The sequence below is a fragment of the Scyliorhinus torazame genome, chromosome 21 (assembly GCF_047496885.1).
Source record: "Scyliorhinus torazame isolate Kashiwa2021f chromosome 21, sScyTor2.1, whole genome shotgun sequence".
In the NCBI taxonomy this organism is placed as follows: domain Eukaryota; kingdom Metazoa; phylum Chordata; class Chondrichthyes; order Carcharhiniformes; family Scyliorhinidae; genus Scyliorhinus; species Scyliorhinus torazame.
In genome coordinates, this window is record NC_092727.1 from 100,353,058 (window position 1) to 100,497,236 (window position 144,179).

A 144,179-nucleotide genomic window follows, 5' to 3' on the forward strand; every position below is an offset into this window, starting at 1 on the left:
ATACTTTCCATCCACTACCACTCGCTGTCTTCTTTCGGCCAGCCAATTCTGTATCCAGACAGCCAAATTTCCCTGTATCCCATGCCCCCTAACTTTCTGAATGAGCCTACCACGGGGAACCTTGTCAAGTGCCTTACTGAAATCCATATACACCACATCCACTGCTCAACCTTCAATGTGTCTCGTCACATCCTCAAAGAATTCAATGTGAGGCATGACCTGCCCCTCAGAAAGCCATGCTGACTATCTTTAATCAAACTATGTTTTTCTAAATAATCATAAATCCTATCTCTCAGAATCCTTTCCAATATTTTGCTCACCACAGACGTAAGACTGATGGATCTGGAATTCCCAAGGATTTCCCTATTCCCTTTCTTGAATAGGGGAACAACATTCGCCTCTCTCCAATCACCCGGTACTACTCCAGTGGAGAGTGAGGACACAAAGACCATCGCCAACGGCGCAGCAATCTCCTCCCTAGCTTCCCGTAGTAACCTTGGGTATATCCCATCAGGCCCAGGGGACTTATCTATCCTGATGCTTTCCAAAATCTCCAGCACATCCTCCTTCTTAATATCCACCTGTTCGTGTCTATTAACCTGGTTCACACTGTTATCATGGGCAACAAGGTCCCTCTCTCTAGTGAATACTGAAGCAAAGTATTCATTTAGGGCCTCCCCCATCTCTTCAGACTCTAGGCACAAGTTCCCTCCACTATCCGCAATCGGCCCTACTCTCACTCTGATCATCCTCTTATTTCTCACATAAGTGTAGAACGCCTTGGGGTTTTCCCTAATCCTTCCCATCAGGGCTTTTTCATGTCCCCATTCTAGCTCTCCTCAGTCCATTTTTGAGTTCCTTCCTGGCCACCTTGTAACCCTCTAGAGCCGAGTCAGATCCTTGCTTCCTCAACCTTACATAAGCTTCCTTCTTCCTCTTGACTAGAAACTCCACTTCTCTTGTCATCCAAGGCTCCTTCACCTTACCATTCCTTCCGCGTCTCAGTGGGACAAAACAATTCAGCACTCGCAGCGTGTGCTCCTTAAACAATCCCCACATTATTATTGTGCATTTCCCCCAAGAACAATTGTTCCCACTTTATGCTCCTCAGCTCCTGTGTAATAGCAGTATAATTTCCCCCTCCCCCAATTAAATACCTTCCCATACTGTGTGTTCCTATCCCTCTCCATGACGATGGTAAAGGTCAAGGAGTTGTGGTCACTGTCACCGAAATGCTCTCCCACCGAGACATCGGACACCTGGCCTGGTTCGTTGCCGAGCTCCAAGTCCAATATGGCCTCCGCCCTAGTCGGCCTATCTACATATTGAGTCAGGAATCCTTCCTGTACACACCTGACAAAATCTGCTCCATCCAAACCATTTGCACTAAGGAGGTTCGAGTCAATATTAGGGAAGTTGAAGTCACCCATGACAACAACTCTGTTACTTCTGCACTTTTCCAAGATCTGACGCCCAATCTGTTCCTCTATCTCTCTGCTGCTATGCAGGGGGGGGGGGGGGGGGGGGGGGGCGCGGTCTATAGAAAACTCCCAATAAAGTGACTGCTCCTTTCTTGTTTCTGACTTCCACCCATACTGACTCAGTCGACAAACCCTCCTCAACTACCTCCTTTTCTGCAGCTGTGGTGCACTCCCTAATTAACAGTGCCTTCTATGGTTGTTACATATTGGGGTCCAAACTGAGGCCCCCTCCTCCTTCTCCACTGACCCCAGACCCTCAGTGCCGCCGTCACCACCAGGCTTGTGGTGTATCTTGCCAGCGAGAACGGCAGCAGTGCAGTTACTAGTGCCCCTAGGCTGGTGCCTTTGCATGCCACCGCCTCCAGCTGCCCCCACGCGACCCCTCCTCCACTACCCATTTCCTAATCATAGCCACATTAGCCGCCCAATAGCAGCTACGCGGGTCTTGTTTGCCCACACAAATCCCGTGATAATCCTGTTCACCCACTTGAAGAAGAATTTGGGGATAAGATGAGAAGGCACTGAAAAACGAACAGGAATCTGGGGAGAACAGTCATCTTCATAGTATGCACACTTCCCGCCAGGGAAAGCGGGAGCATGTCCCACCTTTTAAAGTTTCCCTCCATCTGCTCTACAAGCCGAGATAGATTGAGCCTGTGTAGGGCATCCCAGTTCCTTACCACCTGTATACCCAGGTAATGAAAGCTCCTCTCCACCATCTTGAGCGGAAGCTCTCCCAGTCTCTCCTCCTGACCCCTAGCGTGGATCACAAACAGCTCACTTTTCTCCACATTCAACTTGCACCCCGAGAAGCTTCCAAAGTCCCTTAGGATCCGCATGGCCTCCCCCATCCCCTCCAGCGGGTCCGAAATATACAATAGCAGGTTGTCTGCGTAGAGGGAAACCTGGTGCTCCTTCCCCCACCGGACCAGAGGCCTCCAGTTCCTTGAAGTTCTCAGCGCTATGGCCAACAGCTCAATTGCCAGGGCAAATAGTAGTGGGGATAGGGGGCACACTTGCCTTGTCCCTTGGTGCAGCCTAAAATACTCCGACCTCAAGCCGGTTCATGGACACACTTGCTACGGGGGCCTGATACAGTAGCTTGACCCACCCTATGAATCCCTCACCGAATCCAAACCTACCTAACACTTCCCACAGGTACTCCCATTCCACCCGGTCAAAGGCCTTCTCTGCATCCATTGCAGCACTACTTCTGCGTCCCTTCCTTCCGAGGGCATCATAATAATATTCAGGAGCCTCCTCACATTTGTGTTCAATTGCCTGCCCTTGACGAAACCCGTCTGGTCCTCCCCAATCACTCCCGGGACGCAGTCCTCTATTCTGGTAGCCAAAACCTTTGCCAGCAGTTTGGCATCCACGCTCAGGAGCGATATCGGCCTGTAGGACCCACATTGAAGCGGATCCTTCTCCCTCTTCATAATGAGTGAGAACAATGCCTGCGACATCGTCAGGGGGAGGGTTCCTCTCTCCTTTGCCTCGTTAAAGGTTCTTAGCAGGAGTGGGCTCAGTAGCTCCGAGAATTTCTTATAAAATTCTACAGGGAAGCCTTCCGGACCCGGGGCCTTGCCCGACTGCATACTTGCTAGGCCCTAAACTATCTCCTCCAACTCAATCGTGGCCCCCAGTCCCTCCACCAGATCTTTGTCCACCCTTGGGAACCTCAATTGATCCATAAATTGCTTCATCCCTTCCCCTCCCCTCGGGGGTTCTGACTCGTACAGCTTACAATAAAACTCCTTGAATTGATCTTCTCTGGGTCCACCACCATATTACCTGCCTTATCCCTAACTCCCCCAATCGCCCTGGCCGCCTCCCTCCTGCGAAGTTGGTGCACCAGCATCCTACTTGCTTTCTCCCCATACTCGTAGACTGCCACTTCCACTTTCCTCAGCTGTGCCTCCGCTTTCCCAGTGTGCAGCAAATCGAACTCCGGCTGCAATCTCCGGCGCTCCTTTAGCAGCCCCTCCTCGGGGGTTTCCGCGTACTTCCTGTCTGCTCCAAGTATCTCTCCCACCAGTCTCTCCCTCTTCTCTCTGTGGGACCGAATAGAAATTCACTCCCCTCTGATAACCGCCTTCATAGCCTCCCAAACCGTTGTTGCTGTTACCTCCCCTGGGTCATTTGTTATCACATAGTTTTGAATGCTCCTCCTTATCCGCCCACACACCTATTCATCCGCCAGCAGCCCCACATGGTGCCACATGGTATTGGAGTGGCAGTCAGCAACGCCACCAGGTGTAGCGGCCAGGCTGGGGGACTTATATGACTTTCTTCAGCTGGAAAAGATCAAATACGAGTTAAGGGGTTCAGCGGATCAAATAAGAGTTAAGGGGTTCAGCGGAGAGTTTTGAGGCAAGGTGGGGGATGTTTGTGACCGTTTTTGAGGAGTTGTTGATCGCTGGGGGGCGGGGAGCAAAAAAAGGGGAAAAATTTGTACAAACTGTATAGTTGTGTTGGGAAGTTTGTTTCCCCGAATTGTTTGTGTTGTAACTTTTCATATACGTTTGGAGCAAAATATATTTTAAATAAAAGATAATCAAGAGCAAACCAAGAGCTGAATGCCAGAGGTGAGGGGAGAGTGATTGTCCTTTAATTAATAATAATCTTTTTTGTCACAAGTAGGCTTCAATTAACATTGCAATGAAGTTACTGTGAAAAGCCCCTAGTCGTCACATTCCGGCACCTGTTCGGGTACACTGAGGGAGAATTCAGAATGTCAAAATTACCCAACAGCACGTCTTGCGGTACTTATGGGAGGAAACCGGAGCACCCGGAGGAAACCCATGCAGACACTGGGAGACTGTGCAGACTCTGCAGTGACCCAAGCCGGGAATCAAACCTGGGACCCTGGCGCTGTGAAGCAACAGTGCTAACCACTGTGCTACCGTGCCGCCATCATCAAGGCAGCAGTTGACCGAGTATGGCATCAAGGAGCTCTAGCAAAACTGGAGTCAATGGGAATTAGGGGGAAAACGCTCAACTGGTTGGAATCATATTTGGCACAAAGCAAGATGGCTGTGGTGGTTGGAGGTCACTCATCTGAGCTCCAGGTCATCTCTGCTGAATAGTGGCCTAGGCCCAACATCTTCAGCTGCTTCATCAATGACCTTCCTTCGATCAGAAGGTCAGAAGTGGGGATGTTCACAGATGACTGTGCTAGAAATGAAAATCGCTTATTGTCACAAGTTGGCTTCAAATGAAGTTACTGTGAAAAGCCCCTAGTCGCCACATTCTGGCGCCTGTTCGGGGAGGCTGGTACGGGAATTGAACCATGCTGCTGGCCTGCCTTGGTCTGCTTTAAAAGCCAGCGATTTAGCCCAGTGTGCTAAACTCAATTTGCAACTCTCAGATACTGAAGCAGTTCACATCTAAATGCAGAAAGTCCTGGACAATATCCATGTGTGGGCTGACAAGTGTCAAGTAACATTCGTGCCAGGCAATGATCATCTCCAAGGAGAGTGGATCTAACCATCCCCCCATGACATTCAATGGCAATACCATCACAGAATCCCCCACAATCAACATCCTGGGGGTAACCATTGACCAGGACCTGAAAAAGACTAGCCATCTAAATACTGTGGATACCAGAGCAGGTCAAAGAACTCTGCAGCGAGTAACTCACCTCCTGTGCCCCGCCCCCCTTCCCTCATCCAACCCCTAAAGCCTCACCCCACCCCCCCCACCCCCTTCTCCAACCCTCAAAGTCTATCTATTAACTACAAGGCACAAGTCAGGAGTGTGATTGAATGCTTTTCACAGGTCTGGGTGAGTGCAGGTCCAATAACTCCAAGAGGCTTGACACCATCCAGGACAAAGCAGTCCATTTGATTGCTACTTCTTCCACAAACAATGAACCTCTTCACCACCGAGGAACATTGGCAGCCGTGTACCTTCTACAAGATGGTACACTGTACAGGAACCCACCAAGGTTCCTTAGGCAGCTCTTTCCAAACCCACGGCCACCATCATCTTGGACAAGAGCAGCAGATACCTGGGAATACCACCACCTGGAGGATCCCCTACGAGTCACTCACTATCCTGACTTGGAACTATATCGCTGTGCCCTCATTGTAGCTGGGTCAAAATCCTGTAGTTACCTCCCTAACAGCATGGTGGGTGTACATATAATAATCTTTTGTCACAAGTATGAAGTTACTGTGAAAAGCCCCTAGTCGCCACATTCCGGTGCCTGTTCGGGTAAGCTGGTTTGGAATTGAACCTGCGCTGCTGGCCTTGTTCTGCCTTACATACCAGCTGTCTAGCCCAGAGCTAAACCAGCCCATATAATGCAGGAAGCCACGTGGCCCATCGAGTCTGCACCGACCCTTCAAAAGGGCACTCTAGTCATGTCCACCCATAACCTATCCCATGACCCCGTAGTCTAACCTGCACATCCTGGACACCAAGGGGCAATTTAGCATGGCCAATCCACGTAACCTTTGGGCTGTGGGAGGAAACTGGAACACCTGGAGGAAACGCACGCTGACAGGGGGAGAATGTGCAAACTCCACACACGCAGTGACCCAAGGCCGGAATTGAACCCTGTCGGTGAGGCAGCAGTGCTAACCACAGTGCGGCCCTACACCTCAAGGGCTGCAGCAGTTCAAGAAAGCAGCACATCACCACCTTCTGAAGGGCAGCAACAAAGGATGGGCAATAAAAGCTGGCCTAGCCAGCAACACCCACACCTCAAACTGAATTTAAGAAAACACCCATTATATTGTGCAATTTATCTTTTACGTTACAAATTCTCATCCATTATTTACCAGTGTTTCAAAATAAGGCACCATATATATCTTGTATATTGTGAGCCATAACTTCGGTTTGCATGGATCTAACCCTGATGGATGTTGGGAACAGCACGATTGAAAAATTGTATAAGGGTTGCGACAGATGGTTCTGCAACTTAATGCATCTGCAAATAACCCAGCAAGTGATTAGTGAACATTTGGATTTCTGCAGGCAAAAAACATTTAGATCCAGGTCACGATAGTCTAGAAAAGATTACTGACTCAATCGCAGCAGCTCTGCTCCAACTTAGAGATAACAAACCAGCTCAATTATTCCAAATCTTCAGAAAGAGGCAGTCGCATGACATTCACCCACCTCCCCCAGGTAAAACAAACCTCACTGCCAATATCTTTCATAACTGTGTTCAAAGTATGTGTGGAGGGATATTTGATAGCCTGTGTTGAGGATTTTAGGAATATTAGCTTCTAAATATTGGTCTTACAAGTCAACTGTTAAAACCTGGGCTTATATAGTGTGTTTGACTGCAGTGGTCATGTTGTTTTAAAAAAACTTTTATTTTGTTTCTCGGAAACAGGTGAAATTGACCAGAGGAATGTGGAAATGCAGGGAGGCAGTTAGGTTTTGGAAAAGTTTTGGGGGAAGAGAAGAGGTGAATTCCGATCTGCCTGAAACTGAGCCCTCAATTCTCTCAGTGTGATAATTCTAAAACAGTAATAAACTGTAAAGCAGAGCAGCCTTGTCTGGGGACCAGGAAGAAGCTGAAACACACCCTGTGAACCTACCTGGGGACCAGGAGGAAGCTGAAACACACCCGGTGAACCACTTTTTAAAGATATTCAGCCAGAGTCTGAAGGGGTTCTAACAGGTATCAAATCTGTTTTATAAAGCAAGTATTACTCTGTGGGCTGCTGATTTTTGATTGAGAGCTGTATGTTTCTTTTCTTGTTGTTTAATGGGAAATTGAGTAGTAGTGTTAACGAGTAATTGGACGCTATTCTTTTCACATGTGAAGTTAGAAATTTTATTATATTCATAATAAAGTTTTGTTTTAGAAATACCAAAGCACTATTTCTACAAGTGATCACTCCTAGAGCGAATCATTTCTTCTGCACAGTCTTCTAAACAAACTGAAATATTGACGTTTCGGTCCAGTATCCTAGCTACTGTTGGGGTATGGGCTCAGATCGTAATATCTGTGATGGATACAATTACATCAATACATGAAATAGAGATTGTGCAGCATCGTGGAGGAGACACTTTGGTTCGCTATTATCCAAGTTAAATTTCCCATTTAGTTTTCAGAAAAAGTCAAAATCAAATTATCTATATCTTAAAAATCCCATGCGAGTGCTAGAGTTGTTGGGATGAGTTGCCATCAGCCACAACAGCATATAAAGCAAATACACTTCTCGGTATAGTTCCATCCATCAGATGTGCAGAGCAGACAACCCTCATTCAAACAACTAAGCTATATCGTTCTGGATACAGAGTTTAAAACCAGACAACAGGATTTCTGCAATATGGTGTACTTTTTAAACTTGAACAGATGTACAATCTCCAAAAGCTGCTTGCAGAAACAAAGATCAGAACTGGGATATCAAAGAAACAATTGTTAAGTTGCTGACCATTGGTGCATGCAAACCAACAATTCAGTTCAGTAGTTGTGCTGTACAGTTATAGGAAACACCCATGTTTTTTGGAGACGTGCTGTCAATGCTTTTTGTCCTGCACTCACCAGGCCAAATTTGTAAGGATACCAATTATAAGAGGAACAATAATTTATACTGTTCGACAAGTGGGAGAGGTTGGCAAGTGGACTGGGATTAGTAGAGGCAGTACCATCGAGAATGCACCAGGGAGGTTGCACCAGGGAGGTTATTGCTTAAATTCAAAGCAGGCAGATCCACTCGGAACAAAATTTAAACAAAAGCTGGACAGTTAACTGTCCCTTGACGCATTCTCCATGGCAACACTTCTACCAGAGTCCACTTGCCAAATTGATCAGCACTCTCTTCTCATGCAGTATAAACTGTTGTTCCCTTTACAATTTGTATCTGTGCAAATTTGTCCTGATGAGTTCAAGACTGAAAACATTGACAGCATGTTTTTTGAGGTTCAGTACAACCAAATGGCTATTTGCATACTTAGGGTTCTGTGAAGTAGAGCTTGGTGCTGAACATGTGATGCAGCAGAGCATCTACTCAAGGTTACAAAATTCTTACAGGGCAAGTAAACTGCAATCTATATTCCACTCATATGTCTACAGGCATCAATTAATAAAAGTACAGAGTTGGCATGATTTTGCTTAATGAAAATATGTTTCAGTGAGACCATAATCCAAAAAGAAAAACACAACAGGTTTGCAATGGAAATTGGCACTTTTATTTTTGTATTTTCTGAAACTGAACCTACTTCTTAAAAAAACACACACAAATCCACACGCTAAACACAGCTCATGTGGCCAATACATTTGTCCAAGCTTAATGTTCTGAAACATATGTACAATGTCAACCAAACCCCCAATAGTGTGTATAAGACAAAATAATCCTACAAAGATAGAATTCTAGGCCAATTCAAACCTTTAAATACAAAACTGGTGTTACATTAACCAATTTGGTCAGCAATTCACTCATAACATTCACGTGGTATTATCTGCAGTTGTCATAACAGTTCATTCTGATCAACAAATACACAGTAGAAAATGCAATAGTTATAATTCTTCGGATATGTTCATTTTGTTTCTCAATGTGGATACACATATCAGTGTCTAACAAAAGGAAATGTGTCATGGTAGAGTGTTTTAAAGGCAGAATAATGCTATGCCTACAATGCCTTTGCGTTACAAAATCAGCTAGCTGGTTTCACACTTAATTTATTTACAAGGGTCATATAGATATTTTTGCTTTGAATTTTTATTTGCTTGATTCTCAAGTTATAGTAACTAAGAAGATTTATTTTTGCAGAGTACAATTTAAGTGTTAAGCTAAAAGGCGATTGCAATGTTCTTTTGTTTTAAAAGGAGGCAGCACAGGAAGAGTGTCATTTGATTTAGATTTTAAAATATGGCTAGAGCAAAACTTCAACAGTAAATTTAATCAAATATTAAAACAGCAGGAGGAAAACAAAAAGTTTTACCTTGTTCTGCCATCGATGCAGTTGTTCAAGACCAGGCAACTTCAAAACGTTGAGGGCCATTTAATACTGTTACAGTACTTGGCTTCTACCACTAGAAGGTGCTAGTTCACTTTATTAACAGTACACCGTTTATTGCTACCATTTCTCCCAAAAGATGCATTTCTCCGCTACTGTAGCTTCTCCAACATTAGACAATACAATATTGCAGTTTAAAACTCAAAACTTTCACTAGTCCAGATGCAATGTTGGATTTTATTACAAATTTGCACCACTGTAAGTAGTGGTTTTAAGATATAGAATGGGTAGTTGGAGTCAGGTTGGCAATATGACTTAATTCACAGTGAAAAAGAAGTAAAATCAGCTTCAAAGATACTGCCACATTACTTCTGACTTCATACAACTGGTGCAAAGTACGTGAAGCAAACGTCTTCTGTTTTTTAATGGCCCTCACAAGAAGTGTGCACTTGTAGAGTTTGTTGTTGCTAGACATTGCTTTTCCAGCGGTAATACAAAAATCAAGATTTTTTTACAGCTCGAGAAGACACGTAAATTATATCTTCCAACCAATTTAGAGTAAAATTTTCAAATTGGTTAAACCTTCATTCCCCCCCCCACCTTTTAGATTTGTTACACTTGCATCAATACAGTGTATAGAAGACAGTTCAAACAATAATTAAATAAGGCATGACCAAGTGCAGACAGAACTGTATCTCAAGAGTTACACTTTGGACTACTGCATACCAAATTCCAGAAAAAAAAACAAGGCCAAGTCTTAACTGAAAATAAAACTTAAATGGCACTCCAGACATTTGGTTCACTGCAAGGATCAAGGGAACAACCGCCACAAGTATACTTAACACATTTTTAACTAGCGTAGCCATGCCAATATTGGGAGTGGACAGCCATTTTACTCCGCAGATACGTATCCTATAACAATGCCTGGAGGTGGTAGGGGGAAGAGGGGCAGGCGTAGGTCCTGGAAAAATATCAACTTCAAATAGCATGGTCTTTCACTGAATCTGCAAAGTGCAATTTGATAATTTCTGCACTGTTCAACTTAGCATCAAGCCTCTTTCAAAGGTCATCATGAAGTACAAACCAATATGTTGGGACACTTACTGTCTACAGTTTCAATGCATAGGCAATGGAAAACAAAATTACAGATTGAACTGAAACTCAAAATGCACGAGCAAATAACACGCCATGACACAATTCTTTTGGGCACTCCACTCTAAATTTGTTTCCGAAACCATAATTAACCACACGATCTTCAATGTGAGACGATAAGATTAAAGAATCTAAATGCTGGTGCTTTTATTTTGACAGGCTCTGTATCAGAATATACCTGCAAATTAAACTGGAATGCAGAGGAACTATGTTTTTTTTTTAATACATATACATCTGTACACTTTGCTTTTAAGCTAGAGGTTTCAGATAGTTTTTTTTAATACCCAAGTTAGATCTTAAATGAAGCTAGCCCTTTAAATGGGTACATCAATTGTTTAAATAAATACCAAAAAAAATACACTTCTGTATATGTAAGCCCAGACTTATATTAAGTAAATTTAAAAATAAATTTCAGTAGAAATAGCATTTGAAACAGTGACAATGAGAAAAGTAAAGTCAAACAGATTGTTGTTGGACATAACCAGGTGCAAATAAACCTCATGCTCTTCACTTGTTCCCTCATTACTCCTTCAAAAAAAAAGCAAACTATTTTTTAAAGTAGTGAAATCAAATATACTGTTGAATTAAGCCATTTGTTCCAATCAATGGTGCTAAGTTTTATTTTCAGTAAGTAATTTTTGGTCTGATGTTTAAAATCTTAAATTTTCCTTCATATTACTGAAAAGAATAGCAGTTAGGTGCAGAATAGTTCAGAACAGGCAGCCCTAAATCTTCTGAGTGGCTAATAGTTTTAAATACATCCATAAAGAAAATCCTCCCTAACATGTAGACAAAGTTTACAATGTGTTACTGAAGTTAGTTGCAGCAGTCAATCTACAAAAATCTTGAATATATAACATTTGGCCAGGAAATTCTGTTGTGTAATACGCAATAGCAGAATGCAACGTACACCACAGCACATGTGTGCTGTGTCAAGGAACAGAAGTGTTTGCCAGCTAATTGCACAGGTTAGATTATAACTGCAACACCAATTCAGGTGCATTCAGATTGGCCCCCCAACTTGATTTTAAATTAACCCAGCTACCTTACACACCAACGTTTTATTTAACCTGAACAAATTAATTTCATCAATTCCCAATATTCGAGTTGGTAACCTGATAGATCTAAAATTTAAGTTTTGATTTTTAAAAACCCTGCTGCGCCATTGTGGCATTAATCGGAATGTTTCAGGGGTAATTCTCACCCAGTCTCAATTTAAAAAAAAGTGAGAAACAAGCAGTGATAATTTTGCTCGATATTGGGCAAACAGGAATTTAATTTTCCCTGTGGCATTTTCACTGACAGGCTAAAGTTGTTATCTTTGTACACCTTTCACCCACGAAAATATATGATTAATTAGGCTTTGAAGCAGATCAAACACCATTTACAGTTCAGTTTCTTTGCTGAGCTTATATGTCAGATTGGCAGGAAACATACTTGTGGCTACAGATACTTACTAAATTCCAGTATTTCACTGTGCTCAATTGTAAAGCAGCACCCAATGGTCTATACTTGTACCAATTCTAATCAGTAACCTGGGATTTCTAATTAGATTCAATATTCTACAACCTTTAAATCAACAGCAGTTGCACATGTCACCTTACGGTGCAGTACACCGCTTAAAAATGCTAAACCTATTGCTTTTCATAAAGTAAAGAGCAAGAAAGTTATTTAAAGGAAAAAGCTTCCAATGTGCATTTAATATATAAACAAATTTATTTTCTAAATACTGCAGCAGTCTCACACACAAGGTACTATGAGGTTAAAAGCTGACTGAAAAAAAAAACCCCAGCAAAAAGTGGCCAACATTTAGAATGGTCCTATGTCTTTACATTTTTCCTTAAGGTAAGCTTGTGCTTATTGAAGTTGCACTTGCAACGTACGTGGGCTCAAGCGAAGAAAGTATGGTTTCAAGGTAAATGAAGGACTAGCAGACATTTTTTAAACTTTATTTTAGCATATATATGCCTAAACTTTCTATTCACATAAGCTGTTTGACAGTTTGGTGCTAAACCATATACATTCGGCACAAATATTTATAGGCAAATCCTAATACTCGGCCCATTCTCCCCTTAAAGATGGATGCTTCACTTGTTGGTTTAGTATCAGTCTGTCAGTCTGTTTACATACAAAACAGTTAAATCTGCATTCAAGATACAAATACATTGAAGGCCAAGAAAGCCAATATCGGTAGTATTTAACACCATAAACTGGTTAGGGGTAAGTTTGCAGTCAGCCATTTACCTTTTGCAGATTCGCCAGTCTAAATTACTAATGAGCTCTGGAAAAAGGCACCTTCTTCAGCCTGAGCAAGTTTCCAAGGATCAAACTGTAGAGGTTGCTCCTTAGAAATCTCAGTAAAGTCTGTGGTCCCTGAATTCTCCGATGGTTGCTGGAATGAGACCTGAGTTGTAGACTGGCAAGAGGTCAAAGTGCTCGGTGATACCCCTGTGCTCGGAGGGGTTGATGAAGCAGATGTTGGCAAGTGCCTTAATATTAAGTCAACAGTTGGTAAAAGAGGCTTAAGAATATGGACTGGGCAGAAGGCGGAGCCAGTGGGGTTGAAATTAACTTTGTTTTTATCTGGACAAGAGTACAGCAAAGCCTGTCCAAAGGAAATAGCCCTGAAAAAGAGAACACAGAAATTAAGTCACAATCCTATTTAATTGAACAGATTTGAAAGCATTTCAGCGCAGATAGAATTATTTGCATTCAAGATGAAATCTGATAGTTTATCAAAATTTACATACTGAATTTATAAATATGAGTTTTAGATTAATTGAAATTGTACCAAGGGTATTTTGTTACTAGCTTGCTTTAAAGTTAAGCATTGCAACTGTATTCCTGCAGCTAAGCAAACAATGAATTAAAAAACTCCACAGCTTTATTCCTATTCTCACACGTGTAATGAGTTTGTACAGCATGGTGAAGGCCCGGGTCAAACCAGGCTGGGGGTTAGCTCTATTTGGAGTTGCGGAAGAGTCGGGAGTGCAGGAGGCGAAAGAGGCCGACGTTGTGGCCTTTGCGTCCCTAGTAGCCCGGCGCAGGATCCTACTCATGTGGAAGGAGGCGAAACCCCCCGGACTGGAGGCCTGGGTAAATGATATGGCGGGGTTCATTAAACTGGAGCAGATAAAGTTTGCCCTGAGAGGATCGGCTCAAGGGTTCACCAGGCGGTGGCAGCCATTTCTCGACTACCTAGGGGAACGCTAGAGGAAGACAGATGACCAGCAGCAGCAACCCAGGGGGAGGGGGGGGGGGGGAGGGGGGGTTTTAGTTTAGGTCAAAGATAAAGGGGTTTTGTTACTTGTGTATTGTTTAAAATTTCTGTATTGTTATTGTTGCGTTTGCTTTGTAAGAGGGGAAAAATTGTTGTTTGGGAAAAAATTTTCAATAAAACATTTATAAAAAAAAAAAAAAAAAAAAAAAAAAAAAAGAGTTTGTACAGCAACTGTTTGGAATTTTTTGAAAATTTGTTCATGGAATGTGGGCGTCGCAGGCTGTACCCATCACTAACTGTCCTTGAGGGGTCAGTTAAGACTCAACCACATTGCTGTGGGTCTGGAGTCACATGTAGGCCAGACCAGGTAAGGAAGACAGATTTCCTTCCCTAAAGGACATTAGTGAACCAGATGTTTTTTTACGAAAATCGACAATGGATTAATTTAATTCCAGATTTTTAAAAATTGAATTCAAATGTCACCATCTGAAGTGGCGGGATTCGAACCTGGGTCCCCAAAGCAGTACTCTGTGTCTCTGGTTTACTAGTCCAGTGACAATACCACTACGCAACGGCACCCCGTTTTTCTCACGCTATGCACTTTACACTAGAGAAAGACAAAATATCCCAAAGCAAAGATCACCTAAATCCTCTCAAAGGCACGTAACTAGTCTGAGCATGTGATTCCACAAAATCACAAACCTATCTTGTCCTGCCTCTCTTTTTTTAAATTTGACCCAATGACTTCAAAACATTATTTTGCAGCAAGACAGAAAATGAGTTCCAAAAAATTTGATCCAAAGAAAATTAATTTCAAAGTACCCAACTGTGTATATCAGTTTCTCCAAATTTTCGACACTGCACAACATATTCAAAGAGCAAGGTACAGCATTGACTGGTTTGCAGAACACTTTTAAGATTTAAACCTTAATAATCCAACAGCCTTTCAATTCCAGTACCATTAAATGATGCATTGGTCACAGTGACCGTTCTGCTACAACGTGCACCTTGTTACAATAAGCTAGTTACTTTGGAATTCAATCAGCTTACTGTTCCATGATCTGCACATTCCTTACATTTATTTACTTGTTCATATTCTATTGAAATATTGATTGCAAACTATAACCTGCAGATTGAGAAGATAGGTTATTTAATCTATGACATTCAATATGGTTGAATTGTTTCTTTATGCAACAGCAGAATTTTAAAAGAGGGATCAAGTGAGGCAGAACCTGACACTAAAGGGCTAAATTGAATGAAGCCCACGTGAATTGAACTGAATGCCTTCAGCTAAACTTATTTGTGCTAACTTAAATTTAACCAAAGCAATGCCGCTCCTAATTTAAAGTAAGACAAATATTAATTCAATTCAAAACAAACATTATGCTGGACATTTACAGCCATTCACACCAGTGGGATCGTCTGGTCCAGGCAACGGCCCAACCCCACCGTTGGCTTCTTGGCCGCAATGGGTGAATTCAACGGGAAACCGTGTTGACAACAGTGGGACCACAAGATCCTGCCGCCAGCCAATGGCGGGTTGGCCTCTGCTATGAAACACACAGCAGGTTGGGAGGGAAATCCCACTAAGTCTCCCAAAACAGGTCATTTTAGCTTCAGAATTTAACTCCAACAGAACCAAAGGCTCAGAAATTTGAACAGAAAACAAAAGTGAATAAGTGATCTATTTATTAATTTGGGAATAAACCAGGGGCTGGCTTAGCACAGGGCTAAAGAGCTGGCTTTTAAAGCAGACCAAGGCAGGCCAGCAGCACGGTTCAGTTCCCGTATCAGCCTCCCCAAACAGGTGGCGGAATGTGGCAACTAGGGGTTTTTCACAGTAACTTCATTTGAAGCCTACTTGTGACAATAAGCGATTTTCATTTCAATGTAAAAATCAATTCAGATACACAAAGAGCAGATGCTTAAAACAAAAATGTCCCCAACCTTGAGCCCCAATAACAACATTGTGGAAGTTTGTAAGGAAAATTGCACTTAAACTTAGCCAAATTGAACAATCATAAGATTATTACATTATATACGGACTTCTTCTCAAGTGTGTTTAGATGCACATCTTTTACTTACGGTGTTTCTTCAAATGCAGTTACCCGTTCACAACCTTCTGGAGGCTCCCGCTTAAACATGTAGCTGTGGTTTGGTTTGGGAGAGGAAGCATACTTCAGGAGAGGAGAGCTTGTGCCACTATCTGTGTTATTGAAAAAGTGGAGGAAGTGACTTAACAATGTTGGTTTCAGAACCAAGACAGCTGGAATTGCAATTATAGAGTTTTAAAAGTGACAATATCCATGCTTTTATTGAACTGGCTCAGTGAACTCCAGAGGGGGAACTGCATTAATGCATATTTTAGAGGCAACTTAAGCAAAATAAGCCATATTTTTCCTAACTAAGCAGTTTTTCCATATTTCTGTATGGAACATTTCTTCAGTAGACTGCTACAAATGGAATATCCAGCATTGCCCCGATCACTGAAAACTTTCAGATATTTGGGTCAATGCATGGTAAGATGTAAATTAACAGTCCAGAGTCATTTGGCAACACTATTTAGTTGAATGTAATTATTTTTGTTGGTTAACAGTATCAATGCATTGCTGATCACCCAACTGGATTTGCTTCAGTTGACAAAATTTAATGCTGTCAAAGTACCATTAATAGATGCAGAAATATGGGATTAAATAAGGCCAAACTGTAGTTCGGAAAAGAGGCCCTGCAAAAACCAGGAAGAAGCATACTGCAATAGGAGTTAGAATAAATAGCAGGAGCTTAGAGTACGCTTAATGCTAGAGAAAAGCTGAACAGGAATTGACTCCTCAAAAGGACAGTTATGTGAATATTGTCTTGCACTCTTGTTAGATTCATTTATATTCTTTCCTAGGTTATTCAGGTTTTAACTATTGTTGTCCAATAGTTATTTCAGGCAGGACAAAAACGCAAAATAAGCTCAGATCCCAGCCAGGGCTGCTATTGAACTATACAATACATTTTTGTCTTATGCACACCAGGCAAACATAGGATCAAGCATGGCTCCAATGCCCATTAAAATTTAATAAATTGCTGATACCCTGTGTAGCATTACAGAACAAACGTATGACCACAAACGTAGAAAGTTACTCACACCCGTGTGGCCATACCCTGAGTCAGCACCTCCAGGAGGGGCAAGATGGAAGAAAACTTCAGTTATATTTCATTACAAGTGATTTAGGTGGAAAATAAATCTCCCACTGGTGCGCTTATGATCTCACCTTTGTCCCGAACAAAAAACGATACATCTTCTATTATACAAGGCCCCTCTTCCTGGCTTCCATTTGGATACGAAGGAGATGGGGATGGGGACGGATATGGAGAGGGACTACTATAGCCACTGGTCTGTTCAAGAGGGATAGGCGAGGGTTCACTCTGAGAACTGCTGCTGTGTCGTTGAGAAGGAAAGGGTGCCCTGTGCCCATCAGGTGCGTCCATTATCTACAAAGCATATGTAGGAAAGAGGAAAATCAATGATTCAAGATGGAAGACTCCAATTCACAGTTCAACGACTAATGAACATAACAATAGTTCCAACTTGCAGGTAAAATGTTTGGCTGCAGCAATTTGAACAAGATCTATAAAAGATGAAACTGCTTGTATTTGGTTTCTTCACGTGTTCCAGGTTCTAGGTAAAACTCTGCTGACAGTCATCGCCACAGAACCAGCTTATCCTGCAATAACCACATCACCCAAGTACAAAATTCAAACAATAAAGTAACCTTGCCCAAAAGCAGTGCATTGGATAGATTTGTTTGGTCGCATGTTTGTTTACAAGCCTGAAGATCCAGAGCAACCACCACATCAATTTAGAGCCAACAATGCAAGAATGAGGCAATGCTGCATTTTTGGAGATGCCTTCCTTTGTGAGAATTGATGCAGATTGATTTGCTGTCCCACCATTGCTTGAAGGGCTCCTGATGCTATAGCGACTATTCTTCCCTTAAATCAAAACAAAATTAATTTAAAAAATTTTCTTTTATAAATTTAAATTACCCAATTATCATCTTTTTCCCCAATTAAGGGGCAATTTAGCATGGCCAATCCACCTACCCTGCACATCTTTGGGTTGTGAGGGCGAGACTCGCGTAGACACGGGGAGAATGTGCAAACTCCACATGGACAGCGACCTGGAATTGAACCCGGGTCCTTGGCGCTGTAAGGCAGCAGTGCTAACAACTGCGCCGCATGTCGCCTAGATCAACCACAAATTAAACAGTAATTTATCTTATTACGGTCTGTCAAACCTCAAGGTTTGAAAATATAGGTGCTGCTTGTAAATTATTGCACATGAAGTGCTTTCTTTGGGTAAAGTTCAAAATATGGTATATTAAAAAGGCCAGCCACCAGCACCAACCCCCCCCCCCCCCCCCCACAAATAAATCATGTTTAAAGGTCAACTGTACAAACATTTAAATCCATAAACCATAAAAGTTGGTTGAATTTGGATGACTAGTGATCAAATTTAGTTGAACTTGAAATTCCACTAAATATATGAGCCAATTGGATTTCAGAATACAGAAACCAAAATAAAGCAATTCCCACGGTATAATATAAAACAATGATATGAGCTAATTTGTGGACAAAATCCCACAAACAGCAATGGAAATATATTTCTGGGTAATCGGTTTTAAAATGGCATGGTTGATGCATCAATACTAACCAGAATACTGGGAGAAAGCCCCAAGTTTAATTTTAAAATTTCAATCTGAAAGTTGGCCCTGGTGTTACGACACCCTGGGGTAGAGCGCGTCAATCCAACCCCCATTGACCCGGAGTCGCAATAATTCTTCGAAAAATACCCAAGCCGTTGGCCCTTGGCTGCCCATTAATTACAGACACCAGATTTTTAAATTTAAACAAATTACTTTTTATTTAGAACAAACTATAAATGAAATATGCAATATGCAGCAAATACAACAGGTTGACTATTATCTAACTCCTAACCCCGTCCCCATTTTATGATAAATAGGTTCAGAAATAGTGTGAGAGGAGAGAGTAAAAGAGAGAGGGGGAAGAGAGTAAAAGAAAGAGAGAGAGAGAGAGAGAGAGAGAGAGAGAGAGAGAGAGAGAGAGAGAGAGAGAGAGAGAGAGAGAGAGAGAGAGAGAGAGAGAGAGAGAGAAGAGAGGAGGAGGAGAGAGAGAGAGAGAGGGGAAAGAGAGTAAAAGAGAGAGAGAGAGGGTAAAAGAGAGAAGGGGAAGAGGGTAAAAGAGAGAGGGGGAGAGGGTAAAAGAGAGAAGGGGAAGAGGGTAAAAGAGAGAGGGGGAGAGGGTAAGAGAGAGAGAGGGGGAGAGGGTAAAAGAGAGAGAGGGGGGAAGAGGGTAAAAGAGAGAGAGGGGGAGAGGGTAAAAGAGAGGGGGTGAGGGTAAAAGAGAAAGAGGGGAAAGGGTAAAAGAGAGGAGGAAAGGGTAAAAGAGAGGAGGAAAGGGTAAAAGAGAGAGAGGAGGAAAGGGTAAAAGTGAGAGAGGAGGAAAGGGTAAAAGAGAGAGAGGAGGAAAGGGTAAAAGAGAGAGAGGAGGAAAGGGTAAAAGAGAGAGAGGAGGAAAGGGTAAAAGAGAGAGAGGATAAAAGAGGCGGAGAGGGGGAGAGAGAGTGGGAAAGAGGGGAAAAGAGAGTGGGAGAGAGAGAGAGACACACACACAGAGGGAAAAAGAGGGGGAGAGAGGGAGACGGTCCTTATCCTGTGCTTTCAGGGGTCTAATCTGCTTTCCTTAGGTCTCTGGAAATCATCCCACTCAGGCAGGATCCAACCACCACCTGTTACCGGGCAGAATATGGCATTTAGGCCAATTCATTGGCCAACAGCCAATCAATTGAACCAAGTCCCACCCCATCACTCAAGTGCTGAAAAGTCTGAGTTCTCCTGTTGGAACACTAGCACTATAAACTATGTTGTAACTTTCTGAATTGCTCATTCACTCTGCTGCTTGACTTAAGACATGTGTCTATTAAGCCTCCACAGATCACAATGATAACTACAAAAAATGAAGGGGAAATAAAGGAATCACCAGGAAGGACCCTTACACTAGACAGTATTGCATTAAACTGCTGGCTAAGACCACCCCCTCAGGTTTCCAGACAAAAACCTGAACTCACGACCGGTCTCAAGCCACAGAAGTACCAACACAATAGCTTAGTTAGTTATAGCATCAACCTCATCTCATCAGCGCTATGAGATCTTTCACACCCAACGGCACAAGGTGACAGGGCCTCAAGTTTAAAAACGGATCTGACAGACAATACCTCCAAGAATGCAACATTCCCTGTACACTCTAGATTGTGTTCAACTTCTGTAATGGAGCTGGAACGTGCAACTTTGTTCAGTTTTTAAAAAAATATTTTTATTCTCATTTTTCATAATTTCTCCCAAATTTACACCCAACAATCAGTAATGAATGCAATGTCAATCCCCATATCAATAACAACAATTAGCCCACACGTGAACAAACTAATGACAATCAGGAATCACCCATAGTCACCATTAACACATAACCCTCCCTCCCTCCTCCTCCCCCCACCCCTCCCAGGCACCTCCCTCCTCCTCCCCCCACCCCTCCCAGGCACGCCCCCATCCCCCCTCGTCCTCCCCCCGCCCCTCCCAGCCATTCCCCTCCTAGTGTTCGATGTATCCTAATTCTCAAAAGTGCATAATGAATAACGCCAATGAATTGCAGAACCCCTCCATCCTTCCCCTCAGTTCAAATTTGACTTTCTCAAGAGTCAAGAATTCCAGCAGGTCCCCCCGCCACGCTAGGGTGGAGAGGTAGATCTCCACCCTAACAGGATTCACCTTCGGGCGATCAATGAGGCTAAGGCTGCAACATCTGCCTCCACACCCGTTTCCAACCCCGGCTGGTCCGACACCCTGATTATGGCCTCCCGAGGGCACGGGTCCAGTTTCACATGCACCACTTTAGAGATTACCCTAAAAACCTCCTTCCAGTAATCCTCCAGTTTTGGACAGGACCAAAACATACGAACGTGGTTTGAGGCCCCCCCCTCCGCAACGTTCGCACACATCTTCTACCCCCTCAAAGAGCCAGCTCATCCTCGCCTTTGTAAGATGTGCTCTATATACCACCTTCAGCTGTATCAGTCCCAACCTTACCCACGAGGTGGAGGTGTTCCGCCTCCGGAGCACCTCACACCAGAACCCCTCCTCCATACCCTCTCCCAACTCTTCCTCCCACTTTGTCTTGTTCTCTTCTGGCGGTGTCTTCTCCTCTTCCAAAATAGCCCGTAAACTCCCTTCTCGAGTCTCCCTATCGTCAGCACCTCCTCCAGCCATATACGCAAGCACACACCGCACTCCATTCAAGCAATATTTTCAGGATTACGACTCCATAGATATCAGTAACCTTCAGCTATCTTGCACAAACGTAAAGTCAATGTCAGCATGCTTATCAACCATAGGAACATTGCAGCTCAATAAAAAAAACTTGTCTGCACACACTGATTTGTAAAAGCTCACTGGATGCTGAACAGAGCAATTGCTGTTACTAATGTCTTCTTGCCGAGCTCAGGGAGGCACAAGCCAATTTCAGTATACCGTTGTCTATTCCACTGTAATTCTTGCCAACACCAGCAATCAAACCAGGGACACCATCCTAGACTGAATAGCTTAGTAATGCACCACACAATACATCGGACCTTCAGTTATAAAGGGAACAAATTCTCATGCAAGTTATTTGAAATTCCAGTACAAATTCAATGGGAACGTTTTGTAGTTAGGACTGGATGTTTGCATCAAGTGTAAAAACAATACTCAAGGGAAAAAAACATTTGAGTGACTTAATCAGAGTTATTAACGAGACTACCTACCCTCAGTAACTCTTTATCTCCAGGTTCTTTAATAAACATTCCTTCAATTTCTTGATTTATTGCCTCCAAGCTGTTCCTAAGGCGTGGAATTAACTTTGTGATGGCGAGGTTTGCTGGCAGAATGGGCACAGATCTGGAAGGTCCCTTTCAAAAACAAACATGCCAAATTATAAGAAAAAGCAATAAACATGAGAAGTTTACAATTTTAGGTGCACACAATAGAACGGATTGTTCATCCTCAACGGATCTACACTAAACACGCATCTCTCCTTGGTCAAATATTCAAAACAAACATGCCTTTGGGAATCTTCCAATGTTTTATTTTTATTAACTATACTTTGTCACTTAATATCAGAGGGCAAACTTAATCTAACAAAATAGTGTTGTTTCATTTAAACCTCATCAATTCAAGCAGCATCGGCTATTGACTGAGGTAGTTAAACAAAACTGTAAAAGATAAAAGACATGTAGTTTCCTGATAGCCTTTATGTGGGCTAACCATCGAAGTGGACAGCAGAAGATAATGTGAATAAGAAGGCTGTTGGGATCTTATTCGCCCTCAGTGCTTACTTTATTTCAATTTAAAATAAGTGGCAACCAGAAATCTCATGTTATATTTCAGTATTAAATGCACACTGTCTACAGCAGGTAGACTGATAACAGGTTAACCAACAATGCAGGTCCTTCAATTATTCAAGCACTGCCCTTAATAAGATGCCAACAGAACAATATGAATTTTGTTCTCCAGTTGGATTCAAGGCATGCAACCACCCCTATGGTCATGTTCAAGACTCAGTCAATAACAACCATAGTCGGGTACAAGTTTGATGCACAAGCAATTTTAATTACTACTGTCTTGCGCATACCAAATATGGACAACTTTTGTCCACAAATAGCATCTTACCTGCTGCAACACACCCATAGCAGCATGATCTCCATGCAGAGGTGACTGACGCTCTTTGTCCTTGCTGTACTTCTTACTTAGTTTAGTGCGTTGAAGTTGCTGTCTGAGCTTTGCAATCTGGTCAGAGGCCACAAAAGAAAAAAAAAAAAACAAGTTGAATGAACATTCTTCATTTCAACAATACCTTCACTACATCCTTCTTTACATGGATAGTATTATAAGAGAGCAAATTAAGAATCAAATCAATATTCTCAACATTCAACTGTTGTGTTCTGTGATGTAACTGTTGTAATGATGTACACAGAACATATAGTTGATTAACTATAGAGATGATTTAATAAACAGGTGGAAAAGGTAACTAAGGAACTACTATAAGATGATGGCTACTAAATGAATTCAGTGAATTCTCCTGGAGCTACTCTGAGCGCAACGGTCTTCTTGTACGTCTTGCTACCAGCTGCCCGGTGTCTTGAGTCAGATGATGGATCTCTATCGCCAACTGTCTTCTTGGAAAGTCTTGCTACCAACTGCCCGGTGTCTCGAGTCAGGTGATGGATCTCGATTGCCAACTGTCTTCTTGTACGTCTTGCTACCAACTGCCCGGTGTCTCGAGTCAGGTGATGGATCTCTGTCGCCACCAGCTGGTTGGAGGTTGCATTATACAAAGAACTGTGCACAGGCAATATCCCAATATCCCCTTTCCTCGAACTGTTAACATTTGTATTTGAATATAACTGTTTTACAAAACATGATCTGCATTGTCATTTTACACGTCATATATACAGACGCACCTGTGCTTCATACAACATGATCTGCCTGATGGACGTGTGCCTGGTGCACAGTTTATTGAACACGCATGACAACATCGCCATGCTAGGATCCCAAAGGTCCTATAAAAAACAAAATCTGGGGGGGGGGGGCTGCCCTCCCAAACCTACAATTCTACCACTGGGCGGCGACGGCCGAGCGAATAAGGGATTGGATCAAGGAGCCAGAAGCCGAGTGGGTGCGCGAGGAAGAGGCCCTCCTGCATGGGGACCTCCCTCCGGGCCCTTGCCACAGCAGCACTCCCATCCCCACCCAAAAAAACACTCCAGCAGCCCAGTGGCGATAGCGACCCTTTACACCTGGAACCAACTACGGCAGCAATTTGGCCTGACCAAAATGTCGGACAAAGCTCCCATCTGCAACAACCATAGGTTCACACCAGGACTGACTGACGCCACCTTCAAAAGATGGTGGCAGGACGGAGGGACAGAGTCAGGGACCTACACATGGACGGCAGGATCGCAACACTGGACAAAGTGACAGAGAAATTCTAGCTAGCCAGGGGGAACGAGCCAAGGTATCTAAAACTCAAAAACTTCCTACGAAAGGAGACAAGGACGTACCCACAACCGCCACGACAGACACGACTGGAAGAGTTACTGAACACAAGCATACGAGATAAAGGAAAATGTAGCTACATGTATGACCGACTGGTAGAGAGGGCCGACATCGTAGTGGGCTCAACAAGAAAGAAATGGGAGGAGGACCTGGGGATTGAAATAGGGTGGGGATTCTGGAGCGAAGCACTGCACAGGGTCAACACCACCTCCACGTGCGCAAGGCTCAGCCTGATGCAGCTAAAAGTGGTATATGGAGCCCACTTAACAAGAGCCCGTATGAGTAGATTCTTCCCGGAGGTGGAGGATAGATGTGAACCGTGCCAAGGAGGCCTGGCCAACCACGCCCACATGTTCTGGTCTTGCCCCAGACTTGCAGGTGCTGGATAGCCTTCTTCGAGGCAATGTCCAAAGTGGTGGGGATGAGGGTGGAGCCATGCCCGAAAGTGGCAGTCTTCGGGGTTTCAGCCCAGCCAGATCTATTCCTGGGGAGGGCGGACACCCTTGCCTTTGCCTCCCTGATCGCCCGCCGTAGAATCCTGTTCGGCTGGCGGTCAGCAGCACCACCCAAAGCTGCAGACTGGCTGTCCGACCTCTCGGAATCTCTCCAAATGGAGAAAATCAAATTCGCCATCCGAGGGTCAGACGACGGCTTCCACAGAACGTGGGAGCCATTCACCCAATTGGTCCGGGACCTGTTTGTGGCCAACGAACAAGCAGAAGAATAGTCAGATAGCCAAGAACCAGGGGAAAGTAGCCAAAGCATGAGAGGGAGAGATAGGCCGTGGAGAGTGGGTGAGTGGGACAGCTAAACCTAAGAGGAAAGAAAGCCGAACCACAGGGGGAGGGGGGGGGGGGAAGGAGTGGGGGGGACAGGGAACAAGAGAGGAGAGCCAGAGAGGTTGGGGGGGGGGGGGGGGGGGGGGGGGGGAAAGAGGCAGGTAAATGAGTCGGAGGGAGGGCACGGGATGCGATAACAAACTTGGCATCTCCAGGTCTAGAGAACAAGGAGAATACAGGCGAAAGATGGGAGGAACGGCTGAAGTGGAGGTGAACGCGAGACGACAACGGCAGCGAGACCGTACGGGAGAAGCAAGTGACAACACCAACACCAAACCCATTAGAGTATTGCCCACTGTAATTGTTTCTCCCGCACCCAAATGTATATTTATCTCCCCAGTCTCCACCCCCCACCCCCCCCCCCCCAAACAGTCGCCTACTTATGTATTGTAAATAATTTTGCCAGTTGTACAGAGTTGCTGCTGTTGAGCTGGTGCACAATACTCTGCCAGTTATTCTATTTTATTATATATTATTATTTTTTGTTGTTATGTTTGGGTGTGCCCTTCTCTTCTATACATGTATACATATATATATTTCTTATTCTGTGTACATAACAGTAAATATATTTCGTTCAAAAACCCAATAAAAACATTTTTTTTTTTTTTTTTTATAAATAACCACATCGCTCCATTGGTCTTCTGAACTTTTATCGGCTGCTCAATGTAGCTTTAACTTCAGAAAGACCCGTTTTCTGGCAGGTCTGTTGTGTACTATCAGCTTGTTTGGCCTTTTGTCATGATGCGTCCAGAAGCCCGGTTTTCTTGCTGTTCCCTTTTTACCGCAATGATTCTTGCTGCATGGTCGTATGCTTTCCGGCCGGTAGGCCACATTGCCAATGCCTTCCTCTTTAGTACCGTAGGGGTGACCCAGCATATCCTCCCCTTCCTTCTCATGGGAGGCATCTTTTGACCGTGCTTCCTTTTTGCTCTTTGGCACACGTCATGCCGCTGGACTGTGCCACGTGACTATTTTCTTGTGGATCGTCTGCTGTGCAGGCCGATTCTGGCTCTTCCTTTACCACTGCTGCTTTAGCTGGACTGATGAATTTTGGTAGATCCATGGTTGCATCCATATGCTGAGTTGCATGCCCATCACCGGGTGAAACACCCTGTGTTGACATATTATTTTGGATGACTGTGCAGTCAACTTCAGGAGCAGTTTGCAAAGCCTCGCACTCTGGGTTGGCTCAACATCCCTAACATTGGGTGCTGCTCCTTCATTTTGTGTTTGAGCCCCAATTGGTGGCTCATCCTCACTTGATAGGACGATGTATGGGTCGTCTTTTGCTGAAGAGCCAATTAGTGGCTCTTCCTCATCTGATATGTTTTGGGTCACTGTGGAACTGCACCCAGATGTAGCACATTCTAGCACATCTCTCGTTAGAGTCGCCTCGAGTTTTGAGGAGTCTACTGCAGCAACCATTTTGTGTGCAGTGCTGATTCACCAAATGCCTCTTCTCCAGAATGGGGATTATTTATTTAGTCATCAGGCTGTTCGCAGTTGAATTGCTGTCATCTGATGCGTCTGCTAATGCAATCTCACTCTCAGCCTCTCATACGTCATCTTATAGTTTTAACACATCATTGTGCTGCGCAGCCTGGGGGTTTCGTGTGATCACCTCGTCACTGCCGCCAAATAAACTGAATAGATTTTCATAGTCTTCTTCTTCTGGCTCATCACCGGATTCTTCACTTTTCTCATCGTAATCGTTGTCATCATAATTATCATCCCCGTAATCATTATCATAATGATCACCATCGTCTAGTTCTCGTGGAATTAGGCGCCGGAATGTGGCGCCTAGGGGCTTTTCACAGTAGCTTCATTTGAAGCCTACTTGTGACAATAAGCGATTTTCATTTCATGTGTTCATGCAAGTGACCAATTTCCAAGTCAGCCGCGGGTCTTGCTGCAGAACCTTCATCCAGCTCTCCATGCTCTGGAACTTCAGGAGGACTAAAGAAATGCAAGAAAGGCCATTTGGTACAGTTTGCGTAAGTGTTCTACCAGTGGCCCGTCCTTTATGCTTCTGCTTCATTATAATGGTTTTCAATGTGACTCCGGCACCCTGTGCAGCCCGTGATTTGAAAGACGAAAAAGTCTGACCCATCAGGATGCGACTCCACCTGGTATGTTTTTGTCAGTACCTCGTTTGTGAAATACTCATTTGGCTCAAACTTGAACTAGAGTGAAGCTGTCCAGGATCTAAAAATGTTATATTTACATCTTGTAGATGCTTTAAGATATGCACATCATGATCCTGTATCATGCCACTGAGCAAATCCTCATCTTTGAAGACTGTAAACCAGAAATCTTGAACTTATTTTGGCTCTTCCACCGCTTCATCTGGTTTGCCGTCCTCTACTTTAAATGTGTATCTCATCGGATAACTGCGCCATGATATCTTGTTGCCCGTCACAACTATTCTCGGTCGCAGCGCTGCCTGGAATGTATAGCCGCTCAAACTAAGTTCAGGGCCTCACACGCGTCCGCTCCTATGATGTACTCGCGTTTCGTGTCCACAATGGAAAATGGTATGATGTGACTTCTGTTGTGAACCCATGCTTGAGTTCACATCTCCTTCCCACTGTAGTCAATCAGTAGTCTCATTTGATTGACAGACTGAGGGGTTGGCCCTCGCTCTCGTGTTGAGCTTGCATTTTATCAATGTGTTGTTCAGCATCTCTGGAATTGTCCACCTGCCTTCGATGGTATCAGTTTCATTATCACTATTGTCCTAACTGGTCAGTAAGACTTCTTCACTTTTCATAGTGTCCCTGGTTGAAATAATAATAAAAAATCAGATTAATGGAAAACTGTTCTTCAAGGAACATCTACTCAACTGTAGTACGTGAAAAACATTGCTTGGCAAAATGATGCTTCGCAAAATGAATTGTACGGCCACACTTGGAACATACTTTCCCAAATGCTGGACATTGCTGTGGCCGATGACGATTGCCGCATCGCTGGCACAAAATGGTGGACCTGATAAAATGGCCACCTGCGCCGAGACCACTATTGTTATTGAACTGCGTCACAGTGCTGATGGCGCTGGAGTCTTCTTCTAGATTAGTGCCAAACGTTTTGTGGTTGAGCGTACTCATCTGCTGTGCAGCTAGCTCACTCGCATGGCAGATCTTGATAGCGTTTTCTAATCTCGGGCCGTCTTCCTGCAATAATCTCTCACGTATTTTATCATTCAATATCCCAAACAATATCTGGTCTCAGATCGACGAATTCAGAGTACTAAAATTGCACCACTGCGCCTTCTGCTGCAAGTCGGTTACAAAGCTATCAAAAGATTTGCCTGCTTTTTTGGTAAGCGTACAAAATATGTATCGTTCAAATGTTTTCTTTTTTTCAGAGAGCAATGCCGATCAAAGTACTTGCTGGTTTAGCACACTGGGCTAAATCGCTGGCTTTTAAAACAGACCATGGCAGGCCAGCTGCACGGTTCGATGCCCGTACCAGCCTCCCCGAACAGGCGCCGGAATGTGGCGACAAGGGGCTTTTTACAGTAACTTCATTTGAAGCCTACTTGCGACAATAAGCAATTTTCATTTCATTTATCACCTCATTGTAGCTCTTGCTTTCCTCTTCGCTGTCGAAGGCGATGGTATTGTCTTGTCCTATTGCTCGAGGACCCACTACGCAATGTCCTATTGTCTTGTCCTATTGCTTGAGCAGCAACGCAATGCGCCTCTCGTCAAGTTGTGCCTGCTGGCCAAGGGCTGCAACATAGAGGGCTGGATTCTCCACCGGTGGGATGCTCCATTTTGTCAGCAGCCCAGGGGTTTCCCGACTGCATGGGGCTGTCCCACAATGGGAAACCCCATTGACCAGCCGGCGTAACAGAGCATCCCGCTGGTGGGGTGAAACATAAATGTGGTGCGGCGGGGCAGAGAATCCAGCCCAGAGTCTAAATTGCTGCTTGAACACACGCCAATTTTCATCTACGTTACCCGATTCTTGAAACTGGTGAAGTGTCTTCAAACCTTCCATCTCTAACTTCACAGTAGTTTGTTGCATTGAGTCGCAGATGGCCGTAGTTCACCAGGTCAGCGGAAGAATCTTCTCTTTTCGTTCTTCAGCCTATTTCAACCAGTCTTCTCTGTTGTTACCCTTTAAGTGTTCCACACTCCTGGTACTATGTTGTGTTCTGCAATGTAACCGTTGTAATGATGTACACAGAACATATAGTTGATTAACTATAAAGATGATTTATTAATTAACACGTGGAAAAGGTAACTAAGGAACTGCTATACAGACAATGGCAACTAAATGAATTCAGTATATTCTCCTGGAGCTACTCTAAGTGCAACTGTCTTCTTGTATGTCTCGCTACCAACTGCCTGGTTTCTGGAGTCACGGGATAGATCTCTATCACCAACAGCTGGTTAGAGGTTGCATTATTAACTGTTTGCAGAACTGTGCATGGGTATATAACCACACCAGCATTTAAAAAGATATCGAAAAGAAGAATGGCTAGGAAGCCCTAGGCTTGGATTATAACAGCATAGCAAAAGTGAAGCAAGGAATTAAAAACGCTGGAAAATCTCAGCAGTGTGAAGTATATATGGAGAGAGAAACAGAGCTACGGTTCTGTGTCGAATATAACATGATTGGAGTCGGAACTGAAGAGAGAAAATGTGATAGGTGTTATGCTGTTGAAACGGTGGTTGGAACGGTCAGAAAGAACAAAAAGGGAAGGTCAATGTTAGGCTATGGAGACATTAGATGACAAAGATATCACGGAACAAAAAGGCAAAGGGAGTGATAATGGGTGTAGTAAAGAAACAAGGCATTAGAATCATAGAATTTACAGTGCAGAAGGAGGCCATTCGGCCCATCGAGTCCGCACCGGCTCTTGGAAAGAGCACCCTACCCAAGGTCAACACCTCCACCCTATCCCCATAACCCAGAAACCCCACCCAACACTAAGGGCAATTTTGGACACTACGGGCAATTTATCATGGCCAATCCACCTAACTTGCACATCTTTGGACTGGTGCAGCATTAATGGCAGAGTAAAAGGACAGTTTATTCTGAAAGTAAAATCATTAAAAGATAATACAGATTGGCACTTGCCAAAAGGAAATGAGGGCAGATCTCGCAGTCTAAAGTTTTTGAACTCAATATGGAGGCCAGAGGGCTGTAAAGTGCACAACCAGAAAATGAGGTGCTGTTCTTAAAGCTTGAACTGGGTTTCACTGGAACATTGTAGCAGGCAGAGGGCAGAAATGTGAGCACGAGAGCAAAGTGGTGAATTAAAATGGCAGCATTTGAAAGGTTGGGGTCATTCTTGCAGATTGAGTGAATCCGCAAAGTAGTCACCCAGTCTGCAACTGATCTCCCCATGTAGAGACCACATTGTGAGCAGTGAATACAGTATACTAAATTGAAAGTACAAGTAAAGCTCTGCATCACCTGGAAAGGGTCCTTGGGGCCTTGGACAGCGAGGCGGAGACAAAAAAAGGGTGGGTGTTACAATCCTTACATATTTCTGTCCTCATCCAGCCGCAATGTTCCAGCAAAGTCCAACACAAGCTTGAGGGACAGCACCTCACCATCTGATTGGGCACTTTAACAGCCTTTTGGACTAAATATGGAGTTCAACAACTTCAGACCATGAACACTGTCCTCTATTTTGATTTTTGCTCAAGTAATTGTCTGTTTCTAGTTTTCACTGTAAGAAGTCTTACTACACGAGGTTAAAGTCCAACAGGTTTGTTTCAAATCACTAGCTTTCGGAGCACTGCTCCTTCCTCAGGTGAATGAAGAGGTAGGTTCCAGAAACATGTATATATTAGACAGAGTCAAAGATGCAATACCGATGCTTTGAATGTGAGCATCTGCAGGTAATTAAGTCTTTACAGATCCAGAGAGAGGGGTAATCCCAGGTTAAAGAGATGTGAATCGTCTCGCCAGGACAGTTGGTAGGATTTCGCAAGCCCAGGCCAGATGGTGGGGAGTGAATGTAATGTGACATGAATCCAAAGTCCCGGTTGAGGCCGTACTCGTGTGCGGAACTTGGCTATAAGGTTCTGTTCGGCGATTCTGCGTTGTCGTGCGTCCTGAAGGCCACCTTGGAGAACGCTTACCCGGAGCTCAGAAGCTGAATGCCCTTGACTGGAAGAGAAAGGGAATTCCCCGGCTGGAAGAGAACATTCCTGCCTGGCGATTGTTGCGCGACGTCCATTCATCCGTTGTTGCAGCATCTGCATGGTCTCGCCAATGTACCACACTTCGAGACATCCTTTCCTGCAGCGTATAAGGTAGACAACGTTGGCTGAGTCGCACGCGTATGTACCGCTGTTTTGAAGCAACCTCAAACAAACCATTGTTTGCAGCAAACTATCCAGCCTTCAGAAGAGCGACCACGACACCACACAACCCTGCCATGTCAATCTCTGCAAGACGTGCCAGATCATCGACATGGATACCACCATTACACTTGAGAACACCACCCACCAGGAGACAGCCCAAGGCAGGTCTAGGCTGGAACAATGTCTTATGCATTTCTATTACCAGGAATGGTTTGAGTACTTTCCAAGAACCCATGACATCAATAACATAATGACCTCAGGTATATTTTGTCATCTGTTGAAAGTCAGAAATACAGTGAGATGCATTTGGCTGCTTCTATGAACAAATTGCATTTATATAGTAACTTGCATAATTTCAGAAAATCTTCAAGAGCTTTAAAGCCAGTGAAGTATTTTAAGGGTAGCTGCTGGTGTAGTGTAGGGAAAGGAGGTGACCAAAAAACAGTAGCTAATTAAGTGGCCAGATAGCAGTGAGTGATCTTTTCCAGAATTAAAATTATGACCACAACACCACGAGAACTCCCCTGCTCATCAACAAATAGTGCTATTTTTACATTTACCAAAAGGGACACACAGGCCTGGTTTAATGTCTCAGCTGAAACGTGGGATCTCTCATAGTGAAGTACTCCCTCAGTACAGCTGTGAAGTATCAGTCCAGATAATGCGTTCCAAGTCTCTGGAACCACCACCTTCAAGGGAAATTAGGGATGATTAACCAGTGCTGGCCTTGCCAGCGATGCTCACATTCCATGAAAGAATGAAAAAAAAAGAGTTTAAGCCCATGACTTGTTGACCCAGGTGAGGATGCTACCACTGAGTCAAGGTGAATAACTATGGTATGTCTTGATATGTGTACAACCAACTATTTTTCCCCATGAACAATTAGCGCACATCTTGCTGGCTGTCCTTGCAATTGCTTCTCCAATGAATATGTACAACTTTGGATTTTATACAAAAGTTTTGGTCCACTTGGAGTTCTTTCTGGGTCAGCAATGTTGAGACCGTGGTTTGTATGTGTGATGAAACAGATGAGGACTGCCACAGTTTTCCAGTTGATCACCACAAGATTTGATTTTTAAACAGACATCTATGTTTATGTATTTTAAATCAATCCAATTAATTTGCCTCACCTTTCTCAAAAACATTTTCTTCCACAAAATTACAGACCTACCATCATTCCATTACATCACATGTCTCCTCCATATTCAGACATTAGTGAATGCATCTGCAGCCATATCCCTCTCCTCCACTGGAGAAGTGCCTTGTGACCACTTGACAAAAGTGCTCTAGGCAACCATAAATAAATAACTTGCATTTGTATAGTACCTTCTTATATCTTTCAAATATCAAAGTACTTCACTATAATGAAATGCTGGGAAGTGCAGTCAACGTTCAATGGAGCTTGCTTTGGAAACAGATAATTATAGTTCACCTCCCTGGATTTCCTTGGAAGCAGTTTTAAAAATCAATTCATAGTCCCACAAATATGTGAAGCGTCACATTAATCTCAAGAGAAAGGGAGAGAGAAAAAAAAAACAAAAAAAAACAAACTGGCATTCATTGCTCAACACGCTACATGGAAGCAGCCACAATACGGATATCTGTCAGAGCAACCCACAGTCCTAATTGCTGCAGTTAACAGACTCCCACTGGAAATATTTTTGGAGTGTAGGTGATAAAATAGTCATTACACAACAGACTTCACAGCCTTCGAAGATTTCAGTCATTGAACCAAGACAGATGGTAATAACCAATTAAATGCTAGCCAAAGTTGCCCATAAAACAAATTGGGTGCATTGCCCCTGCTGTTGCAAGGAACGTTATTCTACATAGTTCTGTGAAACAGACTAGCCATGCTACTGAACTGTACCCATTTGTTTAATAGAGTTCTGGTATAAAGAGACTTGCCAAAAAGTATTTAATGCTTTATTATCAGTCCCATGTAGTTGCATAAAATCACATTGCTGCACTGCTCTAAGCAGTGGAGGGATTTTTAATCCAAGGTCAGTCAAAACTCCCAAATCAAGCAATTATTAAGTAAAGCAATAAGCAAAGGGCAGGAACATTGGCTGGCTGCAGTATCCCAAATGACTCAGACATGGTCTATTTTGGTTGACCAATTTTGCAAGTTGCCCTTTTGACTCAGGGCCACGAAAAAAACCAAAAGCTCTAAGTCCTCATCCGCAGAATTGCAAGTTATATTGGGGACGATGTATTAATAGACCACATCGCAGGGAAACTATTTCGGGCCTCACACAGCCAGCAGGGATTATTTGATCCAGCAAGAAATTGGAAGGACTTACTCCCTCCCAAGTGCAATCATGTACCCCAGTACACAGAGATTAACCACAGTTTAAAACATATGACCCCTCATCAACAAGGCACAGTGTCACAAAGTGGACTTGCAACTGAGAAAACTTAATGCTCAGGGTTATTGATTTCTAATACACAGGAATGAAAAGGAGTACCTTGTGCCCCTCAAATAGACTGGGCAACTAGTTCAGTCAACACAGGTTAAGCCAGAAAACAAACTGAACGCTGCACAACACAAATACAATAACCTTTTGCAAAGGTTAGATTCAGATTGTAGTCACAGCTATTTCACAGAATCATACAGCACAAAGCCATTCAAGCAATCCTGCTTGTGCTGGCTCTTTCAAACATCTACTCAACTAGCCCCATTCTCTTGCAAATTCGCTATAGCTGCAAATGTTTCTTTTCAAATATTTATTCAATGCCCTTTTGAAAGTTATTTAATTTACCTCTACCACCCTTTCAGACAGTGAATTTTCAGATCATAACTCAAAGGGTTGAAAAATAAATTTTTACTAACCCTCTGGTTCCATTGCCTTGTACCTTTGTCTCCCCGGTTTACTGACCCTCCTTCCAATATAAAGTTATATTGTGGGCAGCACGGCAGCATAGTGGTTAGCACAGTTGCTTCCCAGCTCCAGGGTCCCAGGTTTGATTCCCGGCTGGGTCACTGTCTGTGCGGAGTCTGCACGTTCTCCTTGTGTCTGCGTGGGTTTCCTCCGGGTGCTCCGGTTTCCTCCCACAGTCCAAAGATGTGCAGGATAGATGGATTGGCCATGATAAATTGCCTTTTGAGTCCAACAAATGTTAAGTGGGGGTTACTGGGATAGGGTAGATACGTGGGCTTCAGTAAGGTGCTCTTTGAAAGGGCCGGTGCAGACTTGATGGGCCGAATGATTCTATTGTAAATTCTATGATTCTATGAGTTACTATTTGCTCCAACAAAGCCCTCCATTTTAACCACCAATTCAACAATTTCCGTCCCCCCCCCCTCCCACCCAACCCCTTGGGATGAGTTCCAACCGCATACCTGTGCCATCACCAGGAATGCCCATTCCAAACCTTTATGTCACACCTTTGTTACCTCTAGACTTGACACTTCCACTGCATGCCTGGCTGGTCTCACATACTTTTTCCTCCGAAAAGCAGAGGTCATCCAAACCTCTGCTGCCCATGTCTTAACTTGCAGGAGTCCCATTCCACTATCATTCTTTGTGTGCACTGAACAACATTGGCTCCCAGTCAAGAAATATTTGACTTTAAAATGCTCGTTTTTGTTTAATAATCCCACCATGGCCTTGCCTTCCCCATCTCTAATTTCTGGCCCAAAAAGATTCAGAGATATTGGCATTCCTCTAATTCTGTCCAAATTATAATTGCACTACCGTTGTTGGCCATGCTTTCTTTTGCTTAGGCCCCATGTTCTGGAATATGCTCCTTCACGCTTTTGCCTCTCCACCTAGCTTTCCTCCTTTAAGACACTTCATAAAGTTTACATCTTTGACCAAGCTTTAGGTCATCTGACTAAATAACTCATTGCGTGTCATGCTACGACAGCTTATCATAATGAAATATCTGCAAATGGTTCACAGGAGCATTGTAAAATAAAATGGGTAACCCAGCCACAAAGGCTTGGTCAAAGAGTTAGGTATTAAGGAGTAAGGTGGAGCAATTATACATTGTTTTATCAAGCTCCTGTGAACTGCCTTGGAACATTTTACGTTAAGGCATTATACTTTGTTGAACTGTATGCTCAACACAATTCCACTACTCTAGTCTCTCCAAATAACTGCAACCTCTCCATGACTATTTTCACCACCTATTCCTAATATGTGAGCTGATACCTTCATTTAGTGTAGTATTTCAGTATGTACAGGCAGATGATAAACATTAAACCTGGGTGGCAGCAATCTCAGAGCTACGGCAACATCAATTCTAGTCTCACCTCTTTCAGCTGATCTGCACTGCCCCACGATGCAGAGCGTTTGTGAGAGTTTTTCCTCTTCAGGCCTATCTCATGCCAGGTGCTAGGAGTCTGAAAGTACGAAGAAACCCTTTGATTAAAATACTCTGCCTGCTGCTTAAAATGGAACAAAAAAAATAGCATTTAACAAATAAATACAAGGCCAATTGGTTTCTAATCACAGCATTCTGCCAGGCCAAACTAAAGCTGTTTTGAGCACATCTTTACTACTAGACATTTAGGCTGCATAAAATTCCATAGGGTATTTTTATTCAAGGTAAGATATTCCCGTTATGTTCTGCAGTACAAAAGTTACAGCACAAAAGCAATACTGCTAATTCAGCCTTTTCACTGCTAAACTAGTTACTTGCAGTCTCAAAACAGAAACAAAATAAAGGGTTTTGGAAGGTTATAGTTTGGACATGGTTATTATTGCCCCACACAACCATCAGAAAAAAGTATGTCTATGGACTTCTTAGTAGACATGTGGACTGAAGTAACTCCTATGTACACCAGAAGAAATTGAAGCTCTGGATACAATATCCTGATTTGGGAATTTCTAGGCATGGTTCATGTACCATGTCCAAGGAAATGTGATCTGCATCTTCATTTAAAACATAGTTGCCCTGATTTTGGGGTGGGGGTTGGAACCTGAATCGGGAGAGTAATTTGGCACTGTGCAACATTCCAAAATGGATTCTGTTCACTTCTATACTCAACATCTGTAGCAGGATTTGTAATTTGCCCATAATGTTCTGGTCACAATGGCCTTGCTGACATGATCACAGCAACAAATTGTCAGAAAAGAAGAAAATCTGTTATTCGTAAATTTAAGACCGTGATTGATTCAAACACTGGCCAGGACTCAAGATGAATATTTAACTACTAAACAATCTATTGATCAGGATTAGCCTGGCTTTTTTCCACATGTCTCAAAATGTTGTCGAGAGTGCCTGGTTTCTTAGATTTCTAATTACCAGTTTCAAGTGCAAATCTCCACAGAATGCCTACCATTACATGCTATCCTTATTCATCAAACTGGTTGGGCAAATGGGCACCACTTTTAATCAAAAATAAATGTAAAACTTTATTGCTTTGCAATTCATGCTGCAAATGGTTCAAGAACCTCACAAAAAAAAATGCAGCAATTTTAAGTCAAAACCTAGTATGCAAGCAATGGGAAATACAGATTACAAACATTCACATAAAAAGGAAGGCACACATAAACCTATCCTGCTTTCTTATTCAAAATAATGTGCATGAATACAGGTTATCCATACAAATTAGGCATCTTCAAAAGGTTGGGTGGGCAAACATTTTCATTAAAGCATTCAGAAGTTGTTTAAAGAATTCTAAGTTTTAACCATTGCATTGTTGGCCTCTAGAAATAAACAGTAGTGAATACTTCACAAAGGCACGCATCATTATCATTAAAATCTTTTGATGGGGGGGGGGGGGGGGGGGGGGGAGAAGAAATGAGCCAGAGGGAGAGAGGAGATTGTGTTGCTGCAGCAACTTTGGACCTGCTTTACATAGCAATTTCCTCTCCCAACTTGTGTACTTTGTAACAAGATAGGAATTAAACTGAAAATACACCTGTTGAAAGTAAACCAAATCCTGAATGGTGCTTCGCAGTATCCAAAACTAGTACAGAACATACCTACATGATTTAGAGACACCATTTAACTTGGTAGTTGCAGACTGTTTCAATAACCCCATTCCCCAGCGTATCAAAGCAGATGACCAAAACCAAACTGGAATTCTATTTACGGAAGTTTATTTCATGCTTTCTGGCACAGACCTACTTACAATTCAATAAACTGCAAATTGGGATGTCGCTTGCTGAAAAGGGTTTAAAACCAACAACCTTTTTCATCCTTTGAAAATTTATGAATGTGCTTCTGGTGAAGGTTTAATTACTCAAACAGAATTATGGGTATTAATCTTTTAAAGCAGTTTCCAAAACCTGGTTATCAGGGACAGAAGCACAGAGTTAAGTTTCAACTTGTTTGATCATTGCAGATATCAGCCAGAACCAAGAAAATATGCAGATCAGCAAGGAACTCACTGGCATGGTGAAAGAAAACAAAAACAAAAAATGCTGCAAAAACTCAGGTCTGACAGCACCCGTGGACAGAGAGAAAGAGAAACAGAGTTAACGTTTCAAGTTGGTATGAGTCATGCAGACTAACGTTAACTCTGCCTCCCTCCACACAGACTGGAGTTCATCCCAACTTCTGTTTTTGTTTCAGATTTCCAGCATCTGCAGTATTTTATTTTTATTTGTATGGTGATGGTACTGATGGGCCAGTGATTGAGTGGCTGCTAGAGGCAATGCCGTCTCTTCATTCAGCCCATCAGGCAGCGGTTGTCAATGCTGAACTCAAACGGAGATGAAATTTGAACACTCATCCGAGATTTGGCAAGCATTAGCTCTGAAAAGGCCATTTCAATGCAGTAACAATCTTGAGACACCTCAGGTTTCAGAAATATTTTCCAAACTATATTTTGTCAAATGTATATTTTTACTCTTGTTGAGGCTGCAGATAATGGAAATCCGGTAGTATTGAGTCCACTGGCCCTTTATTCATTGGATTTGAACGGATGCCATTACTGCCCACAATTCTGTTGCAGTAAATTCCCAATTCTCGAGAACAAAATTATATTTTCTAAACCTATGTTCCCCTGTAATTTACTCATATGATGAATCACCTTTGCCAAGAAATATTTGATATTTGTTTGCAAATCCTTATACAGTCAAACCTACTGTTTTACGGGTATAGGATAGAGCAGATACTGGTGCAGGCTCAAATGGCCTCCTTCTGCACTGTAAGGATTTGACTAAGGAGGGAAATTTTCACACCCTTATAACCAATGATCTAGACACTGGTAAGGTTGGCGGTGAGAGGAAGGGAAGCTGCGTGTTAATCACTTCCTTTCTGAAATTTTCTTTCACTGTAACTGTACATCTCATCTTTCCTTCAGTTTCCACCTGAAGATCTCACGTGTGTGTGTGTGTGTGTGTGTGTGGGATTGGAGGAAGAGAAAGAGGGGGTCGAGGTCCAAAATCACCAACAAACCTCATCCTGCAAAGACAAAAGCTGAGAGTCATTAAATAATCTTTTGTTAGAGTACATTCGGTAGTGGTCCAATGCTATTTATTTACCTTTCAGACTGAAACAATACAGGAGCCGAGGTAAAATCCACTTATGCAAAAAAAGAATCTTGTGTAAGACAGGAAGGAGGAGGACAATTAGGACAATATTCTCCAAAAGGGGGAACACTCAGCCAAAGAGAAGGATTAGTTTTAATGCTTTCCCATTCGTGCAACAGCTTGCCCGCACCCTCCAATATATAATGCCTTTTTGTACTTTGGTCAAAGATTATGGTACCAGAAAATACAACAGATCCCACAAAAGACAAAACAAGAATTGAGGTGTTGCACATCTCAAAATGTTGTGCAACCTCAACCCACAGAAAAATGAGGAAACAGATAACACACTATTCCAAGTGTGCCATTGGTGGGAAACTATGATAATACGACTCCCAGCTTGGAAGACGCACTTCAGTGTAATAAAAGTAAAAAGCCATTAATAAAAGCATGCAAATCAGTTCACATGAATGTCTCCTTTTCAAAAGCCAATTTGAAACAAGGCACTGAAGTTAGGCCACGTTTTCCATCCGTTAACAACAGGTGCTGCAGACACTGCAATTTTTAAGCAGCCAGCTAACTGCAGTACAAGGCCTTCTCTGTCAAATTAGGCTCTCAGAATAATGACGGTCTTTTTCATTCAAACCAGAAAAATCAAGAAAATGAAGTACAGTATTCAGTATTCCTGTCTGTTAGCTTTGACAGTCATCGGACTCGAAACGTTAGCTCTTTTCTCTCTCTACAGATTCTGCCAGACTTCTGAGATTTTCCAGCATTTTCTCTTTCGATTCAGAAATATTGGGCGTGATTCTCCCAAAAGGGAACAAAGTCCCCTAGCAAGCGCATTTAGCTGCGTGTTTCCTGGCACTTTGTGCTGAGAAACACGTGGCTATTCAACAAAAGGGCCTGAACGGGGAGCACGCGGCCGAGGCCACAAACAGCCCCATTTTGTACAGTGGGGAACGCTGCTCGACAGAACTCCCCATTGTCGCGAGATTTAAAATGGCATTCCGATCTCAGAAGCCCCCCCCCAAAAAAACAATCCCTGATCTCCTCCTCTTTCTCTCTATCTTCTTCCCCCCCCGGCCCAAACAAAAGATGAGGGTCTCTCCTCTTCTTCTCCTCCTCCTCCTCCCTACCCCCCCCCCACCTCCCACCACAGTCTCCCAACACCCATGTTGGGCAACCGCGGCCCGATCACGGGCGCAATTGCCAGCTTTGCACCTAGACAGTGCCAGGTTGGCACCCAGGTGGCACTGCCAGGGTGCCAACCTGCTCAAAGAGCATGCAGCTGGGGGCATCCGATCCCCTGGTAGGCCGAGTGTGTTGTTGCGTCTGGTTCCCGTTTTTGGGGACCAGTGCTGAACGACGCTTGCCCGAGGTCGGAGGCAAAACGGGCCAAATCCAAAGCCCGAGGTACCTTGGGAATCTGCACATCAGTGAGGTTTATGGCCTCGCTCTAATATGCAGATATGCTAAAACGTGATCCCGCCCATTGCGGGCTCGCAACGTCTCGCGAGATTGCGTTGGATCTTGCAAGGTGTTGTGAGCCGGGTAGATCCCGGGAGCGGGGTCTCCGGCTTTCACTGGACATGCTGCCACGCAGCGAGCTGCTTTTCAGGCGCAGCATGCCCGTTGGATCACGGCCGTTCTTTCCCACAAAATGGATAGCCCCATCCATGGTCAATGACGAGTCTATCCCAAAGTACCAAAGGAAAAAAAAAACACTTGACAAATCAAGGTCAATATATTTCTCACCTGCCATTATGAAGTAATACAACATTATTACTACACAAAACCAGCCCATTCTGCTCCACAAAAGCTTCCTCCCATTCTTCATCTAATCCATCAATATATCCTTCTACTCATTCATTTCTAGATTCCCTTTAAATGCATCTTTGTTATTCAGCACAAATACGTCTTCTGGTTAGAAGTTCCTTTAGCACAGGGCGAAATCGCTGGCTTTGAACGCAGACCAAGGCAGGCCAGCAGCACGGTTCAATTCCCGTACCAGCCTCCTTGAACAGACGCCAGAATGTGGCGACTAGGGGCTTTTTACAGTAACTTCATTTGAAGCCTACCTGTGACAATAAGCGATTTTCATTTTCATTTCATATTCTAACCAGTGTCTAGGAAAAACAGTGTCTCCCAAATTTCCCAGTGGATTTACTGACTCATTTGTGGCACTCCATTCTGGCCTCAGCTGAAACTGTAAAATATTGATATCTATTATATCAAACCTTTTCATAATCATATCAGGTCACTCCTCAGTTGTTCTCCCCCCCCCTAGAGAAGCCTGTTCAATCTTTTGCCAATAATTATCACCTTATCACCATAATTTAGTGCCTCAATTTAAAAAAAAAAACTAATTTCATGGAATGGGAGCATCGCTGGTAAGGCCAATGTTAGTTGCCCATCCCTAGTAGCTCTTTGTTAAGCAAATATATTAAGGGATATGGGATGGAGGTAGGCCACAAATCAGTCATGATCTAAATGAATGAAGGGGGAGGGGGTTTAGAAGCTCGAAGGGCTGAATGGCCTAACCTCTGTTCCTATGTTTCTCTCGAGATGGTGGTGGTGGTGAACTGCTGCAGTCCAGCTGATGCACGGGTAGGTACTGCTGGGTTCATTTTTTTTTATTTTTTAAAAAGGCCCTCAGGCCTGCCTGCAGAACTCAGTCTGGTCTACTGAAAATTCTATACAAGTTGAACAAGATCTCTGCTTTTCAATGCTATTTCTTTAGAAATGTGCCCCAAGGCTTTGTATTTTTTTTTTTTTTTTAAATGGCTCATTAACCTGCATAACTACTGATCTGTATATTCCCAGATTCCTGTTTATCAAACCATTTGGGCACACTTTGCCAAGCAGAAAATGACCTTTTTATTGTTCAAACCAGAATGCACTCAACTTTGTATTCATATTTTTTACTTCCTCAGTCTCTCAAGAAAAATATTCAAATACAAGGTAAAGATCAGCAATACAAAATGTTCTGGAGAAATCAGTTCCAAATCTGCAATACACTTGCAGACACTAGTCCGTCCACACCAAATCTGCCCATTAGCAGCTTTTCCCTAGTCTCAAGTCATGTATGTATCCATGTTACACATGTTCCCACATGCCTTTCACAGGGCTAACCCAAGCACAACACGCCAAGGTTAATTTACAAGCCTTTATTTATCTGAAAGAATAATCAGTTGAGAGCGTTTTGCAGCCAAGAGCAAATAGTCAGGATTTACATGCCCAATACAATTTACTGTCATCAGCATGTCAAGCTTACCAGCTGGTTGATTCCCATTTTATGGGACAGAGAGCATCCCAAAAAGGTTCACTTTGTACAAATCTGAAACAACTTCATGAACTCTACGCCTGGCAGCAGGTTTCTTTGCAAAACTTCAAGGCCTTGTATTCAAATGCACTCAGCCTTTAAGTGACCCTGAAGTAGAACCTGTGCCTAGAGGATGTCCACCTGACAGGATGACTTGTATGGCATGTTGGGAACATTTCTTTCACCTGATGATGATGAGCAAACTCAGCACCTGCTCTTTCATTTTGCAACATTGAGGAAACACAGACGAGCCACTTGGACCCAAGAAGCACTATGGCAACATTGCAAAAAAACCCATGTCAAACTCAAAGCATAAAGCAAGCTCCTTTCCCACATTAAATTTCAGCTACTGATGTTCAGCACGCAAGAAAGCATGTAGAAATTTCTGTAGCTATCCCATATTCCAACTTAAATATCTGGTTAGAGCATTCTCAACTGTCCATATATGCGAGAAATTGGAAAATGCTACTTCCTTGCTTATTCAAAACCTAAATACAGAACTGCCGCAGTTGATAAATGGCATTTCTGCCCATAATCGGAGCGAAGAAATTCTCTCTGGCATTTTGGACTGTAATTCTAAATATCACAAGTGTAATGGTTTCTGGCTCATGCTTCAGAATTGCATGCAAGAGCAAACAAAATGTACACTCACCACAAAAAAAGGCCCAATGTAAAAGGATGTGGGCAACATGTGAGCTTGCCTACATTTATAAATCAACATTGGTTAAATAAAGTAGGCCATTTAACAGTCACCACTTGATACACCCCGACAACGAATAGTAACACATTTTCACAAGTAAGCACAAAATTTAGTTCAGCAATTTGATACACGCAGTCCAACTCCACAAATGGCAATGGCCAGTTAAATGCCAGTAGTTACCATATTTTGCTGGAAAACTACAGGGCAGCAAGCAAACACTTTACAGGTGATTTTAATCTTACATGCCGATCAGAAATCATGCAGACAGATAAAATGTAAGAGTTGATCTAACTTCCAAAACGGTCCCCCTGAATCTCAATTTCTCCTATTTTAGCATGCTCCTCTGAGCAAGTAACAACAACATGTGCCTGAAGTCATTGGAATCCTTCTTCATATAGGTTAGTAACATCTGGCTCCAACTGCAACTTTAACTCACCTGAGCCGGGAAGCTGACAGGGGTCCCGGGCTCCCCCGAGGAAGTGTTGCATGCATCCTGTTAATTACTTGGCTGATTTCTACTCAGTTAAATTTTGCTTTCTCATTTCCTCAAAAAGCATTCCAGATGGAGGGATCTCAGAATGGTTACAACAGAAGCAAATCATTCGGTCTATCATGTCCCTGCGTCAGCAATTTGTGTAGTCGCACTCCCCACCCTTTTCCTGTAGTCCAGGGATATTCCCTTCTGATAATTATCCAACTCTTTTAGAAAGCCTTGATTGAATCTAACTCCACCATATGATGCCATTAGACGTGACTTGGGGGGGATAAGGTGGAGAAGTAGGCTGCAAGTGTTGGGCACACTGGATAAGTGGGGCTTGTTCAAGGATCAGCTACTGCGTGTTCTTGATAAGTATGTACCGGTCAGACAGGGAGGAAGGCGTCGAGCGAGGGAACCGTGGTTTACCAAGGAAGTGGAATCTCTTGTTAAGAGGAAAAAGGAGGCCTATGTGAAGATGAAGTGTGAAGTTTCGGTTGGGGCGATGGATAGTTACAAGGTAGCGAGGAAGGATCTAAAGAGAGAGCTAAGACGAGCAAGGAGGGGACATGAGAAGTATTTGGCAGGAAGGATCAAGGAAAACCCAAAAGCTTTCTATAGGTATGTCAGGAATAAGCGAATGACCAGGGAAAGAGTAGGACCAGTCAAGGACAGGGATGGGAAATTGTGTGTGGAGTCTGAAGAGATAGGCGAGATACTAAATTAATATTTTTCGTCATTATTCACTCAGGAAAAAGATAATGTTGTGGAGGAGAATGCTGAGCCCCAGGCTAATAGAATAGATGGCATTGAGGTACGTAAGGAAGAGGTGTTGGCAATTCTGGACAGGCTGAAAATAGATAAGTCCCCGGGACCTGATGGGATTTATCCTAGGATTCTCTGGGAAGCCAGGGAAGAGATTGCTGGACCTTTGGCTTTGATTTTTATGTCATCATTGGCTACAGGAATAGTGCCAGAGGACTGGAGGACAGCAAATGTGGTCCCTTTGTTCAAAAAGGGGAGCAGAGACTACCCCGGCAACTATAGACCGGTGAGCCTCACGTCTGTAGTGGGTAAAGTCTTGGAGGGGATTATAAGAGACAAGATTTATAATCATCTAGATAGGAATAATATGATCAGGGATAGTCAGCATGGCTTTGTAAAGGGTAGGTCATGCCTCACAAACCTTATTGAGTTCTTTGAGAAGGTGACTGAACAGGTAGACGAGGCTAGAGCAGTTGATGTGGTGTATATGGATTTCAGCAAAGCGTTTGATATGGTTCCCCACGGTAGGCTATTGCAAAAATACGGAGGCTGGGGATTGAGGGTGATTTAGAGATGTGGATCAGAAATTGGCTAGCTGAAAGAAGACAGAGGGTGGTGGTTGATGGGATATGTTCAGAATGGAGTACAGTCACAAGTAGAGTACCACAAGGATCTGTTCTGGGGGCGTTGCTGTTTGTCATTTTTATCAATGACCTAGAGGAAGGCGCAGAAGGGTGGGTGAGTAAATTTGCAGACGATACTAAAGTCGGTGGTGTTGTCGATAGTGTGGAAGGATGTAGCAGGTTACAGAGGGATATAGATAAGCTGCCGAGCTGGGCTGAGAGGTGGCAAATGGAGTTTAATGTAGAGAAGTGTGAGGTGATTCACTTTGGAAGGAATAACAGGAATGCGGAATATTTGGCTAATGGTAAAGTTCTTGAAAGTGTGGATGAGCAGAGGGATCTAGGTGTCCATGTACATAGATCCCTGAAAGTTGCCACCCAGGTTGATAGGGTTGTGAAGAAGGCCTATGGAGTGTTGGCCTTTATTGGTAGAGGGATTGAGTTCCGGAGTCGGGAGGTCATGTTGCAGCTGTACAGAACTCTGGTACGGCCGCATTTGGAATATTGCGTACAGTTCTGGTCACCGCATTATGGGAAGGACGTGGAGGCTTTGGAGCGGGTGCAAAGGAGATTTACCAGGATGTTGCCTGGTATGGAGGGAAAATCTTATGAGGAAAGGCTGATGGACTTGAGGTTGTTTTTGTTGGAGAGAAGAAGGTTAAGAGGAGACTTAATAGAGGCATACAAAATGATCAGGGGGTTGGATAGGGTGGACAGTGAGAGCCTTCTCCCGCGGATGGATATGGCTGGCACGAGGGGACATAACTTTAAACTGAGGGGTAATAGATATAGGACAGAGGTCAGAGGTAGGTTCTTTACGCAAAGAGTAGTGAGGCCGTGGAATGCCCTACCTGCTACAGTAGTGAACTCGCCAACATTGAGGGCATTTAAAAGTTTATTGGATAAACATATGGATGATAATGGCATAGTGTAGGTTAGATGGCTTTTGTTTCGGTGCAACATTGTGGGCCGAAGGGCCTGTACTGCGCTGTATTGTTCTATGTTCTATGTTCCACCATACCTTCAGGCACTTATTTGAATTTCTTATGCAAAAGAGGTGATTCCCTCAAGATTATGCTATTCCCACAGCATTCCCTCTGGATTGTGCTAAAGTGCCAGTTTATACGGAGTAATGGTAGGTGTGCTTAGTGCAAACTTAAGTACCTGCCCCAGAACCAACCATAAATCACCATACTGCCATGTGTTTTACAGCATTTCTATCCACATTCCAGGGTTTCAATTATGTGTTTGATGCACATTTAATTTTTAAACAAATGCTGTAGATTTGCCACTACTATCTCAGATGACATGCACGTCAAAACTATCACTTTTAAGTGAAAGACTTTTTCCAAGTTATGGCCTGTTGAAAAGGAACTCTACTCACAAAATGGTAGCCCATGGAATTTTATTTTATATAATATTACAATGGTGTTACTATAATAATCAACAATGTTTTTTAAGTTGTGATACTAAATGGAATGCGTGATAGCTTGGTTCAATTTTTCAGTAAACATACAAGAGAGTATTAACCAGTTGGTCTGGAGCTTATCTGATCCTATGACCCTATTGTAACTGGTATTCAGCTCCATAGATTTGGAAAGGGAATATGGAAGTGCAGTCATTAGAGTTAATTTACAGCTCAAGACATATAATGGGACTTCTGCTTGAATAGAGTTCCCAAATGAATGGTTGAGAGAAGTGTTCAATGCAATGAAGTTTGCCCAAATTGGAAAATACTAAGAAGAGATTTGTGCTTTTAATCTTTCCTCTCTTGCAGGGATTCATCATTTCAGGATTCCATTAGTGTCCAGGTTCTTCAACAATTCCAATCTGGGACAAAATCATGTAAATCCTCCCAGCAAAGTGATTGACACTTGGATCTATCAGCTGGGATTGGGGCAATGAAAAGAAAAACCTGGTGCGAGACCTTCCGGCGATTCACGCCAGTGAGATCTTCAGGTCCCGCCGATGGCGTACCCCTGCCAAGAGTTTCCCAGAGGCGTGGACTGATTCAATGTGAAATCCCATTGACACGCAGCAAGATCAGAAAAGCCCGCTACAGGTCACCTCCCACCGTCGAGAAACACACTGCAAGGCGGCCAGAGAACCTCACCCGTCATCTTATCCTGAAAATTGTTCCCATTCGTCTCCCTCCTTCAATCTGGGACTAAACAAGTTACATTTATAGCTCTTAAAATTAAAACAGGTCACTAGTTTCCATGTAGCAAACGCCATAATACATTTTGTATGAGGAAATTGCATGGTATGGTACATTAAAATGTAAAATACAGCTCTTGGGGAAAACCATATAATATTAAAAATATAGATATACTTCCTTTAGTTTCTTGCTCATACAAATAGTATGTTTGAATGAACACAGAAAAATCTGATCCATAACAAAATAACCTGCTTTAAAACCCAACTGTTATGTATCTCCCAATCCAGTTCTAGTGAATAGATTTTTCTCCCCCCATTCAGCTCATCCACCTGTCATCCTTTGATCAACCTTGGAAGTTGAAACAAAGCCAACTGAAGCACACCATCACCCAAGGCTTGGGAAGCCAGTCATTTAAAACAAAAGTTGATGAGGGAAACGCGGGAGAAACAGAGGAGAGATAGCAATTCTGAAGTCTAGAACGTAGTGATTAGACTATACTCGAGCAATAAAAATGAGAAAAATCTTGGAATGGGAGTTGGTGGTTTATCTTATTTGGCAAGTTCCCTACAAAATGCTGAATTTGGTCAAACATTTGTCCATCAGCTATTGTTAGACTAATCCTTGAAGCACAAAGGTTGAAATCCAAAGGTAGGAACAAGATGTACCAACTAAAAGGTGCACGGAAAAGACAAAAATGGAGTTATTACTTTGGACAAGGGTGTCAAATACTTACTCTTTCAACATGGAGACTTTTCCAACATGTGGGGATGATCAGAAACGCAAGATGGAGCCGTGTGAGTGCATTCTCTCTACACAGGTCAAACCATTTGGCCAGCTTTGTGGAAAAGAGTTTTAAAAATTGAGGTGAGTGAGGTGGACATAAAGTGGGAGCGCACAATCATGACCCAAGTTCTGTGCTTTGATCTAATGAATGTGAATAGAATGACAGACTAATACAGTGCAGAAAAGTCTATCGAGTCTGCACAGATTCATGCAAAACACCTGGGGCGGGATTCTCCGACCTCCCCCGGCCGGGTCAGAGAATCCCCGGGGGGGGGGGGGCTGCGAATCGCGCTCCGCCGCTGGCTGCCGTATTCTCCAGCGCCGGCTTTCGGGCAGGGGCGGGGTATACACCGCGCCGGTCGGGGGCCATTGGCAGCGTCGTTGTCCCCCCGGCAATTCTCCGGGCCCCAAATGGACCGAGCGGCCGTCGTCTCCTGGCCAGTCCCGCCAGCCGGACAGTTGCGGGAGAATCCCGCCCCTGATCTGCCTACTTAATCCCATTTGCCAGCACTTGGCACATAACCTTGAATGTTATGATGTATCAAGTACACATCCAGGTACTTTTGAAAGGATGAGGCAACCTGTCTCAACCACCCTCCCAGGCAGTGCATTCCAGACTATCACCGCCCTCTTAGTAAAAAAGCCTTTCCTCAAATCCCCCCCGCTGCCTTTGCTTCCCCTCGTAATTGACCCTTCAACTAAGGGGAACAGCTGTGCACTATCCACCTTCTCCATGCCCCTCATAATCTTGTACACCTCGATCAGGTCACCCCTCAAGTCTTCTCTGCTCCTGAAAAACAATCCAAGCCTATCCAACTTCTCGAAATGTTCCATCCCAGGCAACATCCTGATGAATCACCTCTGCACCCCCTCCAGTGCAATCTCATTCTTCCTATAATGTGGAGACCAGAATTGCACATAATACTTGACCTGTGGCAATAGTTATCAAAACGTAATGCTCTGCAACAAAAGTCTAAGTAGAAAAATAGACTTCCACTTTTAAACCCCCCCAAAATGTTCTTTATATACAGTTCAGAAGTTATTTTAAGACTGTTTAGTTCAAAAGCAGAGAGATAGGCATGGTCTGAGCCTGTAATAATATGCCAGTTTATTTTTTGGAGGGGGGGGGGGGGGGGGGGGGGAGCACACTTCTAAGCCAATATTCCATACAAGAAAGTCAATTTATTTTCATTGGTCAACAATCGCCCAACACAGGATAACCAATCATTTTCAGTTCAGGCTGTGCAGAGTCTGCATGTTCTCCCAGTGTCTGCGTGGGTTTCCTCCGGGTGCTCCGGTTTCCTCCCACAGTCCAAAGATGTGCAGGTTAGGTGGATTGGCCGTGATAAAATTGCCCTTAGTGTCCAAAAAGGTTAGGCGGGGTTACTGAGTTATGGGGATAGGGTGGAGGTGTGGGCTTAAGTGGGGTGCTCTTTCCAAGGGTCGGTGCAGACGCGATGGGTCGAATGGCCTCCTTCTGCACTGTAAATTCTGTGATATGAAAAATCAGATTACACCTGTCGGATCTGCTCGAATGGAGTGTGTATTCTCCCTTCTATAAACACTTAGTCAAGCCTCAAGTCGTTTTGGTGCTGGGTCACAAAACCAACACGAATGATTTGCAAGGGTCTACTAGCTAAAACCATACAGCTTACAAGGGGATATGACTTAAACATTTTCTGCTACTCACCTGGACAAGACACTGCTATTCACTTAGACCAGAAAATGTAAATAGGAGGATAATGGGAAGATTCCCATCCACTGCGAAGTGCCTCCTGATGGGATTCTGTTCCTGACTAACTTAAGTAATAGGATTCCTATAACATAGACATAGATAAAAATTGAGTTTCTCCGGCTTTTTATGTTTATGGAGAGTTAATTTGGTTCCAAACTGGTTCAAAATATATATAATGTCTCACAATGCCAGATATTTTATTGGAAATTAAACAAAGTTGCATGACATAACCCAAGTGAAGATTAGAGCATGCTTTTAATAACCACCATGAATAATCATTCTATATTGGTCATCTACTAGTCACTGCAGTTCTGCTGGCTGCAACCACTATCTAGATGTACAAAACCATGAAGGTTACTGCGACAGGCTTTTTTGTTTTCCGTTAAGGGGAATCGGCATTAACCACACATCAACAGGTTGTCTAGGTGTCAAAATTATCAATAGAAAAATACTGCTAAATAACATCTATGTTTTAATCACAAAGCAAATTGTACATTAAACTGTAGGGGACTTGCCTGAATGACCATGCAGTTTTCATTATTCTCAGTTGAAGTCTTGAACTTCAACAGCATTGGCTGCTTAATATATAAATGATATGGACCTGCCTGATTCAGCTTTTCAGATAACTGTGGGGTTAGGATGGTGGTTTCCTTGGTACCATAATGTGCATAAATATAAAGTTCCTAATGGTAACAAATTGACAAATATCAAGCAAACAAAAAAGGTACGACTTCACGTTCAGTGAAGTGGGTTTCAAACGACCAGAGTATGTGAAATTTATGTCCACTCGAGCCGTAAAATACACTTAGCACGATTACAGGCTTCATCCCAAACAATCGGTGCTGTATCTAGAAATAGCACACGCTACACCATACAAGGGAGGAGTGTTGGTGTTTCCAGGGTTATCACTGGTTCTAATTCAAGAAGAATTCCAAATGCATTAGAGCATTACGCAAATGGCAAATACAACTTTAAAACAAAGTGCGAACACACCAAATTGAAATATATCAATCAACACTGCGAAATGCATAATTGTTACTAATCTACATCCGATATGCCTGGAAAAGCTTCAGCGCAGGATGTTTTTACAAGAAAAAATGTCCTTACTGGATGGTCATAATGACAGCACCCTCCCCAATGCAGGACACCTGATTCTTGGCAACTAGACACAGAACTTGGCTAAATGATGGAGACATCTTTTAGGAACAACAAGTACAGAATATTCACCATCTTTTGTCAAGCCACATTTCACATACTGTTCAACCCAGAAGCTGACACCATCTGTACAGGAAATGAAACAGCAGGACATCCTGTTTTGTTACTCAAGTTCGACAGGTGCGCTAAATAACAAGACCAGCTAATCCTGATTAAATGCCAATGCAGAAACCAAGCCGCAATAAGACTGCCAATGTATACAGGGAACATGGAACATTCAGAAGTAGCAATTTTCTGGAATGTTTCCTAGTTCCTTACTGGAACTCCAGCACATTATAAAAACTGATTTCCAGCAATAGGACGCGGTCATCAACTGTCAGAAAGAATTTCAGAAGTTGACATAGACTTGACCCCCACTTGGACTGTGTCTTGAACCAAGGTCTGCACTCTGATTCATGGATATCACATCTGGCTACATATATGCCCAGACCTCCCTTCTGTAGTCAGGCATTCGGGGCCACTACAGTTCATTTATCACCACAGTTGGTTCTTCCAGAGTTTGCAGGTAGTAAACCACGGCCAATGGGCCAATTTGTCTAGTCCTGCCAGTGAGATGATTGCCATATACTGCACCAGAATTGCACCCAGACTGGATCATGCCTCAAAATCTTTTTAGAAGTTGAAGTAAGTGATTGCAGCAGTTGCTAGTTGGGTTATTGGGTCAGACCTAAATAAAGTGTCAGCTTGGTCCAAATGATATCATTCATCCAAGTCTTATTTCAGAACTTTAGCACATAATCAAGGCTGACACTTCAGTGCACTCCTGCAAGAGTACTGCAACATCTAAAGTGCTATCTTTCAGATGAAAGGTTAAGCGGAATCATATCTGTTCATACAGCCTTACAAAAAAATACAATGGTGCTTTTAGCCCCCAAAAGGTTGCCAGCTCTTCATATTCACTGGTAAACAATTATTTCTCAAGTATTCCCATAAAAAATTCAACTGGTCCTTTATCTCATTGCCATTTATCGGCACTATGACATTTATTTGCAGTCCTGTTCGCTTACAAAGCAGTTGAGTACTCTGCAGCACTATTAATTTGTTGTGAATGTTCTCAGGATAAGAAACAATCCCACAGAAACCAAGTATTTTTTTCTTCTAATGGGCCAGGGGAACCCAGTACAATCAACTAGTTTACATCAGTATTCACCAAAGAGAAGGACTTGGTGGATGAGGAGTCTGGGGAAAGGTGTGTAGATAGTCTGGGTCACAGACCAAAAAGGAGATGGTGTTGGGCACCTTGAAAAACACAAAGGTAGATGAGTCTCCAGGGCCTAAATGGGTCTACCCCAGAATACCAAGGGAGGCAATTGCTGGAGCCTCGGCAGAAATCTTTGTATCCTCACTGGCTGCAGGCAAAGTCCCAGAGGACTCCAATAGCTAATGTTGTTCCTTTGTTTAAGAAGGGTAGCAAGGATAATCCAGGAAATTACAGGCCGGTGAGCCTTACGTCAGTGGTAGGGAAATTATTGCAGAGGATTCTTAGAGACAGGATTTACTCCCATTTGGAAGCAAGTAGACATATTAGCAAGAGGCAGCATAGTTTTGTGAAGGGGAGATCGTGGCTCACTAACTTGATAAGAGTTTTTAGAGGAAGCGAAGGTGATTGATGAAGGTAGGACAGTGGCTATTGCCGACATGGACTTCAGTAAGGCCTTTGACAAGGTCCCTCATGGCAGACTGGTACAGAAGATGAAGTCCCACGCGACCAGCAGTGAACTGGCAAGATGGATACAGAATTGGCTCGGTCATAAAGACAGAGGTTAGCACTGGAAGGGTGCTTTTCTGAATAGAGGACTATGACTAGTGGCGTTCCACAGGGATCAGTGCTGGAACCGCTGCGGTTTGTCGTATATATAAAATGAATTGGGAGGAAAACATAACTGGTCTGATTAGTAAGTATGCGGAAGGCATAAAAGGTTGGTGGAATTGTGGATATCGACGAGGGCTGTCAGAGAATACCAGCAGGATCGGTTGAAGTCTTGGGCGGAGAGATGGCATTTAATCAGGACAAATGTGAAGTAATGCATTTTGGAAGGCCTAATACAGGTGGGAAATATGCAGTAAATGGCAGAACCCTTAAGGGTATTGACAGGCAGAGGGATCTGGGTGTACAGGCCCACAGGTCACTGAAAGTGGCAACGCAGGTGGAGAGTATGTCAAGAAGGCATATGGCAGGCTTTACTTTTGGAGGGCCTGCTCCTGTACTGTACTTTTTTTTGTTCCACAGTACAGATCTCAAGTAGCCTCACCAACAGGCAAGGTTTGTTGTGCTGCCTTGGCAGGAAGGAGGACGGTTAAGTTGATAAGTTTTAAAAGTAGCAACCAAATTTCCAGCTCAACAAGTTGCTGGCTCCACTGTTGTCTTACTAGCATTTTGGATACTGGTTGTTGGTAAACAGATTAAGTGATTTGCTTTTGTACCTAGTTACAGTAATGTTTTTCTGAAATAAAAATCTTAACCACGAAAGAGAAAACTTCGCTAAAGCATTTTATTTGGTTTCAAAAACACCTGAGTGTAAGTTCTACCTCCGGACGGGTCAATGCCAAGTTTTGTTCCAATTCTGTACCTTGCCAGGATGAACATTTGCCTTGCTCAAAGCGAGGCTAAAATAGAGGTGCCCAAGCACAAGGGATAATAAATATACTCAATCCATCCACGTCACAAATGAAATCTAAACTAAAAAGAGCAGCTTTGGTACAACCATCATGTATTGCTCTGGTAGTGAACAGCCAAGGCTTTGGAATTCATTCCTTAGCAGGTCTGCTTTACTCCCTTCTTTAAGATGTGAAACCAGGTCCTGATTAAGCTTTTGTTCCCCTGTCCCAATAACTCCTTGTGGTTTGGTGCCAAACTTTGTTGTCACCGTGAAGAATCTTGGGATTTTTGAACATATAAACATGCTCACTAAATGCAAATTGTTGTATCTGGATTAGAAGAAATTCAAGAAATTTGCAATGCAAACTGATTTTACCTAAAAGCAAGCACCTAACTAATAAAATAGTCGACTCATTACGCAGTTAAAATTAATCACCAAATTAACAAAAAACATATCATACTGTGGTAATTTAAAATACATGCATTTTAATTAGCCAAAATGCAAATATGCAATAAACTCAACAAAATCACAAAGCATGAAGATTAACACTCTATACTTCTATATTAAAATTCCAAACACCATTATTGCTCCACAGCAGAAAGATTACAGGATTGTTCTTGCCTTCAGAAGTTTTAATTGCATGGTAATAGCACTTTTTTTGGATAGCCACAAGATAGAATTATTTAGGAAATAATGCAGATAGACATGTATTGCAAAGGGGGTGGACTGCATTGGCGGAGACAAGCAGTGCATATCGCTCGCTTTAATAAGATGCAGCTACTCTTAGAGATTGGTGCTCAAAGCTCTTTTGCTGGCTAAACAAATCCATTGGGAGGGAATGCATTGGGCGATAATATGGAAAGGAATAAGTACCTTTCAGATTAAGTTTCCCAGCTGACTTAGCAGTTGATCACATTACATTCACATTTTTCTTTCCATTCAGGGCTCAGCAATGAAGACTGAATTTGAATCAAAATTAAATTGGCCAATTTTGTTCGCTGTAAATGCTGAAAGCACAACTGTACCTGAATTTCTTTATGCTGCACATACCCTCAAAAGTGGTGGGGTTACAGATACAACTTAACAATTATTTATTCTTTAAATTTTCCGAGCCAACCACTGCAGTATGAAAAATGCTGCACGGTTCTCCATCAAATCATTACCTATCAAAAAACAATACAAAAGGCGTTCTATTGGCCAATCATGCATGCACTGATTAAAAGTAACATTACTCACATACATAAAACGATGCAAGTAGATCTTTCTTCTCCCTTAGGATCTCATCATAGGCACTGAACCACCGAGAATATTTATACAAAAGGTACAGGTTGGCAAATTGTCCAGCAATTGCCAACAGCTTCATTTGTATCACTGAGAATCCATGGCTGTTCCCTGGGAAAGGTCCAACCTTTTGCCGAGGTGGGTGAGTTGTCACGCAGGGGGTTGGTTGTGGAGTGACCCAGCTGTTAGACCAGGATACAAACTGACGCACATTTCCTACATAAGTGTTCAGGTAATTCATGCGCATCCTGTCTTGGGACAGGAAGACCGGAAGCTTTGGGACAATTATGTCTTGCCTTTTGATTTCTCAAGGGTTTGGGAGCAGAAATATATGAATGCCCTGAGAGAAAGCACGGGCAAGCACGCTGAAAGAAAGTGCAAGTGAACAAACTAATGCAGTTTCTGGAATGAGCGCAAAACACACATTAAACCACTGTATGGCCAACAATCAAGCATGCAAAATAATTGTGCAGTAACAGGACTTTGAGCAAGGAACAAAATGCATTTTTAACTGTCAGCAAATAATCACAAACCTTTCCTAGATTCTCCCTGCTCAGAGTGCTTTGTTAAACCCTATAAATACTACAGTCAAATTCATCACCACAGAGCTGTTGAAAAGAAAAGATCATCGAGTGCAAGAAAATGGGAGTGAAGGGAATTTGCAGTAGATGCATTCAAATTTTAAAATGCACACCAGCAGAGAGACTTTTCCCATTAGTGCTGGAGAAACATTTGCTCGAAATTATTCAATAGCCAGATTTACATTTCCATTTCCTGCAATTTTTAATATTGTAATTTCCAGCACAATGATAGTGCACATTGGAGATATGTTTCTGTGTTGAGGTCTTAGAAAGGGGGTAAAAAAACACATGCAGCTTGGCTAGAATGCAAATTTGTTGTGCCTGCTGGAAAACTCACTGCCCTTTAAGTAGCACAGATTCCGGCATTCATCAAAGTCGCCACAAATAAAATGCCATCCTAAAAATCACAGGCTGATCGCAAGATTCCTCTTGCTCCTCTCCTCAAAGTCTGAAGATTCCAAGAAAAGAATCCAGGTCAACATACACTTCCAGCACAAGCTAACACTCTATTAAGAATGCATATAGACCTCCCAACTCACCACCATGTCAGCCACTTTTTCAAAACTCTTGGTCAACTGCATCCTATTATGTCACTCAAATCAATTGTCAACTTAGTTTGGGTGTATGTATACATGTGCATGCATATATAACACATACCTTTGAGTTTGATACACCAAGTTTTTCAGTACAAAACACGACAGTTGCTCATCACATTCTTTGGACACAAATTGTCTACCCCCCAGTTTAAGAGACCAATTTAGCAGGATTTTCACACAATCTTTACAAATAATGTTTTATTACAATTGAGGTCATCCAATTTCCTAAAATATTCTTTATTCAGAAAAACTTGGCAGTCTAAATTTTATATATAGGCTGTCGTCAAACAGGCAGAGGGTGAGGAAATTCCAGTCTTGTACGTGACAACGTTCATTTGCAGGGCTATCCAGAGTACAGCAAGAGTTCAAACACACAAAATCACTAAAAATTTGTACCAGAGGTTAACAAGGCTACATACAAAAAAAAAAAAAAAAAATAGCAAACCAACAACTAAGTTTTGTTTCCTGGAGAAATAAAATTGGAAAGTAGGGAAATTAAACCTGCATCGAATCTTGGCTACAGTACGCTTAGGAGGTTTTTAAAAAATTCATTTATAGGATGTGGGCATACTGGATAGGCCAGTATCTTTTGCCCATTCCCAATTGCCTTTGAGAAGGTGGTGGTGAGCTGCTGTCCCTGTGGTGTAGATCCTAACAGTGCTGTTAGGGAGGGAATTCCGGGTTTTTGACCCAGTACTGCAACCAGTTCCGGTCACAGTATTAAAAAAAATGGACAGAGCCACTAGAGAGGGTGCAGAGAAGATTTACAAGGTCGATACTTGAAATTTTAGAGAATACATTTCAGGAAACGATTGACAAATATTGGGTCACTTCTCTCTTGAAAAAGGAAGGCTGATGAGTGACCTAATAAGAGGTCTTTAAATTAAGAAAGATTTGAGGGCACAGAAAGAATGCTTCCTCTTTTGGGAAACAACATAAGGTAGTCACCAAGAAATCAAACAGAATGAATAAACTTTTTTTTTATAAACCCAAAGAGTGGTAACATAGAACTCACTATCAGAGGGAGTGATTGAAGCAAGTAGTGTTTAAGGGGAAGCAGGACAAATATTTAAGGGAGAACAGATGACAGAATCCCTACAGTGCAGAAGGAGGCCATTCGGCCCATTGAATCTGCACCAGTCCTTTGAAAGAGCACCCTGTAATGATATGCAAACATGCAGCTTATGAACACCTAGAATAGGACATGACCAATGAATAGTCAGGACACTCAGGGGTGGTATCTCACTATAAGAGGGATGAGACACTCACACCCTACCTCTTTCCACAGACCAACATCTACAGAGTGAGACAGGGTGTAGCCGCAGTATCACACCCCAGCACGTGGCTAAGATCAAGGCTGGTTCAGTTAGACGGAGTTACTACATTTAGATTAGCAGAGAGTCAAACTCATTGAGAACTGTGCTAAGATTCAATAAAACACATTGAACTCACTTCAAAGTCTGGAGCATCTTTTCCTCAAAACTTCATCAAGTAGCAGCTTCTGTTATTCCAAATTACATAACACAACATGATACCAGGAGTCGGTTCAATCTAATTAGTTCAACTCAGCAAGATCCGTGACGACCAGCGAATGTATACCGGCACAATGGAAAAGATTCAGGCTCCTCACCAGCTCAGGACCTCCGGCAATCTCCGTGCCAACTGGAGGATATTCAAGCAGAAATGTCAGCTTTACGTCGAAGCATCAGACCTCAATGGTGCATATGATGCACGGAAGATAGCTCTTCTCCTCACCACAGAGGGTGATCACGCCTTGGAAATATTCAACTCCTTTCACTTTGCCGAAGACCAGGACAAGACAAAGTTTCAGACCATCCTGGACAAGTTTGACAGCCACTGAGGTGGACACCAACAAAATCTTCGAGCGCCACATATTGAAGCAGCGATTGCAAGGCAAAGACGAATCCTTCACCTCATATTTAACTAACTAGTAGACTGCTAGCGCAATCCTACAACGTCGGTGATATCACTGACTCCATGATCAGAGACCAAATCGTTTTTGGAGTTTACTCTAATCCTCTTGAGAGAACAGTTACTGAAGATCAAGCATATGACCCTGCCAGTCGCGATTGAAATATGCAAACTGCATTAGCACGCTAAAAATCGCTATTCCCAGTACAAAACGGCAGAAAATTATAGACTAGCCTCCCTCGAGGTGGGGAGTGTGCAGGCCATCTCCTGGATGCAGCGCCTCAATATTGACAAAAGCGGCCATTTTGTGCGCTCTTCCAGTGGCCCGACGCATGCGCGATGCGAACGGGTTAGCGAAGCGGCCGAAACCTGCATTGCGCAGGTGCAGACGTCTGAGAACCGCACTGCGCATGTACAACGACGCACGGAACGTCAGGACGGCGACGTCATGACATGTTCGAGCTGTGGCACCGCCCATTTAAAGAAACACTGCCCTGCAAGAGGCAGACGCTGTTTAAACTGCGGGAAGCCAGGCAACTATGCAGCCCTGTGCCGATCTGCACCACCAGTCAGGAGCCAGCGCTCCCAATTCCGACCACAGCGCATCCGGAGTGTGCAACAAGGCCTCCAGGATTCTGATCCCGGCAGTGCAACGGATCCAGATGAAGAATGCCTGGACAACGCCTACCGTGTGGGCATTATTACAACGCGTGAATATGGCACACCAGACACATCGCAAGTCCAATCGATCCTAGCTATGGATTCAGAGTACGAATGGTGAGCAGTGATGAAGCTCAACCACTGCCCCATCCAGTTCAAGCTGGACACAGGTGCCTTTGCCAACCTCCTCTCACAGGCAGACTTCAGATCCATTAAGAAGCCCCCCCCACGGTCCTTCCAGCTGCCTGCAAGCTCCTGGATTACAACGGGAATGCCATCACGGCACTGGGATCCTGCCATCTGCACGTATCCAACCGACACACACAAGCACGGTTACGCTTTGAAATTGTTAAGCCGGACAGGGCATTTCTACTAGGTGCGCACACCTGCAAGCAGCTGAACCTCATTCAAAGGGTTTACACCACGACATCTTCCCATGTGGATCTTCAGGCCGGCATCAACGACATCCTCGCCCAGTATCCAGATGTGTTCAGCGGGATGGGCACGCTGCCGTATCGATACAAGATTCTGCTACGACCTGATGCCAAGCCAGTGGTCCACGCACCACAACAAGTCCCTGCTCCACTGAGAGAGCGCCTGAAGGCACAGCTCAAGGATCTTCAGCAAAAAGGCATCATATCCAAGGTCACCGAACCGACCGACTGGGTCAGCTCGATGGTGTGCGTAAAGAAGCCTTCGGGGGACCTGCGTATCTGCATTGATCCCAAGGATCTCAAGAAGAATATCATGCGGGAACACTACCCCATCCCGAAGTGGGAGGAACTCACGAGTGAGATGGCACACGCGCACGTCTTCACCAAATTGGATGCATCACAGGGATTTTGGCAAATCCAGCTGGAAGAGTCTAGCAGAAGGCTCTGCACCTTCAACACGCCTTTTGGCAGGTACTGCTACAATTTCATGCCATTTGGCATCATCTCGGCATTGGAGATATTCCATCGCATCATGGAGCAGATGATGGAAGGCATTGAAGGCGTTTGTGTGTACGTGGACGACATCATCATTTGGTCCACAACCCCTGAAGAACATGGGCGGGATTCTCCACTCCCGCGCCGAAGTGCCCACGTCGTCGTGAAAGCCGTCGAGGTTCACGTCGGTGCAAAACGGCCCCTATCCCGACCGATTCAGGCCCCGACAATGGGCTAGGATCAGGGCCGCGTCATCTACACGCGCCAGGCCTTGTCGCCGCGTAAAGGCGACGCCGCATATATGACGCGGTCGGCGCCGCATAACTTGCGCATGCGCGGGTTGGCCCGTGCATGCCATCCTCGGAGTCCGCCCCGCAAGAAGATGGCGGACGGATCTTGCGGGGCCACGGAAGGAAGGAGGTCCTCCTTCAGAGAGGACGGCCCGATGATCGGTGGGCACCGATCACGGGCCATGCCACATTTGAGGTACCCCCCCGGTGCAGGATCCCCCCCCCCCACAGGCCGCCCTCCCAGCGTTCCCGCGCTGTTCCCGACGGCAGCGACCAGGTGTGAACGGCGCCGGCGGGAACCCGCCGTTTTGGCCTGGCCGCTCGGCCCATCTGGGCCTGAGAATAGCGGGGGTGCCGGAGAATCGCCATTTTGGGTGTCTCGGGTGAATCTCCGGCCTGCGGACCACGGAACTCGACAGGGCCGTTCCCGCCGCTTGGGAGAATCGCGGGAGGGCGTGGGACTGGCGTCCCAGGAAATTTTGGCGGCCCAGGCGATTCTCCCAACCGGCACGGGAGTGGAGAATCTCACCCCATGTGTCCCATCTCCAGAAGGTATTCCGCCGTGTACATGCCAACGGCCTAAAGTTAAACAGGTCCAAATGTTGTTTTGGCCCATCGACGCTCAAGTTCCTAGACGACCAGATCTCACAGTGTGGTGTGTGCCCGGACACAGACAAAATCAAGGCCAGCGAGGCGATGAAGGTCCCAGAGGACAAAAAGGCGGTGCTGCGCTTCTTGGATCTGGTCAATTTTCTGGTCAAACATGGCCACACACACCACAGTCCTACGCAACCTGGTGAAAAGGTCAACTGCCTTTTGAGTGGAAAGCGGCACACCAGACAGAGTGGCTGGAGCTGAAAGCCAGACTCACCACTGCACCAGTCCTGGCATTCTTCGACCCCGACCGGGAGACAAAGATATCCACAGATGCGAGTCAGGATGGCATCGGTGCGGTGTTGCTTCAACGAGATGACACATCATCCTGGGCACCAGTAGCCTACGCATCAAGGGCGATGATGCCCACTGAAACCAGATATGCACAGATTGAGAAGGAGTGCTTGGGTCTTCTCACCGGCATCCTCAAATTTCATGATTATGTCTACGGCCTGCCAACATTCATTGATGCCTCGGTTGCAGAAAATCCTGCTTAAACTTAGGAGGTAGGACTTCAACTTGGTGTACACACCTGGCAAGGAGCTCATCATCGCTGATACATTGTCCCACTCCGTCACCTCGCCCAGTGAGCCACTGGGGATCATCCAGCACATCGAATCGCAGGTGCAGCTGTGTGCTAGCACTCTCTCGGCGACAGATGAGAAGGTAGTTCTCATCTGTGATGAGACAGCCAAAGACCCCCTCTTGCAGCGCGTCATCCACAACCTCACTAATGGCTGGCAGAAAGGGCAATGCCCACAATTTTACAATGTGAAGGATGGCCCGACAGTGATTGATGGTATCCTCCTCAAGCTGGACAGGATTGTCATTCCACTCTGTCTCCAGAGCTTGGTGCTACGCCAGATTCAAGAGGGACACCTGGGCGTCGAGAAGTGCAGACGCAGAGCCCGGCAAGCTGTCTACTGGCCCGGCATCAGCCTGGACATCACTGAACTGTGCTACCCATCAGCGGTTCCAGGCAGAGCAGAGCAAGGAGACGCTCCAACAGCATGACACAGTGACCTCACCGTAGCCCAAGGTTGGCATTGACCTCTCATGCGAACGGTCCCAACTACGTATTGATCATCGACTATTTCTCGAATTACCCGGAGGTGCTGAAGCTCCCAGACCTCACCTCTCGGACCGTCATCAAAGCTTGTAAGGAGACATTCTCAAGGCATGGCATCCCAATCACCGTTATGAGCGACAATGGCCTGTGCTTTACCAGTCGAGAATGGTCCACGTTTGCCAGGTCATACAATTTCCAGCATGCCACCTCAGTCCACGAAGTGCAAAGGAATCGACGGGCACTGCACAAAGTTGCCTGCCCGCAACCACTTTCTCCTCCATTTCCAGATGTTGAATTGCCACCTCCTGATAACTCGCACCACGAGGCTACCAGTCAGGCCTCCATCCCGCCTGTCAAGGCGCCATTGTTCCCTCCGCCACCTCTCCAGCGGTCGACCAGGATCAGACGCAAGCCTCAAGAGGCTGGACTTGTGAACGTTTGTTTTGTTTGCTCTGTTCTGTTGTCCTCCGTCAGTCACATTAGACAGACTCATTCACATGTAAATACATTCACATACGCTAACAAAACATTAAAAAAGGGGAGATGTCATGATATGCAAACATGCAGCTAATGAACACACAGAATAGGACACGACCAATGAGCAGTCAGGACACTCAGGGGTGGTATCTCACTATAAAAGGGATGAGGTACTCACACCCCGCCTCTTTCCACAGACCAACATCTACAGAGTGAGACAGGGTGTATCCTCAGCATCACACCCCAGCACGTGGCTTAGAGCAAGGCTGGTTCAGTTAGACTGAGTTACTACATTTAGATTAGCAGAGAGCTGAACTCATTGAGAACTCTGCTAATAGTTCAATAAAACACAGTGAACTCACTTCAAAGTCTGGAGCATCTTTTCCTCAAAACTTCATCAAGTGGCAGCTTGTGTTATTCCAAATTACATAACACACCCCACTTAAGCCACCCTACTCAATCCCTGTAACCCTACCTACCCTTTTGGACACTGAGGAACAATTTAGCATGGCCAATCAACTTAACCTCCACATCTTTGGACTTTGGGAGGAAATCGGAGCACCCAGAGAAAACCCAAGCAGACACAGGGATAAAGTGCAAACTGAACACAGTCACCTGAGGCCGGAGTTCAATCTGGGTCCCTGGGAGCTGTGAGGCAGCAGTGCTAACCACTGTGCCGCCGTGATGGCATATCCAGATGAGAAAAAAGTTGGAGATGAGAGAGTGGCACATAACACACCAACATGGGCTAGATGGAGCCGATTGCCTGTTTGTGTCTATGTAATCCAATGCAAAGAATTTCAGACCACAGTGATATGCTTATTCCCCTCATGACCTACGCTAACTGGACAAAAGTACAACAGAATGTCAGTTAAACCACATAGATTGTTGTACAAGAATAGGGGGCTTCAATTTTCCATCTGTGACATGCCACCTTGAAGCTTCCTCAAGCACAAGCCTGTCTTCGCTACTCTGACCTTTCCTCACTCCATTATACTCTGAAAATTCACCTTCTGGTCAGCTTTCTGCTCATAATACTAACAATAGCACAATGCAACATCATTAGCCAGCCAGCTGTCTTTGTGGGATACTGCCATGCTAACAACTTGCACAAAGACAGTGTTAGCACAGAGAGGCTTCCTGGTTTTAGGGTGGAGCTGGACTACATCGTATGTTTTCAGACACAGCCATCTAACATTTGGAAGGGACAATATTGGTGCCTGGATGCCAATATGCTGAAGCAGTTCTGATACTTGTGCATTGTGACAAAGAATCAGGGTTGCATTACAGGCTTAAATCTATCAATTTTTAAACATGCATATTTGATGAGCTAATTATTTAAAATTCAGTCATGGGATATGAGTATTGCTGGCAAGGTCAGCATTTGGTGCCCATCCCTACCTACCTCTGAATTAGTTTTCCCACCAAATTATATAACTTCTCTCAGCTTATTAGAAAAGGAAGAATAAGAGGAAGAAAAATGTTATAATGAGGTGCAATAAAGTAAACAGTAGCATTTACGTAATTCTTTTTTTTTTTAAAAAGGGAGTAGCTCAGTTAAGAGTGACCAGGCCAGAGCGGTTTTATGCATCACATCTTAAGAGCTCCATTCCTTACCAGTATCAAATATGAGCGTTCCAGTGAGTCGCTCTAGACCAATTCCAATTCTAGCTCCAGGCAGTGCTACAATTAGTAGTCCCACTTGCCAAACAGATACATCTGGTTTCCGTATAATAGTTTAGCAGCTTGCTTCACTTGGCATGCTAGAAGCTACATGTATTCACACAGGGCCCTGGTCTTTGCAAACATGAATACACATTGAGCCTTTTTCAACAAAACAAAAGCTGGGGGGACAGCCATTCCCTGGTTCATTCCCCATGGCAATGCCTTGACCAGAGTTGACCCTCCTGGTTTAAATTTAAACAAAAGTTTGACAGTTCCCTGTCCCTGGTGAAATCTCCTTGGCAACACCTCTACCACTTGCAAGCCAATCAGCACCCTCTTCTCATGCACTATAAATTGCTGCTCCCTTTGAAATTCGGAACTTTTGCGAGTCTGTCCTGACGAATGAGAGACAAAAAGCTTCAACAAAGTTTGTATTCAGCAATACTCTCGTTCTGTACTATAATAGCTGTGTCAACACAGCGCACTAAGTGGAGCCACTCAATTGGGTACAAGCTGAGTTTAGTTCATATGAAACCATCAGTTTAGCAACTTTATTTCAAACTTATAGTCCTGTTCACTCTAAGGCTACCATGTCAAATCAGCTTTAATATGACATACCCAAAATACGTATTACTGCATCCAGTAACAAATTGATACGTACAATTTAAAATGTGCCTTTATATAGCACCGTTAATGAAACAAAATACCCCAAGGCACTTACACAGCTACAGTTTTCTGAAACATTTCCTAATGCCACCAGTACGTGTCCAGTCTGGCAGCAGAGCAATTGGTGAACAATTGGACATTTTGCAAATTTCAACTGTAGTGTAGAAATCAAGTTACTCTTAATTTTGCTTAACTTTAATTCAAGATAACCATTACACAATAAAGTTACTACATCATGCAGCATCCTATTCAATTTCAAGAATGGATAGAGGAATGGCTGACTGGCAGGAGGCAGAGTGTGGGGATAAAGAGGTCTTTTTCACGATGGCAGCAGATGACTAGCGGTGCTCCGCAGGGGTCAGTGTTGGGAACACAGCTATTCAGAATATACATTAATGATCTGGAAAAAGGAGCTGAGGGTACTGTTGCTAACTTTGCCGATGATAGAAAGATATGCAGAGGGACAGGTGCATTGAGGAAGTGGGGGGCTGCAGAAGGACTTGGACAGGCTAGGAGTGTGGGGAAAGATGTGGAAGATGGAATGCAATGTGGAAAAGTGTGAGGTTATGTACTTTGGTAGGAAGAATGGAGGCATAGACTATTTTCTAAATGGGAAAGGCTGAGGAAATCAAAAGCACAAAGGGACTTAGGAGTCTTAGTTCAAGATTCTCTTAAGGTTAATGTGCAGGTTCAGTTGGCAGTCAGGAAGGCAAATGCAATATTAGCATTAATGTCAAGAGGCCTAGAATATAAGAGCAAGGATGTACTTCTGAGGCTGTATAAGGCTCTGGTCAGACCCCATTTGGAGTATTGTGAGCAGTTTTGGGCCCCATATCAAAGGAAGGATGTGCTGGCCTTGGAAAGGGTTCAGAGGAGGTTCACAAGAATGATCCCTGGAATGAAGAGCTTGTCATATGATGAGCAGTTGAAGGCTCTAGGTCTGTACTCATTGGAGTTTAGAATGATATGGGGGGGGATATTATTGAAACTTCTAGGCTATGCAGAGGCCTAGATAGAGTGGATGTTTCCACTAGTAGGAAAAACTAGAACCAGAGGGCACAGCCTCAGACCGAAGGGACGATCCTTTAAAACTGAGATGAGGAGAAATTTCTTCAGCCAGAGGGTGGCGAATCCGTGGAACTCTTTGCCGCAGAAGACTGTGGAGGCCAAATCACAGTGTCTTTAAGACAGAGATAGATAGGTTCTTGATTAATAAGGGGATCAGCCGTTATGGGAAGAAGGCAGGAGAATGAGGATGAGAAACGTATTAGCCATGATTGAATGGCAGAGCAGACTCAATAGGCCGAATGGCCTAATTCTGCTCCTGGGTCTTTTGGTCTTACTCAAGAATAGAATTCAAATGTTGTACAGCAAGGATGGGTGAGCTGGTAATGTATGGGATAGCCTTGAATCATTCCTGTAAAAAAATGCTGCAATGAAGAATGGCCATTTCTTCGGAAAGATCTATTTTTATGAAATGTCACATTTGACCTAATGCAATCAACTGCATTAATTGTGTTAGACCTTACACCAGACAGTGCACGTGTGCAATATATCTATCTCATACACATCGAGATTTTAAAAACTAGAATCTGTATCTTAGTCTGATAATCCAAATGCATTCTAAAACAGTAGAGATCTCAAATACTGCTCCATAGGGACTCTTTCAAAGTTTGGGATGGATAGTGAATTAAAACATTATGCTTTCAACAAGGAACCTAGGTTTAAATCCAGACAGCTGAACTAGGACAGCTTTTACAAAGCTTCTAAGCAAGTAGCCTCAACCCAGTTCTTAGAGATCACAAGCATACAGTGTAAGAGGGCTCATAATTCAGCACTCAGCTGACAGCTTCAGTCCAAGGACAAAGATAGTTGGTGTGGGAAATTCACAGCAACTGTTTCTCTTCTGAACATACTAGAGTCACATTTTGGCAATCCTCGAGGACAACATCAAATGCAAGAGTGGAAAGCAGACTGCCCACCAGCATGGGACTCACTCATCTCAATAGGCATTTAATTTATATAGAACAGATGCAAATAAAAAGACCTTCCAATTTAGAAGAAAGGAACACAATCCAGCAAGATGTAACATCAGAGTATCACTTCCCTTTCACACAAGCATGTACAATTTTCAATTAAGTAGGCGAGTTGCAAATCAGGGTCGTTTCCTACATTTTCCATCACCAACAATCTCCCTTTGCATTCTTTTCTTTCCTCCACACACCTCTTGAAAGTTATGATGGGCTTCAGGATCATTATGGGCAACTTAGATTGACATGAAATGCCCTATGCTAATGTCGCCTTCAAGGGAATTGCCCAAAGGATTGCACAATTCATGAGAAGCAACAGGCTACTCTGACAGAAGGAAACATCTACCATTGATTAGATAATTCCTTACCATTCCAGGAATATAAGAGATACGCTCAACAGAAGTTTGAATGTCCCAGATTACATTTTATAGACATTGTTGCTGCAAGTCATAAACATAGGGGCATGTAGAGTGGAACCATATTGTGGCAAGCTATCTGCTCTAGCAAATGGAACCAGTCAGCACAAGCCAGGAGTCAGTTTCCCCTGAACTCTTTCAGTGCAGCAGTCAGCGTCAAGGCAGACCGCAGACGAGTGCAATTCCCTGCTGGGTCACTGTCTGTGTGGAGTCTGCACATTCTCCCCGTGTCTGCGTGGGTTTCCTCCGGGTTCTCCGGTTTCCTCCCACTGCCCAAAGATGTGCGGGTTAGGTGGATTGGCCATGCTAAATTGCCCTGAGTGTCCAAAAACGTTAGGAGGGGTTATTGGGTTACAGGGATAGGGTGGAAGTGAGGGCTTAAGTGCAGACTCAATGGGCCGAATGGCCTCCTTCTGCACTGTATGTTTGATGTTCTATGAGTGCTTTATCACAATGCTGGGAGAGTGAGTAAATTTGAGGAGTTAAGACAGATTTTTAAATTGGTAATGGGTTGAAAGGTTATGGAGTACGGGCAAGACGATGGAGTTAAGGCCAGGATGAGATCAGCCATGATCGAAAGGCGGAGCAGACTCGATGGGCCAAATTCTACTCCTATATCTTATGAATTTATTTTAACAAGAGAGAAAGTTCTGGAAATATTCAGATCAAGCAGTATCTGTTCAGAAAGAGAGTTCATGTTCTGTAAATGTGTGAGCACAGCACACAAGTCTGAAGAAAATGGAAAATATTTCACAACCATAACTACTAAAAGACACATTTTTAAACAATTTAAAAGGTGCCATCAAATTAAATGGGTTGGCAGGGTAGGGGAATTGGCCACACTAAACTGCCCCTTAATTGGAAAACAATAATTGGGTACTAACATTTATAAAAATTAAATGGTTTACCTTAATACACAGAATCCCCAAATTGATAAATCAGCATCCTTTCCCCAATAAATACAATCCCACAAATTCCCAAGTCACTTTCCTCCTTTATACAGGGACATAAAACCAAAGCCTCAGGTTCATTGTAGAAAAGGAAAATAGGGCAAATTTCAGTGCCATCAATAACCAGATATAATCAACCCTTGTTGGATCAAAGTAGATATAAAAATGCTCGAATTATCTCAGATAAAGTTTCATTGCAACAGAGATTGCGGATAAGGGTTTGGGTGCATCTGTGTATCAACCAAGCAGAATCTTGCTAGAACATAAGGCATGGTGGTTTGATAGAGGAGGATGCTCTTTCACCATAAGCCAGGTTTTCTTTCCAGGATATCAACTTCTTACTTTCACATCACTAGTTAAATTAAAAAATGGAGAAAGCAGTGTTGGTACAACAGTTAACCAACAACCCAAAAGGTTCCTGAGCATAGCATTCAACTGGATCTTAGTTTACCCAAAGGGTCTTTGTATCTGTTACACTATCTGGAAATCTACTTCGTGTGGTGACTATTGTTTTGTGGACTGCTGTTGTGTATTGGTTGGAGATGGTGAATTGCATCATTTAAGATGCCGTCGCTTTCAGCTTCATCTGTAACAATTTGAAATTCATAAAATACATAGGTCACCTGCTTTGACTTCCCAAGTTCAGCACTTGCCCAATTATGCTTACTATTCCAGAGTTCCTCTTCAGATTGCGTAACCTCACCTAATTTGGCAATGTATCATCAGCACATCGTATTTTTGATCAGGTTTCTGCAGCTAGGTCATTTACACTAAACTAGAACGTCGTGGTCCTTGCACTGAGCCATGAGACATCTCATTCAGGACATCTGCCCTCAAAAACACACGTAACTCCCATATCAATTACTTGTATGCTGCCTTGCAACCAGTCTATGATCCATTCTGAAGTTCGCCCCCAATTCCAAAGCTTAATAACATTTCAGGAGAAGTTTTTCCAAGGCCTTCTGAAAATCAAAGTACATCACAATTGTCGTGCTTTCCAGTCTACTTGGGTTGTCACTTTTTCAAAGAACTCATACATTATCAGACAATGTATTTTCCTTTAGAAACGATGTTCCTGGTGCTTACAAGGCTACTATTAGAAATAATCTTAGAGGGAGTTTCCAATTAGGTCTTATGGTACAGAAGGAAGGACTAATGGGTCTATAGTTGCACGATAGCATAGTGATTAGCACAATTGCTTCACAGCTCCAGGGTCCCAAGTTCGATTCCCGGCTTGGGTTACTGTCTGTGCGGAGTCTGCACGTTCTCCCAGTGTGTGCGTGGGTTTCCTCTGGGTGCTCTGGTTTCCTCCCAGTCCAAAGATGTGCAGGCTAGGTGGATTGACCATGCAAAATTGCCCTTAGTGTCCAAAATTGCACTTAGTGTTGGGTGGGGTAACTGGGTTATGGGGATAGGGTGGAGGTGTGTGGTTGGGAAGGGTGCTCTTTCCAAGAGCCGGTGCAGACTCGATGGGCCGAATGGCCTCCTTCTGCACTGCAAATTCTATATACATCAGCCTTGCAGACTCAGATCCTCTATCAACAAGATGGACTATTTCTGTAACATTGTTAATCTCTGCGCCAACCTCAGCTTGTTGCAACTGCATCCAGGATTCCACAACACCCAGGCTCGACTATTCCAATATTTTCTTGGTCCGATTTTAAAATAGTCCTTACTTTTACATCCCTGCCTAATCTGCCTCTCCACATCACTGCAACCTCTTTTAGCCCTACTTCCCAAGTTCCCGACCATTCTCCAATTCTGGCATCTTGCGAGTCCTCAATTTTAAAATCACTCTGCCGCTGGCAGCTACCTGGCCCTCAAGCTCTGGAATGCCATCCCCCCAAAAAGAGAGAAAAGGTGGAATTTATTGTGCCATCTCCCAACATGACTAGATTTCAATTTTAGGGAATGCGGCTGGGCATTTATTGCCCATTCCTAATTGCCTTTGAACTGAGTGGTTTGCTTGAGGGCATTTAAGAGTCAACCACATTGCTGAGGTCCTGCAGTTACATGTAGGCCAGACTAGGTAAGGGCAACATATTTTCTTCCCTAAAAGGACATTGGTGAACCAGATGGGTTTGCTAATACTACTGTAAAAAGTTGTCCTTGCGTGGTAATTTTTTGAATGTGGCTCGTTAACCGATCTTGAATCTTCTGGTACTTTGTCCATGGACTCTCTCAATGTCTTCACTAAAACCTTTCCCTTCCCTTTCTCAACAGGCTCGGATAAGTCCCATTTATTTGTTGTAAGGGTCCTTTCTGTTTATTCCCTTATTTCCCCTTTTATTTTGCCTCCATGGGCAATTAATGGACATTAAGTCAATGAATTGGCCCAAAAGGCCGAACTCTAATCCCAAGGAGTTTCAGTTTGACTCCAGGACACAAAGGCAAGGATCTGCTTTTTTTCTCCCTCTACAGAATGGCAGCGAATGCGGCATTCCTGGAGCTGCACAGAATAATCTACAGGAAAGCCATTACTGGCAGGCAAGGACCAGGGCTCACTCTCTCCAGAAAGGCTATAAGTGCTTTAATCCTAAAACTACAGAGGCCTGAATGAATGAACAGCAAAAACCTTGAACTGAAACTGAAATCCATTCAGGTTACATTTCTTTAATCAGAGCTGGCTGACTTTTGGATTCCCAACATTATACCTGTGATTGCTCGGTTGGTCGGTCTCTGTCCCACAGCGGGGAGAGCCGGTCATCGTTTACACACACACACACACACACGCACGCACGCACACACACCACAGTCCCTCCAAAGAAGGTCAACACCTGCTCTTCTTGGTCCACGGCTGCACCTCCAGTGGCTGCAGGGCTGGGTCAGGGGACATGTAGCGTGTCAGGGAACACAGTTGCCTCGATGATCACCTGCGGGGGAGATAGTTTGGGGGGGGGGGGGGTAAGCACCACTGGCAATTGATCCCTGGCCAGGTCGCTGTTGGAAGTCTCAGATGCCTGATCTCCATTTCACAGTCATACTCAGGAACAACAAAAACCCATCACGTCCAACCGGAGGAACCGTATTTCAGCCACTCGAGGCCTGGGGGTGTCACTTGGAATGGGTGTCAACCATGAGAAGAAACATAGACCCTTGGAAAGGGCCGGCAAAATGCATCCAAGGCTGGCCTGGCCAATCCCACGGATGAAGAGTACGAGGTGGCAGTTTTTCTTGTTCCTGGCATGTGAACTGTTGGGCCAGTTGTTCGATTGTGCCATCGAGGTCTAGCATTTCATTTGATACCCCAAAGGATGGCATCTCTGGCCTGTCGTGGAACCACAATGAGAGCACCGCACAGAAGGATACAGTCTTCTATCAAAGATCCAAGTCTTCAGGTGGCTTCCCTTTCTGGCCCTCATGTAAGATGGTGTGGCATACCTTTGCCAATAAGGAGTCTTTCTGCATCCAGTTGTGTATCTGGGTGGCAGTGACCGGCAAGGTGTCCATTAGTGTTGAAACAACTTCACATCGGTAACTGGAACCTGCTGAACATGTTCGCAATTTGCATACCTGGGCGATGCTCAAAAGGTGTACTGATACGATGCTAGCACAGGGCCCATTGCTGAATCCACGTAAACACTATTGACAGGATCGCCTTGTCCTCTTCAAAAAAGCATGTGATCCATCACAATAGTGAATCAGTGCCCGTATGTGATACACATACTGATTAAATCACTGCAAATACGATAGCCAGGCCCCTCCTTTTCTATCTGAACATAATTGTGCTCCACAGCGGCTAATGTTCTGGACACAAATGCTATAGGCCTTTCTCTTCTGTCAACCACATGGTGGGACAATATTGCTCCGCTTCCATAAGGGGAGGCCTCGACCGTCACCAAGAGAGGCTTGGAGGGGTCATAATGAGTCAATAATCCAGATGACGTTAGCTGCTGCTTTACCCTGGCAAAAACTTCCTCCTGAGGCGCTCTCCGTGCCCATCCTTTGTGCTTCTTCAGTAATGTGTGCAGAGAGGCAAGGACGGTCTCTAGGCCAGGAATATAATTTTCCATAATAGTTTACGAGACCCAAGAACGACCCCAACATTTACTGGAGTGGGGGCTTGTCTGATTACCTACACCTTCTTCTCTACTGGGTGTAGTCTGACCCGGTCCACATAATACCCCAAATATGTAACTTCCTTGACGACTTCTCTACTGGGTATAGTCTGACCCGGTCCACACAATACCCCAAATATGTAACTTCCTTAAAGTAGAAAACAATCTTTCCCCTTTTGTGGCGGACACCCATCTCAGAAAACCAGGAGAGGACTTTCTTCAGGTGCTTCCTTTCCGTAGCTCTGGTGACCACGACATCGAAGTAGACCGTCACATGCGGTAGCCCTCTCAGGATACTCTCCATAACACGTTGGAAAATTGTGCAAGCCGTGGCACTCAAAACGGCAGACTCATGTATTTGTGTAGGCCACTATGGGTATTAATAGTTACCCAACACCTGGAATCTGCATCCAGCTCCAGCGGGAGAAAGACCTTCGAAAAGGAATTACGTCTGGCTAACCTCGCATATAGCTCTTCTATCCGCAGCATTGGGTACATAATACATAGGACATACAGTGCAGAAGGAGGCCAACTCAGCCCATAGTGTCTGCACCGACCCATTAAGCCCTCACTTCCACCCTATCCCCGTAACCCAATAACCCCTCCTAACCTTTTTGGTCACTATGGGCAATTTATCATGGCCAAACCACTTAACCTGCACGTCTTTGGACTGTGGGAGAAAACCAGAGTGCCCGGAGGAAACCCACGCAGACACGGGGAGAACGTGCAGACTCCGCACAGACAGTGACCCAGCGGGGAAATCGAACCTGGGACCCTGGCGCTGTGAAGCCACAGTGCTATCCACTTGTGCTACCGTGCTGGGGTACCTTCCAGATGGGAGGCTTTGCTGACGGTCAACTTATAAATCACCACACAGACGTACGATTTTGGTAGGTTTTAGAACCGGGACGACCTCAGCTGCCCAATCAGCAAACCGTACCGACCGGGTGACCCCAAGGCATTCCAGTCAGCGGCATTCATCCTTGACCTTCGCCAGCAGCTCATTGGGGACTGGACAGGCGGGCCCAAGAAATACTTAGGTTGGGCCTCAGGGTCCACATCCAGTTTGGCCACAGCTCCCTTAATTTTGCCCAGGCCTTCCTGAAAACTTTGTGTACTTCCCCAATACGTCATAGAGTCCCCCGGTGGCCATCGGAAGATCTGCTGCCAGTCCAACCGGCGGCGTTGTAGCCAATCCCGGCCCAGCAGACTTGGTCTGGGGCCCTTCACTATTATGGACTGCTGCCCGAAGTTACTGGGGTCATCATCGTGCCCGCTGTGGCTGTGTTCCCCCGCATAGGTCGCTAGCCTCGGTGTCCCGCAAACTCAACCGTTGAACCCAATCCTGATTCGCTCGTAGGTGTGTCTCCCAATTACCAAAACTGCGGTTCCCGTGTCCAACTCAGATTCTAGTGGATGGCCATTCACTTGGACGATAATCCTGATTGGGACAACTCGTGGCACGACAATGCAACTCAATTGCATTCAGGTTGTTCTAAGTGGAGGGCCCGGGCTAGCGTCTCCCTCGAGTAGGGCGGCGTGTTTGCTGGCTGATGTGCGGTTTCTTATCCCTGTGGCTTTGCCAGCCACAAGTGCCGCACCACCTTGGAACACCTTCCATCAATTCCGGGGATGTGTCCTGCCTGGCTGTAGCAGCCCTTGATCAATGAGCCTGGTCACGGCGTGTTTGGGCCAGGACATTATTTTGGGGGTGCTGTGTGCTGGATTGCAGGGGGGGGGGGGGGGGGGGGGGGGGGCACCCTATGCTGTTTAGCTCAATCCCTTCTCCACACTCGTCCATGGGAGGGAGATCTCAATGGCCGTTTTTAGGTCCAGAAATTACCACTGGATCGTCATATTATTTACTCCACATACAAAACGGTTAGGGATGGCCCATAGTCACAAATTTGTGCAGTTGCGCCAAAAGATTGCTGGTAACGGACTCCTCTGGGGTCTTCTCAGCCATACTGAATCGGTACCTCTATTATAACTGATGGTTTAGGTTGTTGTGGTTTGCCACCAGCTCTTCCAACATCTTGGGGCCTGTGGCCGCGGGATACATCAGGCTCTTTAGGACACTGAAAATGGGGGTCCCACAGGAGGGCAGAAGAATTACTGTCTGGCGATCATTCTGAACAATAGTGTTCGCCTTAAAAGAAAAGCCGCATACAGAGTCCAGTCCTCCACATTGGCATCGAATGAATAGAGTCTGCCAAAGAGCGGCATTTTAAACATGGTGCAAACTTTATTCTTCCATGAAGAGGTGGCTGTTCTCCAAATGTATAGCAGTGCTGACTGTAGTTTTGCTTTATCCTCACCAATTTGTCAGGGAAAACTGAATGGTAATAAAGTATATACAAGTAACAGTCCCACAAGGACAACTCTGCCATTCAGTTCCTACCTCGGCCGGCTTTTAATGTCCTGAGTTAACTAACCCGCAGCGGGGGAGCTCCAACTCCACGGGACTCAGGGGGATATTAATTGGGTCTTCCCTTTGGGTCTCAAGTGGGTTCTAACTATCTATTCTGTTAAATTTAGCTAATTTCTAGTGTCATGTGAGTGTACCTTTAAGAAATGGGTGTTTATCAGTGATGTCAGAGTGTGGGTGGAGCCGAGCTGTCTGTCAGCTTTTTACTTTCGTTTTAGGCTGTTTGCTGCAGGGTGTGTTTTAGTTTTGTTTTCAGTGTTGGAGCTGAAGCCAGACAGAGCAGGTGTACTGTTGATCTCTCTGCCATGAAAAGACTATCTCTTGATGATTTGGTGAATTCAGAATTATAAATGTTCTCAGTAGTGAATGTAAACCGAATGTGCTTGTTAAAAGGCGTTTCTTTTGTCTTCTGGATGTTGTTTCGGAAGTTATTAAGGATTACTTAGTGTTGTATTCTTTGGGGGTGTATTTGAATTGATGGTTGCTAAGATGTTCACTGTATGTTTTAAAAAGGTTAACTTGAGTTCATAGAATAAACATTGTTTTGTTTTAAAAAATACATTTCCATTTCTGCTCTACCACATCTGTAGAGTGGGCCGTGTGCTCCCCATACCACAATCTATTAAAGGTTGTGGGTCAGGTGAACTCCATGATACACTTTGGGGTTCTCTAAACCCTGGCCCATAACACAAGCTCTGTCTTCCCTTGCCCCACCTCAGCAGGTGCTACAATTTCAATTTTGTTATTAACCTAGAAAATTGAGATAAAGATATGCATTGCCTCCCATGGCTTCCTTGACGCAGATTTAGATATTGAATTCAAACTACAAATTAACTCCAAAAAAAAAAAAAAAGAAATCAATAAGAACAGGTACAGAGTAGTGTTCAAAGAGGGCCAATGAGTTATGAAGCAATTTAACAGTTAGGATTGCTTTCTGAGTTATACAACTTGCTGTACAAGTTATTTTCAGGGATCTTTGGATTGATATGGTCATCCAATTAATGATCACCAGATATCCATTCAGGATTGAAGTATTATATTTACAGCACAAGAATAATTTGGAACCTTCAGATCAAAAAGGGATTTTAAACTGTGGAAAGCTGCATAGTACATGGCTCCGCACATGAATTTTACTACAGTCAACATTTTAAATGTTCATTTATTTCATTTTGCTAGTTTTCTAAAAGACATTGCACAGTCAGCTGTTGATCAATACAAAGCAAACTACTGATGCTTTTCAGGCATCAGATTATTGTGGATCTCTAGTGATAGTACCTGTGTAGCTTTCTCGTTCTCCCATGATGTAGAGTGTACATCAGTGTCACGCGGCCATTGTCCTATTAAATAAGGTCCAATGATGGTGTCAAGAGAGGAGGTGCGTCGAATGCAAGATCTTGTCTGATGAGACTTGGGTTTCTCAACTGCTGGAAAAGAAAAAGTGCTCATTTTAAAATTAGTATCAACGTTCTTTCCCAAATTCCTACACGGCTATTTCAACAGAATTTTTAATATTTGCCCTCATCTATTTTTCTTATACCCCTTGCTCTGAATGTTTTGCAACTAGACAAGAGTTTAAAAACTCAGTATGGAGCAGATTACATGATGCAGCCGATCTGGAAATCATTCCACAAACATAGATAATAGAAGGAGGCCATTCAGAGCTTCGAGAATGCTTTGCCATTCATTATCATGGCTGATCATCAAGTCAAATACCCTGATCCCACCTCCCACCCCTGCTATATCCAATTCCTTCTTGAAATTATAACGATTTGGCCTCAACTACTTTCTGTGGTAGCAAATTACACAGATTCACCACTCTCTAGGTGAAGAAATTTCTCACCTCAATCCCAACAGGTTTACCCCTCATCTTCAAACTATGACCCCTAGTTCTGGACTCACCCACCATCAGGAAAAAAAATTCTGAATCTACCTACCCTGTCTAGTCCTGGAATTGTACAAGTCAATGAGATCCCTCTCACTCTTCTAAAATCTAATAAATATAATCCTAACCGATTTAGTCCCACCATCCCACGAATCAGCCTAGTAAGCCGTATGCACTTCCTCCATAGCAAGAACATTCTTCCTCAGTTAAGGGCTACCAAAACTGCACACAATACTCCAGGTGCAGCCTCACCAATGCCCTATACAACTGCAGTAAAATATCTCTATTCCTATACTCAAATCCTCTCGCTATGAAGGCTAACATACTATTTGCCTTCTTTACTGCCTGCTGTACACCTGCGCACATACTTTCAGGGACTGATGTACGAGGACTCGCTGAGTATCCACCTCTCAATTTACACCCATGCAAATAATAACCCACCTTCCAATTTTGCTACCGAAGCGGATCTCACATTTATTCACATTATACTGTAGCTGCCCACTCACTCAGCCTGTCCAAACCCTGCTGAAGCATCTTTGCATCCTCCTCACAGCTCTCTCCCACCCAACGTCGTATCTTCAGCAAATTTGGAGAGAATATATTTAGTTCCCTCATCCAAATCATTAATATATATGTGAACAGTTGGGGGCCTAGCACAGATCCCTGCGGTACCCAATTAGCCATTGCCTGCCAATTGGAAAAAGACCCATTTATTTCAACTTTGTGCTTCCTGTCTGCTAACCAGCTTTCTATCCACCTCAAGACACTACCCATAATTCCATGCGCTTCAACTTCACATATTAATGTGATCCATGTTTGAAAGTAGCCAGGGCAAAATTTTGCCTTCCCTCTGCTGGCAAGATATTCAAAATTAATTTGGGCAGCATCCACTCAATTTTTAGCGGTGATGTAGATAATTTGAAACTTTGCCCCATCAGATACAAGGATGAACTAATGACATTTGCACAGTAGGGGTGAGTAGAAGGAAACTCTGGTCACGTCATACCCAAGATTATTCTTTTCTCATTTTTTCTAAATTTAGTACCGAATTCTTTTTTTCCCCCAATTAAGGGGCAATTTAACATGGCCAATCCACCTACCCTGCACATCTTTGGGTTGTGGGGGTGAGACCCACACAGACATGGGGAGAATGTGCAAATTCCACACGGACAGTGACCCAGGGCTGGATCAAACCCTGGTCCTCGGCATCGTGAGGCATCAGTGCTAACCACTATGTCATCGTGCTGCCCATATAACCAAAGTTATTCAAAACAAATAATGTCCAATAAGTATGATCCACAGAACAAACATCCTTCATTAAATTTAAAAAATACAAGCAAAAAAAATTGCACTAATTAAGTTGCCAATAGAACAAACCTGTCATATTTTGGACTAAAGCACGTGATGAAGCTTTTCTAAAATGCACTTGCATTAAATAGCAAGACTGAAAAATATTTGGTCATTAGCATGCAACTGTCTAGAGAGGAGTAAGATTTATACCATTATAAGTCACTGAGGAAAGGAACACAACTTCGGGGTTAGAGGTAAAACAAGGATCTGTTCTGGGGCCGTTGCTGTTTGTCATTTTTATCAATGACCTAGAGGAGGGCGCAGAAGGGTGGGTGAGTAAATTTGCAGACGACACTAAAGTCGGTGGTGTTGTCGATAGTGTGGAAGGATGTAGCAGGTTACAGAGGGACATAGATAAGCTGCAGAGCTGGGCTGAGAGGTGGCAAATGGAGTTTAATGTAGAGAAGTGTGATGTGATTCACTTTGGAAGGAATAACAGGAATGCGGAATATTTGGCTAATGGTAAAGTTCTTGGAAGTGTGGATGAGCAGAGAGATCTCGGTGTCCATGTACATAGATCCCTGAAAGTTGCCACCCAAGTTGATAGGGTTGTGGAGAAGGCCGATGGAGTGTTGGCCTTTATTGGTAGAGGGATTGAGTTCCGGAGTCATGAGGTCATGTTGCAGCTGTACAAAACTCTGGTACGGCCGCATTTGGAGTATTGCGTACAGTTCTGGTCACCGCATTATAGGAAGGACATGGAGGCTTTGGAGCGGGTGCAGAGGAGATTTACCAGGATGTTGCCTGGTATGGAGGGAAAATCTTATGAGGAAAGGCTGATGGACTTGAGGTTGTTTTCGTTGGAGAGAAGAAGGTTAAGAGGAGACTTAATAGAGGCATACAAAATTATCAGGGGGTTAGATAGGGTGGACAGGGAGAGCCTTCTCCCGCGGATGGAAATGGCTGGCACGAGGGGACATAGCTTTAAACTGAGGGGTGATATAGGACAGAAGTCAGAGGTAGGTTCTTTACGCAAAGAGTGGTGAGGCCGTGGAATGCCCTACCTGCAACAGTAGTGAACTCACCAACATTGAGGGCATTTAAAAGTTTATTGGATAAGCATATGGATGATAATGGCATAGTGTAGGTTAGATGACTTTTGTTTCGGTGCAACATAGTGGGCTGAAGGGCCTGTACTGCGCTGTATCGTTCTATGTTCTTCAAAAAGTTACACTGCATGCAAGTTTATTGTTCTAGGACTTTTCGAAACAAAGATCAAAATTGATGATAGCGTTTCAGAGGTGGTGGGTCTGACTGCAGCTTATTAAAACAAATATTCCATATTGGGAAATGCTGTGTTAAAATAAAGTCAGTTTACTCTTTATCAAACCTGGGGGGGGGGGGGGGGGGAAGAGAGAGAGAGAAGGGAGAGAGAGAGAGAGAGAGAAGAAAATAGCGACTATTAATTTGTGGACCACAAGCAAAACTGCTTTGTCTATACATATAAATAGTATCAGAAAAGGTGTTCAACTCAACTTTTGCATGCATGTTCAGCTTAACAGGATGAAGCTTTATCAGATAAGTGTATAAGTGTGCTAGTTGTCAACCTGGCTTTACAGAGGACACTCCAACATAGATAGGAATTAAATTGAATATATTTTGTGCTTTAATAACCAATTAAATGCAATCAAATTATATTTGCATCAGCAGTCTCCTTACAAAGCGAAAACATGTGTGTATGTCTTGTAATCAATATTTACTTCATTGTATATTTATGCAGTCACACTTCTCACATTGACCAAAATAGATACTTCCCACTGACTTTTTAAAAAAAAAAGATTCCACATCCTCTCCAGTGGGTTCATTAAAACAGAAATCTCTGATTTGGCATATGTAAAGCATAGGATATGCAGGCCGGGAGCCTCACCAAGAGATCTGAGACGAGTAAGTGTGTAAACAAATCGCAAGGCAGAAATAATGGATTTTGAGCAGTAAAGCACAGGTCACAACGTGCACCACCCTTTCCTAAAACCTGCATGATGCAGAATGCAGTCTCCTTGGGATCTAGGGTGTAATCCCCCAGGCACAGACAGGAAGAACAATTTCAAATGGAAAGTACGAGAGATTTTAAAACTTATTACACAAAGGAAGCCTTCATAAAGTCCAGATTGCAAAACAACCACAATCTGTTATATTTAAGTCAGATTTTTTTTAAAAACTTAATATTTTTGATGAGTTCAGATATTTCAGCCAAAGTAGGCAATTAATCAGCTGTGCCTCTGCAGTATTAACTTTTTTCCTTTATTGCAATATTTCATAAAAGCCAACCAAGGTGAACATCAGGAGAAATTAATATTGTAATCCTCCAAGGCAAGTTCCATATAATTTTAATTATCTTTAAAAATTGTGACAAAAACGTTTGAGAGATTGGTCTCCCTGGTGTACCACATATGAGAACACTGGGAAGAAAAGGAAGTGATATGACCACATTGTGCAGCAAGATGTGCAAATGAGCAAATCACACCATTTTGGGTGCAAATCCACAAAACTGCTCAAACTCCTGAAAAAGCAATTTTATTGGTGAGAGGCTTAGGCAGGGGAAGTGCAGATGCGTGTGAGAGAGAGAGAGAGAGAGAGAGAGAGAGAGAGAGTTAATCTACATAAAAGATACCCAACAGATGGAAAATTTTGAGAACTTGACTCTCGGGAAGGGGCGAGGGATGAGGAAGGAGGCAAGAGAAAGTCAGTTTGTATGTTTTAGTTAACCATGTACGGAACTTGATTCATTTGTCGATCAAACAGAAGGGAAAGTAGGTCAAGGCTGGATTTGGCCATAACTAGCTGAACATTCTGAAAATTATGGTGAAGGCCATCACCCACAACAGTAGATTACTGTTCCAACCATTCTATGTGTTGAAAGCAATTCCACAAAGTAAATTAACACAAACAGAATGAAATCTTATGCAATACCACAATTGCATCTACATCGCCTTACAGGCATAAGGATGTTTGGCAATGCTAACACCCATATTGATAAGCTGCTTTGAGAAAGTGAAATGCTAGGAGCTTATCCTCTATGCACTTAATTTAATGGTTATCATAATTTTAATCTTCCTGCTCAGGCTTGCTAATAAAGGCACATGGAGTAGAGAATTATCTTGGAAGTCCAATTTCAGTTACAGCCACTATGTTTCTTTGTTTCTCCAAATCTATGCGAGAAGCCAAGAGACATGTCCCACCAGAATTGGAGTGACATTTTACCCCACCCTGCATCTCTCCCACTTCATAAGACAAAACTTGTCAATTTTATCCTTTCCAAAAGGTGCATGACACAATAGTGATTACCTTGCACCATCTGCTTGTCTGACAGAAAATACTAAGTAAACTCAAAATATACAAGATCTGAAAACTATCTTCCAATCACACCAAAATAATTACACCTCTGGCTGACAATTGGAACTGACCTTATTTCACATTATAGAATAAAACTGCAGCAACTCACCAAGACTTCAACAGCACTTTCCAAACCAGTGACCTCTGACGCTTAGGACAAGGCTGCAGATGCAAAGCAGCGCTGCCATATTCTCATTCAAGTCACACACCCATCCAAGCTTGGAAATGTCATTGCTCCTTCATTATTATGGAGTCAAAATTCTAGAACTCCCTTCCCAACAGCACCGTGGGCATATCTATGAGTATAAGAATTGGCAAGTCATGTTGCAGCTGTATAGAACCTTAGTTAGGCCACACTTGGAGTATAGTGTTCAATTCTGGTCGCCACACTACCAGAAGGATGTGGAGGCTTTAGAGAGGGTGCAGAAGAGATTTACCAGAATGTTGCCTGGTATGGAGGGCATAAGCTATGAGGAGCGATTGAATAAACTCGGTTTGTTCTCACTGGAACGAAGGAGGTTGAGGGGCGACCTGATAGAGGTATACAAAATTATGAGGGGCATAGACAGAGTGGATAGTCAGAGGCTTTTCCCCAGGGTAGAGGGGTCAATTACTAGGGGGCATAGGTTTAAGGTGAGAGGGGCAAAGTTTAGAGTAGATGTACGAGGCAAGTTTTTTACGCAGAGGGTAGTGGGTGCCTGGAACTCACTACCGGAGGAGGTAGTGGAGGCAGGGACGATAGGGACATTTAAGGGGCATCTTGACAAATATATGAATAGGATGGGAATAGAAGGATACGGACCCAGGAAGTGTAGAAGATTGTAGTTTAGTCGGGCAGTATGGTCGGCACGGGCTTGGAGGGCCGAAGGGCCTGTTCCTGTGCTGTACATTTCTTTGTTCTTTGTTCTTTGTACAGGAGACTGGTTGCAGCAGTTTAAGGCGGTGGCTCACATCTTCCCAAGGCCAATTAGGGATGGGGATGAATGATGGCCTTGTCAGTGACGCCCACGTCGCACAAAATACATTTTTTGTGCTGAGCCAGTCAAACCTTTCTTAGAGAAAGACGCCCTCATTTAATATTGCTTTCTGAGTTGTCAGCCAGACACGTTCTGGCTTTTCTTGGGAATTGGCATGTGTGCTGTGTGTTACACACATTTGTACGTTTGTTTTTATCAACTAGGTTATTAGGTCACTTTAGGGGACATCAAGTGTCGAACACCAACATCTCAAATGGCTGGCTCACTTTCCTGAAAGGAAAAACATCTAGCTGCATTCATGTCACCTTTCTGGCCCACAAACGTCCAAATCTATCGAGTTCAGTTAACGCATGATCTCTGGGTCACTTAGTCTAGAAAAAAAACCCACCAAGACCAAGTCCAGATATGCAATCAAGTTATGTCTTCTTCCACCAGGCACCCATGTAGGTACAACACACCCATCTCCCCTGCCACCCATAATGAGGTACCAATTTAAAACTTAAATGGGATATAGAGGTCAGCCTGAAGTTTCTGCAAAATCTTGTGGCTTCTAAAAAACATGACGGATTTTTTGGTTTCAAATTACTTAAATGACATATGACCACAATATCTACAGCTAAAACCTATCATAATATAAAAGAACTAAATATTTATTTTGAAGTCTTGGTTTATGAATCCTGATCAACTTCGCTTTGGTTGCATTTATCTTTAAATAACATGCAGTGAAAATTGCCACGTAATTCTAATTATACCTATTCTTCAATCTCAACTTCTGATATTTAAGTAGGATTACTGTTATACTTTTCAAATAGCGAAAATACATACATCACATGAAATGTCTTACTCACACATTTAATAAGCATTGTTTTCTTCCTCCAACATTATTATTTTTGGAAGCATAAAAATTCCACCACAAAAAGCTTGCTTTTCCATAAGCAATAAAAGGCAATTAGCTAATTAGACAGAAATCAGGCAATGTTTGCTGTGTCGTCTGATTACTTGCACCATATGCAAGGATGACAAGTACCAACTTGGACTTGAAATCTGTTTTGCAATGAGGTGGAGAAATAACAAAATTTGCATGCAAGGATAGTTATTAGAGGCATAATAATGATGTCAAATGCCTGCAATAACTTTCATTATACACCAAAAATTATGGCATAACCAATCTATGCTTTTATTGTGAAACAATGAACCACCACTGTCAACACCCACAACCAACAGCTCTCCACTACCTAAAGACTAGGAGCTCCTGACCATTTTTGTCACTTCATGCAGCCTCATGGGTCACGTGTAAAAAGTCACCATTCACATTAATTTATAGATAGCTGTTGCTAAAAGTGGAATCTGGGTGCTTTGATGTAGGATATATTTATCCACAATCTTCCAGTCAAAAACTGCAAAAAAACAAGCACAAGTCAAAAAGCTGCCCAGACTCAGATCAGCGACTCATGTAACTGCATTTCTCAGTAGGCAGCCCAAATATTTGGACATTCTGAATTTGTCCTCGGTGCACCAGAACAGGCACCGGAATGTGGCGACTCGGGGCTTTTCACAGTAACTTCATTGCAGTGTTAATGTAAGCCTACTTGTGACACTAATAAAGATTAATAAATCTCAATCACTTCCGACGTGTCTGTGTTAGGGAAATTAACAGAGGTTAGAATCAGGATTAATTTCCCCAACTTTATTCCGACGTGCCTGAACACCAATATCGCGAGGTCACTCCCTACCCAATTATCCTTTGCCACAAAGCACCTTAGCGCTGATTAATTTGCACAAAAGACACTAATACACTGGGTAACACCATCAAAACTGCCTACACATTCCAATTAGGCTCTCCTACATTGGACTTTTTATTCCATTATTTGGTGCTGGATTTTAGCCCAAATGCTCTCTATGGAGTGAATTTAATATTCATTTACATTCAGACCAACATCCCACTGTATTTTGATGGACTCTACCGTACACTTTAATGCATAAATCTTCAAATCTAGAAGCATGAAGGAAAACAAATTAAGCACATACCAGGCCAAAACTTAAATGGCAAGAACTGTACTAGCTCCAGAAGCACCCAAGTGAATTAAGGTTATTTGATTAGCTTAAGTGCTATGAATTTTTTAAAAAAGAGCCAGTAACAATCTTCCAGACAACTGCAAAAAAAGCAAGAAAGAAATAAGCACAAGTGCTTGTGCTTCTGATTTTCAAATTAGCAGATCGATAAGTATGGATGTCACCCCAGCGCATTAACTAAATTCTAGATACATTTTCACCAGGACAATCTAATTGCTGCAGCATCTCAGCTGCAGGAACTTAAGGCACTATTATCTCTGTTAGGGCAGGGAAACATTGATTTTAAAAAACAATTATGACCTGCACGTAAAGTGATTGTTCATAGTTAAAATACCTTATCAGACATTCCTGAATTACAACCCAATAAACTGACAGGCAGACAAATAGGTAATGAATTCTGGAATTTAAAATCTAATGATGACCATGAAATCACTGTCAATTGTCGTAAAAACCCATCTAGTTCCCTAATCGCCTTTGGAATTACAGTAATGGAATAAAACTTCAAATATAGGAAAGCCTACTAGGGAAGGAAATCTGCCATCCTTACCTGGTCTAGCCTACATGTGACTCCAGATCCACAGCAATATGGTTGACTCTCAAATGATCTCCGAAATAACGGGCAGTGAGAGATGGGCAATAAATGCTAGTCCAGCCAGTGATGCTCACGTCCCATAAAATGAACTTTTCAAAAAATTCTGATAATAGGAGTGGCTATAGGGAGGAGGGGAGAGTGGAGAAATTGTAATAGTTAAAAGCCAGCATGATCCACAGTGGTGAACAAAATCACCACTATATCAACATATCCAGAGATGTTCTATATCTATTCTCCTATTACCCATTGTAAAGGGAAGGGGGGGTTAGTCTAGCTTTACCTGAGGCCCAAAGTATTTACTTGCTCTACACTTGCTTTCATAACTCCCCAAGAGTACAAAAATGTTTTCAGTATTGTTACAACTGCCCTAATATCCATTTGGATTTCTGAATCTGTTGTACATTGTTTGGCAATGCCTTAACTAGGATCATAAAGCCTGTATTTACACATCCTGGGAATAAATTACATTTTACTGCCTCACAAATATAGTTGAGTTACTGCAAAAATTAGTTTATAATGCTGACAAAGAAATTAATCTGCATAATTCAGTTACATGGCAAAACAGAGCTCTGCTCGAGCTCCAAATTAAAAGAATTAGAGCACCAAACAGTAAATGACTCGAAAAGCCTCAGGATTCAGCTGTGCAAGTTGACTATTGTGTAACTAGTCTGAAACTGAAATGATACAAGATTACCTCCTCCAGATGGTCCTGCATGTCTATTTAAAAGAAAATAGTATCAGTACAGTAATTGTTCCCCATTTGGTACCAGGAAACAGTGGTACACAATACCACTTGCAGCACACTGGTCATATCATAACCACATGCCTCCTAGACAAGTGACAAATAAATATTCACCCATCATGCTGAAGAATGCCAAGGAAGACGATTCCAGATGTCATATAGGCCAGTTATACTGCTGCCTCCACAAACAGCTCTGTGACTGCCAGCATGGCGATAATGCCCACCTCTTGAAAACAAAGCGTCAGCTTCACACGAGGTTGGAGCTGTGCCCAATTGGTGCCAGGTTACTACTTTAAGGTGGTCTTGCACTTCTTAAACGTCCTTGGAGTGCCACACCTGTACTGCAGCGGTTAGCGTTGGCGCAAAATTGGGAGCACCTTGCCACAAGGCAGCAAAATAGCTAGCTTATCATTTAACATCATGGGGTCTCAGTTGGGATTATATGGATCATAAAATCCAAACAGGTCACTGTTATGAATGAAGGCAGTTATTCTAGTTCAATTGTGGATTTTAAAATCAACAGACTATTATAGAGAAGGCCAAGAGGAGATATGATGGAGGTATCCAAAATCATAAGGAATTCAGACAATGTAGATATGGAGAAACCATTCCCATCGGTGGAAGGATCAAGAACTAGGCGACATCAATTTACGGTGATCAGCACAAAAAGCAATGGTGGCCAGTTACAAAATATATAGCGAGTGGCTCGAATCAGGAATGCACGATCTCAAGAGGGTGGCTTGAGGCAGATCCAATGATGGCTTTCAAAAGACAATCAGATCATTAGCTGAAGAGAAAAGAATTGCGGGCTATGGGGAAAAGGATGGGGAGTAAGTTCTAAGTGAATGGCCCTTGCAAAGAACCAGCAGATGCAATGGGCTGAATGGCCTCCTTCTGTGCCTCACTTATATCATGCCTTTCATAACCCAAAGTGTGTTACAGGCAATGAAGTGCTTTTAAGTGTCATCACTGCTGTAGCGCAAGAAACAACCAAATTGTACCTATGCCAATCGGTTCCTAAAGCACTGAAACCCATTACTGGTTCCCTTACGGGTTTAACCAACGCGACCCATTTGTGCATATCCAGTTCTGGCCCATGCACATTCCCTATTTTCATCAGTCCACCAAAGGAAACCTCGTCTTCAGATAGATAAGCTCTGAACTAGCCTTTCAAAATCTCTCTTCCATAAACCTCTACTACCATCGCCCTTTTTAGCTCAGTAATGCTCCTACACTGGAGTATTTTACTGCCAAAACCACGATACAAACAAAATGTGTTCCTGTTAAGGCCATCCCTGCATCCAGAAAGTATTCCAAAGCTGCCCCCCACACTCCCGGAAAAGTCATTAATAATTTGCAAGCGGGTCGCGTGACTGTGTTACATACAGTCTATATATTATTCCAGTAAATACGATACACAAAAGCCTTTTCATCACAGCAAAAACAAAATCCAGCACTTCAGCTTTTAACAGCTGCAGCAAATATGCGTGGGAACAAAGTGTTACAACCAGTAAATATTTAGTACGCTTAAACAAACTACTGTAGATGGTGGCTGATCTCAAGAGAAAGGGTGGCACCGTCTTAACATGGGACTGTACAGATAAATGGAAATGGCTGTGTGCGTTTACAATCTACCCCACATGCAGTTTATTGATACAAGCCTATCTTCACTCAAAAGAAGGTCAACCAGTTTACATGCTGCACCCTGCACAACAAGGAGTGTAACTGAATGCTCAATCAGCTGTTCTTGGCCAGCTTTTCACATAAATTATAGGAGCATTGCCAGTTCAGTGTGCAAGGTCTCATTTTGGATGCGAACAATCTGCAAATAAAAACTGGTTTCCGCTTTTTCAGCAATGCAAGCAAAAGCTGTCAACTTACTGCAGCACCAATTAATGGACGTGCAGCATTATTATTTGGAAGAGAGTAATCGTCACAGAAATATTGGTAGATGTAATTAGACATCACAAGCTCCACCGTGGAACAAGAAAATCTGTATAATGTGCAGATTAAACAACAAATTACAAATTCTAAATGCCAGAATGCGACTTGTCATGCATCCTAATTTTGGTAATAACCTTGTTAAACTGCTTTATAATCTGTTTAATACTTGAATTAACACAATAAATATTTTATTTTCTCATCTTTCACCTGTTTTTTTTTTAGTCCCCAGGGGTCCCCCTTCAAACCTAGCTCAACGGTTTCTTTATGGAAAAGCTACATCAAATGTCAAAAGCCTATAGATTCTCACAGCTGGAAGCATATTACTTGGGACACTTCCACATTCATTTTGACAGCTTCACCAGCTCCAAACACATTCAATGCAGTTACTGTACATAAGTAATGTGCCATAAATGCTGCCATTCTACAGGCATCTAGTTGCAGTTGGATTATTTTCTATTAAACTTCCAGTCTGAATTAGGCTCTTTCCTCCTAAAACACTCCTACCTATTTATTTCACTCATGCAGTCAGAATGAACAAACTGCACTCGTATACAATTTTTATTTAAACAGCACAGGCAACTTTGCAAAGCAGCAACCACCTAGCGCTGGAATTTAACATTCAGACCCACTCAATAGAAGATAACTTTCAAAAAATAAATTATAATCATTGCACAATTCATATTAAGACTCCAAATTACTTAAAAACTAGATTAAATGATTGGGGAAGAAAATGTAAACTTGTTGTATTGAGCACAGTAAAGTCACATTCAAAAACTACAGCAGTAACTTATCTTGGACTAAACACCATTATCAACAACCATTTAATTTAGCACAACAATCTGAAGGACTAACAGTAGTAACCAATCTGTGTACCAGTAATCAATTTGATGCTGCTCCTTATTGCTACATAAAATGCTTTTAAAATAAAAATTGGTCAGAAACAAGTGCTAATCATGAAGAAATGCTGTACAATATTCACAGCGGCAGGGTCCCAGGTTCAATTCCTGGCTTGGGTCACTGTCTGTGCAAAGTCTGCACGTTCTCCCCTACGTCTGCGTGGGTTTCCTCCCACAAGTCCCAAAAGACGTGCTGTTAGGTAATTTGGACATTCTGAATTCTCCCTCAGTGTACCCGAACAGGCGCCAGAAAGTGGCGACTAGGGAATTTTCACAGTAGCTTCATTGCAGTGTTAATATAAGCCTACTTGTGACAATAATAAAGATTATTAATAAGTCTACTTTCTGACAAAAATGCATTTCCATACTTCCAGATATCTCTGCAACCAAAATATCCCAATTTAAAAAGATCAAACGAGTTTGGAATAGTGCTGATCACAAAAAAAATATACAATTTACTCCTCAAGTTGCAGCTAGCACTGGTTAAGAGATTGCAGCTCCAGGCTCTGTCATTTAAGGGGAGGCACTCCTGTGTCTGTGTGTGTGTTGGGGGCGGGGGGTGCTGCAACACCACCACCAAAAAAAGCAATCGAGGGGGATAAAAAGCAAACAACACTCATGCTCAGATTGCTAAATCGAAGCTGCAAAATGTCTACAAGGGAGAGGGGATTTGGGAGAGCCCAAGTGGAGCTGATTCATTCGGGTAGCTCGTCTCCACAGGCAAAAAAAGATAAATGAAACTTATTGTGCCCGTCGACAGTGCTGGGGTTAGTGGCATTGCTGCTCTCTGCAGATGGGGGGGAAGAGTGTCTGCGCTGCTGTGGCCAGGCGGCAGGTGCAGGTACCTTTACTGACGGGAGATGTGCAGCAAGAGGCGGAGTGATGGCCTTTCCTCTCCCCGGACGGCGCCGCTCTCCAGGCCGCCTCTTGCTCGCCCAGCCCGGGGCTGGTGGAGGTGGTGACGCTGTGGAAGGCGCTGCGGCCTCCCGGCGGAGAGACGGACGGAGCCGGGAGCGAGGAGGCGGTGATGGTGGAGGAAGAGCCGGGGACCAGCCTTAGGCCGCCCGGGGTATTGTTGCCGGCGGCCGCTCGCAGCTGGAAGGGGACGGTGGCTCGGAGCGGCTGAGGGCGGCTGGAGGTCGGGGAGCCGCTGGGCCGGACTCGAGGCGCCACTTGCGAGGACATCGCCGATCGACTCGGAGTTCGAAGACAATAAATGGCGGCGGCTGATGCTGCTCTTCGGCCCCCACCCGCTGGCTCCCCGAATGCGGATCCGCTCCCCGCGTTGCTCCCCCTCTGCCTCCCACTGCAGATCAACACTCACTCTAACTTTCCCTCAGCCACCACAGCGCCGCCCCATCGCCGCCTCTCGCTCCTCACTGGTTGCACGCTCACCGGCCCTGATCGCGATTGGTCATTCGTCCCGTCACTCAGATCCATGCTAGCCAATCGCAGAAGGTAGATGGCACATTACTGGCACGGTGCCAGTCATGGCGAACGTTGGTTGGTTATGGCGAAGAGGCGGGACGTACCTCTGGGACCCGTCTTCCTATTGGCCAGCATGGACGTCGCTCAGGGCGGTCGCTGCCAGCGGTGGTGTTTGATTGGATATGCGTCATAGAGGGCACCATGGCAACGTTAATCAGTGATGTCACAATCAGTGCCTGTGCGCGATCACGTGACTCTTTCTCAGTGGGTTTTACTACCAGGCTCTTACGTCACAGCAATAATAAAAATAATGAAAAACTCCTTCCATTTCTCAATGAGTGTCTGATCAAATCGCTGCTTCTGCCTCATTGCAATGCAGTAAGCTAATGTGCGCATTGCTTTTGCTTCAACTGTTTCTCTCCCAGCCCAGCCTGCATTACCTCCCATCAGCACTGACATTCTCCTCCTCCTCCTCCTCTCATCCTGCCACCCAGAAATATTTCAAACCAGTATCCTTATTTCCCCTTTTTAACTGTTTTATTTTTCCTTTTGGGCGGTCAGTTCGACAAATTCATGGTAAGGTCCCCATCTCATGCGTGGGAAGAGGGCACAGATGAACATTGCGAGCCATTGCAGGTACCATTTGGTTGCCCAGCATGTGCAACTGGATGCCTGTGGCTCAGGCGCTGCCACTCTGACAACCTCGGTTGATGTGTTGGGTGCTCTGCTACACAGACGAACCAACACGGTTGTGAATGGTACAAATCAGTTTTATTACTAACATTTATTTACAGTGGTAAATTGGTTACTGAGGTTCGATCATAATCGTTGAATCTGTGGACCTATTCCTAACACTATCTTGGAGTGGCACTCAGCACATGGTGGATGTCTGAGTGGCTTGCTGTGAGCTCTGTGCCCTGAGCTGTCTCCTGCTGGAATGCCCGGGAAGTGTCGTGTTCCCTGTTTTGTAGTGTGTATGCTCTTGGCTGTGGTGTTGTGTGTGTGTTGATTGGTCCGTTGATCTGTCGATCAGTATGTATCTGTTTGCACCATAATGTTTATCTGAATATCATGACATCCCCCCTTTTTTTACAAGAACATGGGCCTATGTGGTTATAAATAGAGATGTGTACTGAGTGCAGCTGAATGTGTGTATGTGCAATATCTACAGCATGTACATGGGGCTAAACTATATACAAGGGGCGATGTCGGGTGCGACATAGCAACGAGGTTGTACCATAAACAAAGAACAGGGAAATGTTGAATGACAAAACGAACTCCTGTAATGACAAGGAAGAACAGAAACATATTAACACTGTGGTATTATGAGTTCAATGTACAAACAGGCTCATAAGTCCAGTCTAGTAGGTGGGCGACGAATTCGGGTTGACCGCCTCAAGGGTGGGTCAGGATCCACCGGCTGAGGAATGGGCTTGGCCACGGGTGACGACGGAAGGGGCATGGTGTCAGGAAGCTCCACGAAGTCGACATCAGGAACAACAGGAGGGCGTGGTGCCGGTGTAAGTTCCCGTAGCGAGCGTGGAAGTAGGCGAAGAGCCCAGCGATTGCGTCCGCGAATGGATCCATCAGGCATGCGAACCAGGAACGAGCGGTGAGCCACGCATCGGAGAACTTCGGCAGGTGCTGACCAGCCACCTTCTGGTAAGTGGATGCGGACGTCGTCTCCAGGCGCCAGGGCTGGAAGATCAGTTGCCTGTGTGTCATATGCCATCTTCTGGCGAACGCGCTGCTGTTGCATTCTGTGTAGTACCGGAGCATGGATGGTTGTGGGTACTAGAATGGATGGCACAGTGGTCCTGAGGGCGTGACCCATCAACAGCTGGGCTGGTGAGAGGCCAGTAGCTAGTGGGGCCGAGCGATAGGCCAGCAGGGCTAGGCAGAAATCTGATCCGGCAGCAGCAGCCTTGCAGAGGAGCCGCTTGACGATGTGAACGCCCTTCTCCGCCTTTCCAATGGACTGGGGATGCAGAGGGCTAGACGTCACGTGTGTGAAGCCATACGAAGCAGCAAAGGACAACGATTCCTGGCTGGAAAAACAAGGCCCATTGTCCGACATGACAGTAATCGGAATGCCGTGGTGAGCGAAGGTGTCTTTGCAGGCCCTTATGACAGCGGACGATGTCAAAGGCGTATGACCTCTGGATAGTTTGAAAAGTAATCAATGACGATTACATAGTCCCTGCCGAGCGCATGAAAAAGGTCCACACCCACCTTCGCCAAGGGGGACATCACCAGCTCATGAGGCTGAAGCGTCTCAGGAGGTTGCGCCAGTTGAAACCTTTGGCAGGTGGGACAGTTGAGCACCATATTGGCAATGTCATCACTGATGCCCGGCCAGTATACCGCCTCTCGGGCCCTCCATCTGCACTTCTCGACCCCCAGATGGCCGTTGTGTAGTTGGTCGAGGACCAGCTTGTGCATGCTGTGCGGAATCACAATCCGGTCCAGCTTTAGGAGGACACCATCAATGACGGCCAAGTCATCTCGGACATTGTAGAACTGCGGGCACTGTCCTTTGAGCCACTCTCCCGTGGCTGTTTAGCACAGGGTTAAATCGCTGGCTTTGAAAGCAGGCCAGCAGCACGGTTCAATTCCCGTAACAGCCTCCCCGAACAGGCGCCGGAATGTGGCGACTAGGGGCTTTTCACAGTAACTTCATTTGAAGCCTACTTGTGACAATAAGCGATTTTTATTTCATTTCATTTCATGTGGCGCATCGTGTTCCCTGTTTTGTAGTGTGTATGCTCTTGCCTGTGATTGGCTGTGGTGTTGTGTGTGTGTTGATTGGTCCGTTGATCTGTCCATCAGTATGTATGTCTGTTTGCACCATGATGTTTACCTGAATATCATGACATCGGTGATCCCCAAAGCATTGCTACTGTGCTTTCTGAATCAAAAACTTTTGCCAAGCTACTGTGTCCGCACAGATGACTGTACCCTTGTTGACCATAAAGTGAGCAATTTGGTCCCCCTTCATCTGTAGAAGAGGAAAATTATATATTGTGATAGCGTGACCTCTTTAATGGGTGATCTTTCACGGGTCATGTGATCCACTCAGGCCCTATTGCGCTGGAGCACGCAAACCCCAAACAAAGGGCAAAAAGCGCAGGCCCTGTGAGCAGGGGGCCTGGGCAGTGTGGAGCTGGGAGTCAAGAAGTAAAGACCAGTGTGATATACCTCTGTGTTAAACCTCATTGGCCTTTCCAATAAGCCTCTTTTTAATACAAGAAGCCTCTTCAGTGATACCTCATGCTATTGAAATGAATGAAATGAAATGAAAATGAAAATCGCTTATTGTCACAAGTAGGCTTCAAAATGAAGTTTCTGTGAAAAGCCCCTAGTCGCCACATTCCGGCGCCTGTTCGGGGAGGCTGTACGGGAATTGCATGTATAAATCAGCCCTCCCCTGTAAAACCTTATGTTCCACTCCTTATTACCATCAGCTCTCTGCATTGGAAGTTCACCTACCAAGGAAATACCATGGCATGTGATCCTCTCCTAGATTAATGAGGTGAATCACAGAGTCTTTAACACTGTATTGCCTGCCAACACAAGATGGCCGCCAATAATTGTCTGCGCCTGCGCAGAATCCTATGTTGCCATCTGTCGGGGCTAAATGCCGGTTGAAAGCAGTTCACCCAATCTCTAAGCCCTACACCAAGCAGACAGTAGGAGCATGGGCTTCCCCCAGTATCCAAGGATCAGGAGCGAGGTGGACCTGAAATCCGCTTACCACCAGCTCCCCATCTGTAAATCAGACCGGCCATACACCGCCTTCGAGGCAGACGGCCGGCTATACCACTTCCTTAGGGTCCCCATCGGCGTCACCAATGGGGTTTCGGTCTTCCAAAGGGAGATGGACCGAATGGCCGGCCGGTACGGCTTGCGGGCCACGTTTTCGTACCTATACAATGTGACCATCTGCGGCCATGATCAGCAGGACCACGACGCCAACCATGCTAAATTTCTCCGCACCACCACTCTCCTCAACCTCACGTACAACAAGGAGAAGTGTGTGTTCCGTACGAACCGCTTAGCCATCCTCGGCTACGTGGTCCAGAACGGAGATCTGGGCCCCGATCCCGACCGCATGCGTCCCCTCATGGAGCTTCCCCTCCCCCACTGCCCCAAGGCCCTCAAACGCTGCCTGGGGCTCTTCTCGTATTACGCTCAGTGGGTCCCAAACTATGCGGACAAGGCCCGCCCACTCATACAGTCCACTCATTTCCCCCTGACAGCAGAGGCCCAACAGGCCTTCGCCCGGATCAGAGCTGATATTGCCAAGGCCACAATGCACGCTGTAGATGAAACACTTCCTTTCCAAGTAGAAAACAATACACGGACGTCGCCCTTGCTGCCACCCTCAACCAGGCAGGCAGGCCCGTGGCATTTTCCTGCACCCTCCATGCCTCTGAAATTCGGCACTCATCCGTCGAAAAGGACGCCCATGCTATCGTTGAGGCTGTGCGACATTGGAGGCATTACCTGGCTGGCAGGAGATTCACTCCCCTCACTGACCAACGGTCGGTCGCCTTCATGTTCAACAACACGCAGCGGGGCAAGATCAAAAATGACGAAATCTTGCGGTGGAGAATCGAGCTCTCCACCTATAACTACGAGATTAAGTATCGCCCTGGCAAACTCAACGACACCCTATCCCGAGGTACATGTGCCAGCGCACAGGTAGACCGACTCCGGACCCTGCACGACAGCCTTTGTCACCCAGGGGTCACTCAGTTGTACCACTTCATTAAGGCACAAAATTTGCCCTACTCCGTCGAGGAAGTAAGGACGATCACCAAGGACTGCCAGGTTTGTGCGGAGTGCAAACCGCACTTCTACCGGCCGGACCGTGCGCACCTGGTGAAGGCCTCCCACCCCTTTGAACGCCTCAGCGTGGATTTCAAAGGCCCCCTCCCCTCCTCCGACCGACACATTTATTTCCTCAGTGTGATCGATGAATACTCCCGTTTTCCCTTCGCCATCCCATGCCTCGACATGATGTCTGCCACCGTCATTAAAGCCCTTAATTCTATCATCACTCTGTTCGGCTTCCCCGCCTACATCCACAGTGACATTCATGAGTGATGAGCTACTTCAGTTCCTGCTCAGCAAGGGTATCGCCTCCAGCAGTACGACGAGCTACAACCCCCGGGGAAACGGACAGGAAGAAAGGGAGAATGGGACGGTATGGAGGGCCGTCCAGCTGGCCCTACGGTCCAGAAATCTCCCGGCCTCCCGCTGGCAAGAGGTCCTCCCTGTTGCACGACATTCCATTTGTTCATTACTTTGCACTGCTACTAACAGTACACCGCATGAATGCCTTTTTGCCTTCCCCAGGAAGTCCATATCCGGGGTTGTCATGATATCCATATTAACATATCATGGTGCAATCACACACACACACTGATGGACAGATAGATGGACCAACCAACACACACGCAACGTCACAGCCAATCACCAGTGAGAGCACACGCACTATAAAACAGGGAACACCACAGTTCCCGCTCATTCTACCAGGAGATAGGTCAGAGCTCACAGCGTGCCACTCAGACATACACCATGTGCTGAGTGCCTCTCTAAGATAGTGCTAGGGCTGGGTCCACAGGTTAGCTGGTGAAGTACGAACCACAGCCAGACGTTAATAGTTATTATTGTACAGAATAATAAAACAGAGTTGTACCATCTACAACCGTGTTGGTTCGTTTGTGTATCGGAACACCCAACATGACAGGGGTATCACTCCCAACTTGGCTCACAGCTCTGGGAACCGTGCTTCTCCGTAAACATGTGCCGCTCCACAAGGCGGACCCATTGGAGGAAAGGGTGCACCTGCTCCACGCAAACCCACAGTACGCCTACGTGGCGTTTCCCGACGGCCGCCAGGATACTGTCTCCCTCAGGGACCTGACACCAACAGGTTCCGCCCCCACACCACCCCCGTCGCCCCCGGCGCCACCCTCCCCTTCCCCGCCACCCCCATCAACCCCCCTAGGACCGTCCGACCTCCCCCTGCCCACCCCCGTTGATGAAGAGGATTTCGGCACGCTCCCGGAGTCAACTTCAACCACGACAGCACCAACATCGCCGGCTCCACTTCGTCGATCCCAGAGGACGATCAAGGCGCTGGACTGGCTGAACCTCTGACCGGCCCACCAGATGACCAGAGACATTTTTTTTTCACTGTTCTGTAAATATTAAAGATTGCAAATTGTATAGTTATCCACCACCCCCGCCGGACTCAATTTTAACGGGGGGTGAATGTGGTAAACCACTGTGTTCCTATATTAAGGGTTGAACGGTAGAACCTGCACTACAGGTTCACCTGGGCCCCTGCATGCTAGCTCCGCCCAGGAGCCGGGTTATAAATATGCGTGGCCTTCACCTAGCAGCCATTTCGTCAGCTGCTGTAGGAGGCCACACTTCAGACACTAATAAAGCCTCAGTTTGAATTCAACTTCGTCTCCAGCCAAATTGATCGTGCCTCAATGAGGCTATGGAATAAAAGGGATATTAAAATTGCAACAAAGCACCAAGCTATACAGCTATACATTGTTTAGCATGTGCAATGAATTCCCAAACCACGGCATACTAAACAAAACCACGCTAAATGAATATCGCTTTTCATAAGAAAGCATGCAAGAAGGATGCATTACTTTCCTGGCCTGTCCTGACCTGTAATTTATAAATTGAAAACCTATTATTATTATTGCCAATTGACATTCAATGACATTACCTTTGTTGAATCCCCCACTACCAACATCCTGGGGGTTACCATTGACCAGAAACTGAACTGGACGAGCCGTATAATTACAGTGGTCACAAGTGCAGGTCAGAGGCTAGGAATCCTGAGGCAAGTAACTCACCTTCTGGCTTCCCAAAGCCTGTTGACCATCTTCAAAGCACAAGTTAGGAGATTAGTGGAATACTCTTCCCTTGCCTGGATGAGTGCAGCTCCAACAACAGCTTGACACCATCCAGGACAAAGCAGTCCAATTAATTGGCACCCCATCCAAAAACATTCACTCCCTCCACCATTGGCGCACAGTGGCAGCAGTACGTACTATCTACAAGATGCATTTCAGGAATTGATCATGGTTCCTTGGACAGCACCTTCCAAATCCATGACTGCTACCAACCAGAAGGACAAGGGTAGCAGACACATGGGAATACCTCCACCTGGAAGTTTCCCTCCTAGCCAATCACCATTCACATGGAAAGATATTGCCTTTTCTTCACCGTCGTTGAGTCAAAATCCTGGAACTCCCTCCCTAACAGCACTGAGGGTGTACCTATCCCGTAGGGACTGCAGAGGTTCAAGAAGGAAGCTCACCATCAGCCTCTTAAGGACATTTAAGGATGGGCAATAAACGCTGGCCGAGAAAACAACAGCCGCATCCTATAAATTATTTTTAAAATATATTAATCTCATGTATTTTGAACATGGCTCAGAAGGTTTGTAGTTTTGTTCCCCTAATAAAACTGCTTGGTTTAATAATAATCTTCATCTTTATTCCTGTCACAAGTAGGCTTACATTAACACTGCAATGAAGTTACTGTGAAAATCCCCTAGTCACTACACTCTGGCGCTGTTCGGGTACACAGAGGGAGAATTCAGAATGTCCAATTCACCAAACAAGCACGTCTTTCGGTTCTTGTGGGAGGAAACTGGAGCACCCGGAAGAAACCCACGCTGAGACAGGGAGAACGTGCAGACTCCACACAGACAGCTACCCAAGCTGGAAATCGGACCTGGGACCCTGACGTTGCGAAGCAACAGTGCTAACCACTGTGCTACTGTGCCACCCCTGAGGTTTAGCAGATTGGTTGGATCCTTCATTACGAAGAAGAGAAAGGCCACTATTAAATAATGGCCGCCTTGAATGTAACCGGGCCTGAAACCCTCTTTCTTCTTTGAATGGTATTGGAAGCATTTCTGCAAATGCTTACCAATGATTCGACCTTCTCAGTAGCCGAGCAAAAAATCATTCCCATCCGCCCAGGTCCAAAAGACATTTTAGAAAGGCGATCTTGATGTGCTATCTGGCTGCATAATGTGTCCAATTCTTCCATTTATCGAAACAAAAACTTTCTGGCCTGATTTGAACAGTTGGTTCAGGGAGACCTGGAGCCAGTAACAGATTCTGGAAACACTCCAGTTTCAGTATTGACTTCAGTTTCTGTTTATTAATATGGGTGGCACGGTAACACAATGGTTAGCACTGTTGCTTCACAGCACCAAGGACCCGGCTTGGGTCACTGTCTGTGCGGAGTCTGCACGTTCTCCCCATGTCTGCGTGGGTTTCCTCTGTGTGCTCCGGTTTCCTCCCACAAGTTCCGAAAGACGTTGCTGTTAGGTGAATTTGACATTCTGAATTCTCCCTCAGTTGACCCAAACAGATGCCGGGGTATGGCGACTCAGAGATTTTCACAGCAACTTCATTTCAATGTTAATGTAAGCCTATTTGTGACACTACTAAAGATTATTATTATTTGTACTTTCACCAAAGTCAGAGCTCATAACTTCGATTTCAGGTGAAGCGCAATTGAAAAGAAAAACGCTGGATTTTGTGCTTGTTTAGCATCGGTGTGTTGCTGTAGACTATGTCTGAACTTTGTGCAGTTACCAACACACCCCGATGCATGCGCAGCAACCCCGTTAAAGTGAAAATGGAAGCAGCACTTAGTGCCCCATTTCTCAAACTACGGTAATATGAAAACATGTTCGACATTCTCTGTTCGCCGACTCCGATTTTGTAATCGGCGATCGGGCGGAGAATCCTTTTCTACGACAAAATCGGAGCCTGTTTGACGCAGGTTTCGTAAGTTCCGCCCCTCCAAAATGGCGTCCGCGCGGCGCACGGCGCACGCTGTTGGGAGGCTTCAGCGCGTCACCTGATGGCCCTCCCCCGATGCTCCATCCCCGATGGGCCGAGTTCACGACGGCGCGGTTCATTTCCCAGCCATCCGGGAGCCCGGCGTGGCAGCTGCAGACTGTGTCCAGCGCCGCCAAAGTCGGGCAGGAGCCGTGATGGTGGCCAGGGGGGCTTCCACAAGGGCTGTGGGAACTGGTGTAGGATGGCCAAGGGGTGGCGAGGTGGTGTCCAGGGGGGCACTACCTGGCAGGTCGGGTCTGTGCCCGGCGGGCACCATGTTTTATGGTGCGACCGCTGCAGGTTGTCGCCATGCCCATGCGTGGCCAGGGCCCCAGCCATTCTCCGGCCATTTATTTCACGGAGGCGGGGCCTGCTAGCCCCTCACCAGTTGCAGCATCGGTGAGGGGACGGCGCCGATTTTTTCCACGTAAAACGCCACGGATCCTCTGCCCTTAACCTCGGAAATGGAGAATCTGGCCCCCAATATCTGTACTGTCTTTGCTGTATGTCTGTGATAGCTGGACCATTTACATCGGCACATTAAAAAAATGCAAAATTTCCACTTAAGCTGCCCGCTAAAGATTGTGATTAGTCAATGGCTGCACATGATTTCACACATTGATATCCTCAAAAGAATAAATATGCCATGTACAGAGACGATAGTAAGGGTACAGCTAAGGTTGGCTAGATGAATGCCCGATACTAGACTACTCAAGAAAGTATTCGACAGTGAGCTGAAACTTGATAAGTGCTCACACAGTTCAAAAGGCATGAGGGCTGCCTGAAGACCAGTCTAACATATTATGGCATCTGAACTGACAAATGGGAGCATGATGCTTGTGACAGGAGAAAATAGTAAAAGAAGATTCACAAAGCTTGAAGTAAGTTTGGAGCAGTTAGGCAAAGAAAATAGAGCATAAAAGAAATCAAGATTCGTCCACGGATGAGCCTGACAGCCAATGTTCTGTATGTGGGAAACATTCCACACGAAAAGTGGACCTTAAAGTCACATGAAAACACACAACTTGTGTTAAATTGGAGAGGATGTATAGACTGATCATAAGGTCCGCCAGTCCCTCCCCCTTAAAAGACCCATGCTACCCCCTTAATTACATTTCACACAATAGCTATTGTTATGGGCCAGGGTTTAGAAAACCCCAAAGTGTATCATGTAGTTCACCTGACCCACAACTTTTAATAGATTGTGGTATGGGGAGCACACGGCCCACTCTACAGGTGTGGTACAGCAGAAATGGAAAAGTATTTTTTAAAGCAAAACAGTGTTTATTCTATGAATTCAAGTTTCCCTTTTTGAACCAAACAGTGAACCTCTTAGCAACCATTAATTCAAATACAACCCCCAAAGAATACAACACTAAGTAATCCGTAAGCTGTCCTTTTAACATCCAGAAGACTTTTTAAAAAAACTTCAAACAGAAGCACATCAGGTTAAAGTCATTACTGCGAGCAGTTATTAGTTTAAATCACCAAAGGATCAATTTACATTCTTTAGATTACAGAGGGAGATTCTGATACACCTTCTGGCTGTGACTGCAGCTATCCAGCTCTGAAAACGAAACTAAAACACACCCTGCAGCAAACAGCCTAAAACAAAAGTAAAAAGCTGACAGACAGCCCAGCTCCACCCCCTCTCTGACATCACTGCAGTAATAAACACCCATTTCTTAAAGGTACTCTCACTACAGATATTTATATACACACCCATTTATAAACACCCATTTCTTGAAGGTACACTCACATGACACTATGTAGAGCTTCTATATACGTGACAAAAGACATCATGGCGAAAAGAGCTCATCAAAGAGTCAATCAATTAGGGATGTTACGATAGGGAGATGTTTGGAAATTGGATCCGGACATGGGATCGAAGATGTAGTGGGCGCGGCTACCAGAAAAAGCATGTGTCAATCTTGTTTTGATTGAGGAGAGAGAGCATAGTCAGAAATACTGTACATCATTTTTTGTTGCTGTAAAGTCTCAGGCAAGTGACCACTCGAAAGACCGATCCTCCTGTAAGGTGCTGCGGTGGAGGGGAGGGTGGGACTGGTAGCTGGGGTGTGCGTGGGGTTCCGGTGGGCGCCAGGTCTCATAGGGAGACCGTATCTTGTCGGCCGTCGGGGTACGCCACGTAGGCGTACTGGGGGTTAGCATGGAGCAGGTGGACCCTCTCGACCAACGGATCCGACTTGTGTGCCCACACATGTTTTCGGAGCAGGATGGGTCCGGGTGCTGCCAGCCAGGTCGGGAACGAGGTCAAGGGGATGGCTTCCTGGGGAAGATAAGGAGACATTCGTGAGGTGTCTGGTTGGTTGTGGTACAAAGCAGTGACCGGATGGAGTGGAGGGCATCCGGGAGGACTTTCTGCCAGCGGGAGACTGGGAGGTTCCTGGACCGTAGGGCCAGTAGGACGGTCTTCCAGACCGTTCCGTTCTCCCTCTCTACCTGTCCGTTACCCCGGGGGTTGTAACTGGTCGTCCTGCTCGAGGCAATGCCCTTGCTGAGCAGGAATTGACGCAGTTCGTCGCTCATAAAGGAGGACCCCCTATCATTATGTATGTAAGCGGGAAACCCTAACAGTGCAAAGATGCTATGGAGGGCCTTGATGACGGTGGTTGCGGTCATGTTGGGGCAGGGGATGGCGAATGGGAACGGGGAGTACTTGTCAATCACGTTCAGGAAGTACGTGTTGCAGTCGGTGGAGGGGAGGGGGCCTTTGAAGTCCATGCTGAGGCGTTCAAAGGGACGGGAAGCCTTTATCAGGTGCGCCCTCTCTGGTCGGTAGAAGTACGGTTTGCACTCCGCGCAGATTTGGCAGTCCCTGGTGGCTGTCCTGACCTCCTCGATGGAGTAGGGCAGGTTGTGGGTCTTGGTGAAGTGGAAAAAGCGAGTGACCCCCGGGTGGCAGACGTCCTCGTGGAGGGCTCGGAGGCGGTCCACTTGTGCAGTGGCACGTGTGCCACGGGACAGGGCGTCAGGAGGCTCATTTAGCTTCCCAGGAATATACAAGATCTCGTAGTTGTAGGTGGAGAGTTCGATCCTCCACCGCAAGATCTTGTTGTTTGTTTATCTTGCCCCACTGTGCATTATCAAACATGAAAGCCACCGACCGTTGGTCCGTGAGGAGATTGAATCTCCTGCCGGCAAGGTAATGCCTCCAATGTCGCACAGCTTCTACTATGGCCTGGGACTCCTTTTCGACGGAGGAGTGGCGGATTTCAGGAGCATGGAGGGTACGAGAGCAGAAGGCCGCCGGTCTCCCCGCTTGGTTGAGGGTCGCTGCCAGAGCTACGTCGGACGCAGCGCTTGATGCACGATCAATTGCACAAAGACTAAAGTTGGGTACAACTGTGGCTTTATTACAGTCAGATGCGAGGCCTCTTACTGCAGCTGGCGAAATGACAGGGCACTGGAGGTCATGCATATTTATACAGTTCTCCCTGGGCGGAACCAGCCGGCAGGCTACCGGCGAACCTGTAGTGCAGGTCCTACCTTACATCTCCTATTACAGTGGATCACCACATTCACCCCATGTTAAAAATGAGTCCGGCGGGGGTGACGTGAAACTATATACAATTAGTGTAATTATGTACAGTGGTAGGGAAAGAAAGGTCCATGTTGACGGTCCGGAGTCCGTCAAAGGTTCAGCCGGTCTGGTTCTTTGGTGCTTCGTTGGGAGCGGCGTAATGGTGGCGGCGAAGTCGGTGCTGGCGGTGGTGGAGGTGGCGCTGATGGCGGTGGTGGCGGTGCTGATGCTGGCCAGTCATCGGGGAACTCCTGGAGCGTGCAGAAGTCCTCTTTGTCCTCGTGTGCAGGAAAGGGGAGGGGGGGGGGGCAATATTGGTCGCGCGGTGGGAGGTGGGGGTGTGTGTTGGGGTGGAACTTGACGGTGCCAGGTCCCTGAGTGAGACAGTATCTTGGTGGCCGTCGGGGAACTCAACGTAGGCATATTGAGGGTTGGCGTGAAGCAGGTGAACCCTGTCCACCAAGGGGTACGCATTGTGGAGTCGGACGTGCCTACGGAGAAGGACCGGTCAAACAAAGAACAAAGAACAAAGAAATGTACAGCACAGGAACAGGCCCTTCGGCCCTCCAAGCCCGTGCCGACCATACTGCCCGACTAAGCTACAATCTTCTACACTTCCTGGGTCCTGGAGCAGCGAGCCAAGTCGGGAGCGACACACCGGATGTGGATTTCCGGAGGACGGTAAAAACACGTTCATGGGGTGTGTTATTAGTGGCGGTGCACAATAGTGACCGGATGGAGTGCAGAGCGTCAGGGAGGACCTCCTGCCAGCGAGAGGCTGGGAGGTACCTGGACCGTAGGACCAGCTGGACGGCCCTCCAAACCGTCCCATTCTCCCATTCTACTTGCCCGTTTCCCCGGAGGTTGTAGCTGGTTGTCCTGCTGGAGGCTATACCTCTGCTGAGCAGGAACTGACGCAGCTCATCGCTCATGAATGAGGATCCCCTGTCACTGTGGATGTAGGCGGGGAAACCGAACAGAGCGAAGATGGTGCTGAGGGCCTTGATGACGGTGGCGGTGAACTATGATGCTGCGATCGAACTGCTCGAAGGACATTATATCCGCCCTGTAAATCATGTCTACGCTCGTCACCTGCTTGCAACGAGACGGCAAAGCCCCGGGGAATCGTTGGAAGATTTCTACCGGGCGCTACTGGTGCTGGGCCAAAACTGTGGCTGCCGGCAAGTTTCGGGGAGCGAGCACATGGAACTTTTAATCAGGGATGCTTTCGTAGCAGTTATGAGCCCCTCAGATATCCGCCGAAGACTCCTAGAAAGGGACACCCTGGGACTTAGAGAGGCACGGGCCCTGGCAGGGTCCATGGACGTTGCCTCCAAAAATGCGCAGTCCTATGCGCCCGACCGCGCGGCGGCCCCCTGGGCTGCGAGACACCCCACAGCGGCAGCCCCACAGACCTTCCCCCTGACCCCGCAGGCCTGCGCTACGAAACGGCCCGCTAACGCTGCCGGGCCCTGCTGTTTCTTCAGCGGGCAGGCGAATCATCCCCGCCCGCGCTGCCCGGCCCGCATCGCCACCTGCAAAGGGTGCGGCAAGAAGGGCCACTTTGTGATGGTCTGCCTGGCCCGCGCCGTGGCTGCGGTCTCCAGCGACTCCGGAGTGCCGTGGCAAACCCCCCTTCAGGCCCCGACCAGCCAGCGCTCACCCCACCCCCCTATCCTAGGGCCATCTTGCCCACCGGACACTACGCTGAACGGGTGGGCGCCACCATTTTGTCCATCGCCGCCGCCATCTTGTTCGTCCCCGGGCACCATGTGCGACCCATGGGTGACGCCATCTTGGATAGGGCCCCAGGCCCCCAGCACGGCCGACTACACGCCGCCCAATCAGAACTCGCAACTGCTTCATCTGGTGACACTGGACCAAAGTCGACCCAGGACACTCGCAACAGCTACAACGACGGTCTTCATCAACGGCCACGAGACGTCTTGCCTCATTGACTCTAGGAGCACGGAAAGCTTTGTTCACCCCGACACGGTAAGGCGCTGTTCACTTGTAACCCACCCTGTAAACCAAAGGATCTCCCTGGCCTCCGGGTCACACTCGGTGGAGATAAAGGGGTTCTGCCTAGCAAACCTCACTGTCCAAGGCAGGAAATTCAACAATTTCCGCCTGTACGTCCTGCCGCACCTCTGCGCGGCTACCCTCCTGGGGCTTGGCTTCCAATGCCATTTGCAAAGCCTGACCTTTAAATTTGGCAGCCCTATACCTCCCCTTACTGTCTGCGGCCTCGCGACCCTTAAGGTCGACCCGCCTTCCCTGTTTGCGAACCTCACCCCGGATTGCAAACCCATCGCCACCAGGAGCAGGCGGTACAGTGCCCAGGACCGAACCTTCATCAGGTCAGAGGTCCAAAGGCTGCTGGGGGAAGGGGTCATTGAAGTGAGCAACAGTCCCTGGAGAGCTCAAGTAGTGGTGGTAAAGACCGGGGAGAAGCATAGGATGGTCATTGACTACAGCCAGACCATCAACAGGTTTACGCAGCTGGACGCGTACCCTCTCCCCCGTATAGCCGACCTGGTAAACAGGATCGCACAATACAAGGTTTTCTCCACGGTGGATCTCAAGTCCACCTATCACCAGCTACCCCTCCGTAGTAGTGACCGCAAGTACACTGCCTTCGAAGCAGATGGGCGGCTCTATCAATTTTTAAGAGTTTCCTTTGGTGTCACTAATGGGGTCTCGGTCTTCCAGCAAGAGATGGACCGAATGGTTGACCAGTACGGCTTACGCACAACATTCCCGTATCTGGATAACGTCACCATCTGCGGCCATGACCAGCAGGACCACGACACCAACCTCCACAAATTTCTCCAGACTGCGAAAATCCTTAACTTAACGTACAATAAGGATAAATGCGTGTTTAGCACCGACCGTCTAGCCATTCTAGGCTACGTGGTGCAAAATGAAGGTATAGGCTCCGACCCTGAACTCATGCGCCCCCTTATGGAGTTCCCTCTCCCTCACTGCCCCAAGGCCCTGAAGTGCTGCCTAGGGTTTTTCAGCTATCACGCACAGTGGGTCCCCAACTATGCGGACAAAGCCCGACCCCTAATCCAATCCACAACATTCCCCCTGTCGACGGAGGCCCGCCAGGCTTTCAGCCGCATCAAAGCAGACATTGCAAAGGCCTCGATGCGCGCCATCGACGAGTCCCTCCCCTTCCAGGTCGAGAGCGATGCGTCCGACGTAGCTCTGGCGGCCACCCTCAACCAAGCGGGCAGGCCCGTGGTTTTCTTCTCCCGTACTCTCCATGCTTCCGAAATTCGCCATTCCTCGGTCGAAAAAGAGGCACAAGCCATTGTAGAAGCTGGAGACATTGGAGACATTGCCTGGCCGGCAGGAGATTCACTCTCCTCACAGACCAACGGTCGGTTGCCTTCATGTTCGATAATGCACAGCGGGGCAAGATTAAAAACGACAAGATCTTGCGGTGGAGGATAGAACTCTCCACCTTCAACTATGAGATCTTGTACCGTCCGGGGAAGCTAAACGAGCCTCCTGATGCCCTGTCCCAAGTGGACCGCCTCCGAGTCCTCCACGAGGACCTCTGCCACCCGGGGGTCACTTGCTTTTTCCATTTTGTCAAGACCCGCAACCTGATAAAGGCTTCCCGTCCCTTTGAACATCTCAGCATGGATTTCAAAGGCCCCCTCCCCTCCACCGACTGCAACACGTACTTCCTGAACATGATTGACGAATATTCCCGGTTCCCATTCGCCATCCCCTGCCCAGACATGACCACAACCACCATCATCAAGGCCCTCCAGGGTATCTTTACACTGTTCAGGTTCCCCGGGTACATACACAGTGATAGGGGATCCTCCTTTATGAGCGACGAACTGTGTCAATTCCTGCTCAGCAAAGCATCACCTCGAGCAGGACGACCAGTTACAACTCCTGGGGAAACGGACAGGTAGAGAGGGAGAACGGAACGGTCTGGCAGACTGTCCTACTGGCCCTACGGTCCCGGAATCTCCCAGTCTCCTGCTGGCAAGAAGTCATCCCAATGGCCCTCCACGCCATCCGGTCGCTGCTCTGTACAACCACAAATCAGACACCTCATGAATGTCTCCTTGTTTTCCCCAGGAAGTCCTCCTCCGGGACCTCGCTCCCAATCTGGCTAGCGACACCCGGACTCATCCTGCTTCGGACGCACGTGCGTGCGCACAAGTCGGACCCGTTGGTCGAGAGGGTCCTCCTGCTGCACGCTAACCCCCAGTACGCCTACGTGGTGTTCCCTGACGGCCGGCATGATACAGTCTCATAGAACATAGAACATAGAACATAGAAAATACAGCACCCTTCGGACCTGGCGCCCGCCGGAACCCCACGCGCACCCAAACCATTACCCCCACCTCCACCCGCCTCCCACAGCAGTGGGAGGGGTCAGTACTCCTGCCGCTCCTGCCTAGGCCTGCCCACCCACCGACGCCCCCTACAGGCGCGCCCCCCCCCATGTCAACCGTTTGCCCCAACAGCGCCGCCTGGGGTGACGAAACTGCCAGGGAGCCCGCAACCACGCTCCTGGAGTCGCAACCACCGGGACCCCACCAGAATCACCACCGAAGCCCAGACGCTCCAGAAGGACGACCAGGCCACCCGATCGACTGATTGCTTCACTGTGAACACTTTGTTAATATCCTCAACACCACGGTACCTCCATACCTGGTCATACCATGCTAAAGGTGACTGTTACCACTGGCCACCACCCCCGCCGGACTCTTTTTTAACAGGGGGTGAATGTGGTAGTACCAGGTATTGCGGTACCCAAGAGGCTGATGACCATTGGTTAGACCCAGGAGTCTACCATTGGCTATTGATACGTAGCTCCGCCCTGACAGGCGGAGTATAAGAAATGGTGCTGTCCCAGCAGCCTTCACTTTCTGTACCGAAGCTGCTGGGGAACAAGTTCTAGTCGATTAAAGCCTTCAGTTATGAAATCACTTCGTCTTGAGTGTAATTGAGCGCGCATCAAGGGCCTTGGGGCAGTGGGGGAGGGGAAGTTCCATGAGGGGGTGCATGTGCTCGGGGTCGAGCCCGAGAAGACCATTTTGGACTACATAGCCAAGAATGGCTAACCGGGTCGTGCTGAACACACACTTCTCTTTGTTGTAGGTCAGGTTGAGAAGAGTGGCAGTGCGGAGGAATTTATCGAGGTTGGCATCGTGGTCCTGCTGGTCATGGCCGCAGATGGTGACATTATCTAAGTACGGAAAGGTGGCCCGCAAACCGTACTGGTCGACCATTCGGTCCATCTCTCTTTGGAAGACCGAGACCCCATTTGTGACACCGAAAGGGACCCTAAGGAAGTGGTAGAGGCGACCGTCCGCCTCGAAGGCAGTGTATGGCCGGTCCGACTTCCGGATGGGGAGCTGGTGGTAGGCGGATTTCAGGTCAATTGTTGAGAAGACCCGGTACTGTGCAATCTGATTGACCATATCAGATCTGCGTGGGAGGAGGTACGCGTCGAGCTGCGTGAACCGATTGATGGTCTGGCTGTAGTCCACACCAATCTTGTGTTTCTCCCCAGTTTTAACCACTTCCACTTGGGCTGTCCAGGGGCTGTTGCTAGCCTCGATAATACCCTCCTTAAGCAGCCGCTGGACTTCGGACCTGATGAAGGTCTTGTCCTGGGTGTTGTACCTTCTGCTCCTAGTGGCAACGGGCTTGCAATCCGCAGTTAGATTTGCAGAAAGGGTAAGGGCCCGCCGAATTTGAAGGCGAGGCTTTGGAGGTTGCACTGGAAGTCCAGGCCCAACAGGAGTGCAGCATAGAGATTAGGAAGGACATAGAGGCGGAAGTTACTAAATTCTACGCCCTGGACCGTGAGGGTGACTGTACAAAAGCCTCGGATCGGGACGGAGTGGGATCCGGAGGCTAGGGAGATCCTTTGATTGGCCGGGTGGACCGCGAGGGAGCAGCGCCTTACCGTATCTGGGTGAACGAAACTTTCGGTGCTCCCGGAGTCCAGCAGGCACGAGGTTGCGTGGCCGTTGATTTTAACCATCGTCGACGCGGTGGCCCGGTTGGACGGGCGAGATTGGTCCAGCGTCATCGAAGTGAGATGTGGGTAGCCATCGGATGCTTCACGTGGCGAGCGGGTATGGTTCCGATGTCTAGATGTCCGGGGACCTTGTGGGGAACAAGATGGCGGCGCCCATGGTGCGCACATTGCGGGGTCGGGACAAGATGGCAGCGCTCATGGTGCACACATTGTGGGGTCGGGACAAGATGACGGCGCCCATTGTTCGCACACGGGAGGAGAAGATGGCGGCTCCCATTGTGCGTCTGGCGTGGGGGTGGGGCGATAGCGGGCGCGATCGCAACGACTGAGCGAGCCTGGCACACAGCCGCGAAGTGGCCCTTTTAACTGCAGGCTTTACAAACTGCAGTGCGTGCCGGGCAATGTTGACGGGGGTGCTTCTGCTGACCGCAGAAGTAGCAGCGGGGACCCCCGGGGTGCGCGGATCGGCGTGCAGTGCAGGCATATTGCAAAGGCTGGGCCCCGGCTGAGGAGGTCGTCAGCGGGGTCCAGGAGGGGTAGGAAGGGGTAGAAGGGTGGGCAGCGCGGCGGGAGAGGTACGATTGTACGTTACGGGATGCGACCGTCATGGAGAGCGCCAAGATTTTCGTCTCTGCCAGTTCGAGCGTGGCCCCTTCCAGCAATCGTTCTCGGATGCGGTCCGACGCAATCCCCGTCACGAAGGCATCGCGCATGAGGAGATTCGAGTGTTCGGCGGCCGTGACGGCCTGACAGTCACAGTCCCGGACGAGTGGGATTAGGGCCCGCCAGAAGTCTTTGATGGACTCACCAGGTAGTTGCGCGTGGGTGGCGAGTACATGCCTGGCGAGAGCGTGTTCGCCTTCTGCGCGTAGTGTTCTTTGAGGAGTTCCATTGCTTTTGTGTAAGTTGTGACGTCTTGGATTAATGGGAACACGCTGGAGCTCAGTCTGGAGTACAGTACATTTATCTTCTGAGCCTCCGTTGGCCCGGGGTCTGCCGCGTTGATGTAAGCCTCGAAACATGCTAGCCAGTGAGTAAAGTCTTTCCTGGCGTCGGGCGAGTGCAGATCCAGCTGCAGACGATCGGCTTAATTCGGATATCCATTCTGTGGAAAATCTGACTGTAATAAATTGATTCATGATCAATTGCACAAAGACTAAAGTTGGGTACAACTGTGGCTTTATTACAGTCAGATGCGTGGCCTCCTGCTGCAGCTGGCGAAATGGCAGGGCACTGGAGGTCATACATATTTATACAGTTCTCCCTGGGCGGAGCCAGCCGGCAGGAGCTACCGGCGAACCTGTAGTGCAGGTCCTACCTTACATCTCCTATTACAGTGGATCACCACATCGCTCTCGACCTGGAAGGGGAGGGACTCGTCGATGGCATGCATCGTGGCCTTTGCAATGTCTGCTTTGATGCGGCTGAAGGCCTGGCGGGCCTCTATCGACAGGGGAAAAGCTGTGGATTGGATCAGGGGTCGTGCCTTGTCCGCATAGTTGGGGACCCACTGGGCGTAGTAGCTGAAAAACCCTAGGCAACGCTTCAGGGCCTTGGACCAGTGAGGGAGGGGGAACTCCATAAGGAGACGTATGTGTTCAGGGTCGGGGCCTATAACTACATTTCGCACTACGTAGCCGAGGATGGCTAGGCGGTCGGTGCTAAACACGCATTTATCCTTGTATGTAAGGTTAAGGATTTTTGCGGTCTGGAGAAGTTTTCAGAGGTTGGTGTCGTGGTCCTGCTGGTCATGGCCGCAGATGGTGACACTATCGAGATACGGGAATGTTGCCCGTAAACCGTACCGGTCAACCATTCGGTCCATCTCTCGTTGGAAGACCGAGACCCCGTTAGTGACACCAAAGGGAACCCTTAAGAAGTGATAGAGCCGCCCAACTGCCTCGAAGACAGTGTATTTGCGGTCACTAGTGCGGATGGGGAGCTAGTGGTAGGCGGACTTGAGGTCCACCGTGGAGAAGATCTTATAATGCACGATCCTGTTTACCAGGTGGGATATGCGGGGGAGAGGGTACGCGTCCAGCTGCGTAAACCTGTTGATGGTCTGACTGTAGTCGATGACCGTCCTATGCTTCTCCCCGGTCTTTACCACCACTACTTGAGCTCTCCAGGGGCTATTATTGGCTTCAATGACCACTTTCCTCAGTAGCCTTTGGACCTCTGACCTAATAAAGATCTGGTCCTGGGCACTGTACCGTCTGCACCTGGTAGCGACGGGTTTGCAATCCGGGGTGAGGTTCGCAAACAGGGAAGGCGGGTCGACCTTAAGGGTCGCGAGGCCGCAGACAGTAAGGGGGGGTATAGGGCCACCGAATTCGAAGGTTAGACTTTGGAGGTTACACTGGAAGTCTAAACCCAGGAGTGTAACCGCGCAGAGGTGGGGAAGGACGTAGAGACGGAAATTTTTGAACTCCCTTCACTGGACTGTGAGGTTTGCTGCACAAAACCCTTTTATCTCCACTGAGTGTGAACCGGAGGCCAGGGAAATGTTTTGATTAACGGGGTGGACGAGGAGAGAACAGCGCCTTACCATGTCGGGGTGTATGAAGCTCTCTGTGCTCCCAGAGTCGATTAGGCAGGACGTCTCGTGCCCGTTGATGAATACAGTCGTTGTAGCAGTTGAGAGTGTTTGAAGCCGGGACTGATCCAGTGTCACCGAGGCTAATCGCAGCAGTTGAGAGTTCTCTTCGGGCAGTGCGTGGTCAGCTGAGCTGGGGTCCTGGGAATTCATCCAAGATGGCGGCTCCCATTGGTCGCACATGGCTGGGGATGCACAAAATGGCGGCGCCCATCCCTCCAATGTGGCGTCCGTGGAACAAGATGGCGGCGCCCGGGGTCCGCACATGGCCCTGGAATATGAAGATAGCGGCGACCGCTGGCTGCACGGGGACAGTGGAGATGTTTGTGGTTGCGGTCCACATTCGCCACCAGAGATACGGGAGCAGAAACCTTTAGTCCATTTTCACACTGGTGAGAAACTGACTTTTGTCCGGACTCGAATCTTCCAGCCCTGTCAGCTTTGATGCCTGCCGCAGGAGGGGCAGGGCAGGGGAAATGCTGCCCAACATCCAGTGATTAAATTTGAAGCACCACAGGACCACTTAGTTGAGCATGACAAAACAAAACTAAAAGCTTAAAAATCATGGGTTGATTCTCCGTTCTGGAGACTAGGTGCTGACTCCAGCGTAGAAAGTGTTGACTTTCAGGACAGGAAATTCGGTGCTGACCCCTCACGATACCGGTACAGGTGATGGGCCAGCACCCATGCCGGCTGAAACCCCCACCGCCTGTGCCGAAAACAGCCGGAGAATGGCCGTAGCCCGGGCTGCCCATGCACACATGGCGTACAACATGGCGCCGGGCGTGCGCTAAACCTAGCCCGCCGACCGCATCACCACGGCCCAGCCCCTGGCCACCGCCACCAGTCCCTCCAGCCCTGACAGACGCCCCCCCCCCCCCCCCCCACCAGCGCCACGGATCCCGGCCGAGTGTGGCGGCGCTGGACACAATCCGGAGCCGGCACGCCTGCTTGGACCACACGTGTTCCGCGCCATCGGGGACTCGGACCATCGGGGGCGGAGCATCGTGAGTGGGCCAGCTGATGAGGCGGCAACAGCATTGCGACTATGCGCGGCGCGCGTCACGATGACGTCGGTTTGGAGGGGGCGGAGAATCAGAAACTAGCGTCAAAGCGGCGCCGGCCCCGATTCCGCCGTCGGAATCGATTCTCCGCCTGATCGCCGGTTATAATTTCAGTGATCGGCAACGGAGAATCCCGTCTCTCCGAGTGTGTGAAATGTGCAGAGAAAACAGTAAGTGCTGCATGGATTCCACAGGCCAGTCAGCATCTGAAGAAAAGAAAATGAGAAACATGACAATTGGGAACCTTCATCAATGCATCATCAGCACCTTGGTGAAACGGAACAATTTGAACAGAAATTAATTGCCCTTATTACAGAACATCAGTTGTCCTCCTGCAACAGTGCTTGGGAGTTGAAAACAAGGATGCTGATTTTTAAAAAATTGGTTCCATCAGATACGACCTTCAGAGAGAGCAAGACAAGGGGCTGGATTCTCTGTTCTGAGAGTAAGTCTTGATGTCGGCGCAGGATTCGTGGAGTTCCAAGACGGTGAAGCCAGCGGCACACGTGGACCGATTCAGTTATTGTTCAGGGGCTACCACCGACACCACGTGGAACACAATCAAATCCAATGAGGTGCAAGATTCGCCTGATTTTTGATTGAGACTCAGGAGGCTGACAAGCTGCAGCTGCATATACACACTCATCCCCCCAGACACACCATCCCCGCCAACAAGATGGCAGCAAGGAGAGCAGCTCCACGCTTCACCGACGCCGAGCTGGGGACCCTCCTGGACGCCGTGGAGGAGAGGCGGACGGCCCTGTACCCCGACCCGGGAAGAAGGCTGCAATTCACCGTCCCTGGGGGCAGGTGGCAGAGGCGGTCAGTGCCATGGTCAATGCCGTCCGGATCGGCAAGCAGTGCCGGAAACAACCGCATGACATCCTCAGGGTGCCCTGGGTGAGTAGGCAGCACTGTGCCCCTGGCACTAACCCGTGTTCCACACACCCATAACCCAAACCCCCCCCACAACCCAGAGGGCGACAGAACCCCACCCTGCACCACATGCCGGTATCCATACCGCCTGTCATGGCAGAGTGCCCAGGCCACTGAGGCCACCAACTACCACCCCCTGGACTGCATGTGTTGGACTGTCTGACACTGTCGTTTTCCGTTTGTCCCCCACCCCCCCGGAGAAGGCCACCCATAACCGTCGGGAGCGGGAGAAGACTGGAGGGGAACCGCTAGACCTGCGGCTCCTGACTGTGGCAGAGCAGAGGGCTCAAGACGTGATCGGTGGCCCGAAGGAAAGGGAGGCCATCAAGGTGGAGTTCAGCTGCAGACGGGGGAGTGAGACCCTGCTGAGTTTCGATTCTTCGTGCCATGTGTGTCAACCTCCCCCCAATACCACCCCCACACCACCCTCACCACAATCACCATCACACTCACCACAGCCTGAAGCCCACCCTCACTCTCACCCCCACCTCACCACCCCATCACACCCACCCTCAGCCTCGCCTTCACCCCCACCCCCACCCTCATCACCGTCAGCCTCCCCTGCACACCATTCTCATCATCAGCCCACCCTCACGCCCACCCTCACTCTCACCCCCACCCTCACCCGCACCGTCACCCCCACAGCTATACTGCTCTCATTGTCACCTCACCCCCAACCTCATCCCCACGCCCCCGGCCGCGGTCTAATCATGTGACCTGTCTTGTGCCTTGCAGGATCTGCTGGGGATGCGGCGGGTCCATCTGGCATTCCCGCCCCCATCCAATGTCACAGTTGGTCTCCCGTGAGCCGAGCACCGACGGCGAGAGAGCAACCCGGACCCGAGACGTAGGACACCCCGGAGTTCGAGACTGAGGACGACACTGACTTCACTTCGCAGCTGTCTCGAACATCCTCCATCATCCCAGAGACACTCACCTCGGTTGGGCACTTTAGTGAAGAGGCTCCTGGAACACTATCTGGTGTGCACCACACAGCTGACCCGGTATAGCAGGTGGAGGTAGGAATACCCGAGGAGGCAGATGGTCGGAGGGCAGGCTGACCACCAAGAAATAGCTGCCTTCCAGACGGGTTTCAGGCTTCTGGAACGGACAGTCCCATTGATTATGGAAATGCAGTCGCAGAGCCAGGGACTACATGAGCGGCTGTCGGCGAGAATCCAGCACCTGCAGGTGCAATTGGAGGAGTCCAACCGCGTGCAGGAGCAGGGGGTGATGTCGACCATTCATGCCCCCCCAGGCCAACACCGCATGGGTGGAGTCCAAGGTGAAGACATTAGGGGCAATGGTTTTGGCTTTGGAACAGCATGTCCAAGGCCTGGGGCATTCTGTGTAGGTGCTGGCCGAGGCCCAGGACAGGGTTACCGCCTCACAGGCAGCCATGTGCCAGAACCATCGGGTAATTCTGAGCGTGGCCTAGTCACAGCAGGCCATGGTTGGGAATGTCAGCAGCATTGCCCAGGTGCTGGCTGACGTGACACAGCGAGAGGTGGCCCAGTCTCAGAGGAAGATGGTGCAGTCACTGGTTGATGTGCCACAGAAGGTGGTGGCACAATCCCAGATGGAGGTGTGCCACTCCCTGTGCTCCATGGCCACGAGCATACAGACCCGGGTCGAGACCAGGGCGAGCCTTCAGGACTGGCAGTGGCAGGTGGTGGGGGAGCCTCAGGAGATAGCCCTGCTCGTGCCCCCAGCCCATGGAGAAGACCGAGCACCTAGATGACAGGGCGGACCCAGATCACAGGACGGGATTCGCAGCAGGCCGCTTCCATTCCTGCTGTACCATCTCGGGTTCCATCAAGACATAGCATCAGGGCCCTCAAGGCCAGAAAGTGACACACCAGTTACGTTGGCACGAGTGCAGGGCACAGTTTATTATAGGGGCTAGGGCACAAATCTGCACATAAGTTGTCACATTAAACACCTGTTCACAATTTTACAAACCACCTCCGTGCTCTCTCAGGTGGATGTGAGGGGTGGGCTGGCCAGAGAGGGGGTGCAGTGGTCGGGGGGGGGGGGGCAGACATTGTGGGTGACCTGGTCCCCCCACCCTCCCACTGCCGTCACCCCAGGGATGCAATGGCATGTGTGATGGAATGGCCAGTTTGCCTGCAGGGATCATCCAGATGCATGGTGGAAAGTGCTACCGTGGGCAGGAGTCAGATATTGTCAAACGTTGCGGAGCACCAGGGCTCATTGCAGAGCGGGTTGTCATCATCATCCATCCCATGGAGCAGACGCAGTGTTACTGCCAACCCAGGGCCCACACCTTGTAGTGCAGCAGGTCTGTATAACGGAGGGGGTGTGGGCGGGAGCGGGGGTTTGGGGGGGGGGGGGGAGGGGGGGGGGGTTGCAGGGGTGGAATGCATTGTCGGTGGGAACAGAGAATCCCGACGACTGGAGAATTCCGGACAAAATGTTTTCTTGTATTCTGGATGAACCTATGTTCTGCTTTATTTTGATCTATCATCTTGTCAGAAAATTTCTTGCAAGGCTGTTGAAGGTTCAGCTATAAGAATTTGCGTGGGCTAACTGCTGGAAATTGGTACTTTGATAATAAATTCTGCAGGTAAGTTAATCTGCCAGTAAAAATGACAATTGGACTTTCCATTACATCGGTAACATGAGCCACTGCAGCATTGTCACGGAATTGCAAATGAAAACAAGCACAATCTTCCCCCTTTCCTCAGCGGAGCATCAAAAATATTTCTTATTTGTGTAGTTGAATTCTACAAAAGGCAAGGAATAGAAGTGCGGTATTCCCTCCCTCCCTCCCCACCCCCATCCTTGATTATCAGTGCTACTGTAAACTGTAAATACATCAATTATCAAGAGGGATGTGGTGGTGTAGTGGTATTGTCACTGGACTAGTAATCCAGAGATCCACAGCAAGATCTGGGGACCTGAATTTGAATCCCACTGTGGCAGATGGTGAAATTGAATTCAATAAATTAGTGGCATGGTCGAAGCTGATGCCAATCCAAGCGAATCATTTGTTTGATCCGGTAAGATTGGATGCTAGGTTCTGGGGCTGGGAGGAGAGGGGTGTTGGTGGAATTGAAGGATTTATTTTTGGAACGGCGGTTCGTGAGCTTGGAAGAGTTGGTGGAGAAGTTTGGGATCCCATAGTCAGAGGCCTTTAGGTATGTGCAGGTGCGGTATTTTGCAAGGAAGGCTTTTCCAACGTTCCCGGTGACACCACCCTCCTCGTTGTTGGAGGGGGCGTTGGCGGTTATGGGGTTAGGGGGGAGGGTGATTTTGGCGATCTCTGGGAGGATTCTGGAGGAGGACACAGTGTCGCTGGAGGAGGGGTTGTGATGTGAGGTGCTGCGGAGGGTGAACGCCTCAACCTTGTGTGTGAGACTCGGGTTAATACAAGTACAAGTGGTGCACAGGATGCACCCGACGAGGTCAAGAGTGAGCTGGCTGTTTCAGGGGGTGGAGGACACTTGCGAGCGGTGTGGCAGGGGCCCGGTCCACCATGTACACATGTTCTGCCCGAAGTTGGGGAAGCTTTGAGGCTCTTTCTTCAGCACCAGGTCAGTGATCTTGCAAATGGACATGGAGTCCAGTCCCCTAGGGGCCATTTGCAGAATTGAACCTGCCGGTGCTGCAGATGGGGGCAGGGGCAGACATTTCGGCCTTCGCTTCACTGGTTGCTCGAAGGCGAGTTCTGTTGGGGTGGAGGTCAACTTCTCTGCCCTGTGTCTCGGAGAGGTTGGGGGACCTGATGGATTTCCTGAACCGTTAAAAGGTTAACTTCATCTTGAGGGGGCGTTTACAAGAGATGGTGCCCGTTTATTCTTTACTTTAAAGAGTTGTTCACTGTCAGCTGTTGGGGTTGGTGTCCGGGAGGGGGGTAGGTGCTGGGGGAGTTAGTTTTTTAAGTCTTTACTGTGTCGTTAAGTGTGAGGGGGGCTTGTTTTGTTGCCTTTCCTATTTTTTGTTCTCTGTTTAATGTATAAAATGTTAAAAGCCTACAAAAATATTTTCAAAAAAAATTGAATTCAATAAAAATCCAGGTGACGATGAAACCACTGTCATAAAAGTCCTCACCTGGTCTGGCCTTTGACTCTCAAATGCCATCTGAAATGGAGGGCAGTTGGGAAAGAGCAATAAATGCCAGCCTAACCAGTGATGCCCACATCCCATAAATTATCTCAGGGCATGGCAAAAAGAAACCATTATCCAAGGAATGCTCGTTTGCCACGTGTTTCGAGGGAAAAAGGCAAGTAAGAGTAATAGAAAGCTGTAAGAGTGAGTAGCAAAGCAAATAACTTAATCAGGATAGGAAGGCAATATACAGATTGATAATGAAAACTTAAGTTGGACAACAGACTGAACAGAATGAGTAAGTCAACCCCAAGAGGGAACGTTTAAAACATTGATACCATGGGATTTCATTTTGATACCAGCTCTGTCCCCCAGAACAAGTCTGAAAAGATAAGGGTTTAAATGATGCTTGGTGACCTTATAATAGAAACTGCTTCAAATATTTCATAGAAGAATTTCATAGAATTTACAGTGCAGAAGGAGGCCATTCGGCCCATCGAGTCTGTACCAGCTCTTAGAAAGAGCACCCCACCCAAGGTCCACACCTCCACCCTATCCCCATAACCCAGAAACCCCACCCAACACTAAGTGAAATTTTGGACACTATGGGCAATTTAGCATGGCCAATCCACCTAACCCGCACATCTTTGGACTGTGGGAGGAAACCGGAGCACCCGGAGGAAACCCACGCACACACGGGGAGAATGTGCAGACTCCGCACAGACAGTGACCCAAGCCGGGAATCGAACCTGGGACCCTGGAGCTGTGAAGCAATTATGCTATCCACAATGCTACCGTGCTGCCCATTTCTCTCAGACATGAAGTGAGCATGGGAAATATACAAAAAGAGAGGCAAAAAGAAGAGAAAAACACGAGAAAAGATGGTTAAAAAGGGAAGAATTGAGGATTGCTTTAAATTCATTTGGGATTAAAGGCACATCTCCTGGAACCCGTGTAACAGATGCTGCTGTTTTGCTTTTAAGCAGATTTATTTTCTTGGTGTGAATTGACACCTCAGTATTCTAACTCTCCCAGGGTAGCATCCAACTGCATTCGAAACAGGCACATGCAGAACTTATGTATTGTTGACAGTCTGTGCACAACATTTTGATTGGTGGTTAATTGTGCGGCTGCATTTTATTCCTGATGGATGGAGGATTGGGACACAAATTTTCTCATCGGAAAGGCAGATGGATCCTGAGGGGTTTTAAAAAAATGCTTGGTGCAAATAAAACTGACCCCATTGCTGACAACCACACCAAGTAATTTGAACAGGCAGCCAAATTGTCTTTGAGGAAGATGAATACATACCAAAATGATTTGAATTTGCTTTTAAACAAATTGTTTCAACAATGACTCCACTTCATGTAAACCAGAAGGTTCACAAAAGGCCGTCTTTGAATGGTTTATTTACTGAATATGAACTTAGGTTCCAAACCAGGCCATTCGCCTTTCAATTCGTTAATGATTCTAGGAGGATATATTATAGGTTAAAATAAAACAAAAGACCCCAGCGATAGTGTTCACGGCTCACAGTAATGTAGTGAGTTAATTTGTTGAACACAATGATTGCCCTGTTATTTTTATCTGCAGGAGTTCTTGGCTATTGCAATAACCTGCCTATCAAGGCTGATGGTGCTAGAAATGATTTTAGACTAGCCCATGGTTACAAACGAGTATTATCCTCAATAGGCTGCAAATATACTCTAGTATAATATATCCTTGCTTCATTCTACTGTTATCACTTGCCCAGATCCTATTGACTGGGGACAATTGGTTATCCCATGAAATAATTTTATTAAAAACAGTAAACATTACAGTGGTACAAGGCCCCAAGGTACAAACACAAATTTTGCGTTGGAGAAACTGGGTACCCTCACCTCTGTACCAATGGATGGGGGCGGTGGGTAGGATATTCTGATTATGAAAACGGTAAACAATACTGTTGTACAACAACAAACGGTACAAGCACTAAACTTTGCGCTGGAGAGACTAGATACCCTCGCCTCTGTACCAACATAAGGGGGAGGAGGGAAGGGGGGGTGGTGGGGAGAGAGGGGAAAGGGGGGTGATGGGGAGGGAGTGGGGGTTGGTGGAGGGGGGCCCAATAAGGCACTGCCTGAACTATCTATGGAGGCAGAAAAAAAAAGAACCCTCAATTATAATGTGACGGATTCCTGGAATGCCCCAGAGGGGGTGAGGGGCGACACAGTCGGGATCTCCTCGGGCTCCTTCCGGGATCCCGGGCCAGAGAGAGGCAGTGGTGCAGATCCCTGCTCCGTCCCCACTGCTGGTACCTGAAGGCCCCGGAAACAACTCCGGAAATCACTCCAGGATGGTGGCGGAGGTATCTGAAGACAGCGGTTGGGACAGAGGGTCTTCCAGACCATAACTAAGAACCCAAGAGGCAGGGGGTTATCACTGGCCCCTCCCCTGAGAAATCGAACAAGTCCAGGGTGCTAAATTGCACTGGGCGGAATGGGCTCCCTAGGGTCCCGTCTGACCCCGAAGCACCCTGCTCATGGGGTGGCGACAGCTTCTGAGTTTTCCTCACTACCCCCTTGCCTCTTTTCGTTCGGGGATTGGGCGCGACGTCAATGTTTGCGGGGGAGAGCGTCAAGCACCAGGGAGACCTCTATCTCTGGAGGCCCTCCTGGGTTGTCGCCTCGTCCCTCGATGCTCCTCGCCAATTTGCGACTGCGACAAGGCACCCTCTGAGTCGAGGTTGCGAACCTCACCGCCGCCACCCACAGGGGCCTGCACAGAAATGTTGCCGGGCTGGGGGTGTTGCTGGGTGATAGTGGGGTGAGGCGTAACGGTTGCACCCGAGCCGGTAGCCAGGGGCACTGGGTCAGAGGGTCAAAGGGTCAGAGGAATCTGAACCTGACCGCTGTTGAACCGTTCTGTTTGTCTTCTTCTGCGCCCTCCAGCAACGGGAGTGCTCCCTCACCTCCAAGCTGGCAGCCGAGGGGTCGGTGGGTGCAGGCATGGCTCCTCCCAACAAGGGGTTAGTTGCAAGGCCAGTGGAAGGAGAGGGGCGGCGGCGCCAGCTGGGTGTGGCAGTCTTAGAGGTGGGGCAATTTTTTCTAATATGCCCCATCTTCTTGCAGGCATGGCACCGCATGCCACCCACGGACCAGAGGACATGGTATGTTTTATCCCTGAAAGGGGTCTCAAACGCCCCTTCCAGGACCTCCTCCTGGGCCAGGCGAATAATGACCTGATGCCGGAAGGAGAAAATATGTTTGAGTGTGGGGTCTCTGGGGCTGAGCAGCTGCGGTACTGCCCTGGACCGTACCTCCGCCAGTAGATGGAGGTGGGCAAGGAGGAACTCCATGGCAATAATGGGTGGGACATGACAGAGAATAGCTCTCTCGGCAGTGGCCTCCAACGGGTCCACTGCCAGGTAGATCCTGCCCACCGTGGGCTTCTTTTCCAGGGCAAGGTGAACCACTCGCTCGGCTCTGAGAAAGAAGATTGTAAATATGGCCGAAGGGCAGACAATGTCCGCCATAGCAAAGACGCAGGCATCGATTGACCTGGTGACATGGGCGTAACACTTCACCCCGCGCTTTTGTTCAAGAGACAAAATGATGACAGAGCGTTTGGAGCATTGGGGAAGGTTGAGGCCACCACTCCCGCATAGGTGGTTTTAGAGGGCCCACCACCGGCGTAGGCAGCGTTGCCACCATCCCGGTGAGTGGTGGATGATAGGGGAGAAGGGGGAGGGAGAGATTAATTGAAGGGGGGAGGCACAGGAGGATGGGGCATAGGGGGATGGACCAGTGCCCCAGGTACAAGGGAGGAGCAGGAAGGTGGGGCACAAAAGGATGGGCTGGTGCCCCAAGCATGGTGTGGAAAGACTAGAGGGCTGGTCTTCCAAAAGGGCTTTGATTCAGGAGGCGGGCGGGTGGGGGACAGGGTCTTCAACTCAGCAGGTCCCAGCAAAAACAGTCCACAGATGTTATCCCATCTCAGCGCAATCGGCAGATGATAAAGAAATAAACACCGGATGCACCAACCTTCCTTTCCTCGTCGTCCTCTTCCAGGTGTTGCAACAACCTCCCGTTTGCTGGGAGGCCTCAGGCCCTAGGGCCCTGCAGATGAAACAAGCAGCCAACAGTCCCGGCCCATCCTCCCCTCCTTCTGCTGCTAGCTGTGGAAATGCAGGGAGGCAGGCAGACAGTGTGTAAATCCAGTCCTAGGCATCGGGCAAATGTTAGTACCTTTGTACGTGCAAATGTTCCATTCCTTCTTGCAACGGATCCCATGATGGACGAGAACAGAGAATCCCGCCCTTTATCTTAGACTTAGTGTTCACAGTAAGTACACAGTCCATGTAAGCCAATAGGCAAAATGTGGTCAGACAGTCCACACTCTGAAACCAAGTGACAGATGCCACTCAATATAACATCTGTGGATTTCTTATCAATTCCATAGATGTTTGTTACACCTTGAGCCATTTGGTCTCACTAGACCTCTGAATTTCACAGGCCGGTTTCCAATCTCTGCTCTTGAAGAACTTGCCTTGGAATCTTCTCCTTAGCAATGGTTTCTCTCAGATGCCTTCACCAAGCATCCACATCCAGGATTTCAAACTCCCCTTTTGGTATTCGTCTGCCTTGGATCGCCATGCACATTTGAGCTTCCAGGCAATCTCTCAAGTACCCAGCCATGTCAACAGCACATCGCTACTTCAGAGAATGTATTAAAGTGTCAGCAACCTTTTTTTAATACGTTTTTCCAATTAAGGGGCAATTTAGCATGGTCAATTCACCTACTCTGCACATCTTTGGGTTGTGGGTGTGAGACACACGCAGGCATGATGAGAGTGTGCAAACTCCATATGGATAGTGAACCAGGGCTGGGATCGAACCCAGGAATCAAGGTAAGTAAAGTGCTAACCATTGTGCCACCATGACGTCCAGGTGTCAGCAACCTTTAGATTATTCTGGATACCTGGACCAGGATTCTCCGGCCACGTGTTGACCCCGGCATCAAAATCGGCGCGAGCGCACCGGTTTCAATGGGCCTCCAGGCCCAGTCATTCTCCCCTTTGTCGGAGGCTAGTACGGTAGCGGAGTGCTGTGCGCTGCTCCGGCGTCGAAAGCCGACCCTACATGGCCAGCGTAGGTCCGCGCATGCGCGCCATGGCCGTCTCCGCGCCGTCCCCCCCGGCAACATGGTGGAGTCCTACAGGGGCCCGGCGCAGAGGAACATAGGGCCCCCCCCGGAATGAGTGTGCCCGCCGATCGGTTGTCCCCGATCGCAGGCCTGGCCACCGTGGAGGCACTCCCCGGAGCTGGCTCCCCCCGTTCCCCCCCCCACCAGGACGGCCCCCGCAGCCAGAACGTCGAGGTCCCGCCGGGTAGAACCATACGCGAAAGACGGCGGTGGGACTCAGCGGAACTCGGTGGGCACTTGGTCCGTCAAGTGCGGAGAATCGCCGGGGGGGGGGGGGGGCGCTTTCAACGGTCCCCGACCAGTGCCGCGGGCGACCACATCGGCGAGACTGCCGCCGATTCTCTGGTCGCCGGAGAATCAGAGGCCCAGCGTTAGAGCGGCGTGGCGGGATTCGCGCGCGCCCCCCTCCCGCCCGTGGCTTCTCACTACCTGATGTATCCAAGTCAGCACACTGCAGCCCTGATGTTAACTGGGAACTTCTCTCTGCTCCTTACATTAAGTTCCTTTGACTTCAACAGTCTTCCCGGGACTTTCCTCTGTCCCATTCTCTAGTTTCTGGACCAATTTGTTTTTTAGCTTGGGACTGGCTTTCTTTCCCTGTGCATTGTCCTGCTTGTTCTAGAAGTTTTTGTGGAATGCTTCATGCCTCTGGGTTACTTGGTTCCAAACTGAAACTCAGGGGGCTGGATTCTCCGATTTTTAGGTTATGTCCGGAGGATCCGTGGCGTTTTACTGGGAAAATTCGGCGCTGCACCAGCTCCGATCCTCCGACCGGTGAGGGGCTCGCAGCCGTACCACGTAAAACTCCCGGCCTCCACGAAATAAACGGCCGGAGAATCGCCGGGTCCGTCGCACCGACTGTGCGCAGACACGACCTGCCAGATAGTGCTATCCTGGACACCCCCAAGCCATCCCCCACTAGTCCCCCCCAGACCTTGCCGAACCCCCCCCCCCAGCCAGCAGCACGGTTCCTGCCCTTCTGTGGCTGAGCTGGACACAGTCCGCAGCTGCCACGTCGGGTTCCCGCATGGCTGGGACCACACATCAACCACGCGGTCGTGAACTCGTTGCATCGGGTGCGGAGCATCAGTTCTGAGGCCGTCCCAGCGGCGGGTGGCATGTGCCGCGATGGTGCCGTTTTGGAGGGGGCGGAGCATGTGAGAACAGGCGCCGTCCCGATTGCATCATAAAAAGGGATTCTCTGCCTGATTGCAGATTATGAAATTTGCATCAGGGAACGGAGAATCCCGCCCAGGACCTTCTGCTTTTCAGTGTGGACTTTTGGTTGTTTTCACGTTGTAAAACCTTACAACACATGCAAAGTTTAAAGTGCAACTAAACTCACGGACTTGCAAACACCCTTGTTTCATATGAAACTAAACTGAACTCAAATACAAATACTGAAACACAAATTGAGCTTAAACTTATACCTTGGGTGGGATTCTCTCACCCAGGGCGGGGCTGGAGAATCGCCAGGACAGGCGCGAATCGCGCCACGCCGCCCTGACGCTGGTCCGCCGATTCTCTGGAGAGTGGAGAATTGCCACCATCGGCACTGGCACAGTCGGCGCGGCGCTGGTCCTGGGCCACTCTTCTGGCCTCACCCCCCCCCCCCCGGTGATTCTCGGCCCGTGATGGGCAGAGCGGCCACGCAAAAAAAGCCGAGTCCAGGTGGCGCCGTTCACACCTGCTCTTACCTGGCGGGACCTTGGCGTGGATGCATCCGGGGCGGCCTGGTGGGGGAGGGTCCACTGTGGCCTGGCCCACGACTGGGGCCTACCGATCGGCGGGCCGGCCTCTCGGGCTGGGGGCCTCTTTTGTTCTGCGCTGGCCCCTGTCGCCCTACGCCATGTTGCGTCGGGGCCGGCGCGGAGAAGGGAGCCACTGCGCACGCGCTCATTGGCGCCGGTCCCACTGCGCATGTGCAGACCCGCAGCCCATCTGATGCCGGGGATCGGCAGCTGGAACGGTGTGGGTGGCTCGAGTGCCATGCTGGTCCCCTGTAGGGTCAGAATTGCTGCTCCTGAGGCCATGTTTACGCTGTCAAGAAACGCGACGTCAACACTTAGCCTCAGGATCAGATAATCTTGCCCCTTATGCCTCACTCAGACAAAACAAATATAAATTACTTGAACTATTTCTCTTTCCCGACAGGTGTTCCTGCATGTAATGGCGGAGTGCTGGTCACAAAAGCTGTTTGAAAGTACTCTCCAAAGGACCTTCAGTAAATCACTGTATTTTTTAACTCCTACTTGTCAAAGCCTCACAGGCTTTCAAGTACAGGTGAGTTATACTGAATTGAGGATTTTCTGATTGAAAGTGAACACCCACTCTGAACTACAGGTAATACGGGTACAGAGGGAGAGAGAGAACTTCTCCCAGGCCAGGCATTTTCAGTCAATCAGCAAGAGGCTTTTGCCTGCAACAGAAGTTTTTTAAAAATGAACTCAAGTAAACAAAATAACTCTGATCACCCCAGGTCCTGCTAGTTCCACTCCCCCACCCTATCCCTGTTACCCCACCTAACGTACACACCTTTGGACACTAAGGAACAAATTAGCATGACCTATCCACCTACCGACATATCTTTAGACTGTGGGAGGAAACCAGGCACCCAGACGAAACCCATACAGACACAGGGGGAAAGTGCAAACTCCACACATACAGTCATCTAAGGCCGGAATTGAACCCGTGTCCCTTAGCAGCAGTGCAAAGCATAGTGCAGCCCTTTTAAGCCATGCTTGGTGATAGAATTGAAGTTCCCCACCTAGAAGTACATTCTGTGCCCTAAATGGCTGCACAGAAAAAGGTAAAGCTCGAAGTGGGCACGGTAACCACCATAACCAAATGTTATCAGTATGATGGGAAAGGCAGCATCGTTGCGGAGATTGTCTTACCGAAACTGCAGAGTGCCATTTTTGTAAAAGATGACGGGCCATTTTAAAGCAGTGTATCGTAGCAAGGAGTTTACTTTGCAAAAACAAAATAAAATACCTTCAAAGGTTAGCAAAATCCAACAAATTGAAGATTAAAGGACTAATGGGAAGCTGTTAGAGTGCTGAAATTTTAGTCAATGGACATAAAACATGGTTTAAACTGGACACCGGTGAACTGGAGTTCCAGTTCTTTCCAACACTGAACCATGGTTGGAGCAAGATCTTCTCCAGACTTCATGTGTGAAACTCCATGGACCAGGAGGCCAACAACCTAAAGTCACGGGACAGATGACTGCAACACATGAAATGAAATGAAAATCACTTATTGTCACAAACAGGCTTCAAATGAAGTTACTGTGAAAAGTCCCTAGTCGCCACATTCCGGCACTTGTTCGGGGAGGCTGTTCCGGGAATTGAACCGTGCTGCTGGCCTGCCTTGGTCTGCTTTCAAAGCCAGCGATTTAGCCCTGTGCTAAACAGCCCCTGTGCTAAACATCAACATAAAGAGAGGAGAACCACTGATGCCTTATATGAACTCCAGAACAAAGGTTGTCCATTTTTAAGTAGGAGAGCTTCTACTGAGTATAATTGCTCTCTCGAGTGGAGGAATTGGAAAACCAAGGGCAGCATAAAGAGTTTAGAGTTGAACTTCTACAATTATTCACAGAGCTTGGGAAGTTGAAAATAGCTGATCATATCACATAGAAACATGGAAAATAGGAGCAGGAAAAGGTCATTCAGACCTTCGAGGCTCCTCTGCCATTCAATATGATCATGGTTGATCTATCTCAATGGCATATGCCTACGCTCTCCCCAGGTTGACACCTTCAGAGTTTAAAACTCCATCTATTTCCTGCTTAAATACTTTCAGTAACTCAGCCTCCAAGGCCTTCTGTGGTAGAGAATTCCACTGGTTCACTACCTTACAGCCCAAAGCAAAACCGATGCGTTTGTTTACACTGAGGAAAGTTGCTCACCCACTTCAGCAGTGGGTAAAGCCGGAAGTTGGTTCAATGTTACAACAAAGAGTAATTTCACATGTATCAAAATTCACAGGTTGGTGTTCAGCTTTGGCTCTAGTGCTGAAATCAAATGGATCCTAAGAGTCTGGATATCATAGATTATCATAGAATTTACAGTGCAGAAGGAGGCCATTCGGCCCATCAAGTCTGCACCGGCTCTTGGAAAGAGCACCCTACGCAAGGTCAACACCTCCACCCCATAACCCAGTAACCCCACCCAACACTAAGGGCAATTTTGGACACGAAGGGCAATTTATCATGGCCAATCCCCCTACCCTGCACATCTTTGGACTGTGGGAGGAAACCGGAGCACCCGGAGGAAACCCACGCACACACGGGGAGGATGTGCAGACTCCACACAGACAGTGACCCAAGCTGGAATCGAACCTGGGACCCTGGAGCTGTGAAGCAATTGTGCTATCCACAATGCTACCGTGCTGCCCTAATATATCTCACACAGAGGGCGCGATTCAACCAAAACATTTTGAAGTGTCATTTTGGGTGTGTTTGGCAGGGCGTTTCCCACCTGCTTTTTGGGTGAGATCCAGACCGGTATGTGCTCACACTTGATTGTTTTTTGGGGCCTTGGGGAGTTTTCTCCCCAGTCTAGCCCACACTCAGAAATATTTTCATCAGTGGGGAGTTGAACTCGCTGACGAGACGGCTCCTCAGGGAACCATTTTAAAAGGCTGCCCCAATATCTACGTGAGGTTGTGGGTTCCCCCACACCATCAAGCCATGGACAATGTCAGCCCCCACAGACATGGGCATTACCCCCCCCCCACCCCAAGTGAGGACACTCCACTATGGGATCATTGAGGGCTCCACGTTTTCAGCAACATCCCTTTCCCCCACAATCTTTATGAGGCCCCCTCATACCCATCCTTCACTATCCCACCCTTCAAATGCGCCTCTGACCCCCCCTTTCATGGGCATGGACCCCTCAGGCCCCGACCGTTGGCAGTATTTAGTTGGAACTGCCAGGGTGCAAACTTACCTTGAATAACAAATGTGAGTGTTTGTAACTAACTTCCTGGAGCATATTGCGCATGTATCAGGGATCAGTGCAGGCCCACAGAAAATAAAGCAATCAAAGAATTTTCTCCTCCTTGAAATGTTGCCAAGCTCCAGCAATCTATTTTTGGGTGAATCAAGTAGGGATGTTCTTACTCAACTTAAAAAATGTGAATGAACCATTTCATCATGGCAGCATGGTAGCATTGTGGATAGCACAATTGCTTCACAGCTCCAGGGTCCCAGGTTCGATTCCGGCTTGGGTCACTGTCTGTGTGGAGTCTGCACATCCTCCCCGTGTGTGCGTGGGTTTCCTCCGGGTGCTCCGGTTTCCTCCCACAGTCCAAAGATGTGCAGGTTAGGTGGATTGGCCATGATAAATTGCCCTTAGTGTCCAAAATTGCCCTTAGTGTTGGGTGGAGGTGTTGACCTTGGTTAGGGTGCTCTTTCCAAGAGCCGGTGCAGACTCGATGGGCTGAATGGCCTCCTTCTGCACTGTAAATTCTATGTTATCAGCTGATCAGACAGGACCAGGCTTGGTGCTGGGAATAAGCCCAACTGCTGTTTGAAAGGAAATGCTAATATCACAGGACATATTGGCTCACTAGGATCCCGAACTGCCCATGGTTTTTGCTGCAGATGCATCATCGACTGCAAAGGAGGCTGTACTTTTCCAGACTCAGATGGATGGCATACGTAGATTGATGTGCGAAACATCGTGGGCTGGATTATCCGTTTTTGGGACACGCCATCATGAAAACTGTGGTCTTCTACGGCAGGAAAACTGCCGCCAAAAGGCCACAGATTCACCGCCTTGCAGGGGCCTGGCAGGCAGCTATCGTAGAGCTCGCAGCTCTTGCTGCCAATACAGCTCCCTGCACTTCCGGGTCAGAGGACGTGCATGCGCACGGCAGCGGCCTCCAGCGGCCGCACCGTGCTCTATGGCAGACTCAGCCCACAGACATGGACCGCCCAAATAGTGCCCCACATCAGCTGCTCGCTGACCGCGATTTCGGCGTCGGGGTGCGGAGAATCCAACCCATGTTCTTTTGACCGAAATAGAAAAAAGGTGTGCAACCATTGATAAAGTGTCTTTAGCTGCCCTCTGGGCGTGCAATAAGTTTGCAGAAAATGTCTTGGGTCTTCACCTGCCTTTGATTACTCTATTGAAGGCCAGGTAATTTGCAAAATTGTTGCCAAGTGTGCAATTAATTCATATGAGGATGATGAGATTTGATGCTACAACTGAATATCTGCAAGGGAAGCAACAGACTACAGCAGGTGCATTGTTGCTTACTCCTGCAGCAAGGCCACTGCAAGGGCATGTGAGGCCTTTACTTCACTAATGACCAAATATTTACCAGCTACAAAACTGTGCTTAAATGTGATCCAAAATGTACAAATGTCAGGTTAGTGATCTGTACATCTGTACATACATCAGGGACTGCAGCACAGATGTGACAGCCACAACATCACTAGAGGGAGCATCAGAGACGGGTATAAAAGGTCGAGCCCAAGGCAGGATTCGCCTCTTTTAGAAGCACAGAGCAGCAGCACACAGGGATAGCTCAGCATAGGCAGTTTACCTTAGTTTCACTGGTGATACCTCTTGACTGTTTTACATCTAGTTGTGCTCTGGAAGCAGAATTAACCCTTTGAATAAAGTGTTTGTGTTAACTGTAAGTCTACCGTCGTTATTCAGAATGAGAGAATAGCATATAGTACCAGGAGTGGTTTCAGCAAGCCAGCTAGACACCAGCAAGAGAAGAGAACTTAAACCAGACATTCGACCAAGGAAGGCCTCGCAGCATTCGGACCCTTCAGATACCAATCGGCACGATGGACCCAATCCAACCTCCACGCCTGCTCAAGACCACTGGTAATATGCATTCCAATTGGAAACTTTTTATACAACAGTTCAAAATATATCTAGAAGCTAAGGATCTAACCTCAGCGTCTGATGCCAGGAAGATAGCCTTGCTCTTATCTCTGGCAGGTCCGCAGGCATTAGAAATATATAATTCCTTTACCTACCTGGAAGGGGAGGACAAGGGCAAGCTGAAAATAATCATCAAAAAATTTGAAACCCACTGTCAATCTGAAGTCAATGAGATATTTGAAAGATTCAAGTTCACCAGGCGTTTGCAAAAACTGGGAGAATCTTGCAGCAGTTTTGTAACTGATTTAAAATCGCTAGCTCAATCCTACAACTTTGAAAACCTCCGTGACTCCCTCATCAGAGACCAGATAGTCAATGGTATATCTGATGAGGGACTTAGAAAATCCTTAAGAAAACGAAAAGACCTAACCCTAGAAACAGCCATGCAAAGATGCTCTACTTATGAAAAAAGTAAAGAAGAATATGAGGAGTTTACTTACTGGGACCAAGGTCTTCACCACAAGGTCGAGCCCATCAAAATGGTGGCCCAGGCGTCCAGAAAACGCTCCTCTAGCGGCAATCCCGCACGCGCGAACCTGGATGCAGGCCATACGCATGGGCAGTTCTCACGAAGATTTGACACGGAAGAAAGGCCTACTGCGCATGCGCCGAGCATGGAGGGACAGCATCATGACGTGTTCCCGCTGCGGACACGCCCACTTAAAAGGGCAATGTCCAGCTTCTGGAAAAGAATGTTTAAAGTGTGGCAAATACAACCACTTTGCCTCATAGTGCAGAGCTGCCCTGCAAATAAAGACAACAAGACAGAAACACATGAACTTCAACGTAAAAAGCATACACTCAACGGAGCACAAAAAAAACAATGATGAGTATTCCTCAGATAAGGACAACCTCGCTTGCGACAACTCATTTGTCGTGGACGCGATCGAGACAATTGAGGAACATGACGCAACAATCGCCACGCCTCACCCGGTCAACAGCATTGATTCCAGCAGTGAGTGGACTGCGACTGTGCAAGTCAATGACTTGCCATTAGTCTTCAAGCTTGACACTGGGGCCTCAGCTAACCTCCTCACTAATAAGGATCTCCATTCGATTCCAGGAGACCATGAAATAATACCCGCTGCATGTCGGCTGAAGGACTACAACGGCAATCAGATCGCCTCAAAGGGATCGTGCTATCTCCGGGTGGACAACAAGACGATACGCAAGCAGCTACAATTCGAGATTGTAGATGACAATAAATCATCTCTGTTAGGCGCTCAGGCCTGCAAAGACTTGCAGCCGGTGCAACGCATCTACGTGCACACCCAGGATCCATCAAGCCTGGAAGCTAAAATCCACAGCATGCTACAAGAATTCCCCGACGTATTCAAAGGCATGGGCCCCCTATCCTGCCAATACAAAATCATGCTGAAGACAGACGCCAAACCCGTCATTCAGCCGCCCAGGAGGGTTCCAACTCCACTGCGGGAGAAGTTGAAAGCGGAACTCAACAGACTGCAGTCACAAGGCGTAATATCGCGCGTCACACAGCCGACTGACTGGGTTAGCTCCATTATCTGTGTTCAGAAACCTTCTGGAGATCTTCGCATATGCATAGACCCGAAGGACCTGAACCAGAACATTCGCCGGGAACACTACCCCATCCCCAAGCGTGAAGAGATCACATCTGAGATGGCAAATGCTCGTACCTTCACCAAACCCTACGCCTCGCAGGGATTTTGGCAGATACAGCTCGATGACTCGAGCAGATTACTGTGTACATTCAACACGCCATTCGGATGTTTCTGCTTCAATCACATGCCCTTTGGCATTATCTCTGCGTCAGAGATCTTCCACAGGAAAATGGAGCAAATAACCGAGGGCATCGAGGGTGTCAGAGTCCATGTGGATGACATCATCGTATGGTCCACCACTGAAGAAGAACACCTCTGTCGCCTGAAGAAAGTGTTTCAGAGGATTCATAAATATGGTTTGAAACTGAACCAGGCAAAATGCACATTTGCGCAGGAGTCTGTAATCTTTTTGGGTGACACCATATCATCTCAGGGTGTCAGCCCTGATGAGGCGAAAATCGCTGCAATATGGACCATGAAGACACCACACGACAAGAAGGCAGTGCTACGATTTCTGGGCTTTGACAACTTCCTCGGCAGGTTCATTCCAAACCTGTCAGCACGGATGGTAGCTTTACGCATGTCATAATATACACACAAGTATATGGTGGTGCAGAGACAGACACTGACTGACACACTGAAAGACCAATCAACACACAGAACACAGCAGCCAATCACCAGACAGGACACGGCCACTATAAAGTCAGAGGGCACTAGTTTTCCCACTCATTCGGGGTGCAGCCTCTGAGACAGCCAGAGCCCGTGATGAGTAACACGAACATCTACCATGTGCTAGCAGTATAGTCTGGTCAGGTTAGCCTCAGGTCTCCAGTCAAACTAACATAGTGTCAACCCACAGTGCAAGTATGTTTAACAGCTCATAGCTAAATAAAATAGAGTTGTACTTCTACAAGTGTTGGTAGCCTGTCTCTCTCACTACTCTGGTAAACGCAGTCCTCGCAGACCCAGCATACCCAACACATCATGGTGCCAGTACGTGATGTTAGAGTTTGATGGACCTACCCTGAAATAATCTGCGTTCGACCAGCGATCAGCCATCTGGTAGTATGGACAGCGTCCGCCCTCCCCCGCCACCCAGCATCACCGACAAACTCGGTGCGAACTGGAAGATTTTTAAACAAAAGTTTCAACTGTACCTCGAAGCTACCGACCTGGAAGCTGCCTCAGACGCCCGAAAGATTGCTCTCTTTCTCTCCACGGCCGGGGACCACGCCATCCATAGGTTCAACTCCCTCACATTCGCTGAAGGTGAGGACAAGTCCAAGTTCAAGACAGTCCTGCTCAAATTCGACAGCCACTGTGACATCAAAGTCAACAAAAGTTTTGAACGCTTCGTCTTTCAACAGCGTCTGCAAGGTAAGGACGAACCTTTTCAATCTTTCATCACCCATCTTCGCATCCTCGCGCAATCCTGCAATTACGGCTCCACCTCCGACTCGATGATCCGCGACCAGATCGTTTTCGGTGTGCACTCGGACCCCCTACGCCAGCAGCTCCTCAAAGTTAAACAGCTCACCCTCGCTATAGCCATCGAAAGCTGCGTTCTGTATGAGCACGCCACTAACCGATACTCGCACATTCAAGCGGAAGAGGTGGTGCGGCAAGGCCCCCACGAAGCAGAGGGGGTGCAGGCTGTAAAACAGCTCCAGGGCCTAAGCCTGGATGAGGGCGGCCATTTTGCGCGCTTTTCCCGGGCTCCCGCGCATGCGTGCAACGACTGAGGGGACGGCGAGGCCGAAGACCGAACTGTGCAGGCGCGTACTACGTATGACCGCACCGCGCATGTGCGGTGGCGCACTGAGCGTTCTGACGCCACGACGTGCGACAACTGTGGCTCCTCCCACATAAAGCGGCAATGTCCCACGAAATCTCGACGCTGTCTCCAGTGTGGCAAGCTTGGCCACTACGCAGCCTTGTGCAGGTCTGCTCAAGCACCTGCCTCCCGTCGCTCCCACCAGCACCGCAGGGACGTCCGAACCGTACAACAACCGGTCACCGATTCCGACTCCGACATGGTTCCAGACCCTGACACCGAGGATCTCCAATCCCCATTCCGGGTGGACATCATCGCCAAGCACACGGTGCTTCAAAAGAAAAAGGCCAAGCCCTTCCCAGTGATGAGCACTAATCTGGACGATGAATGGTGTGCCACCCTCACGGTCAACAAATCTCGCATCCGATTCAGGCTGGACACCGACGCTTCAGCCAACCTCATTGCGCGGTCTGACCTGGACAGCCTCCACGATAAGCCGACCATCCTTCCATCCGCCTGCCAGCTTCTCGACTACAATGGCAATGCCATTGTTGCCAGTGGCTCATGCCAGCTTGTGGTGTCGCACTGTTCCTTAAAGGCCACCCTGCCCTTCGAGATTGTAGGGGCCACTAAAGCTTCCCTGCTCAGTGCTCAGGCGTGCAAGATCCTAAACCTCGTCCAAAGGGTTCACTCCATGTCACCCGCTGAGGCTTCAGCATCACCGGATGCCAACTTTCAAACACAACTGAAGAACATCATCACTCGATACCACAGCGTTTTCGAGGGCATGGGCACACTCCCATACACGTGCAAAATTCTTTTAAAACCAAATGCCACGCCTGTGGTTCATGCACCTCGCCGGGTACCGCCACCCCTCAAGGACCGCCTCAAGCAGCAGCTGCAGGACCTCCAGGACCAGGGCGTCATATCTAAAGTAACAGAACCAACCGACTGGGTCAGCTCCATGGTGTGTGTTAAGAACCCATCCGGAGAACTACGCATCTGCATCGACCCCAAAGATCTGAACCGTAACATCTTGAGGGAACACTACCCTATCCCAAAGCGCGAAGAACTCACCTGCGAGATGGCTAGTGCCAAATTCTTCACAAAGCTGGACGCATCCAAGGGGTTCTGGCAGATACAACTTGACGCATCCAGTCGGAAACTCTGCACCTTTAACACCCCATTTGGCCGGTTTTGTTACAACCGGATGCCGTTTGGCATCATCTCAGCCTCGGAGGTGTTCCACCGAATAATGGAGCAGATGATGGAGGGCATCGAAGGGGTGCGGATCTATGTAGACGACATCATTGTCTGGTCTACCACCCCGCAGGAATACATTGATTGCCTCCAACGCGTCTTCCGGAGAATCTATGAGCATGGCCTCCGCCTCAACAGAGCCAAATGCTCCTCTGGTCAAATAGAACTAAAATTCCTCGGCGACCACATATCAGTTTGGTGTGCAGCCGGATGCAGACAAGGTGTCGGCAATCAATGCCATGAAGACACCGGAGGACAAGAAGGCGGTCCTCTGCTTCCTGGTCATGGTCAACTTCCTAGGGAAGTTCATCCCCAACCTCGCATCCCACACCACGGCTCTCCGCAATCTGGTGAAGAAGACAACCGAATTCCGATGGCTCCCCGCCCACGAGCAAGAGTGCCGTGAACTCAGGGCGAAACTCACCAAGGCCCCGGTATTGGCATTCTTCGACTCTGCCAAGGAGACGAAGATCTCCACTGATGCGAGCCAGTCCGGCATTGGAGCAGTGTTCCTCCAATGCGACGACGCCTCCTCATGGGCTCCAGTCGCATACGCATCGCGTGCAATGACGCCCACCGAGCAATGCAATGTGCAAATCGACAAAGAGTGCCTCGGCTTCCTCACGGGAATTGTCAAATTTCTATGTCTATGGACTCCCCAAATTTATGGTTGAAACGGACCACAGGCCACTGGTCAACATTATACAGAAGGACCTTAACGATATGACGCCGCGCCTGCAACGCATCCTCCTTAAACTCAGGCGGTATGACTTTGAACTGGTCTACATCCCGGGTAAGGAGCTCATCATCGGCGATGAACTCTCCCGTTCTGTCACTATGCCCTGCGAGCCGTCGGGCTTTGTGTGCCAAATTGATGCTCATGTTGAGTTCTGCGCATCTAACTTGCCCGCCACGGACGAACGACTCATCCAGATTCGTCGTGAAACAGCCAATGATCCTTTGCTCCAACGCGTCATGCGCCATTTTACAGACGGATGGCTCAAGGGCCAATGCCCGCAATTCTACAACATCAAAGATGACCTGGCAGTGGTAGATGGAATTCTGCTAAAGTTGGACAGGATCATCATCCTGCACAGTACGCGGGAGCTCGTTCTTGAGCAGCTCCATGAGGGTCACCTGGGGGTGGAGAAGTGCCGACGGCGGGCCTGTGAGGCAGTGTACTGGCCTGGCATCAAGCATGACATCGCCAACGCCATTCTCAACTGCCCGACATACCAACAGTTCCAGCCAGCTCAGCCAAAAGAGACCTTGCAGCCATATGAACTGGTGTCGTCCCCATGAACCAAGGTTGGCATTGATCTTTTCCATGCACTAGGTCTGGACTATGTCCTCATAGTGGACTACTTCTCTAACTACCCAGAGGTAGTTAGGCTGCATGAGCTCACGTCGACAGCAGTCATCCGTGCGTGCAAGGAGACTTTTGCTCGCCATGGCATCCCACTCACGGTCATGTCCGATAATGGCCCGTGTTTTGCTAGTCAGGAGTGGTCCAACTTTGCCTGGCGGTATAATTTCACCTCAAGTCCCCACTACCCCCAGTCGAATGGCAAAGCTGAGAAGGGGGAACACGTTATCAAACAACCACTGTGCAAAGCGGCCAATGCGGGATCCGACTTTTACCTCGCACTACTTGCCTACAGGTCAACCCCATTGTCCACTGGCCTGTCACCAGCTCAACTGTTAATGAACCGCACATTACGAACGACGGTGCCTGCAATACACGCCCCAGACTTGGACAACTTTCCGGTACTGCGTCGAATGCAACTGTCTCGGGCTCAAAACAAGTCGGCGTACGACGCCCGCACCACAGATCTCCCTGCTCTCATTCCTGATGACCAGGTTCGTGTACAACTTCCTGAAGGTGGCTGGTCTGCCGCCGCGGTGGTAATCAAGCAAGTGGCCTCACGTCGTTCCTGGTTCGTATGCAGGATGGCTCTTTTCTTCGCCGAAATAGGCGGGCACTGCGGCTCCTTCCACGCTCGCTGCCAGATCGTGATGCCCTGCCTCGCCCTCAGGACAGGCCCCTCCAAGAGCTCGCAGAGCTGCCTCTTCTGTTGCCACCCTCTGCGACTGACACAGTCCAGCCCGTTCCAGAGCAGGCGGCCCCTGACCCACCCTTGCGGCGGTCAACCAGAATTCGTCGCCCACCACAGAGACTGAATTTATGAACTGCCTGAATTTATGAACTCTCTAAACTCATAGACTGATTGTTTCGTTACCCTGGTTATTTGTTCTCTAGTTTGTACATACTGTTATTCATGTCCCATTTTTTGTTACACACAGTCTATCTGCACTGGACACCTTCCCGTGTAACTATGTTAGAATTTTTGTATATAGTCCTGTAAATATGCTCACATATTCTCCACATAGTCAGGAACATTCACATACCACACTATTTATTGCCACGTACACATTTCTTTTCAAAAAGGGGGAGATGTCATAATATACACACAAGTATATGATGGTGCAGAGACAGACACTGACTGAAACACTGAAAGACCAATCAACACACAGAACACAGCAGCCAATCACCAGACAGGACACGGCCACTATATAGCCAGAGGGCACTAGTTTTCCCGCTCATTCGGGGTGCAGCCTCTGAGACAGCCAGAGCTCGTGATGAGTAACACAAATATCTATCATGTGCTAGCAGTACAGTCTGGTCAGGTTAGCCTCAGGTCTCCAGTCAACCTAACATAGTGTCAACCCACAGTGCAAGTATGTTTAACAGCTCATAGCTAAATAAAACAGAGTTGTACTTCTACAAGTGTTGGTAGCCTGTCTCTCTCACTGCTCTGGTAAAGCAGTCCTCACAGACCCAGCATATCCAACACATCAGCGCAATCTCCTACGAAAGACCACTGTGTTTGAATGGACACAACGTCACCAAAATGAATGGGTGGATCTCAAACAGCAACTAACGAGGGCACCGACCCTTGCTTTCTTTGACGCTACCAGACCCACCAAGATCTCCACTGATGCCAGCCTGGACGGGATTGGCACTGTTCTCCTCCAACAGGCCGACCAGTCTGACTGGGTCCCGGTGGCATACGCGTCCAGGGTCATGACCTCAACTGAGTGCAGATATGCACAAATCGAAAAAGAATGTCTCGGACTCCTCACTGGGATTCTGAAGTTCCATGACTATGTGTACGGCCTGCCCACGTTCATAGTGGAAACCGACCACAGACCGTTGGTCCATATCATAGACAAGGATCTAAATGACATGACACCTCGTCTGCAGCGCATCATGATGAAGCTGCGAAGGTATGATTTCACCCGAGTATACACTCCGGGAAGAGATCTTGCCATTGCCAACGCACTGTCCCGATCAATTGGCACCGACAACGCAACATCAGCCTCTATCAGAGAAATCGAGGCCCAAACAGAGTTATGCATGGAGAATCTGCCTGCGTCGGATGAGAAAATTTGCCTAATCCGACAGGAGACGCAGAAAGACGCAACCTTACGGAGGGTGCTGCACCTACTCCAGCACGGTTGGACGAGGGGGCAATGTCCACAATTTCAGAATGTCAAGTCAGAACTGATTGAAGTTGACGGCCTGCTGCTACGCAATGCGCAGATTGTGATTCCGGCCACACTCCGCGCCGAGATGCTACGTAAGATTCATGAAGGCCACCTAGGAATTGAGAAATGCAAAAGGCGAGCACGACAGGCTGTGCACTGGCCCGGCATGAATCAAGACATAACGGACATGGTCATGACATGTGACACCTGTCAAAGACATCAACCCGCACAGTGTAAAGAACCACTGCAGCAACACAAACTCACAATGGCACCATGGACAAAAGTGGGCATTGGCCTATTTCATGCCACAGGGGGTGATTACGTCTTGATCATGGACTATTATGCAAACTATCCGGAGGTAATGAAACTCCATGATCTCACGTCTTCATCTGTCATCAAGGTGTGCCAGGAGACATTCGCGCGACATGGAATCCCGCGTGTGGTGATGTCAGATAATGGTCCCTGCTTTGCGAGCTGGGAATGGAAAGAGTTCTCAGACCGCGACAGCTTTCGGCATGTAACATCCAGTCCGCGCTACCCACAGTCAAATGGGAAAGTGGAAAAGGGTGTCCACATTGTTAAACAACTTATTAGCAAGGCAACAGATTCACGTTCGGACATCAACCTAGTGCTGTTGTCCTACCGAGCAACCCCATTGAGCTCAGGCCTGTCGCCAGCACAGATGCTCTTCGGCAGGGACATCCGGACAAGCCTCCTGGCAATTCAATTCCGAGACCCCGATAACGCTCTGGTACTCGACAAAATGCGGGTACTACGGTCCAAACAAAAACAATACTATGATCAACATGTGATCCCACTCAAGCCACTGAACATGGGCGACATCGTCAGGATCAGGGACCCAGAAGGCGGATGGTCTGAGCCAGCCACGGTGATCAGGCAGGAGGCACCGCGGTCCTACATTGTCAAGTCATCGGCGGGAGTACTCTTTCGCCGTAACCGCCAGGATCTGTTAATGCTTCGGCCTACAATGCCGGTGTTTCCCACACTGGACTTGACTAAGTCCATTAGTCCACAGGACGTTCCTCACCACACAACGCCAGACAGTACTCTTGATGACATCAAACCGTCATCCCCACCACCACCGATTTGATGCTCCACCAGAAGCCGTATGGCACCCGACCGGCTAGATTTGTAACGACACTTCAACACACCCACAAGACAAATATGAACATTTCTCACAATGGACTCATAACACTGTTAATTGTTTCTGTATTACTTTATCATTTTTGCAGTGTGCAGCTTTGCTTATTCTCCCCACTTGTTATGTACAGTTTTCTTGAGGCCAGTCTGAAAACATATCAAGTCAAAAGGGGGGGATGTATTGATCTGTACATCTGTACATACATCTGCAAATACACCAGGGACTGCAGCACAGATGTGACAGCCACAGCATCACTAGAGGGAGCATCAGAGACGGGTATAAAGGGTTGAGCCCAAGGCAGGATCCGCCTCTTTTAGAAGCACAGAGCTAGTGAGCAGCATCACACAGGGATAGCTTAGCATAGGCAGGTTACCTTAGTTTCACTGGTGATACCTCTTGACTGTTTTACATCGAGTTGAGCTCTGGAAGCAGAACGAACCCTTTGAATAAAGTGTTTGTGTTAACTGTAAGTATACAGTCATTATTCAGAATTAGAGAATAACATAGTCAGATGAAGAATGTGCTCAAGTCCATGAGTACTGCATTGGAGGATGGCTGGAAAATATGGCACAATATTTTATGCAAAGGAAACAACTCAGTTGTCTGCTGATTTACGACTAGAGACAGGTTATACCTAGAGTCCTACAACTTGATACACTTCATAGGTCACTTGGGTGTCATAAAGTGTTGTTTCTTGTCAGAGCAAGAAATTCTGTCAGTTGGCCAGGGCTCTTCAAATCATTGGAAAAGATGATGTCCAATTGTGTAACATGCATTATCCATCAGCAGGAGCAGTGGAAAGCCCTGATGGCACCCTCACTTCTTGGGATGGATCTTTTTGCATTCAGAGAGGCAAATGTTTTGAGAGTGATTGACTGGCATTCAAGGTAGATAAAGGTAAAACATCTGAGGTTGTCATTGCATTGCTGATAGAAAGGTTTGACACACATGGGATTCCAGAGCTCTTCATTTCAGACAACAGTCCCCGGTTTTCCAATGGATACTTTAGGGCGTTAATTGAATCTTACTCCGCATGACTAGCTTACCAAGACACACACACGCACACGCACTGACAGACACACACACACACAGACACAAACAGTCTGACAGCAGCAGATTCCGACAAGGTGAGAGGGAAGGAGGATAAGTACCATTCCAGTCAAACACAGAACTACAATAATCTCCACTGAGTACACAAAGTACCAGACCTCCAGCCTGGAGAGTCAGTGTGGATTCATGATCAAACTCATCAAGGTCAAGTTCCTGAGAAAACACCACATCCGCAATCATATCTTGTGGAAACAGAAGAAGGTTAAAGTGTGAAGGTATAGGACTGTACTAATCTCTGTAAAGAGGCAACATTCTACAGAGTGGAGCAGTTCTTCAGGAGACCTGGAGGATAGCCTCGCTAATGTATTGGTATCCTATGATAATTCTCATTCTGCCCAACAGAGTTCAAGAGGGGGTGCTGAAATTCAAAATGTCTTCCAAGACAGCTGAGAACATGATTGGGTAGACTGGTGAAATCAGAGTGGTTGTCTCTATGAATCAGAAATGAAGGCCTGGATTTTCATTGGATCAGCTTGACGGTGGAGCACTTTAAAAATGGCGGGTCAGTACTGGGTCTGGGAATCCCAACCCCATTCTCGAGCTGGTGCAGTCAAAAGCTGGGATAGTCCTGGGCCTACTCCTCTGCAATTTTTATGGAGTTCATGGGTAATCATGAACCCTAGTTTGCATGAGGGAAAATTTCATAAGGTAAGTTTAAAAGGTCCTTCCAAAGCCCTCTATTCCCAGCTTTCCCCTTTCACCCACTCCTCATTACCCTTCATGACTCCATGCCAAGCTATGGCATTTCCATGCCCATTAACCCACTGTACACTTTCTAGAACAATGGCCCTTTAGTGTATAGTGGCATGCATAAAACAATAGCTTTGAAAAAAAGTAATTCACTCATAACTTTCACCTGTGTTGAAAAAAAGTGTTCCCTACAAGTTAACAGAAGTGTCAAAAACCTAGGCACTTGAAAGTTTTCTTCTTCAGCGATCACTTGTGAATCAGTCTGATTGTCCACCTGAGAAACTCTGTTACTGGCCATGGGTTCTGTGAGTCCTTGCATGGCCGAGAAGCCCAATCCTAGAGCTGCATCTTCAACTATACACTTGGCATATGTTTCCAGGAGATGGGATCAGTCCTTAGACTCTGTGTCACTGGTATTCCTTAATCAGTCTCTTTTTTCTGGGCCTCCTCTTGCCATCAGATCTCCTCGAAGAATTGAGGCCCTTCAATCATGAGGCTCTTCCAAGTATGTCTCCTCTCAGCAAGTATCTCTCCTCTCATAGACGTTGACGTCTATGTTGTATTTCTTGAGGTAAACCTTCAGGGTGTCTTTGAAGTACTTCCTTTGTTCTCTTCTTGTTTGGGTGTTTTCTTTGAGCTGGTTCCTTTCCAGAGTTGGTAGTCCTTCCCAACTCTGACGTTGAAGTCCCCATGGATGATGATCTTATTTTCTTAAGGAATGTTGGCGAGTATGATGTCTGGGGTGGAGTAGAAGTCTTTGGACTCATCAGTGGCATCAAGGGTTGAGGCATAGATGCTCATGACCGTTGCCTGCTGATTCTTGGCAAACTGTAGATGAAGGGCCATGAGGCGCTAGTTGACGCCAACAGGGAACTCCAGGAGTCAGTTGATGAGTCTGCTGGATGCAATTTTCCAGCCAGGTTGGGGATGGAACAGATTATATTTAGGGCATTTGTTCTAGCCCTTTCCCCATATGGGGTGAGTAGATTGGATCCTGAAGAGGGTTACTCCGTCATGAAGGAAGCTGCTGAAATGCTCTTCTGTTCCTGCACAAAGAGCCAGAGAACTGAGTCAAACTTGACCACCCAGGTGCCGGTCCGAAGCTAGGGACTCCCAAATCTCACAGTCCTGTCCCTTTCACCTCTTGCCAAATGGCGCAGGGTGTGTGTGTGCATGTGTGTGCGTGGCGGGGTATGTGTTGGTTTCCTCTACGCAGATGCCTGGTGTGGTACATCTTTTAACGTGGGTATGCCGTTGCAAATCAGCAGATGCACAGTCCTTGATAAAGGGTAGATCCAATTCCAGTGGCAAGGGAACCTTGATGACTGGAGATCTCCCTGTTGCACTAAAATGGGATGCATAAAACAAAAGCTTTGAAAACAAGTAATTCATTCATAATAATCAACTATGTTCAAAATAAGTCTTCATTACAAATTGATAAAACCTTGGATACTACATTGATAAGGGCAGATTGCACCCAGTGGAGGAAAACGTCCAAGTTATCGTGGAGCCCCAACACCTAACAACACGATGAAGCTGTGGTAATTTTTGGGGCTTGTAAATTATTATGGGAATTTAATCCCGAACATGGCGACTTTGTTGGCGCCATTGAAGGAAAACTAAAATGGGCATGGAAAGCGCCGCTGGAGGAAGAATTTGTCGGAGTGAAATAGCAGTTGGTGTCGTCTAAGCTATTGATGCACCACATTGGGCGGTACGGTGGCACCTCAGAGTGCCAGGGATCTGGGTTCAATTCTGGCCTTGGGCGACTGCCTGTGTGGAGTTTGCACATTTTCCACTTGTCTGCGTGGGTTTCCTCTGGATGCTCCAGTTTCCTCCCACAGTCCAAACATGTGCAGGTTAGGTGGATTGGCCATGCTAAATTGCCCCTTAGAATCAAAAAGGTTAGATGGGTGTTACAGGGATAGGGTGGCAGGTGTGGGCCTAGGTTAGGTGCTATTTTGAAGGATCAGTGTAGACTTGATGGGACGAATGGCCTCCTTCTGCACTGTAGGGATTCTATGATCTGTTGAGATCACTCATCCTCACATGTAATGCCTCCCCATATGGCATTGGGGCAGTGTTGTCACACCGGTGGGACGATGGGACTGAAAGACCGATAGCATATGCTTCCAGAACCCTGCCCAATCCAGAGCGCTGCTACACGCAAATTGAAAAGGAAGGACTGGTCGTGATATACGCAGTAAAAGAATTTCACCAGTACATCAATGGTCGTCATTTCACAATGATAACGGACCATAAACCCTTACTCAGCCTCTTTAAGGACGACAAGATGATTCCACCAATAGCGTCAGCCAGAATCTAATGATGGGCACTGCTCTTGGCAACTTATGAGTACACCGTTGAACGTTGTCTCGGAGAACAAATCGTGCATGCAAATGCTCTCAGCCGATTCCTATTGCCTGTAAGACCCCTTCCCCACCAGTGGCGGACAAAGTTGCATTGACATTGAACTTCATAAACACCCTAACCGTAACTGCCTCGCAGATCCACACATGGATCCAAAGGGACGCTACACTGGTGAAATTATGGCACATCGTCTTGCACAGTGGGCTACAAGGAAAAACCCCAGAGTCGCTACGGGTCTATCTTGCAAAGCAGCAGGAGCTCAGTATGGAGGATGGTATCGTCCTGTGGGGAGCTCGTGTGGTCATTCCGTAGCCAGGTCATGCACGATCTTACAAGATTTGCATAGCGGACACCTGGGAGTTTCCAAGATGAAATTGCTTACGAGGAGTTACGTGCAGCGGCCAGAGCTCAATGGCTACATTGAGCGAATGGTGCAGCAATGTGTGGCTTGCCAGGAGCACCAGAACTCCCTCCAACAACCTCGCTCCACCCATGGGAATGGCCAAGACTCCCCTGGGTCTTCACCAGGTCCTTTATGGGGTCAATGTTCCTGCTCCTTATAGACTCCCGCTCAAAGTGGATGGATGTGCACCAAATGTCTTCCACCAATTTGTGAATCACCGTGGAAATATTATACCAATCATTCAGCACCCATGGGATCCCAGAGTTGCTTGTCAATGGAACCCCCTCTACTGGTGAGGAGTTGAAGTCATTTATAGGAGCCAACAGGGTAAAACACCTTTGAACTGTTCCATGTCATCTATCCGCAAATGGTTTGGCTGAATGGGGAGTCCAACAAAAGTGTCACGGGTTTTTATTCAACTAACGAATGACGCTGCACATCACAACCAGGGTAGTGCCAGCAGAATTGCTAATGGGCAACGCCTCCCGACTCGCTTGAGTTTAACGTTCGAGTCTTGCTGGGAAGGTACAAATGAAGCAGATTTCCAGAAGAGGTGCCATGATCTCTGAATGCATGACAAAGGTTTGAAACCAGGGGACGCGGTTCATGTTCAAAATTTCATGGTCAGCGCCTCGTGGGTCCCAGGGACTATATTGAAGAAAACAGGACCAGTTTAGTACATGGTCAGACTAGAGAGTGGACCGTGCTGAAGAATGTAGACCACCTCAAAGGCAAGAATCCTGGCCCGGAGGAATCCACACTGGATGAATCTGTGCCTCGACCACCCTGTTTACTATCCTTTATTCAGGACGCACTTCCCACCAAAGACCTAGGCTCGGACCAGCAGGACGTGGATGACCTGGCCCCAGATATGGACACGGAATTCTCAGTACTCTCGGAGGATGTTGCAATCGGTGGCGGGAACCCAACATTGCCCCTTTGTCGTCCTGCATGAATAAAATCACACCCCGCAACGATGTACACCCGCTGACCTGGCCCCACAGCTGGTGGAACCGCAGCCATGGGTGAAATGCCGAAGGAGACCCCTTCAACAACTCACTGTAGGGGAGCCTTCAGACTTGGGGGCTGGGGGGTGGTGGGGAAGGATATAATAACACTCACGAGATCCACAAAGGCACATCAATCGATCTCCTCTTGGGAATCATCGAATACAAGCTTACTCGCGAGTGGTTGGAGGCCTGCCCAGCTGGGGCTCGTAAATTCGCCCTGTAAAAGCTGGTCAGGGACCGACACTTCCGGTAGTTGCCATTGGAACCTTTGAGGTGTGAACCCCGTTGCGGCCTTTACTTTAGGTCGATGAATTAATCATTTATCTTCTCGGGCCTCGTGAGCTTTTATAACTAACTTATTGGAGTTCTTTGAGGAAGTCACATGTGCTGTGGATAAAGGGGAACCTGTGGGTGCACTGTAATTCGATTTCAAGAAGGTACTTGATAAATAGCACATCAAAGTTTATAGCAGAAAATAAAAGTTCTTTGAGGGGGGATAACACATTGGCATGGATAGAAGACTGGCTGGTTAACAGAAGTAAATGGATCTTTTCAGGTTGGCAAGATGCAACGAGTGGTGTGCCACAGGACTCAGTGCTTTGACCTCAACTCCTTATAATGTATATATAAAGATCCAGGAGGCCCGAGAAGGTTAGTTAACAGGAAATTACTTAAGGTCAAGAAAATGGGCCGCTACGGCGGCAAACGACACAATAGGTCGCAGTCGGGACTATGAGGTTGCTGGTTTTTACAGTATATAAATGACTTGGATGAAGGGATAGATGGAATCCAATGATAGATAGATAGTTGCCAAATTTGTTGAGTTCTTATAGATAAAGATAAACTAAAGATAAACTTTTTGGATAAGATAACTGATTGGAGATCAAACTAGGGGGCATAGTCAAAAAGGTAGGGCTAGAGCCAAAGCAGGTATATGGAATTAGGTCACAGAGCAGCCATGATCTCATTGAATTGTCGGACAGGCTCGAGGGGCTGAATGGCCTACTCCTGTTCCTATGTTTCTATGACACAAAGAAAGGTAGGAAAATAAGTTGTGAAGTGGCTATAAGGAGGCTACGAAAAGTTATAGCTAGGTTAAGTGAATGGGAAAAGGTCCGGCAAATGTGGGGAAATGTGAAATTATCCATTCTGGTAAGAAGAATAAAAGAGAAGTATGTTATCTAAATAGTGAGCGATTGCTGAGCTCTGAAGTGCAGAAGGATCTTGGTGTATCCTTCATGTATCA

General features: G+C 46.7%; 1 protein-coding gene across 3 annotated transcripts; it reads right to left on the bottom strand.

The window, feature by feature from the left end:
* Positions 1-8,613: 8,613 nt before the first annotated feature.
* LOC140398441 (glucocorticoid-induced transcript 1 protein-like) lies at positions 8,614-88,844 on the bottom strand. 3 transcript variants are annotated; one of them, XM_072487129.1, is made up of 8 exons: positions 88,215-88,843; positions 74,856-75,001; positions 35,351-35,440; positions 22,542-22,658; positions 21,638-21,781; positions 17,037-17,256; positions 15,862-15,982; positions 8,614-13,180 (listed from the first exon to the last, which is right to left on the bottom strand). In XM_072487129.1, exons 1-8 carry the CDS (start codon positions 88,552-88,554, stop codon positions 12,820-12,822), a joined length of 1,539 nt encoding a protein of 512 aa, XP_072343230.1. In that variant the 5' UTR covers positions 88,555-88,843; the 3' UTR covers positions 8,614-12,819. The 3 variants fall into 3 exon arrangements, with proteins under 3 accessions (XP_072343230.1, XP_072343229.1, XP_072343231.1); XM_072487128.1 differs by having other exon boundaries at positions 74,856-75,004; positions 88,215-88,842; XM_072487130.1 differs by lacking the exon at positions 35,351-35,440 and having other exon boundaries at positions 74,856-75,004; positions 88,215-88,844.
* Between the last annotated feature and the right edge of the window lie 55,335 nt (positions 88,845-144,179).

Bases quoted from the DNA above. Each gene is read 5' to 3' on its own strand.
- LOC140398441 (XM_072487128.1), bottom strand. From the start codon at position 88,554: ATGTCCTCGCAAGTGGCGCCTCGAGTCCGGCCCAGCGGCTCCCCGACC. The intron at 75,005-88,214 runs GTACCTGCACCT...TTTCTTTTCCAG, and splicing joins CACATCTCCCGTCAGTAAAG to CAGTTGAGAAACCCAAGTCT. The intron at 15,983-17,036 runs GTGAGATCATAA...TCAATAACACAG, and splicing joins GTTTTTTGTTCGGGACAAAG to ATAGTGGCACAAGCTCTCCT.